This window comes from Peromyscus maniculatus, chromosome 2 (assembly GCF_049852395.1).
Source record: "Peromyscus maniculatus bairdii isolate BWxNUB_F1_BW_parent chromosome 2, HU_Pman_BW_mat_3.1, whole genome shotgun sequence".
Lineage (NCBI taxonomy): Eukaryota > Metazoa > Chordata > Mammalia > Rodentia > Cricetidae > Peromyscus > Peromyscus maniculatus.
Genome location: NC_134853.1, coordinates 167,116,876 through 167,258,573, shown reverse-complemented (window position 1 = coordinate 167,258,573; position 141,698 = coordinate 167,116,876). Strand labels below are relative to the sequence as shown.

The window sequence follows — 141,698 nt, the reverse complement described above, 5'->3', positions numbered from 1 at the left end:
TTTTCTTTTTTTGAGGCATAAATGTCTTTATTGGGCTCACGCAGGAGTCCCTTGGTCTTGAGGACCTCTGTGGACTTGCTGATTTTCTTCTCCACTTTTTTTTCTGCTTGTTTCCGTAGCCTCAGGAGCTGTTTTCCTTCTGATAAAGGATTTTGGTCTTTTCCTTCCATTTCTCCTCTAGAGCAGCTGCTACTGCTTGGTTCTCCCACCTGACTTCATGAGCTAGACGCCCCGTAAGCAAACTTTCTGGTAGGTTTCAGCCGCACAACCTTGAGGGCGGCAGGGACCACCATCCGTTTTTTCTTGTCATAGGGTGGAGGGATCCCATCCAACACCTTGAGGTGTTCCAGGGCAGCCTGGCCTCACCTGGTCTTATGGGGCAGCATGCCTCACACAGTCTGTCAAAAAATGAGGCTCGGGGCTCCGAAGTGGAGGGGCCTCGAGAGGCGTTGTGTTCATCCGCTGTGGGAGAAAGGCCAGCACTTTAACTTGCTTCTGTAGAAATTTCCAGAAATGTTGATGCCCTCACAGCACACAGCCACCATGTCCTTGCCCAGCACTGCTGGGCCACAGTGGCCACCAGGTGGCCCAGAAGATGGCCTCGGCCATCCAGCACTAGAACCTGGCCCTCTGCCCAAGTCTTTGGCCGACTCACGATCCTTTCTTAACTGACCATATCAACTAACCATACAGGAGGAACCAAGGAGTACAGAGGACTTGGGATGTGACTTAGCGCTAGTGCATGCCCGAGGCTCTGGCTTTGCTTCCCCAGCAACACACACACACACACACACACACACACACACACACACACACACACACACACACGGGGAAGACTATGACCAGCCACTCTGCATTCTGTTTCCATGAGATCCTTTTAAGTTTGATCGTTTAAATCTAATTTAAAAAAAAAATGTGTGTGTGTGGTGTATGTACACATATGAGTATGTGTGTATGAGTGTGGGTGAGGGTGATGTATACACATGTGAGTGTGAGTGTGTGTATGTGGTGTATACACGTGTGTGTGTGAGTGTGTGGGTGAGAGTAGTATATACACATGTGAGTTTGTATGTGTGAGTGTGGTGTATACACATGTGACTGTGTGTGTGAGGGTGGTGTATACATGAGTGTGTGTGTATGTGTGTATGAGGGTGTGTGAGGGTGCTATATACACATGGTGAGTATGTGTGTGTGTGGTATATACACATGTGAGTGTGAGTGTGTGTAAATGTGAGGGTGTGGGTGGTATAAACACATGTCAATGTTAGTGTGTGCTGTATATACATGTGTGTGTGGATGGTATATACAAATGTGAGTGTGAGAGAGTGTGTGTGAGGTATACACATGTGTGTGTGGTGTATACACATGTGAGTGAGTGTGGAAGCCTGAGGTCAACTCTGAATGTCTTCTTCAGTTACTCTTCATCTTATATTTATTTATTTTTCAGATAGGCTTTCACTATGTAGCTCTGTCTGGACTGGAATTTGCTATGCACACCAGGCTGGCCTCAAACTCTGAGACTCACCAGCCTCTGTCTCCTGAGGGTTGGGATTAAAGGCATGGGCCACTATGCCTGGCTTAATTCTTCTTTTTATTGAATGTGTTCTAGTGGGTCCGTCCTATTTGTACCTAAAAAAGATCGACCAGAAGCTTGATAACTTGCTACACTATGCCGGACCAAAGAAAATTAAGAAGAGAAAGCACAGTTAATGAACCGGAATTGGCACACTGGCCCTGTGGGCTCGCCCTGTCCTGTCTCTGGAATCCTTGCTGCCTCCAGTGAATCTCTGATTAACTCAGGGGGATTATCATCCATGAAAGGAAGTGAGCCACATCAGATGGAAGAGAAAGGGTGTGGGTGAGACATCACCAATGGGAACAGATCTGGATGGACATGCAAAGGATCAAACCTTCCACAACCTCCTGTCAATCATTCATTCAAATTTTGGATTTGGGGATGCAGTTCAGTGATAGAGTGCTTGCCATAACCCTGGTTTTGATTCCCCAGTACAGAAAATCATTTATTTTGATCTAAGTTAAATCAGCCAACCTTCCCTTTAGAATTTAGATGTAATAAAGTGATTTTGGAAATTTTCATCTTTAAATTCTGTGTTTCTATTCATTTGTACCACTTTATTTTTTAAAAACTAAGGTGCTTCAATCTGCAATAATATGAAGTAGGATTTTGTGAAGGCAATACAAACTCCATCTTAGGGTAGGGCCACCATCTTAGACCACCTGCTGTACTCAGTTCCAGGAATGTTGGAGCCCACCAGGTTTCCTAGTGGCTGTACCCAGGAGGACTGCATAAGAGGTTGATTGGACCTGGGCCTGAGTACCAGGTGTTTGGAAGGGTCTACATTTGGCTGTAACTAGCAAGGGGGAGGTCCTTTGCCCCGCCCCTTGGCATTGTTATAAATAGTCCTTTGGAATAAAGCTCTGGGCTGGTGGATAAGGATCCAGGCCCGCCCAAGGCTGTCCTGTGTTTCTCTCCCCTCTTTATTTCTATCTAAGCCTCTTATGCCTCATTCCTCAAGAGTCCCTGGGGTAAATAAATGTGAGAGTTGGTCTCCCACATAGGAAGGACCTCAGGAATGTGCCATGACAACTCGAATAGATACAGAGCAGTATGCTCCTGCAGACAGAATGTCTGCAGTTTATGGCCCTTGAAGATATCTAGATAATCCTGCTGAGCATCCCAGATATTCCTGCCCAACAAGTTGTGGTTCTCTGACAAAAGTCCAACCCAATAGTTTCAAATGTGGTTTCACGCCGAAAGTCTAGACTAATAGTTTCAAAAAGTCACCTTGCCCCATATCTCTTCTACCCAATCCCAAGTTGCCAAAGCATATAATTCCCAGCTTGTGGTTTTTCCCTATAAAAGCTGTTTACCCATGAGCCTGCAGCTGCTACCACATTTCCCTCCACCTGCCCGACAGTGACCCAGGTTCAAACCTGACAATAAAAGGACCCTTATATACTTGCATTGGAAACTGGCTCCTTGGCGGTCTCTGGAGGTTTCTCGAAACAGATACAACAATTTCAGCTGATGATAACAAGCTATACCTTGAAGAAGTCAAGGGCCTTCCAGAGGTCAAGCTGAGGCTCAAGGAGCCTTGGTGATATTTGGCTTTTGATTATCAGCTGTTTCCTGCTATGAATTTCTCAGGTGCTATTGTAGCTTTTCCATCATTCATTGGGCACCATTTCCCCTCTACTAATGGAATATTTAGATAACCTGTGCAGTAACATAGCCAGGATCCCTTAATTTCAGGCCTTTCTGTAATTATCATCATTAGCAGCATCCAGCTAGGACCAGCCAGGACCAGCCAGGACCAGCCCCGATGGACAAAAGTATCTTATCAGAGATACGTCTGTACTCGCTAAGAACAGACTTAAGCATCCAGACTATCTGTTTGAGAAGGCCTGGTGGATGTGCTAATTAAGCTTAACTTTCTCTTTCCAAAGTCTTATCTCTAGTTTTAGATCCACCCTTAACAATGAACTCAGAACTAAATGGTTCTAATCGTGACAGAAGTTGCTTAGCCAAGTTACCTAGCACCAAGCACACTTCCCCTGCCCTGCCAGAAATGGTGGGAGCAGAGATAGCTTGGAGAGATAAGGGCCAAAGAGATAAAAAGCAGTTCTATTTTCAGAGCAAGGACAGAGAAGAAAAAAGAGAATGGAAGAACTAGATGGTAAGAACTGGAGAGGAACGAACTGAGGTGGGGGAAAACTAGATTGAAGGATCAGAAGGACAAGATGGAAGATGTATTCTAAAGCTAGAATCATATGGCCAAAGATGCCAAGTTCTGCTGCTTGCAATAAATTATAGTATATAACATACCATATATCTTATGTCACAGTATATGGGATAGTTCAGGGTGACAACTTTTAGAAATACAGTACTGTTCGCATCATTCAACATGAGACAAACTCACATGATTTCAGGAAATGCAGGTCTTGAAAGAATTTGTAATTTGCCACAAAGAAGGAAGCTCCACAGGACCAGGTGTAGTGCATACCTGCCATCCCAGCACTCAGGAGTAAGAGAACAGCCTGGGCTCACAAGACAAAACACCAAGGGTTTGAGCATAGCTCCATAGTAGAACACTTACCATGCTCAGGGACCTGGGATCAATCCCCAGAACTGAAAAAAATAATTTTAATTAAAAAAAAATTAAGAAAAAAGTCTAGGCAATGCAGTACCTGGCTGTGATCCCAGTACTTACAAGGTAGAGGCAAGAGAATCAGCAGAAGTTCAAGGTCATCCTTGGCTGTGTACCAAGTTTCAAGCTAGTTTAGGCCGATGAAACCCTTTTCTGCTGGCTAGTGTTAAGTCAACTTGACACAGGCTGGAGTTACTGGAGAAGAGGGAGCCTCAGTTGAGAAAATGCCTCCTTAAGACAGGGCCGCAGGCAAGCTGGTAAGGCATTTTCTTAACTAGTAATTGATGGGGGAGGGTCCAGCCCATGGTGGGTGATGCCATCCTTGGGCTAGTGGTCCTGGGTTCTGTAAGAAAGCAGACTGAGCAAGCCATGAGAAGCAAGCCACTAAGTAGCACCCCTCCATGGCTTTTTCTTCTTCTTCTTCTTTTTTTTTTTTTTGAGACAGGGTTTCTCTGTGTAGCTTTGCGCCTTTCCTGGAACTCACTCGGTATCCCAGGCTGGCCTCGAACTCACAGAGATCCGCCTGGCTCTGCCTCCCGAGTGCTGGGATTAAAGGCGTGCGTCACCACCGCCCGGCTTTTTTTGTTTTTTTGAGACAGAATTTCTCTGTGTAGTTTTGGAGCCTGTCCTGGAACTCACTCTGTAGCCCAGGCTGGCCTCGAACTCACAGAGATCTGTAGATGTAACCAACCGTCTTATTAAATAAGAAACACAGAGTCAATGCAAAGACGAAAGCCAAGAGATCAGAGCTAAGAGCCTTACCCGCCTGCTGCAGCTAACCTCTTAAGCCAAGAGACCTCTCTGAAAGAGAGCTACTTCCTGTCTGTCTTTATATAGACTTTCTGTTCTGCCTTCTCATTGGTTGTAAAACCAACCACATGACTGCCTCGTCACTGTCTATTATACAGCCCTCCACGTCTTCTATGGTATTGAGACCTGTTTCCAATGCTGGCTGTATCCTTGAACACACAGAGATCTACCTAGCTCTGCCTACCAAGTGCTAGGATTAAAGGCGTGTACAACCAATGCCCAGCTTTTGCTATGGCTCTAATAACTGACCCCCGGGCAACTTTATTTATTAACATACAATTAAAATCACATTTCAAATAAATACCACCATAGAGATCTGCTTGGCTCTGCCTCCCGAGTGCTAGGATTAAAGGTGTGCACCACCACCGCCCGGCTCCTCCATGGCTTTTACATTAACTCTTTTCTCTGCTTGAGTTCTTGTTTTCATTGTTTCTGTGTATGTGTGTGCATGTTTCTGTGCTCTCTCTTTTGAAGAACAGAGGTTGATATTTGTACCTTCATCAATCACTCTGTGTTGTTGGTCGATCTTTGATTTTTTGGGGGGCCTGCCCCCCAGTTCCCAAATAAATCACACATGGAGGCTATTTATATGTGCTGTGCACATATAAATGCTTAATATATAAATGCCTGACCTTGTCTTGGCTTGTTTCTTGCCAGCTTTGCTTAACTTTAAATATTATCCCAACTACCTTTTGCCTCTGGGCTTTTTCCGTTCTCTTACTCCTGTAAATCTTACTCTGTGACTTGCTGTGTAACTGGGTGGCTGGCCCCTGGTGTCCCCCTTCTCTGGCTCCTTCTGCCTTCCCAGATTTCTCCTTCTATATATTCTCTCTGCTTGCCAGCCTCACCTGTGCTTTCTCCTGCCTTGCTATTGACTGTTCAGTTCTTTATTAGACAGGCAAAGTAACACAGCTTCCTCCGAGTTAAACAAATGCAACATAAACAAAAGTAACAAAAATAAAATACTATTCTACAACAACTCTCTACCTTATTTTTTGAGACAGTGTTTCCTCATTGAACCTGGAGTTCTCATGGAGCCAGTTGGCTGGACTGACTGGCCAATGAGCTCTTAGGATTTACCTGTCTCCTTGGCTTCCCTCCAGCGCTGGGATCCCAGATGTGCAGAGCCTTTACACCCAGCCTTTACATGGGTGCTGGAGACCCAAATTTAGGTCCTCATTGCTGTGTATCAACCACTTGACCAAGCTCCCCAGTGTGTGTGTGTGTGTGTGTGTGTGTGTGTGTGTGTGTGTGTGTCCAGGTACATGTATGTGCACATGCATGTGGATGGAGGGCAGGAGTCAACCTAGGTCTTAGGGTGTCCTTCCTCAGAACTGTCCATCTTGTATTTTATTATTTTATTTTATCTTATGTGTGTGTGCCTGAGTGTGCACCCCACATAGAAGCCCTTGGAAGTCAGAAGAGGGTGTTAGATCTCCTGCAACTGGAGTTACAGGTGTTTGTGATCTTCCATGTGGGAGCTGGAAACCTCGAACCCAGGAAACCTCTGCAAGAGATCTTTACCACTGAGCCATCTCTCCAGCCTCTTACCTTGGTTTTTGAGACAAAATTTCTCCCTGATCTGAGACTTGATGATTAGTCTATGCTGGTCAGTCAGGGGGTCCCAGGGACCCACCTGTCTCTGCCTTTTTAGTGCTGGGGTTGCAAGTGTGCCACCGCACTTGGTTTTTTATGTGGGTGCTGGGGCTAGAAGTTAGGTCTTCAAGCTTCAGCAAACGCTTTACCATCTGAGCCAACTCTCCAAACCTCGCAGCATGATTTCTTATAGTTGAATATTAATGGGGAAAATCTGATTGTCAAGAGGCCAATATAAAATAATGATGCTTTATAGATCATAGCAGCAAGTAATGAAGGAATGAATTAGACAAGCAACAGAGTAAAAAACTCACAAACACAGACAGCAAGAAAAACAGATAATATTATTTATAAAAAGTTCAACAATACAACATGATCTACACAGAATTTTAAGGTGGCAAAATACATGGCAAGGTAATAAAAAAAATGCCTGAGGCAGAACAGTGGTTACAGCCATTAAAAGGAAGGGTGGTTGGAGAGAACACAGGACTTTTGTGCTTGTAATGAGCTGTTGCTGAGAATGGGTAGTGGATTGGTGGGTATTCATTATTCTTCATTGCTATTTATTCCCTTGAAATACAAACCTAATCATGCAATTTTCCTACTGAAAACCCTCCAGTGGGTTTCCATGATAAGGAATTAATTCCAAAGCCTTAATTGTGGGTTATGTCATTTGGCCCCTGGTTGTATTCTAGACTGTTATCTTTTACTGAGTTCCTTTTGCTCACTGAACTCTGGGCCATGGTGATCCAGTCTCAGGCGCTTGGAACGTGTGTGTGTGTGTGTGTGTGTGTGTGTGTGTGTGTGTGTGTGTGTAGGGGCCTGCCACAGCAGGTGTCAGAGGACAGAGGGCAGAGGACACCTGGAGGGCAGAGGACAATCTCAGGTGTCGGTCCTTGCTTTCCACCTTGTTTGAGACAGGGTCTCTTTGCTGTTTGTCATTGTTAGCTGGCTGTGAGCTTCTGGGAATTCTCCTGCCTCCCATCTCCCTGTCAGAGAGAGCATGGGTCTTGGGATTTGAACTCAGGTCCTCATTCTTGTATGGTTGTTGTGGAATAATCTTTTTGTACACTGTGAAGATTTGTCACTTGGATTGGTTGAATGAAAAGCTGAATGGCCAGCAGCTAGACAGGATTTTCAGGGCAGAGAGGATGCTGGGAAGAAGAAGGGAGGAGACTCAGAGCCAGCCAGAGGCAGAGGAAACAGGAAGGCAGCATGGGAAGTCAGAGTAAAGGTAATAGCCGTGAGGCAGAAAGTAGATTAATAGAAATGGTTAATTTAAGTTATAAGAGCGAGTTAGAAACAAGCCTAAGCTATCAGCTGAGCGTTTGTAATTAATCATAAGTTTTCAAGTCGTGGTTTGGGAGCTGGCAGGAGGGACAGAAAAATCCACCTCCATACGGTAAGCAGTTTACCCCTGAGCCACGGCCCAGCCCTGAAGGATATTCTTTCCTGTAATGCCTCTCCAGCCACACCAGCATAAAGACTATTATAACATATAAGAGAAAAAAAAAGGGGGGGGGGAATACATGGGTGTGGGCTCCCCAAGAGGCGATCTCCAGCTGTCTGTGGTGTACATGGTCATGTGTAGGATTTGGTGCAGTGTGAGGAACACTGTGAGGCTAAGAAGCCTGAGGTCACCGTGTGGGACTTGAGGGGCACAGCAAGAGTTTAAATAACAGTCTTCCTTATGGTTGGATCAGATTATGTCTCCCACAAATAGCACCAATTCTTTAACATTAAGAAGCAAGTAATAAGCTCAAATAAAATCACCTAAAAGTTTTCAATATTTGAAATCTCTGGGCTGGTGAGGTGGCTCAGTGGGTAGGGCACTTTTCCTGACCACCTGGATTCAGTCCCAGAACCCACAAGGTGGAAGGAGAGAGCCTGACTCCACAGAAGTTGTCCTCTGACTTCCACACATGTGGCATGACACCCACACCTACCCGGCACCCCTCCCCACCCCCACTAAATACATGTTAGAAATTTTTTTAAAGGGGCTGGCGAGATGGCTCAGCATCATCATCAATAATATTTTTGTGACTTCTAGGCAAACTGACTGTGGACATAATGGTGTTATAACTGTTAATTTACGATTCCCGCTTTTCCTGCTACAAACATCGTAATAGAAATTGTTTCAAAACAACCCAAACACCAGCCAGGGTGGGGGTGGGGACTTCTGGTGATAATTTGAGGGCAACACTTTTTAAACCGAATTTCTGAGGTCAGCTTTGTTTTCTGAAAAATGTTCTCGCAGGGGTGCCTGGGAGTCATGTTTTTTAATGTCAGGAAACCAGTTTCAGTCAGAGGAAACTAAGTCACCAGGTAGACTTCCTCCTCCAGGAGGGGACAGCCTCGGGGATAGGAGCCAGGAGGCCCCAAGGCAGGCCCTGAGGTGTCAGTGTTCAGAGCTGGCTGCAGGAAGCTCAAAAGGCATTAGAGAAATAGCAGGGGATCTTCCAGGGCACACCCAGTGCGTGTTCCGCTCACCAGTGCCAGAACCAGTGCCAGACTCTCTGAAAGGCCGTCAGTGTAGCTGCCGTTTGTAAAATACGAGAGGGTCCTGCCTAGGGCTGGAGGGAGGGCCAGCCGGCCCAGCCGCCTTTGCGGAGAAGGTGCTGCCCTCCAGTGGCCACGGTGGGGAGGGCCCGGTCTGCGCACACAGGACTTGTCAGGCCTAGGTAGCCCCACCCACAGTGCAAGCATGCACATCCTTGAGTGTGGAGGACATGCTGCACCGATTTCCTAGAGTGCGATCCACATTCGTGATGGGTCACACCGGGTAACTCAGTTTAGAAATTCTCCCAGCAATGTGTCTACTGGGTGACTGTCATTCCTGTCAAGTTATCGATTAATATTAACTGCGGTGGAGTAGACGGGAACTGTGGGTCCACGGGAAGGAAAAGCCCTCACCGGAGTCTGGTTGAAGCCTCTTGCAAACGGAGACGCTGGAATTCCAGCACAGTCAACGACATCCGGGCCCGCAAGATGGCTCAGCATATAAGGAAGGGCATTACCAGCAAGCCTGAGGACCGGAGTTGGATCCTGTACGTGGGGGAAGGAGAGACTGGCTTCTGTAAATCTCCTCTGACCTCCACACTTGAACTGTGATACACTCACGCACAGAGAGGAAACAAATAAAATTTAAAACAACCCAGCATTTGCTACAAACACAGACAATATTCTCATCTATAGATAAGTCATGTTAAAGTAACAATGACTGTGTTGAAGGCCCAGATGTTTGGGGCCTTGGGCCTTGTTGACTTCCCCAGGTGTGGCCTCAGAATCCCAGGCAAAACTTTTAATAAAAAGATCCTACCTTCTAATACCCCATGGCTGGACTCTTACCCATCAACTGTAGTCCTGCCAGGGGCCCCTCAAGTCCCACACGGTGACCTCAGGCTTCTTAGCCGCACAATGTCCTCATACTGCACCAAATCCTACACATGACCATGTACACCACAGACAGCTGGAGATCGCCTCTTGGGGAGCCCACACTCATGTTTCCCTTTCTTTCTCTTAACCTGCACACCTAAGCTTATATTCAAGTATCAGAATTAGGGCCCGACTCTGCTTCATAAAGTGGCTAGACCTAACCTTCTTTTCTGTACTGAAACCATGAATACTAGTTCGGCCTGAGCTGAGGTCCCTGAAAGTCCGGGGGAATTTCTCAGGGTGCTGCACCGAGGGTGGGAAGCTGTGCTTCCGGCCTCCATCTCTCCAGACGCTCGCTCCCTGTCTGCTTAGCTTTCTGTTGCTGGGTTAAACATTAGTGTGGTGTTAATCTAATTGTACTGAAATATTATTTTGATTGTATGTTAATAAATAAAGTTGTCCGGGGGTCAGAGCTATTAGAGCCATAGCAAGAGCCGGGCGGTGGTGGCACACGCCTTTAATCCCATAGATATCTGTGTGTTCAGGGTCAGAGCTATTAGAGCCATAGCAAGAGTGTGGCGGTGGTGGCACACGCCTTTAATCCCATAAGATCTCTGTGTGTTCAGGGATACAGCCAGCATTGGAGACATATGCCTTTAAGACCTAGGGGGCTGTACATTCAGACAGTGACGAGGCAGTCATGTGTTTGGGTTTACAACCAATGAGAAGGCAGAACAACATACTTTAAAAAAACGAACCGACAGGAGGTAGGTCTCTTTTCGCGAAGCTGGGACAGCAGGAGGAAGGGTGAGATTTTAGCTCTGAGCTCTGACTTCTCGGCTTTCTCTTTTACATTGTTTCTGTGTTTCTTATTTAATAAGACGGTTGGTTACATCTACATCTGGCGCCCAACGTGACAAGAATCCATTAAAAACTGCTTGGCTTGGCGGCAGGTCCGCTTTCCCGCAAGGGCGGCAGGTGGCCCACGGCGGTGGCGGCAGCGGCGGCAGCGGCGGCACACGGCGGCCGGCCGCGATCGGCTTCTTAGTCCGAGCTGCCGGCGTCCTAGTCCGGGTAGCAACTTCTAGCCCGGGCCTAGGTCTGTGAGCAGCTTGGCTAAAGCTGGTGCTACAAACAACTCAGACCTGCCCTGCCGAACAGGGCCCTGCCTGTAAAGCCAACGCACGTGGTCGGAGCTTAAGGAAGCCAGACCCAAGCCTTGACTCGGCACAAGAGGGAACACGTGGCTGCATTTAAGCTTTAGCCGGCTACGCTTTCTTGTGCGTTCTCTCTTTCCTCTCTCTCTCTCTCTCTCTCTCTCTCTCTCTCTCTCTCTCTCTCTCTGGATTTACACCTGGGACACTAGGTGGCTGCTTTGAAAATCCCCTCGGATTTCTACTGTTCTACGCAGATTTGGTAAGTCATAATATATCAGATATTTTAAAGGAAACTATCTAAAAGAGAATTTTTTTCCACATTAAAAAACAAATGGGTTTTATGTGTACATTGGAAGAAAATTGGTTTTTGTTCGAAATTTTAGGCAGTCTGGCAATGGAACAACTATATAATATTAGTATTGGTGGAATTATGCACCTTATCACTATAATAATCCACATTTTAATATTTAAAAAGATAGTCAATTTAAGTGCCAGGATAACAGCTTTAGAAGAACTTGTTAAACCTGTAAAAATTCAGACAGAAGAAATTAACAGTGAAGTTGTTTCAAGTCGGGATCATAAGGTTGCAGAAAGAAAGCCTGTTTTCACACAGTCACCCTTAATTTATCCTGTAACCGTACAGCAGATGCCTGATCAAATGGCTACACAAAATACTTGGGCTCCAATTGAAATGTTGGATTTAAAAAGGTTTAAGGAGGCAATAGTATCTTATGGCATGCATTCCCCATATGTAAAGCAAATGTTAAACACTTGGTCAACATATAATAGGATAGTACCACAGGACTGGCGGGACCTCGCACAAGGTGTTCTGGAACCCAGCCAGAGACTTCAATTTCTGACTTGGTTTAAGGAGGAGGCTAAAAACATAGAAAAACAATGGAGGGATAAAGGAGTACAAGTTTGCCAGGATCAGCTTATGGGCGAAGGCCAATATGCTTCAGCACAAGCACAATGTTTATATGATGTCCAAACCCTAATTTTATGTTGAACGGCAGCCTTGAATGCATGGGACAAAGTTGAGGAACCAGGAAAAAAATCTGAGTCATTTACAAAGGTGAAGCAAGGCCCAAAAGAGTCTTTTACAGATTTTTTACAAAGACTGGCTTCAGCAGTAAAGAGAATGGTCTCGGATTCAGAAGCTGGTAAGGCAATAATTGAATCTTTGGCCTTTGAGAATGCGAATGCAGCATGCAAAAGAATAATCAGGCCATTAAGGGCAAGATCTGCACCTATGGAAGATTGGATTAGAGAAACAATTAATGTTGAAGCTGATGAGCATGATGATACATGGGTAGGAGAAGTAATTTCAAAAGGTTTGAGGAGTGTTAGATGTTTTGGATGTGGAAAGCAAGGACATTTGAAAAGGGACTGTAGACAGGTCATTTCCAGAAACAATGTTTCTTCAAGGAACAATGGCAACAGAATGCCCCTTCCTTCTGGAGTATGCAGAAGGTGTGGTAAGGGAAAACACTGGACCAACGAATGTAGATCAACAAAGGACAGACAGGGTAATCCTTTGCCTCAGTCTTCGGGAAACTCCCAGAGGGGCCTCAGGCAGGCCCCCAGTGCAAATCCAGTTCAAACCTTTCCGGCAGCCATAGAGGAAATGCCTGCTCTGGAGAGCGATTAAATAACCAAACGCCTATTGGAATAAATCATGCTGGTCAGAATGATGAAACAGAGAGAATAGAAAATTCAGGAGAAAACATAAAGAAAATTTTTTGGCAAACTTCTATTAATGAACAAAGACCAAAATTAACGATAAAAATAAATGGTGTTTTGTTGTCTGGTCTGGTAGACACAGGTGCGGACGTTACCATAATTGCACCAGAATTTTGGCATCCAACTTGGCCTCTTCAGGAGGTAAACGTTCAACTGTTAGGAATTGGGACATTATCTCAGGTGAAACAGAGTGCAAGATGGCTCGAATGTATAGGTCCAGAAGGACAGAGAGGAAAATTAAAACCATATGTGGCTAACATAACTATGAACCTGTGGGGTCGAGACTTGTTGCAACAATGGAATACTCAGATTAACATCCCTCCAATCTCAGAAACAAATCATAAACTAGCACATGTTACTGAGAGAAATATTAGAAGATATTGTTCTAATGAGTGGTCACCAGCCATCCATATTATACAAGAACAGGGCACAATAACTGATGATCTTCCAAAGACACCAACAGCTCTACCTTTAAAATGGTTAACAGACAAGCCTGTATGGGTCCAGCAATGGCCTTTAACAACAGAGAAACTCCAGGCTTTAGAAGAGCTGGTAGAAGAACAGTTAAATGCTCAGCATATTGAAGAATCAACCAGCCCTTGGAATTCTCCTGTATTTGTTATTAAAAAGAAATCTGGTAAATGGAGAATGGTAACAGACCTTAGAGCAATTAACAAAGTAATTCAGCCAATGGGCTCTCTACAATCTGGGATGCCTTTGCCTACTCTGTTACCAAAAGGATGGCCTCTCATAGTTATTGATTTAAAAGACTGTTTCTTTTCAATACCCTTACAAGAAAAAGACAAAGAAAGATTTGCTTTTACAGTGCCTACTTATAATAATTCTCAACCGGTTAAAAGATTTCAATGGAGGGTCCTCCCACAGGGAATGTTGAATAGCCCAACTCTGTGCCAATATTTTGTACAACAGCCATTGGAAGTGATACGTAAAAAATTTCCTAAATCTATAATTTATCATTATATGGACGATATTTTACTAGCTGACTCAAATGCAGATACTTTAGAAATAATGTTTGAAGAAGTAAAGAAAATTTTGCCTCGCTGGGGATTACAAATTGCTCCTGAAAAGATACAAAGAGGAGATTCTATTAATTATTTAGGATATAAAATAGAGCTACAAAAAATTAGACCCCAAAATGTGCAAATTCGGAGAGATAGACTACAGACTCTTAATGACTTTCAAAGATTATTTGGAGATATTTCTCATCTACGAACTATTGTTGGGGTAAAAAATGATGAACTGACTAATTTGTTCAAAACCTTAGAAGGTGACAAGGACTTAAATAGTCCAAGAGAATTATCACCTGAAGCTGAGAAAGAATTAGCCTTGGTAGAAAAGAAAGTGCATGAAGGACACGTGAATCGTATTGATCCAAAGCTGGATTGCATTTTGGTTATCTTACCTTCTAGGAGTTCTCCTACTGGAATATTAATGCAGAGGGAAGATATTATATTGGAATGGATATTTTTACCAAATAAACCAAATAAAAAATTAAAAACTTATGTGGAAAAAATCTCTGACTTGATTTATAAAGGAAAAATGAGACTTCGTCAATTAGCAGGCATAGACCCAGCAGAAATTGTCGTACCATTAACTAAGGAGGACATTGAAAAATTATGGACAGAAAGTGAACCTTGGCAAAGAGCTTGCAGTAATTTTTTGGGAGAAATTAACAGCAAATATCCCAAAAGCAATAGAATTGATCTTATAAAGAGAGCTGATTGGATCTTGCCTCGAATTGTACGGCAAAAACCCATATCTGGAGTTCGTACATTTTATACAGATGCCAACAAAGAAGGAAAGGCAGGTTACAAATCAGAAAATTTAAGTAAAGTGGTTCAAAGTCCGTATAATTCAGTTCAAAAATCAGAATTGTATGCTATTCTGTTGGTATTAATGGATTTTTCAGAACCTCTCAACATAGTAACTGACTCTCAGTATGCTGAAAGAGTGGTGTTACATATTGAGACTGCAGAATTTATCCCTGATGCTTCAGAATTAACTTCACTATTTATTCAATTACAAGATACAATCAGGAAAAGGAATCATCCTTTATATATAACTCACATTCGATCCCATACTGGTCTGCCCGGCCCTCTAGCACAAGGCAATGATGAAATTGATAAATTATTGATAGGAAATGTGCTGGAGGCCTCAGAATTTCATAAAAAACATCACGTTAATAGTAAAGGTTTAAAAAAGGATTTTTCCATAACCTGGCAACAAGCCAAAGAAATAGTAAAGAAATGTCCTACTTGTTCCTTCTACAATCAGACGCCATTACCAGCAGGATGTAACCCAAAGGGTACTCAGAGAAATGAAATCTGGCAGATGGACTGCAGAATTTGGAAAATTGAAATATGTACACCACACTATCGATACTTATTCAGGATTTCAATGGGCAACTGCTTTGAGTTCTGAAAAAGCTGATTCTGTAATCACTCATTTGCTAGAAGTTATGGCCATCATGGGTATACCTGCACAAATCAAAACTGACAATGCTCCATCATATGTCTCTGTTAAAATGAAACAGTTTTTTGCTTATTACAATATAAAGCATATTACAGGCATACCACATAATCCTACAGGTCAAGCAGTTATAGAAAGATCAAACAGAACTCTAAAGGATATGCTAAATAAACAGAAATGGGTAACAAAAACCCCCAGAAATAGACTGCATAATGCTCTTCTAACTTTGAATTTTCTGAATGCCAATGAGAAAGGAACAACAGCTGCAGAGAGACATTGGATAATAGAAAAAACTACAGAATTAAATCAGCCTATATACTTTAAGGATGTGCTGACCTCAGAATGGAAATCAGGGTATGTATTACATTGGGGACGAGGTTTTGCTTTTGTTTCTACAGGAGAAGATAAGCTGTGGGTACCATCAAAATTGATAAAGGTTCGATTTGAACAAGAGAGACCTCTTAATTGAGGAGGTGACAGTTCATCAACCAGCATGAACATCCAATTTAAACTAACTTGTATCAATAACACATGCCTTTTCATTTAATCAGATAATAACTTGTCAAAAGGAAACATCCCCAAAATTAGTCTTGGGGAAAGGTTTTTGTTTTTGTCTTTTAGGAGAATGAAGGTTAAGGAATCTGAAGAACACTGGACAAATGAGACAACTGAAGAAAAGGGACAAATCATCTATCCCAAGAAACAGAGTGAAACGGTGTATGGGTATATATTATCTAAAAAAAAATTTTATGTCTTCCTAAATGTTTGTTTCTGCTTTTCTCTAAAGATTTAACACTCTTGGTTTTCTAATAGTCCCAGTTCAATTAAAATTTAAAGCTGACTTTGGAGTTGGAGAATGGCTCTCTCCTTCTTTAAAATCAAGCATGTTGTTAAAAGGAAAATGCAAACTCCCTGTATCATGCCAGAATAAGAGCCATCTTCTGCTATGGTACAGGACAAAAGCAAAATTAATTAAGGGACTATTCTATTACTAATCTCAACTCTTTGATTCTATTCTGATTCTTTAAACTTTTCTCAAAGTATAAATTTTATATCAAAATTTACAAGATTAATATATATATATACATTTTAAACTTTGTTAAGACATGAATGGTCACATAGAGTACTAACTAATTCTAGAAAAAAGGCTAGCTGCATATATATGTTTTTGTGTTCGAGTCTCTTATCAGTTTTCTGCAGGAAATCATGGCCAGGCCTAACATCAACTGAAGTCTCCAGAAAGAAGATGGGGCCCCACAACAACAACAATTCCACGTGGACAATAATAATATCATTAAGCTGACAAACATCATCCATAGATCTTTGAACTATAAGATGCTCAGAGCAATTTTGAGATGACTAGCTGAGATGATCCAGTCTCAAAGACTACTTGAATAAGGACTTGAGATAAACCCTGAACTTTGGCATTATACACAGACTGGATAATGAAGGATATAGTTACCTCTCCTAGAATTTGACAATTAACCTAAAATTTTTCTTTCAGGATAAAGAAAACTTCGCCCATACCCAGCAGGAAGCAATTTTAAGAATACGACGCCCACATTCCCAAAGAGGTGGTGTGGGGCGGGTGGTTTTTTGGTCTTTTTAATGGGTTTTGGGTCTGGGATAATTTTCAGTATTTAGGGGGGTTGGTTACAAGTTATTGTCAAGGGCTAAGAAAAAGGCTAAGCAAAGGAGATTAGATTTAAGGTTCTTGTTTTTTTTTTTTTTTTTTTTTGGTTTTTCGAGACAGGGTTTCTCTGTGTAGCTTTGAGCCTTTCCTGGAGCTCACTTGGTAGCCCAGGCTGGCCTCGAACTCACAGAGATCCGCCTGCCTCTGCCTCCCGAGTGCTGGGATTAAAGGCGTGCGCCACCAACGCCCGGCCAAGGTTCTTGTTTAAAAAAAAAAAAGAGAAAGAAAGAAAAGAAAAAGACAATTACTAGTTTTAAATACTTTACATTGGATTGAATTGTTTTATATTGTACACAAATTTGAAACTGATATTGTTAGAAAATGCTATATGTATATTTCTAATTGTATTTATTCCATCCATTTAACAATGTAATGCAAATTTCTGATCCTTGAATGTTATTATTATCAACTATTAGGATATAAAGAAATGAAAGCTAGTAGTTAGACATTATCATAGAACTTGTAGTCATATTAGATATGTTTTAAAAATTGAGCAGAGATGTTTTAGACAGGTCATCTTCAAACCCTTCAGAGATCTACAGAATATGGCATTTAAAATGTTTTAATAACTTAGAAAATTTTTCTTTTTTGAGACATGTCGGCTCCTGGCAGTACCAATCTACTTTAGAGAAAATATGGGCATTGAAGAAACTGCATATGGAGTCAACTTTCATTCTGGCAAAAGTTAGCCACTGGACAACAAAGTATCCTCGAATCAACAGGACAAAATGGACAGACAGATCACGAAACAAGGGACTACTGATTCTTGCCAAAACAAGTGTGGTTATGGCTTTATCAAAAGGCATCTTCTGAGGCCAGGACAATATGGCCCCATCCCTGAAGTGGCCTTCGCATCCGGAAAAGGTACGGTGCCCTTTTCTTCGAAGGCAGCTTAACAGGCAGAGGGCCGATGGATTCTGTTGTACAATGGAACAGCAGCTGAAAGCTCATGCCTCTCAAAAGTAGACTGGCATTTAATAGAGGGATGTGGAGAAGAAGGGGATGCTGAGATGAAGCCATATATACACAGCCAAGAAGAATGGACAGCTGAATTCAAAAACTGTCAACAATTTCCAGAATTTAAAATCCTGAATCATGACAGGACACTAGTGGAATTCAGGTGTTTCTGGTACGTGGACTGCTCTCACCCAATGTGAGGTTGAACTGTTGACCTTGTGTACATCCTACTTCACAAATGAGTCTGTCAGATACACTAAGCCTATAGGCTGAAGATGATGCCCCAACACCGTGGAGAAACCTCAGGTGACTGCCCAGGCAGCTGGCTGTTTCTGTCAACTCACAAAATTTTTTGGAAGTTGCTTGCATGCACTTCCTGTTTTTATTTTTGTTAGCTACTATTATTCCCTTCTTGGGTCTCTGAGGGAGTTGAAGATTAGTTAGTTATGGTTGAAGATTAGTTAGTTATAGTTGAAAATTAATTAGGATAGAAAGTGCATTAGATACATCTTGGATTTACCAAAATAGGATAGATAATGGAATTATTTTCTCTGATTTGTCAAATACCTGTTTAGGTATTTATTACTTGTATATATTGTATATAGTTATTGTACTTTTGTATATAGTTTTTCTTTTGTTAGTTATAACCTTTTTCTTTTTTTTCTTTTTATTAAAATAGAAAAGGGGAAATGTGGTGTTAATCTAATTGTACTGAAATATTATTTTGATTGTATGTTAATAAATAAAGTTGTCCGGGGGTCAGAGCTATTAGAGCCATAGCAAGAGCCGGGCGGTGGTGGCACACGCCTTTAATCCCATAGATATCTGTGTGTTCAGGGTCAGAGCTATTAGAGCCATAGCAAGAGTGTGGCGGTGGTGGCACACGCCTTTAATCCCATAAGATCTCTGTGTGTTCAGGGATACAGCCAGCATTGGAGACATATGCCTTTAAGACCTAGGGGGCTGTACATTCAGACAGTGACGAGGCAGTCATGTGTTTGGGTTTACAACCAATGAGAAGGCAGAACAACATACTTTAAAAAAACGAACCGACAGGAGGTAGGTCTCTTTTCGCGAAGCTGGGACAGCAGGAGGAAGGGTGAGATTTTAGCTCTGAGCTCTGACTTCTCGGCTTTCTCTTTTACATTGTTTCTGTGTTTCTTATTTAATAAGACGGTTGGTTACATCTACACATTAGGACCAAAACCAGCGGTGGGAGGAAAGGGTTTATTTACAGTTCATCGAGAGAAATCAAGGCAGGAGCTCGAAGCAGAAAGCACAGAGGAACACGCTTAAGGCTTAACTTCCTGCTGCTGCTCACTTAGATTCTTTATACAACCCAGGGCCACCTGCCACAGTGGGCTAGGCCCTTCCCATCAATTCAAGAACATGCCCCACAGACGCGCCCACAGGCCAAGGGAGAGAGGCAGTCTTTAAACGAGGCTCCCTCTTTGCAGGTGTGTGGAGTTGACCACCAAGACTGTGTGATTAACAATCACACTGATATTAACCGTCACCCCCAGGCAAACAAACCAACAAATGTTGATGCTTTGGTGCAGGGGACAGAACCCAGGACCTTATGCTCATCACATGCTCCACCACTGACTACACCTTGGCCTTCATCAGGGTTTTATGTTTCTAGAAACAGACATTAAATATACATATATACACACATATATGTACATATGTATATGTATTTTGAGATTTATTTTTATTTCGTGTGTGTAGTGCTTTGGTCTATGTACCTCATGTGTGCAGTGCCTGCTAAGGCCAGAAGAGGGTATCAGATCCCCTGGAACTGGAGTCACAGACAAGTTGTGAGCTGTGGGTGCTGGGACTCAAACCTAGGTCCTCTGGAAGAACAGCAGTGCTCTTAATTGCTAAGGTCTGTCTCCAGCACCAGCCTTTTCTTGTTTTATTTTTTTTTTTCAAGACAGGGTTCCTCTGTATAACCCTAGCTGTCCCAGAACTCACTCTGTAGATCATGCTGGCCTTGAACTCACAGACATCTGCCTGCCTCTGTCCCCTGAGTGCTGGGATTAAAGGCAGGGCCCCCCGCCCCAGTTCAGATGAAATCTTACTTGATCTCAAGTGAACCTCCTGCTTTAGCCTCCCGAGAGCTGGGATTAGGGGTGCAAAAGGTTCAGATAAAATATTGCCTTAAAGAACACAGCAAGTCAAAACTACGCTGTGCTGCTGAGAGATGGAGACCCACAACTCATGAGTCTCTAGTAAACTAAAATATGCTGCCCCCAGGTGCAGCATCAGCATGCTGGAGAGCCACATTAGGAATATACCTCACCCTCATCAAGCCAAATCAACCCAAACAAATTGCTGCAGGCCACAGGAATCTATCATAAGAACTCAGCTGGTTATGGCAAAGTCACTACCTGGAGGGATCAGGGAATTCCTCCAGAGGAAGCCAAATTCCAAGGAGCCTTTGGTGTTACTTGGCTTGTTATATATCAGCTGTCTTCTGTTATGAAAATCATGTGTGCCTTCATAGTTTTCCCAATTGACTTTTCCTTAAGAAGGGCTAACAGTGTGGACTGATCACTCTCTGGACATACACATTCCAGGTATTTGGAGAACAGCCTCAGGAAAGGCTTTCTCTGGAATCAGATATCTCCCTTGGCCACTTTCAAGGACTAGCAGTAATAACAGTCCACATGCAAGTCTCCTGATTTAAGATAAATTCCACAAGGAGACACCGCCTAGGCCAGGTAGACGTTAAGTAATAGCTTTGCACAATTTAGCTCGGACCCTCCTTTCTTACAGCCTTACTAACTTTATAGACCTTTAACTCCTTACCTAACCACTTCTAGGAATATTTAGATAACTTTCTGTGCTGACAGCTATGCTCAGCCAGAACCCCAGTTCAAGCCTCCCAGTAATTATCACCATTGGCAGCATCCAGTCAGGTCCATCCCCAGCTGGAGGAAAGTACTTTATCAGATATACCTCTGTACTCTCTAAGAACAGACTTAAGCATCCGGGCTATCTGTTTGAGAAGGCCTGGCGGATGTGCCAGATAAGCTTTACTTCCTCCTTTCCCAAATCTTACCTCCAGTTCCAGATCTCCCTTTAAGTATCACCAGAGGCATCTAGCTGTACACAGGTTGCTTAGCAACTGAGCACACTTTCCCCCACCCTGTAGAAAAATGGCAGATAGCTTGGACAGATAGGAGGGAGCCACAGGAAAAAAGTAGACAGTTTTATTTTCTTCCATCAACCTAGCAACTTAGAGATTCTTAACATTTTCTACTAATCACATTTAAGACTATAGTTGAGCACTTAAGATCCCTCTTCTTAGATATTACCTGAATTTAGCCTTTAGTTAATTCATTTCCCCATTGGTCACTTCCCTTTGGGGTTGCAAATGATAATTAACGGTTATTGCCTCTCAATGTGATTCTTATCACCCTCCTTTTGACTCTGGAAGCTTGACTTCCAGGGCATGAAGGATGGAAACGAGAAAAGAGAATGGAAGAACTAGATGGGTAAGAACTTGAGAGGAACAAACTGAGATGGGGAAGAACTAGATTGAAGGGCTAAAAGAGAGTTCTAGAGGAATGAGATGGAAGATGAGGAAGAGCCAGATGGGGAAGTCCTAGCTGGGCAAGAACAAGGTGAAAAGGACCTAGATGAGGCAGAGTTAAGATGAGAGAATTAAGACAGAACTTAGAGGGATCAATAGATAAGTATAGAGAGAAATCAGGCAAGAAAGGAGCTAGGCACGAGAACAGAACTGAAGCTGTGTATAAAGGATGTTATACCAGAGGAATTAAAGCAAGTGGACTATAGAGCTTGGTGTGCTGAGATTCTCTTTCCTGAAAACAGTCCTCGCCGTTAGTAGTTCTCTCTCCTGAGCCCCTGGGATGTGTAATATTAAGGCTGGTTCTCCTAATATTATACAAGAACAAACCTCCCATATGTGACATGGTGTATAACATAGAGAACCCACTGATGGTCATAGCTGAAAACTCCATGAGGTCTGGCCTCAGCACAGCTGATCTCTGTCATCAGAGCCGAGGTCACCTTCCTCCAATGTCCCCTTCTCTCTGCTGGAGGGCTCAGCTCAGAATGGAAGAAAAGATTGGCATAGAAACTTCTGCCTGCTGGGGAACCCTGAAGCGGGGGCTCATGGAATAAGACAGCCTGGCCCCACAGTGGAGGCCCTGCCTTGCTAAAAGCTGTTTTATATGGGTGCTGCTTTTTGATATTTTGACTTGGTTTGATTTTTTTTTTTTATTATGTGTGCTAGGAATGGGATCAAGAACATCACACATGCTAAGCACAGATTCTATTGCGCTTCATATACCCTCAGCCTCCATCAGGACTATCCATCTTTATGGTAGACTGAGTCAGGATTCAGACACCAGAGGAGGGACAAGGTGGACATTCATAAGAAACAACTGGCCCTCCTCTGGCTTCTGGATTCAAACTCATATAATTACATAACTCTCTCTGTCTCTCTGTCTCTCTGTCTCTCCTCCCCCCCCCCCCAGGAAAGGAAAAACTCAGCTCAATGGCCCCTCCAGGTGTCCGACAGGAGCAATCACAACACTCCTTGGGGAGCCACGTGGATCTCTGAATAAATAGATAAGGCAGATGATATTAGAAATAACCAAAAATTTTTGAGATGTTTAATACAGGCACTATTAATATATAAAACATTATTATTTTAAAATACCCATCATAAGAAACTTAATCATGAAAAATCATGTCTGTTGCTTAAACTATCCAGCAAATCCTGAGGATGGTGAGTCATCCTGTAATCCCAGCACTTGGGAGACAGGCGCTTCGAGGATCAGAGCCCGAGGTCATCCGTGGCTGCATAGTGAGTTCTAGGCTAGTCTGGACTGCGTGAGACCCTGTCTCTCTGTCTCACATACACACAAATCACCTAAGAAAATGGAGGAGGAGGAAAAGAAATCGAATAAACATATAAACGTTCCCCTAAAGACTTGTCACTGAAAGCAGCATGTGCTCCCCCTATGTGTGTGTTTGCACACGTGAATGTGGGGGCCTAGGTTCCCCCTGTGTGTGTTTGCACACGTGCATGTGGGGGCCTAGGTTCCCCCTGTGTGTGTTTGCACACGTGCATGTGGGGCCTTAGGTCCCCCCCGTGTGTGTTTGCACACGTGCATGTGGGGCCTTAGGTCCCCCTGTGTGTGTTTGCACACATGAATGTGGGGGCCTAGGTTCCCCCTGTGTGTGTTTACACATGTGCATGTGGGGGCCTTAGGTCCCCCCCGTGTGTGTGTGTGTTTGCACACGTGCATGTGGGGGCCTTAGGTCCCCCCCCGTGTGTGTTTGCACACGTGCATGTGGGGGCCTTAGGCCCCCCCCGTGTGTGTGTGTGTGTTTGCACACGTGCATGTGGGGCCTTAGGTCCCCCTGTGTGTGTTTGCACATGTGCATGTGGGGCCTTAGGTCCCCCGTGTGTGTGTGTTTGCACACGTGCATGTGGGGCCTTAGGTCCCCCATGTGTGTGTGTGTTTGCACACGTGCATGTGGGGCCTTAGGTTCCCCGTGTGTGTGTGTTTGCACACGTGCATGTGGGGCCTTAGGTCCCCCCACTGTGTGTGTTTTCATACGTGCATGTGGGGCCTTAGGTCCCCCTTGTGTGTGTTTGCACACGTGGATGTGGGGCCTTAGGTCCCCCTGTGTGTGTTTGCACACATGGATGTGGGGCCTTAGGTCACACTGGGTCCCTTCCTCAGTCACTCCCGCCCTGAGTTGCTCTCTCACTGGACCTGCGCTCACTGACTAGGCTAAGCTTCCCTCCATCGACTCCCAGCAACTCTTGTGTCTGCCTCCTCAGCAGAGTGCAGATGCTGTAGTCCCTGGCTTTTAGTTTTTATCTTTTATTTATAATTACTTTATTACATTTTGGTGTGTGCGTGTTCGTGCATGTCTGAGGGTGTGCTGTGGTGTGAGTGTGGAGGTCAGAGGACGAATTTTGGGAGCCAGTTCTTCCCATTTACCATGTGGATACGGGGGGGGGGGGGGGACGGGGGGGTAGGTGGGGGTAGCTGGTGGTTTTACCCACTGAGCCGCACCCCCAGCCCATGCCTGGCTGTTTATATAGGAACTGGGGACAGAACTTGGGTTCTCATGGCAAGCGCTTTGTTGACTGAGTCTGGTCCCCAGTCCCCGGGAAGGAGACTGGCGCTTTTTGGTTTGAGGATGGAAACAAGTGAGGAAAGGGGTGAGAAACGGGGTCCAGGGCCCCCACCTTCTGCTGTTCCCACTATGGCCGACGGTGTGGGACATGTCCCTCCGAGACAGAAGGGCCGAGGCCTCTTTTATGCAGAGTCACAAGTCAGTCCGCTCACCAGTGCACAGGTGTAAATGGTCACAGTGCCAGTGAGAAGAATCCCAGTCTGAAGACGCCATTGACCAGCAGGTCCCAGGGCGCAGCTGAGGACGGGACCCCAGGCACTGGTGATGACAGAGGTGGTGGAATCTCTCTGGATGTCAAACACAAACTGAACGACAATGAGGAACATGTGTTTTGAGACACTCTTGCTAAGCTGCTCAGGCCAGCCTTGAACTCCTGATCCTGCTGCCTCTGCCTCCTGAGTGCTGGGATAATGGGTGTGCATCACTGGGTCTGTCTGTCTCAGAGGCACAGTGAGATTTCGGGAAGGGAAGGGTGCAAAAATGACAAGGCAAGACAGTGCCAAGGTTCCTCCATCTTGTGTTCCTGCTGAGGTCAATTCGGGTTTAACTAGAGCAGTGGTTCTCAACCTTCCTAAGGCTGCCACCCTTTCACACAGTTCCTCATGCTGTGGCGACCCCCAACCATAAAATTATTTTCATTGCTACTTCATAATGTTGCTACTGTTATGAATCAGATGTAAATATCTGGATATCTGATATTCGACCCCTGTGAAAGGGTCATTTGACCCCTGGAGGGGTCGAGACCCACAGGTTGAGAACTGCTGAACTAGACTCTGCTCTCCTTGATGGAGAATCCCGTAGAGACTACCAACTCTATCATAGGAACCAAAGGTCAGGCTGTCCTAGCTAACCTGTCTTGGCCTTTGTTAAACTGGTTGTGTAGCCCATCCTGCAGCTAACTGTTTCTCTTAGCTGCCTGTTGGGGCAGGACTCCCTCCAGCTGGATATCCCCACCCCCCACCCCAAGCGGGACACCTGGACAAGGTCTCCTCTGTCCCTAAGAAGGGAGTTGGGGTGACTAATACTGTCAGCTAGGATCTGGTTGGATCCAGAATCTCCTAGGAGACACACTCTGAGCACATCTGTGAGAGATGTCTAGATTAGGTTAGCTGAGGTGGGAAGACCCTACCCTAACTGCCAGACTAATGAGGCACCAGCAGCGGACTGTGCTTCCTGACTGTGGATGCTCCATACCAGCCGCCTCCTGCTCCTGCTGCTGGGACTTCACCAGTAGCATAAACTACGTGCTCACACTGTGAGCCAAAGCAAAACCCTCCCTTTAACTTGCTTTTGTTAGGGTATTTTATCATAGCACCAGGAAAGGACACTAATAAGGGAGTTTGGGGCCTCACCCAGAGAGCATTTTACCAAATGGAACTGCCCTGCAATGATCCTATTGTGGAACACACTGAACACCCACTGCGCAACACACTGTCATGCAGACTGGCATTGGGAGCAGCCCATCACCAACTCTGCAGTGAGAGCCTTTCTGGAGGACCCAGGGCCTCACACAGACCCACGGTTATCATGCATCCTCAGCAGTCGGCTACCAGACCCAGACCTTGCTGACACTGCAGCCAGCCAGCCCCGACTCCCAGCCCCTCACCCTTCTTGACCCCCAGGAGATCTGCAGGCCTCAGGGAGGCCCAGGCTGTGGGTCCCCTGACCTGTGGAAGCTCTGTACCCACAGTCACATCTCTGGTAGACCCTGGGCTTGGGCACAAGGACAGAGAGTCGGAGTTCCAGAGCAAAGTGCAAAGACCTGGGCTTCACCTCCAAAGGAGATGTGGGTGGTGACCTAGCTTAGTACCCAACCTCAGGACAGCACGCTGTTGCGCCGACGTGAGGAAAGGTTGCAGCTATTAGAACATGGAGCCAGCGGACCCCAGAATGAACACCCCCCCCCCCGCCGAGTGACACTTAGGGACACCTGCTAGAAGTGCTTACGAGGCACCAAGCTAAGTACCATTAGAACCTTGACCTCAGAGGGTGCTTACAAGGCACTGAGCTAAGTACCATCGGAACCTTGACCTCAGAGTGGGCAGCACCTCTGGGGCAGGTGGTGGGAGGGTCAACTTTGTGAGTAGCTTATCTCCTCCCACCTTAATGTGACTTCGGGGACCAAGCTCAGGTTGTCAGGCTTGCATGGCAAGTGCTGTTACCTTAATGGCCTGGATAATGAACGTTTCTGTCACCCCAAAAGGTCCCCTGGGAACTACACACCTGTTTTCTGTCAGCACAGATTATCTTACATGTTTGGGAACTTTATATAATTGAAATAATAGAGTATGTATAATTAGTTTATTTCAATTTTTGTTTTGAGTGGCCCTGAGCTTAGAGATCCACCTGCCTCTGCCTCCACAGTGCTGGGATGAAAGGCGTGTGACACCCTTCCTGACTGTTTTCTTTGAGACAGGGTTTCTCTGTGTAACTGTCTTGGCTGATCTCCTGCCTCTGCCTGGGTGCTGGGATTGAAGGTGCGTGCCACCACCACCCAGCATTTTTTTCTTTTTTAACAGCTTCTTTCTGTGCAGCCCTGGCTGGCCTGGAATTCACTCTGCAGCCCAGTCTGGACCATCTCAAAAAAGCAATAGGAAAGTTTTAATCTATGTATGTGATCCAGCTTGAGCTGATGTGAACATGTGATATGGGGATAGTTAAAATTTTTCATCTTCTGCTGGACACTGTGGTGCATGTCTTTAATCCCAGCACTTGAGAGGCAGAGGCAGGTGAATCTCTATGACTTTGAGTCCAGCCTGGTCTACAGAGTGAATTCCAGGCCAGCCAGAGCTACACAGTGAGACCCTGAAAAAAAAAAAGTTCATCTTCTGGGCCATTGAGATGGCTCAGCAGATAGATGGGCTTGCTGTGAAGGACTGGGAAATTGAGTTCAATTCTCAAAACCCACCTTAAGGTGGAAGGAGAGAACTGACCCACAAAGTGTTCTTTGACCTCCACACACACTCCCACCCCACTCATAATAAATCAACAGAATTTAAAAATTTTTAAAAGTTCTTAATTTTTTTGCAACTTGATATAATTGTCCCAGGACATTGTTGGGGAGTCTAGTCTTCTGTCATTCATGGCTCTCAAAATTTAGTTGTTTACATGTGTTTGGGCTCACCTTGTTCTTAAGGAGGACATCAGCTGGTCTACTATGGGGAGATCATCTCCTTGGACTGATGGTTTTCTAAAATTGGCTGTGTGTGTCTCTCTGTGCATGATTGTGTCTGTGCAGTGTGTGTGTGTGTGTGGTGTCTTGGGGGAGGGATGCTGGAGAGATGGCTATCAGTGAGGAACAGAAATTGCTATTTGTTCCCAGCACCCATATTGGGCAGTCTACCACCACCTTTAGCTCCAGCTCCAGGGGGATCTGATGCCCTCTTCCGGCTTCTACAGACTTGTGTGTGTGTGTGTGTGTGTGTGTGTGTGCGCGCGCACGCGCGCACGCACACACACACACACAGAGAATAAACATTGGCTGTAGGTGTTGCTCCGTTGCCCAGCTGCCACTAACACTGACTAGAATAGTTATGTGATCTCTGGTCACAGATGGGACAGGGAGCCACCTCATGGGAAGGTGGTGACATCTATAATCTTGACTTTTAGTTCCTTTCATTTGCTAACCAAACACTGGAATTCAGAGCTCTACATCAATCATTGGGTTTTTAAATGTGTGTGTGTGGTTCATGTGGGGGCAAGTGGACCTGCATTTGTGTGTGCATACATGTGGAAGACACAGGATGACCTGCATTTGTGTGTGCACACATGTGGAAGCCAGAGGATGACCTGCATTTGTGTGTGCACACATGTGGAGGCAGAGGATGACCTCAGATGTCATTTTTCCTCAGACACGGTCCACCTTGTTTCTGGAGACAGGGTCTACCACTGGGACCCCGGGTTCCCTGATTAGGCTAGGCTGGCTGACCAGCGAGCTTCCAGAGCTGTCTCTGCTTCCCCAGTGCTGAGGTTACAAGCACATACCACACAGGACCGTTTATGTAAGCGTAGCATGCCCAGGCTTGTATGGCATGCACTTAGCTGATTGGGCCATCTCCCACCCCTCCATAGCACATTATGGTTTGGACGAGTGTCCCCAAAGGTTTATGTGTTGAAAGCTGGGTCTTCAGCCCATCGCACTGGCTGCTGGGAGGGGGCAGAACTCTTGAGAGGTGGATCCAGTAGGGGGTCTCTAGATTATTGTGGAGTGTTCTGGAGGGGACTTTGCGTCTCTCCACTTCCTGGATCATGATGTAAGCAGTCTGCTCTACCACTCCCTTTCACCATGGTGGGTCATATTTGCCAGAGACCTAAAGACGTGGGTCTACCCAGTCTTGGACTGGAACCTGAGGAACAAGAGCCCAAATCATCTTTTTTTTCTCTTTTTATCGGCTAGTTGCCTCAGTTATTTTGTTATAGTAACATGAAGCTAAGACTCTCCTGAACTTGTAAAACTTTATCTTAAAAAAATGCATGCATACCTCATGCAAGTTTTGGAATTAATATAGAATCAGAGAATCAGGTCCTATCCATCTACACCGTCCCTCTCATGGTTAGCAAGCTAACCACTTGTCAAGAAAATCAGTGCTGTGTTTTCCAAAGTCTTCCAGTTGCTATGGGGACACCAAAGTCTCAGAGCTGTTACCCTCTCTGAAGGCTTGGTCCCCAAGTGTCCTTCTCAGCGAAGGAAGCCTGAGTACACGTGGGTCCACAGAGCCATCAAAAGGATGTTTGCTTGCTAGGCAGAGAGGGAGTGTGAGGCTCGGCCATCGTCACGTCTTTCTCTTCTGGAAACTCCACTCCATTTCTCTTGGCAAAAGCGCAGTTTATCTCCACAAATGTCTTGCCCTTGGTTTCAGGAATTACCACGTAGATGTAAGCAGCCGTGAGGATGCAGAGAACAGTGAAGATGAGAAAACTGTAAGCCCCGATGGCCACCTAGAGCAGAGGGGACAAGGGGCAGAGACCCTTCAGACAACATACTTGGTGCCTCTGTGAGTCACAGGGATTTTCTTCGTGGCCAATTTTATTCCACTCCCAGAGGAAAAAGACAGCAGGAAAACTGGGCCCATCCCTAGCCTCCAAAAGGCAGCTTTAGTGTTTGGCTCTCAGGGCCATCATAGGCTCTGGGTCCTTCCCACACTGGAAGTCTGGGGTCTGGCTGACTCAGAGGAGGGAGGTGACAGGGGTGTGCTCTTCTTTGGACACTATCATTTTTGATCTTTAACAAAGAGCCAATTCCAACAACTCAGAGGTGCAACCCCCTCTATAAGCGGGGCATGGCATACTAAAGAATTTCAAATTGGGTGCCGTGGCATGTGCTTTCATCCCAGCACTATGGATGCTGAGGCAGGAGGATTAAGAGTTCCAGGTTGGAGATACCGTGCAGTGCGAGGGCATTGCCTATCGTACATGTTAGGTTCTGGGTGGGATGGCCAGCACCGGAAATAAGTAAATAAAAAGAACTGGACCGAAGCAAGCCTCACATGGAGCACCTAAGAGCTACTTTGGTAGCTTTGAGTTGGTAGATGCTGGGGACATTATTGCTGTGTTTTGAGACAAGAGTTCATGTATCCCAGGTTGGCCTCAAACTCTATGTAGTTAAGGATGGTCCTGAACGTCTGATCCTCCTGTCTCCACCTTCCAAGTGCTGGTTTTACAGGCCTGTACCACCATACACAGTTTATGCTGTGCTGGGGATCAAACCCAAGCCTTTGTGCATGCTAGGCAGAAACTGAACTACATCCCTAGCCTCGGGAGGTGTTCTTCCTAAAAGAGGAACTTACCTTGAGGTGAGGCGGGGTGGCCAAGGATGGCACAAAGGGTCACTCACCTGGATGGATGGGAATGCCAAGCCTACGATGAAGTTGGTGAGCCAGTGCACAGCTCCATCTACCGTGAGTGCAGCTGTCCGAGAGGACTGTAGGACAATCTCTGTCCTCACCACGGAGGGGACAGGACCTGGGAGGACAGGAGGTTCAGAGGGTCCTGAAGGCGCTAGGACCTCACTTCAAACTTCAGACCTTTAGAGCATTGCTGGGGGATGGTCTGTATGTCAAATTACTCTGATTGGTCGATAAATAAAACACTGATTGGCCAGTGGCTAGGCAGGAAGTATAGGCGGGACTAACAGAGAGGAGAAAAGAAAGAACAGGAAAGCAGGAGACACTGCCAGCCACCGCCAGGACAAGAAGCATGTGAAGATGCCGGTAAGCCAGTAAGCCATAAGCCACATGGCAAGGTATAGATTTGTAGAAATGGGTTAATTTAAGATATAAGAACAGTTAGCAAGAATCCTGCCACAGCCATACAGTTTGTAAGCAATGTAAGTCTCTGTGTTTACTTGGTTGGGTCTGAGCAGCTGTGGAACTGGCAGGTGACAAAGATTTGTCCTGACTGTGGGCAAGGCAGGAAAACTCTAGCTACAGAGCATCTTATGTCCCTTGTGTGGACCACCCCTGCCAGGACTGGGGGCTGAAAAGAAACTCCATCTTTCCCCCTAGACTAGAGCAGAGGCCGAGAGCCAGGAGTGGTAGCTGGCACTGTTTCTTCAACTGGATGCCAGCGAAGGTTTGTAGCAGTCCACCGGGTGGAAAGCTTCTCAGGGTCCTCACAGTGCAAATCCTCTCCAGCCCTGCTCTATATCGGCCCAGTTTTGCAGTTCTTGCTTGTCAGGGGCTTGCTGTGCCCTGGGAACTTCTGGCTTGCACATTGCTGTCCCCTGTAATGGGCATGGCGATGGCAATGCCTTCTCGCCACCCCTTTCTTGAGTCCAGCGCTCTCCTCAGCTGCCTCATTATTTCCCCCAGAAGGAGTCTCGTCTAAATTGTCTATAGCTATGTTTTCCCCTAGTTGCTACCTCCATGGGGGGGAAATATCTTTTAGGGGCCAGCAAGATGGTTCAGTGTGTAAAGGTGTTAGCTGCCAAGCCTGAGGACCTGAGTTGACCCTGAGGCTCACAGAGTGAAGACGAGAACCAGCTCCACAAGCTGTCCTGTGACCCCTACATACGCACTGCAGTGTATGCAAGCACAGAGACACACAAATATTAAATAAAACGTAAAAAAAAAAAAGACAAATTGGGCAGTGTTGGTGCCCACCTTTAATCCCAGAAATTGGGAGGTAGAGGCAGGTAGAGGTCTCTCTGTGAGTTTGAGTCTAGCCTGGTCTACAAAGCAAGTCCCAGGAGAGCCAGGGCTACACAGAGAAATCCTGTTTTGAAAAACAACAACAACAACAACAACAACAACAACAAAAGACAAAACAAAACAAAACAAAAAACAAAAAAAACATGAAAGAAAAAGAAAAGAAAGAAAGAAATTAAATAAATTTATGTTTTAGACAGGAGCTTGTTTTCAGGCTGGTTTTCAATTCACCTTGTAGATGAGGACTGTGTAGTCCTGGCTGGTCTGGAACTCATTATGTATGCATGATGCATACATCAATGAAATAGGTAATACATTTTAAAAAATTGAGTGGGTCTGGAGCTGGGCAGAGTAACACACAATTGTAATCCTAGCACTTGGAGGCCAAGGCAGGAGGGCCGTGAGTTCAAAGCCAGCTTAGGATACACAGTACAAATCTGACTCAAAAAACCAAAACAGGCTGGGTGGCGGCGGCGCACGCCTTTAATCCCAGCACTTGTGAGGCAGAGCCAGGGAGATCTCTGTGAGTTTGAGTTCAGCCTGGTCTACAGAGCGAATTCTAGGCCAACCAAGACTACACAGAGAAACCTCATCTCAAAAAACCAAAACAAACAAACAAACAAAAACCCAAACAAATAAAAAACAAAACAAAACAGAAAAAAAGGACATTGGAGCTGTGCAGGTGAGAGGATGAGCAGTTTGAAGGGTGGTGGTGGGAGAGAGGTGGATGGACAGACAGCCACCCATCCCCCAGGCACCAGATGTGAGTCAGGCTCTAGAGACTGGGTAGGTAAAGCAGGTGTGAAGAGCTCACTGGGCCCGATGGAATGTCCCACGATGTAGGCGAAGACGCAGATGATGCCGAGGTAAGACAGCTCAGGGACTGTGCTCTGTGGGAGAAGCAGCACCGTGGGGCCCAAGCCAAGAGCCTCACAGGAAGCTGAGTCCACCCGTGGGTTCCACCCTCCCACTGCAGGAATTCTGAGCCCCACAGAGGCCACAAGGATCGGGACGGAGACAGAACATTCCCGTTCCTCAAGGCTTCCACAACCTTACCTATAACGGTGGTGGGGCTGGACAGAGCTGCTTTTCCCTCATGTTGGAGTCAGACTGCTTCGCATTCACAAATTGACTGCCTTTTATCCTCATGTGACCCTCTCTGAGTGTGGATACTATTATTTCTATGCCACAAATGTGGACTCAGAGCCCACTGATGCCTGAACACAGACCAGGAAGACCTCAGCCCCTCAGGAACAGAGCAATGGAGGGGCACAATCTTGAGGTCGCTGGGTGGGAATTTCAACTCATTTGACCATTATCTAGAGAAAAATCCTTCTGGGACCTTCTAGGGCAAGGGAGCCGCAGACCACTCCCTGCTCTCAGTGGCTGATTCAAAACCAGGTTAACAGGCATAAACCGAACGGAATGGCAGGCTCCCAGCTAAGTGGCCAGCTAGCCAATGAGAATCAAGATGGATTCTGCAAGGGAGCCGTTGATGGCATGGTAGGATGCCATGAAGGGTCAGAGGATGGACAGCCACCAGGGCTTCTGACAGAGGGACATGATCTCTTCCCTTCTATTACTTCCTCCTGGTTTATATATCGAGTCCTGGCCAGCCAGGCCAACATAAGTCCCCAAGTATATATGTATGTGTGTATGTATATTTTCTTTTCTTTTTTGGGGGGGGGGTTGGATTTAGATATTGATCTATTTTATTTCTTTATATATATATATATAAATATAATTTTACAATACCATTCAGTTCTACATATCAGCCATGGGTTCCCCTATTCTTCCCCCTCCCACCCCCTCCCCTTACTCCCAGCCTACCCCCCATTCCCACCTCCTCCAGGACAAGTCCTCCCCCGAGGACTGCGATCAACCTGGTAGATTCAGTCCAGGCAGGTCCAGTCCCTTCCTCCCAGACTGAGCCAAGTGTCCCTGCATAAGCTCCAGGTTTCAAACAGCCAACTCATGCAATTGTATATTTTCTTAATGGTTTTTCAAGACAGAGTTTCTCTGTGTAGCTCCGGCTGTCCTGGAACTCACTTTGTAGACCAGGCTGGCCTTGAACTCACAGAAATCTGCTTGTCTCTGCCTCGTGAGTGCTGGGAGACTGCCACCACTGCCCAGCGTCCCCAAGTATTTTGTAGGACCTATTGTAACTGCTTCCTTTCCAGGGTCATCCAGATCTAGTCTTCAAGATATTTTGAACACTGAGGCTTAGCGCTCTTGACATCTGGCAGGATTTCAAGAGGGATCTGGGCCCAGCTGTCTCCATTGCGGGGGAGTGTCTCAAGACTACATCTACAAATCAGGGTCCAGGGGCTGGAGAGATGGCTCCATGGTTGAGAGCATTTGTTGCTCTTCTAGAGGACTCAAGTTCAGTTCCCAGCATCTACATCGAGTGGTTCACAACTGTCTGTCATTGCAGCACCAATCTGGGTTACAGCTGGATTTGTGGGCCCAGTGGAGCAAAATCACTCACAAACAAACACTGGGAATGCAGTTGGCCATGGAAGGAGGCAGCTGGAAAGGACCGAGATCCAGCCATGCAGTTGGGACCTCGAGCTCCCCATGGCAACCCCCCACCCACAGGGCAGGAGTGAAAACAGACCTGAAGGAGGAGGGCCACAGTCAGGACCAGGCAGGCAGAGCCACAGATGCCGTAGCCAGACAGCAGGAGAATCCGCCGCCCCAGACGCTCCACGAGGACTGCCTGCAGGGGAGAGGAGGAGGAGGAGGAGGCTCTCAGTACTGAGGGCTGACCCTGAACCTCCACCCTCTCCTGCTTGGCTCTCCCTGTTCACCCCTACTACACCAGGTGACCTATTTGGTTTAAGTTACATGTTGGGATTCCACACTACTGTCGTTGTCTTTACAGACCCCTGGATTATCTACTCCCTATAATAACCACATTAAATTTTTTATGTGGATCTGTGTGCCTCCTTGACTTGTAATGTACTCTGTGTGCATGCAGTACCTTCGGAGGACAGAAGAGGGCGTTGGATTTACCGTGGGTTGTGAGCTATGTGTGTAAGAACAGTGAGTGCTCCTGACTGCTGCGCTGTCTCTCCAGCCCAGTAACTATGTTTCCCAGTCTCCGCATGCGATGCGCTGACACAAGCTAGAGTCACGGGGAGGAAGGAGCCTCAGCTGAGAAAACGCTTTCATAAGACAGAGCTGTAGGCAAGCCTGTAGGGCATTTTCTTAACTAGTGACTGGTGTCCAGTCCATTGTGGGTGGGGCCATCCCGGGGCTGATGGCCCTAGTGTTACAAGAAAGTGAGCAGAGCGAGCCATGATGAGCAAGCCAGGATGCAGCCCCCTCTGTGGCCTCTGCATCAGCTCCTGCCTCCAGGTTCCTGCCCTGCTTGAGTTCCTGCCCTGAGTACTTTTGATGATGAACAGTGATGTGGAACTGTGAGGGAGATAAACCCTTTCCTCCCCAGGTTGCTTTTGGTCATGGTTTTCATCACCGCAATAGTAACCTAACTAAGACACCAACACATTGTTTTTGTGATACCATTATGCATTCCTAGAAACATTTTGGTTTCTCTCTATCCTCCTCAGCCAGCCAGCTCAGCCAGGACTTTGCAGTTACACCAGTTGATTCCAGTTCCCCCAGTGGGCCTGCAGACAAGTGTTCTAGTTAACGTTGTCCTAGCTAAGCCTGCTCTACAGGCTTGCCTACAGCCCAGTCCCATTTTCTCAACTGAGGCTCCCTCCTCTCTGATGACTCTAGTCTGTGTCAAGTTGACATAAAACTCGCCAGCACAACTGACTCCTTGTCATCTTGACACACAAACACATCACTGTTAAGCTCTTGTGGGCTGCAAGAATGTATAATAGAGATTCAGCTGTGTATTAAAGCTATACTTTGACCTACCAAGGGTCCATTAAATGGGAAGCCATTTATCACGGACTGTTTGGTGTTATACAGCCTTAACATTCAGCTGCGCCTTGCTATGAATTTCTTGTGGACTCATATATCACTAGACCATTTGGCGAACAGTTCAGCTTCTCAGACCTGCTGAACCTCCAGGTAACTAACTCCCTCGCGGAGCCTAGGAAACAAGCAGGCTGTAGATGCATCGCTTCGCTTCTTGTGCAAATGAAGCTCAGACCATCCCCTTCCCTCAGGCTGGGGGCACGGCAGAGAGATTGAGGACAACAGGGCCTTTTACATAACCAGGTGCAGTAAGGACTGGGGTGGAATCCCAGAGGCGACACAGAACCCAGTGTCCAGAGAGAGAGAGAAAGACAGAGATTCTACAGAAGGTAAAGCAGATCTGTAGTAGAGATTATCAGGGCCAGGGGTAAGGAGCCAGGAAGGACAGATGGAAGATGAAGGGACAGAGGACATAGAATTTTGGCACAGAGGAATACTGTAAACAGACAAAGAGCATGGTGTATGTAGATTCCTTTCCCTCAGATACCCCACCAGACGTAGCATCTTCCCCAGGACTCTGGGAGGAATCTTCTCAGGGCCAGGCCTTGGGAAAATTCCGTTATCTTTATTAAAGCCACAGCTCTTCCTTTCTCACTCATCCCCAAGATGGCACAGTGAAAAGACATCTCATTATAAAGCATTTCACAGCCTGAAAAGTCCCCCTCCCCCCGTCCCATCTTATAAACTCAAACACTTTAACAGTCCCCTTAAAAATATCCAGTCTCAGCTGGACATGCACACCTTTAATCCCAGCACTTGGGAGGCAGAGGCAGGTGGATCTCTGTGAGTTCGAGGCCAGCCTGGTCTACAGAGCGAGTTCCAGGACAGCCTGGATGACACAGAGGAACCCTGTCTCAAAAAACAAAACACAAACAAATATCCATTCTCTTTTAAAACACAAAGTCTCTGTAAAACTCCAAAATGTCTTTTTTAGAGGTTTAAAGTCTCTCAACTGTTGGATATGGTAAAATTTTTTAAAAAATTAAATATTTTCTTACTTCAAAAAGGAAGAACTGGGTCACAGTCACAATCTGCACAAAGAACACCCGAACTCCAGCACTGTAAATAACTAGATGTCTAATATCTGAGATTCACTCATGACCTTCTGGCCCCTCCAAAGGGCTTGGGTCACTTCTCTGTCTCAGTCCTCTTCAGCAAGCACACACAGCTGTCTTCTCAGCGTGGGCAGGCCTCACTCCACAGCCGCACTGTCCTTGGTGGTCACCCCACCGTACTGGCATCTCCAAAACGCTGGGGTCCCCTGCTGTAGCTGGGCTGTGCCTTCACCACCAGCCTCTCCTGGGCTCTCCTCATGGTGCCAGGCCTCAGCTTCTCCCCTGCCTCCAACTGCTACCCAGGCTGCTCCTTCACCACTGGCCTCTCCTGACCTCTCACAGTGCCAAGCCTCAGCTGCTCTCCACGACCCCTTCATACCTCCAAAACCAGTACCACCGGGTGAGTCTAACCGTACCAACTTCAGCTGCCAGCAGAGGGTACAACCTCGGCCACCTCTGGAACACAACTGTGTGCTGACCCTGAGGAGACACTTCCTGAAAGATTTTCACCTCACTGATGCTGGTCTCTTCTTAATCACCGCTGATTCTTCAGCCCCAGCTAACCAGAACCACAGATGACCAACTCAAAGTAGCAAAGAGCCCTTCAAGTGAATCTCAAGCTTCCCTCTGGAAATTCACAAGCCAGGCCTCCATCATCTGCACTGCTCTAACATTTTTGTCTTCCAAGTTCCCACACAGCTTTGAACATCAATGGCCTTTCTAGCCCAAAGTCCTTCCACAGTCCTCCCCGAAACAATGTGGTCAGGTCTGTCACAGCAATACCTCATGATCCTGGTACCAAAGTCTGTGTTAGTCAGGGTTCTCTAGAGGAACTGAGCTTACAGAATGACTATATATGTATATATGTATGGGGATTTGTTAAAATGGCTCACAGGCTGTGGTCCAGCTAGTCCAACAGTGGCTGTCTACCAATAGAAGGGCCAAGAATCCAGTAGCTGCTCAGTCCACAAGGCTGAATGTCTCAACTGGTCTTTAGTATATGCTGGAATCCGAAGAAGTAGGCTCTAATGCCAGTGAAGGAATGAATTTGCCAGCCAGAGTGAGAGCAAGCAGGCGGAGCAAAAGTGTCCTTCTTCCAGGTCCTTTACATAGGCTGCCAGCAGAGGTGTGGCCCAGATTAGAGGCAGATCTTCCCAATTCAAAAGATCTGGATTAAAAGTGGGTTTTCCTACTTCAAATGATTTATCTAAGAAAAAAAAAATCCCTTACACGTGTGTCTAGCTGCTTGGGTTTTAGTTAATTCCAGAGGTAGTCAAGTTGACAACAAGAATTGCCATCATAGCTGGTTTGGGAGCATTTGTTTGTGTTTGAGTCTCATGTTGCCCAGACTGGTATTGAACTCACTATATCATCAAGGATGACTTTGAACTTCTGATCCTCCAGCCTTCACTTCCCAAGTGTTGAGATTATAAAAGTGAGCCATTATGTGTAGTTTGACCCCAGTGTTGGGGATTGAACCAAGGAACTTGTGCATGCTAGGCAACACTCTACCAACTGAGCTACACCCCAGCCCTTGACCAAGGTTACTCAAATAGTGGCCAAGGACTAGGGTCACCTGCACTCTGGCCTGAGGGGCTTCTGTATTCCAGTCAGGGGGTTGTTTGGGGACCCTGCAGTGAGAGAGAGGCTGCTCCCCAATAACTCACCGAGACGACAGTCATCACCAAGTTGATCACACCAGAGCCCACTATCACGTACTGGGACTGGGTGGGGTCCACACCAGCCGAGGTGTAGATGATATCCGCATAGTAGTTGACCTAGAGCACAGATAGAGCTGTGAGCAGAGGCCTGAGACCTGTCACAGGATCCCTGCTCTCACTTTGAACAACACGCAGTTTGGGGAGCCTGGACGGGGAGCCTGGGTCAGGATGGAGGCAGAAGGTGGTGGTGAAGCTAGGCACCTGCTGGATCTGACTCTGCGCTGAATTCTAGGCTCTGCTGACTCTGAGTCTTGGCTTCTGGGCCTGTAAAACGGGAGCATCTCACCTATGTGCATTTACACCCTGCAAACTCAGTCTCCCCCTTGTTTGGGGCCAGCCCTGGCCCGTCCCAGGACAGTCCCCACTAGGTGGCTCCCAAGATCACTTGCTAAACAATTCATCACTGGAAGAGCAGGTGTCGCCTCTTCCTGTTACTTCTCTTAGCCACCAACAGGGTCACCTTTCCTTTCTTCAGGGGCTCCAGACGTTCGGGATTCTCTAGCTATTTGCCCATCTGCAGACAGAGCGGAAACAGCCGCCACAGAACATGACATCATATTTCCACAGCAAATGAACCTACCAGGGCCTCCTGACCCAGCGTGGACCAATCGATGGCCCTTCCCCGGAGCCTGCACCTGGGACCAGAGGTCAGACTCTTCTCCGCAGGTCTCTCTCTCTCTCTCTCTCTCTCTCTCTCTCTCTCTCTCTCTCTCTCTCTCAGACAGGGTTTCTCTGCGTAGCTTTGCGCCTTTCCTGTAACTCACTTGGTAGCCCAGGCTGGCCTCGAACTCACAGAGATCCGCCTGGCTCTGCCTCCCGAGTGCTGGGATTAAAGGCGTGTGCCACCACCGCCCAGCTTCCGCAGGTCTCCTAAGGAGAGTAAATAACTACAGGCAGCGGATTTTCTTTTGGGGATTAAGAAGCAAAGGAAAAAGGTATAGAGTAAGAAAAGTGCAAAGGGTGGGGAGAGGCAGAGAGCCTCTGAGCTGCTTCTTTGCCCTAGACATCCTGTCCCAGCTCCCCAGGACCTAGACATCCTGTCCCAGCTCCCCAGGACCTAGACATCCTGTCCCAGCTCCCCAGGACCACAAATGTGGCCGACCTTCCTTAGTCAGGCACCAGTTTCTGTAAATAAGGCCTGGTTTTGCTTTTTCTCTTTCCAGCGGGTTCTCTCTCTCTCCTCCCTTTCTCTCTTTTTAAAGATGTACTTATTTTATCTTATGTTCATGGGTGTTTAGCCTGCATGTATATGTCTGCACACTATGTGCATGTGGTGCCCACAGCTTCCAGAAGAGGGTGTTGTGTCCCCTGGAACTAGAGTTACAGATGGTTGTGAGTAACCATGTGGGTGCTGGGAATGGAACCCAGATCCTGGGCAGGAGCAACCAGTGGTCTTAACTGATGAGCTATCTACATCTATGTATCTGTCTGTCTGTCTGTCTGTCTTCATTCCTTCCTTTCACTGATGAACTGTCTACATCTTCTGCTTATCCATCTTTCTTTTGTTTTTGTTTATGAAATTTAATCTTGACTGTACAAAAGGAATCAATACAAACAAAATAATGAAGATAAGGCAAATGATGCTCCAAACCATCAGAAAAGCAGACTGGCGTCAGGAAGCAGGGGAGGTCTTCCTCTGCCATTTTCTGCCACAGACAGAAGATTCAGGTTTCAGTCTCTCTAGAGAGGTGGAGGAATGCTTTCTGTGGAGATGGAGGCTTCGAAAGAAGCTGTTGTTCACGTGGGGATAGTGATGTGTGTGTGACCGGATAGACCTGTCCTGTTGTTCCTGTGCTCTCAACCTGAACTAGAACTCCTCAAACAGCACACACACACACAACAACAACAACAACAACAACAACAACAACAACAACCATGGAATCAACAGTTGTCTAACAAAAAAAAAAAAACAAAACAAAACCCTGGAATCAACAGTTGTCTGTCAAAAATATTGTTGAAAAAGTTGATTGGAGACTCAGACGGTATAGGGACAGAGTCGTCACAGATTCCGCAGGACACAGTGTAATTAGGGGTTAGGAGTCATTCTGTCAGCAGGAGTCCAAGGCAGAGTCCCTGAGGTCACGTGGGGTCAACAACAAACGTTAAATGTCTAGTAAGAAGACATGAGCACACTCACTGAGTCTATGCTGCCAGGCAGTGAGTGGGCTGGGAGATGTGACGGACATGGATCCTCATCCTGCTGCAGGAGTATCACGCCTGTCTAGTGTGTTTGTGGTGACCTCATCACAGACCACAGAGCAGTGGGTTTGCAGGAAGTTGAACAGGGGTAGCCTGGAGAGGTCTCCAGATGTAGGTAGGGCATTCCAAATGGTTCACAGGAAGCTGAGCAGGGTAGTCTGGAAAGGTCCTTCAGATGTAGGTAGGGCATTCCAAATGGTTCACAGGAAGCTGAGCAGGGGTAGCCTGGAGAGGTCCTCCAGATGTAGAGCATTCCAAATGGCTCCCTGATACCCAACTCAGCCATATGTGGATGTCCTCTGATTAAGGAGACAGGGCCAGGCAGTGGTAATGCACACCTTTAATCGCAGCATTTGGGAGGCAGAGGTAGGCACATCTCTGTGAGTTCGAGGACAGCCTGCTCTATAGAGCGAGTTCCAGGACAGGCAGAGAAACCCTGTCTCAAAAACAAAACAAAACAAAAAGATAAAAAGAGATGTGCTCTTGATAACCTCGCTCTGCCTTGGCCTGCTGTACCCTCTTATTTCTGCTCCACCTTGATGTTCTTAAGCTCCTGTATTACCTCATCCATGAAGTCCTGGGAACTTTCCTTGTAAGCCACAGCTAATCAAACTGCAGCATTGAAGAGCTTCACAACATTAGTACCATCGGCCACTGAAGCAGAGTACAGGGGCAAGGAGAACTTCTGGGCAAAACTGAAGTTCTTTCGAACAATCTATATGTCTGCATCGATTTTTATTGGCCACCAGGATGCTGGGGCTCTCCGTCCTGAGCTCCTGAAGTTGTGCATACCAGGTACTCAGGTTCTCAGAGGTGATTTTCCTCTAGACATCAAATACCACGATGCAGGCTTGAGCCTGTGGTAGGAGGAGGCAGGCATGCTCTGGAATTGCTCCTGGTCTGCTGTATCCCAGAAGTCCGCAAGGATTGCCTTGCATCCCTGTGGCCATGTGCTTATCCAGAGTCAAAGCATATGTGGACAGTTGCTGTGGCTGAAATCCATCCATGAGAAACATCTGCATGAGTTTGAGGGTGTCCATGGCACTGTCCCCAGCAGATGATTGTCACATTATCGTGAGCATCATATTTCTCTTGGTCCAGCTCATGATGCTTCAGTTCTGTCCCCTGCCATTGGCTGTAGACAAGAGCTGGCCTTGGGGTCTTTTTGCTGTCTACTTACAGGCAGGCCACTGTGCTCTGGTTGCAGCTTGGCCGTGTCTCTCCATCTTTATTGCATATATTTATTCTCTCCCCATTCTCTTGTGTGTGTGTGTGTGTGTGTGTGTGTGTGTGTGTGTGTGTGTGTGCGCGCGCGCGCGCGCCTCATTCCACGCTGTGGGTCCCAGGGATCAAACTCAGGTTGCCAGGTTTGGGGGCACGCACCATAATACTGAACCACCTTGCAGGCCTGGGTCCTGTTTCTTGCAAAGGAAACACCCAGAGCAATAACATGCTCTGTGCTACCTGAACCCCTCCACCCAGCAGCAGCTTTGCAGCTCATCCCTCCTGGAGGCCAGGCTGAGCTTCACAGGAGTCAAAATGCAAAATGCTACTCCTGAGCCTTCTTTCTGTGCATTCATGAAAAAAGACCCACGGGGACGGAAAATCTGGGGCGAGGTGGCACCACGCACCGCGTTGATCCCAGACAGCTGCTGACCGGCCATGAGCACGATGATAGAGATCAGCTGCCAGCGCAAGGGCCGAAAGGTGAAGAGGTTGAGCACCGACAGGCGACCCTCCTCTCGCTCCTTGCGCTCCTCCTCGCGCATCTCTTCCATCTCGGCCTCCACGTCATAGTTGCAACCTCGCAGCCTCCTTAGAGCTGCAGAGCAGAGAGGTGGCATGCCACACTCACCCTCTGCTTCTGCTGCATCTCAGCCAGGCCCTTCTCCAGAACCCAGGCCTCACCCCGATCACACTGTCCACCCAGCGCAAGCTCTCTGCTCTCAACCCCTGTGACCCTGACCCCGATCGCGATCTCACCAGATGGCACCTGCCCGATCCATGCCGTTTTGTACTTTGGGGGCTGTGGGTGAGCAGCCTGTGTCCCAGTACCTTGTCTTGCCGTTTCCTCATCCCCTTTCTCAATCAGAGTGTAACGGGGGCTCTCGGGGAAGAAGGGCAGCGAGAGAAGCTGAATCAGCGCAGGGACCCCCGTGAGAGCCAAGAGGATCGGCCAGCCTGGACAGGACAAACGTGACAGCTGGAGACTTGAATCTCCCCTCCTTCTTCGCCCCCCACCTTGCCCAACCAGGTACTAAGCAAGGGTGATGGGCACCTAGTCCTTGCCAAGCTGTGGCTGCCCACAAAGGGCATCCATGTTAAAAGAGAGGAGAGGGTTTGGTGGGTAAGAACACTACTCCCCAGCACCTACCTAAAAAGCTGTGTTTGTCTGTGTGCCCGTGACCCCAGCGTTCCGGCGGGCGGTTAGGGGTAGGGTGCGAGAGCAGTGGAGGCAGATCCAGGGAGCTCATTGGCTGGCCAGCCTAGCCTCACTTATATCTGAGTTTTCTTCCATCTCTAGGACTCAGCAACCCCACCCTAGGCAAAGTCTTATACCCACAAGCTGACCTAAAGTCACCCAAACACCTTCCTGTTTGGACCACTGGTAAGTTTGGGCTCAGCTGAACCTCAGCGGCACCATGCATGCTGAGAGTTTGCCGATCCCACCCCATCCACACATGTGGTTACCTGTGGCATTGCCCAGGATGGACTGCAGACTGAATATCTGTGCCAGGAGGACTCCAATGATGACAAATACCTCCGTCATTGTCCCTAACGTACCCCTCAGGTTCTTGGGAGCCAGTTCTCCCAGGTACATGGGGAGAACACTGTAGGAGATGCCTGATTCAGACAAAATGGCAATCAAAGTCAAGAGCAGTCCCCAGGCTCTCAGAACCCAGTGCCTAAGGTTGACTCAACCCATCTCTTAATCCTTGAGTCTCACCGGGACAGGGAGAGGATGATGTTGATTGTTTAGTTTGAACCTGCAACCACAGCTCTCCCAAACCTCCCCTTTCAGCCCTGCTAGAGTGTGAAAATTGTCTGCCAAGAAATTCCTTTTCTGCAAAGTCTGGCATTTAGACAAAAGCCAGCAACCCCTCAGGAGCTTGAGAAGATAGTCTGGCTCTTCCATTAACTGTGCCCTGGTGCCTATTAGCATACCAAGGTCTATGCTAACCTCTAGGTTCCATCAATCCTCACTCACAAGTCCCTGTTACAGACTTCAAAGCCCTCCACCCCAGCTCACAGTCTCGTCTCCCCTCAAGTCAGGTACCTGTTCCCTTAAAACCCTAGAAAAGTCTCACCCCCAGACCCACTACCACTACTGCACACCACCACCTGGAAAATGGAAGAAACCAGAGAGGAAAAAGGCAGACAGCTAGACCCTTGTGTCTAGCCTTGGTCCTGGTGCTGGGCACCCCTGTCTCAGAGCTGCCCCTCGCCAGTGCACACCAGACCGACCTGGGTCTTCAGTGGCCACTCTGGGTACCTGCACAGATCCCCACCAGCACTCGAGACAAGATGATCAGCTCAAAAGCCCGGGCCACTTTGCTGACTCCCATCAGGATGGCAGGGATGATCGCGAAGATATTGTTGATCAGCAATGTTCCTTTTCTGCAAGACAGCAGGGCCCAGAGGACAGGGTGCCCAGCACAGGCTTTTTCACACCAAACCTAATGTTCCAGACTGTTCCCTGCAAAAGAGCTACATTATGCCTGAGAAGGGCTGGTGGGTGGGGCTATGTCCTGGAGTGTCCCCCAGGGTCATGCATGTGCAGCAATCCTCGCTCCTCAGGGGATTCAGATATTCTCCTGATGGGACTAGAGTTCTTTTTTTTTTTTTTTTTTTTGGTTTTTTCGAGACAGGGTTTCTCTGTGCAGCTTTGCGCCTTTCCTGGAACTCGCTTTGGAGACCAGGCTGGCCTCAAACTCACAGAGATCCGCCTGCCTCTGCCTCCTGAGTGCTGGGATTAAAGGCGTGCGCCACTACCGCCCGGCGGGACTAGAGTTCTTGTAACACATAACGCCCAATACAAATACAACAGAAAGCCCAAGGTGACCAAGAATGGGAAAGCTGTAAGGAAACTGTCTGTCAAAGTTCCAGGAAGGGGAGGGCTTGCTAGCGGGAGTGGTAGAGGGGGCGGTGCATTCCAAACACTGTAGCTTTCAGTGGCTGGGGGTAGTTAAGCCCCACTGGTGATGTCTAGACCAGACTTGATGCCGGTCAGGGATGTTGACCAGATAGATTCCCATAACAGATGTGGTGCAGAATGGGACTGGATGACCTCTACAATGAAACCCAATGGTCTGTGAAGGGGGGGAGGGGAGGTCTGTAAAGCAGCACTGATCTGGTTGCCCTCCAGGCCCCGGAAGCCACCTTTGGTTGTTTGCTTGATTTAGTTCATTGAAATAGGGCCTCAAGTATCCCGGGCTGGCCTTAGGTTTGCTTTGTGGCTGGTGCTCCTGCCTCCACCTCCAGAGGGCTAGGTTACAGCTGTGTTTTCCCACACCCACTCCAGGGGCTAGATCACAGCTGTGTTCTCCCACACCCACTCCAGGGGCTAGACTACAGATGTGTTCTCCCACACCCACTCCAGAGGACTAGATCACAGCTGTGTTCTCCCACACCCACTCCAGAGGACTAGATTACAGCTGTGTTCTCCCACACCCACTCCAGAGGACTAGATTACAGCTGTGTTCTCCCACACCCACTCCAGGGACTAGACTACAGATGTGTTCTCCCACACCCACTCCAGAGGACTAGATCACAGCTGTGTTCTCCCACACCCACTCCAGAGGACTAGATCACAGCTGTGTTCTCCCACACCCACTCCAGAGGACTAGATTACAGCTGTGTTCTCCCACACCCACTCCAGAGGACTAGATCACAGCTGTGTTCACCCACACCCACTCCAGAGGTTAGATCACAGCTGTGTTCTCCCACACCCCAGCTCCCGACTGCTGCAGGTGAAGGAAATGGCCTCTGCTAGGCACCACCCAGATGTGCCACTTTTCCCTGGAGCCCCTGAAGACCCAGGAGGATAAACAGCGCATACAGTCCCATCTATAGTCCTGATACCCTCTTACCCTCCCTGATCCCCAAGAAGTCTACTGGCCTCAGGGGGGCTCAGGCTGGTGGGACCCAACTAGGCAGCTGACACCACTTCCTCTCCCGGCTCCTCATTTGCAATGAGTCTAGGGAAGACAGTCTTTAAGAGGCTGGGTGTGGCAGCGTTCACCTTTAATCCTAGCACCTGGAAGGCAGAGGCAGGTGGATCTCTGTGAGTGACAAGCCAGCCCAGTCTACAGAGTGAGACACTATCTCAAAAAAAAAAAAAAAAAAGTTCTTTAAGCTTCCCCTACAACCAAAGTTTCATAACCGAGGAGGAGGAGGAAGGAATGCCTGGGTTTCTAGAACAGTCTAATCGGTGTTTCCAATGTGATAAGTGTACATAGCCTGACCTGCAGCATAATTAGAATCTATTGAGTTCTTTCTTCACTCAACTGCACAAGCAAGGGCAAGTTCACTGTCCACCGAGTATTACAAGGAGAAGCCTCTGGGTCCAGTTTTCATAAGTACACCATTTCCAACTGATAATATTTTCTTTAACGCATGGAAAGGAAACTGCCGTATTCTTAGAGCTATTTTTCATTATGGGTTCTCCACTCCCCACCCTCACACAGCCGACCTTGGTGTGGCAAGTTCAAGTGAGCACGGGGACCTTGACCTGACGGCCCTCCTTATCTTCAGCACATGCCTCTGCAGCACGGGCCTGTGAGCAGTCAAGCCAAGTGCACAGACCTGGGCTTCACCTCCCGCAGAGATAGGAGACCACGGCACGGGTGGTGTCTCTCTCAGCCCAGTTCCCAGCTTCAGGACAGCTGCTGAGCCCACGTGAGGAGTGCTGTGGGGACCTGAAGCCATCTGACCCCAGAAGGAACCTCCTTGAGTAGCATTTCTGGACATCTGCCACAAGTGCTTACGAGGCACCAAGCTAAGTACCACTAGAACCTTTTGACCTCAAAGGGTGCTTACAAGGCATTAAGTTAAGTACCATCGGAACCTTGACCTCAGAGGGGGCAGCACCTCTGGGGTAGATGGTGAAAGGATGCTTCTCCTGTGTGCAGCTGCCCAGGAAAGATCCCAAAGAGTCTGGCTAGCTTGAGCCCTGATGTCTGTGGCAATGTGGAAGCTTGCTTTCAGATCTGATTTCAGGGTGGTCTCAGCTTCCCACCAGGAGCTCAATCCCGGGAGAGCCTGTGGCTTGCTGCGATGCATTTCAAGTTTGGGAATGACGTCTACTATTTACCTGCCCCACTTGTTGACCATGAAGCCGACAATCAAGGACCCGAACACGCCTCCCAGCGGGAACATGGAGACTGTGCAAGACCACAGGAGCAGGAGAGAATTCTCGTCCATGAATCTTCCATGCCGTTCAAAGTACGTGTCATTGTAGAACGATTTGAAGACCTGGAAGACAGGGCCCCACATTGCTCAAGATACTCCGCAGCTCACAGAAATGGTGACGTAAGTGTTCTTAGCTGCCACCGTCGTCTCCCAGAGGGCTCTTCCTGCCAGTTCCCGCAGGACACGGTTGACCCTAGTGGTGCTCTGTTGGTATCTGAGAGAAAAGTGACACTCTGTGTGAAGGGGAAGAGACAGGAAGCCAGACTGAACACAAACGGTTACAAATTCACTTTCATAGCCTCATTCTGCCAGAGGCAATGTAGGAAAGACTCACACTAACTGGGTGACTTTGGGCAGCAAGTCCATCATAGCCTTAATCTCCTCACCAGTTACACAAAGCATCTTCTGTCTGAGAGAGACAGGGGACAGAAGGTTTATTTCATCTTCCAGCTCTCAGGTCATACCCCATCACTATGGGAAATCAGGGCAGGAACCTGGAGGCAGGAGCTGATGCAGAGAGGCCATGGAGGAACACTGCTCACTGGCTTCCTTCCCCACAGCCTTCTCAGCCCTGGACCACCTGCCCAGGGATGACACCATCCACAGTGAGCCGCGATGTCTCACATCACTCATCAATCAAGAAAATGCTTGGCCGATCTAGAGGGAGTATTTTCTCATTAGATTCCCTCTTCCAAAATGACTCTAGCTTGTGTCAAGTTGACATAAAACTAGCTGGCACATTAATTATAACAGCGATGGCACTTTGCCTGTGTCATCCTTAGAAGAGATGGTCCAGGGCTGGGCATGCAGTTCAGATGGTAGAGCACTTGCCCAGTGTACATGAAGCCCTGGGTTCCATCTCCAACCCTGAATAAGATCAGCTATGGTGGTGCACACCTGTAATCTCAGCATTCGGGGGAGGTAGAGGCAGGAGGATCAGAACTTCAAGGTCAGCTTCAGCTACATGTAGAGTTTGAGGTCAGTCTCAACTACCAAAATTCTGCCTTAAAAAGTGGAGTAGAGGCCGGGCAGTTGTGCCCACGCCTTTAATCCCAGTACTTGGAAGGCAGAGGCAGGTGGATCTCTGTGAGTTCAAGGCCAGCCTGGTCTACAGAGTGAGTTCCAGGACAGTTAGGACTGTTACACAAAGAAACCTTGTCTCAAAAAACAAAAACAAAACAAACAAACAAAAAACAAAACAAAACAAAAAAAGTGGGGTGGAGAGGGAAGGCTGGAGAGACGGCAGCAGTTAAGAAGAACACTGCTGCTCTTGCAGAGGACTGGGGTTTGCTTCCCAGCACCCATGTCAGGTGGCACCCATGTCAGGTGGCTCACAACCACCCGCCTCAGAGGCACGTGTAGCCACTATTGGGGTGCACACACAGAGATAAAAAAGGATCCCACACTGGGGATGTAGCTCAGTGGTAGAGCCCTTGTCTGTCCTTCCAGGCCCTGGGTTTAATTCTGGACACCACAGAAACAAACAAACCAATAAACCACAGCGCTGGGCAGAGTGCTTTTTGCTGCCTGGGGGCTATCTTGCTGCCTGGGGGCTAGCCTGCTGCCTGGGGGCTATCTTGCTGCCTGGGGGCTAGCCTCCAGCGGTGCAGGGCTGGAGAGGAACCCAGGGAGTCAGAAGTACGACTTTTTTATCTGAAGGGTTAAGGCAAAGACACTCATCCACTCTCTTGATGGTTCTTTTTTCTGTAATCTTTTTTCTGTATTCTCCATTCTCCATTCTTACCGCTCTCCAGAAACATCCCTTCTGTCTCTCTTGATGTTTTCCTTCTCTCTATTTTCCCTTACAGCTTATATACCCCCGCAAAATATTTCAAGCAACATAAAAAATTACAATGTGGTTACATTCATTTTTCAAGTGAATGATTACAATGAATACAAGTAAAAAAACAGCATGTTTTCCATATCCCTTATATGATTAAACATTCTATGTACTACAGATAAAAAACTAGTTGTCTGAAGAAACCATGTGCATTCATACCCAAGCAACTTCTAATAGATTAACAGGGTGTGAGCAAGCAAGGTATTATTCTCAGCCAGTTCTTTTCTAGCAGGCTGCCTATTGCGACTACAAAGAAAGAATTAATCACTTTATTGCTTATCTTGAAAGATAATCTTATAAAGAATCTTAAAGGAATCACAAACCTTTTATACATGAAAAACAGTCAGCTCTATTTTAAATCTTTAGGGTGCATACCCACTCATCAATAGTCTTTTATATCAGGAGACTGAGGGCAGAAATGGATACAAGGAATTAATCATCTTTGATCACTAACCAATACTAGCAAGGAAAGTACATCAGCTAGTAATATTTGGGCTGCTTTGTTCTTTGATCCTAACCTAATGAAATTATAAGTCAGCTATGTGGGGACGTGGACGGAGCCCTGATTTGTTGAGGGCCTCCGCTGAGGTGGTTTGGAGAGGCAGAACTGTATCTTCTCCTTAATTATCATGTGAAGGACTAAGAATTTAATGGGGGGAAGAGTGTGGAAGAGGACCAGGATCCAAGCTGGCGGATTTCCCGACCTTCGCTGCTCTCTCGGCTCTCCCACCAGCCGCGCTACCAGGGTGTACCTCCCTTATTTCAGCCCAGAAACAGCCTCTTGAAACGGTTTAAATGAGAATGTCCTTGGCTCAGAGAGTACTCCTCACCTGGCTTCTCACATTATTCTTCCTGATCATGTTGGTGTTGAAACTGGATGAGAAGGCACCTTGGAACTGGTTCCTCATATTTATTCCAGTCTGGATATTTGACACTATCCTTCTCGTCATGTTGATTGTGAAGATGGCTGGACAGTGTAAGTCTGGCTGTGACCCCCGACATGGATCACACAACATTAAAAAGAAAGCCTGGTACCTCATTGCAATGTTACTTAAGTCAACCTTTTGTCTTGCACTGTGTGCTAAACTGGAACAGTTTACTACCATGAACCTGTCCTATGTCTTCATTCCCATATGGACCTTACTGACTGGCGCTTTAACAGAACTGGGATATAATGTCTTTTTTGTGAGAGACTGACTACCGAGTACATCGTCTCTTCTGTTGCTGTTCAACAAGTTACAGACAGTGTACTGAGTCTTTGCAAGTTTCAAGACTACCACAGATCTGGTGGAAAGCACCAACTGTAGTCTTGAACTGCCATGAAACAGGATTGGTGAGGCATGAACTTGAAGCCAACCCAAAGCAGAATTATTGAATATTTGAGTTATTGATATCTTTGTTATCCCTGTGTAAATAAAGTTTGTTTTTGACCTGAAAAAAAAGAAGAAAAAAAAAGATAAGTCAGCTATGTGTCCTTGTAAACTTTAGATTGTTTTCTGGGATTTTTCATCTCAAAGCTACTATCAAAACATCGCAATCTAACCTGATGTTATTTTAAGGCTTTGATTCAGCTCTGATGCATACTGAAACCTGTGACTGCATCTTTCAACATCAAGATTTAAAGAATTAAGCCAGCCTGGCTCCTAGGACTCAATTGTTTCCTTAGTCATTTCTTTTGTTCTCTTTTCTTTTTGTTTGTTTTGTTTTGTTTTCCTTAATCACTAACCTGAACTGTGATCTCTGCAGCTCCTTAAGTGAAACTCCTAGGCCCTGGCTGTGTGACACTTCCTTGTATTTATTTTCAATCATCAAAACTCTATTTAAACTAACATTAGTATTATCAATTAGACAGTACAGGAAGAAATCGTCTTCATAATAGTCCACAAGTAAAAATGCTCAGTAGAACAGGATATTTCCATGAGATAAACACACTGCATTACAGGCAGTGGGGATCTCCCCACACTCATTCACACCATGCCAGATACCGGAGAAAGGATGGCAGCAGCAAACATGTAAAGGCACAGAGAAGCCAAAGACATTCTGGAGTGTGTGGTCTTGGGCCTTGCCTATCTGAGATTCACCCATCATGGATTTACCTCCTGGTGGGCTGACTCCCTGAAGTCAACTGCCACCTGCCGCTCCTCTGACATGGCCATGGCTGGAGAGGCTGAGGCAGGAGGATAGTTCAGGGCCAGCTTGATGCATATAATGTCTCAATAGACCTAGGACTGGGACCAGTGAGGTGGCTCAGTGGTCACTGCCAAAGCTGATGACCTGAGTCAGACTCTCAAGGTAGAAGCAGAGAGAGGATTCCTATAAGTTGTCCTCTGACCTCACACACTCATTGTGGCAAGTACATGCTCCACACATACTCAGACACACTCAAGACAGAGTGAGTAAATATAAATAAATAAATGCAATTATACATGTATATTTTTTCTTTTTCTTTTCTCTTTTTCCTTTTCTTTTTCTTTTTCTTTTTTTTTTTTTAGACAGGGTCTCTCCATGTAGTCCTGGCTGAACTGCAGCTTTTTGTGTAGACCAGACTGGCCTTGAACTCACAAGACATCCTCTTCCCTATATCTCCCCAGTGCTACCATTAAAGATGTTCACCATTATGCCTGGTGAAATAAAATATATATATAAAAAAAAAAATCACCTGGCTGGGGATGTTGCTCTGTGGTAGAACACTTTTCTGATATGCATGAGGCCCTGGATTTGATTCTCAGTATTGCAAAATGTAATACCACCAAAACCTTCGTAAGACCAAAGATGCTCCATCAATGATAATAAGTCACTAATATATGCAGATATAAAATATATATAAATACAATTCATATACATACATATTCACATATGTATCTCTATCTATCTATCTATCTATCTATCTATCTATCTATCTATCTATCTATCTATTTGCTTTTCCTCCTACAAACAATAGCTGTAAGTTAATGACATTTATTTTTTTTTTTTTATCTATCTTTGATACAGGGTCTCACTGACCCAGGCTAGCCTCGAACTCTCAATCCTCTTCTTCACTTCCATAGCATCTGGGATGACAGATGAGCATCACTGTGCCTGTCTCCTAGTGACAGCGATTTTTAAAATAGTGCTGAATTTACATACATAACACCCAAGGTGTTTGTCCCTTTGCTCCTCAGGGACATCCTTTCTGCATCTGTCCTTGCCAGCCCTGCTTCACTGGTCTTCCTCTGTACCTCAAATCTCTTCTCAGTATGCACATGGCTCCCACTATGCGAAAACCAAACTGGACCCCTCATCATCCCCTACTAAACTTCCTTCTCAGACTCCCCCAATAGCAAAGTTACTTCACAAATATGTCCTGCCTGTGTTTCCTCCTGAACTCATCATCTGTCTCCTCCTGAACTCACTCCAGCCAGCCTTTATCTCTGTTGCTTCTCCTTGACCCAACCATAGTCACTCGGTGCTAACAGACTCTGTCACCTACACATGGCCCCCCTAGCTGAGCAAAGTGGGGCCAAGCTCAAGGTGCTGAGGCACAGAATCCAGGTCTCCTAGTACTGATGTGCCTAGAAAAGATGACATTGCTGGGGAAGTGCCTCTAGCCGCCCCTGGTCCCCAGAGGTGGGCATCTAGGGGAGGCCTAGGAGAAGATGGAGGCGTTCAGAAGCAAAACAGCCGCTGACTTCTACCCACAGGACCTGCCCTGTACCCACCTTGTGAGGTGTGTTGATCACAGCGATGTTGTAGCCGTACTGGAAGACTGAGCCAAAGGATGCACTTAGGGTAGTCAGGACCAGCGTGGACTGCAGGTGCTGTGTGAGAGAGTTCCGAGGTCAGAGACTCTTCTAGGGTTGGTTCCTGGAGCTTCTAGGATTGGGGGTGGGGTGAGGGAGGCTAGGCCCCCACTTCCTCCTGAGATGGAAAGGAAGGTCTGGCTGGGAGCAGGGTGAAGACAGGGTTGTGAAGAAGAAGAAGAAGAAGAAGAAGAAGAAGAAGAAGAAGAAGAAGAAGAAGAAGAAGAAGAAGAAGAAGAAGAAGCAGAAGCAGCAGCAGCTGGCTTCCCCAGGCTTCGCTGGAGCGTGCTTGTTCTGAACCCCGGGGAGTGGCAGATCTCAGCAAGCACTCCCCCCAAGCCCTCCTTGATAGGTGGATTCCAGGGCACTCATCTGCAGACAGCAGTCTCCAGCTTGGTGGGAGAGAGGCAGTTTCCAAAGTTGACACTTACCCCTTTCTTGTGTGGTGTGGGCAGAGGCGTCCCTGTCCCCTTGTTCTCCATCCTCATTCAGGTAGGCAAACAGGTACACTCTACCTCTCAGATGCCACCGGGCCCTGCTCTGTACTGGCTGCCAGCTGGATCTGCTGAGTTTCCTCGAGGCTGGCTTAGTTAGTACACGATCCTCTTGCCCTCTGGACCTTAAGGACTTTCTGCAGGAGCCCATCCTCCTTGACAGGTTGATAAGATATGTGTTGATGCTTTGCCAGTGGCATCCATGTGCAGAAGCGGTTATGTCTTTGCATCTTACAACTGCCAACCAGCAGCCCCCCAGTTCCCACAAGGAGGGAAAAGGTCCTGGTTACTCCCCCGAAATGAGTTTGGAAATCAAAGCAAGCTGCAGCTTTGACCCCAGTGGCTTCTGTGAGGCTGGATCATCTCAGCCAGCAGCCTTGAAGCTCTTCTGGATGCAGAATTTTGGGGAGACTGTAATAGAGGCATTTTGAAATGCTAGATCACCTGGGCCACCTATTTTCACTAGTCTCTTTGCTCAGAAAATAAACTTTTAAAGGTAACATACATATTTGCATTAATTCAAGTATAGACTGTGTATTGTGCATAAGTCAGCCAAAGATGATCTTTTGTTTTATATCTGAGCAGGTAAAATATACATCACGTGTCTTGTAGTTACTTTAAGTTTATTTTCTTATGTCTGTAGTCAGGATTTCAGGGGGTCTTCCTCGATCAAATCTGGTTTTCCTTAACCCAGAAGGAATTCATAGCTTCTCATTTTCTATGGAAATAAAAGTGTAACCTCTCCCCCAATGTAACACATCTTTTGACTTTAATTTTGAAATCAAGATATTTTCGAAATATATAGGTTGGTTTAATCCAGCAGCATTAATAATCCAGTGTCTTAGCAGCCATTGCTCCTTCCTTAGCAGTCAAAAAATTCAAAGACATTACAATAACATACAGTATTCAGACTCTCTGTATATTTTCCATTTTTACATGGCTTATTACATTTTTTTATTATTTTATTCCTTTTTATGGACTTTATTTTATTTTAAAACTCTCTCTCTCTCTCTCTCTCTCTATATATATATATATATATATATATATATATATGGTTTTTGGAGACAGGGTTTCTCTGGGTAGTTTTGGTGCTTTTCCTGGATCTTGCTCTGAATACCAGGCTGGCCTCGAACTCACAGAGATCCACCTGGCTCTGCCTCCCAAGTGCTGGGATTAAAGGCATGCACCACCGCTGCCCAGCTTAAAACTATATTTTTTTTAAATCTAAGACTGTATATATTTTTCCTCTTCTGTCTCTCAAGCCTACACATATTTTTAAATACACTGTGACACATTTAGAGGCTCTTTTTATCTGAATCTGTCTTTACTGTGCATCTGTAACCTTTTATGTCTGCATGAGCAAAAACTGCTGTGTGGCATGCTGGTGGCTGGCTTGTCCCCCTTGGTTCTCTGAGAGCCTAGTCTTATGGTGGAGGCACAGTTACCACCAGCTCTGGGAGCCATGTTTACCACCCCAATTCTGGGATGTTTCTGTGTCCATGAGTAGTGTGCCCCCTGCTGGTCATAAATGCCATGTAAGGTAGTAGGGCCTCTTAAAACCCAGTTCCAGCCGCTAGCACTGAGCCAGGAAGCTAGCTCTTAAAGGAGCCATGCCTCTGCTCACCACCAGCAAACAGAGCCCCCTGGAGAAAATTCGGCTACCAAGAAGCCATGTTTGACTCCATTCTTGTGTGTCTAGAATCCTTTCTTAAGCTTTGTCAGGTTTTACATGGACATTCTGATCAAACATTTGGGTGCCGTATGTTGGCTGAGTTTTCTTGTCCTGACCACTTGTTCCTAAATAACCACCAGCTACTTCCCAAATAACTGACTTGAAGACTTAATATAAGTTATAAGTGCTTGGCCAATAGCTTAGGCTTGTTACTAATTAACTCTTACAACTTAACCCATTTCTATTAATCTATGTGTTGCTCTGAGGCTTGTTCTATCCCATTTTGTAGGTCTGACTCATTCTCCATCTGGCTGGTGACCCCTCTGACTCCGCCCTTCCTCATCCCATCATTCTCAGTTTGGCTTTCCTGCCTAACTTTATCCTGTTCAACTATTGGCCAGTTACCTTGTTTATTAAACCAATCATAGCGACATATAGTCACACAGTGTACAGAAGGATTCTTCCACAGCAATAAAAAAACGATGAACAGAGGCAACAAAAAGAAGAGAGAGTTTATTTTGGCTCTGGTTCAAGAGGGGTCAGAGTCCATCAGTGCAGGGAGGCCTAGCAGCAAGGGTAGGCAGCGGGCAGGAAGCCTAGAGCTCACATCTTTAAGCAAGCACAAATCAGAGAGAGCAAATTAGAAGCAGGGTGAGGATATATACTCTCACAGCTCACTGCCAGTGATGTCTAGACCTCCCCAAACTACACAACCAACTGGAAACCAAGTGTTCAAATACCAGAGCCATGGGGGACAGTTCTCATTCAAACCACTATGGGGTGTGTGTGTGTTTGTGTGCGTGTGTGCGTGTATGTGTGCGTGCGTGCGTGCGTGTGTGTGTGTGTGTGTGTGTGTGTGTATGTGTGTGTGTGTGTGATATGTGAGTGTGTGACTTTGAACATACACATGGAGGTCTTGGGACAACTTCAGGTATCTGCTATCAGCTTCTACCTTGTTTGAGACAGGGACTCTTACTGTTTGGTGCTTCATTCGCTAGGTTAGGGGCTGTCAGCTTCTGAGGATTTTCCTGTCTCTGCCTCCCACCTTGACCTAGGAGCACTGGGATTCAGATCCATGCTACCATGTCCAGCTGTTACATGGTTTCTAAGAACCCAGTATGGCGAGCAATTTACCGACTGGGCCATCTCCCTAGCCTGCAGCCTTGTTATTTCTAATTACACTGAGAAATTAAAGTGTTAGAAAAAATGACTAGAAGTAATTAGTAAATAATGGTAATTGATGTGGTTTAGATCTCTGATACCCCAAAACCCGTGTGTTAAAGGCTTGGGCCCAGCTTGTTGTGGTGGAAGGTGGTGGTGAGAAATGTGCTCTTGGAGAGGATCGTGGGATGTCTGTCTCTTCCATGCCCTTCACTTCTTAGCTGTGAGGTGAACAACCTTCACCCACTGTGTATTCTCATCATGACATGCTGACTCAAGACACAAAAGCACAAGGACAAACTGACCATACAGTGATGGTCCCCAGGCAGAAAGGAGTACATTCCTAGTTTAAAGTCGGTTATGGAACTGGCAAATGACTCAGAGGGTAGAGTTGTGATCTGCTGTGTCTGAGGACTTAAGTTCAATCCCAGGAACCCACATGATAAAGGGAGGGAAATGATCTGATCCCTTTATCTGGATGATGAAAGCTGATTAACACAAGTGTTTAATAAGTCAATAAAACATTGAATAACAGGAGGATATTCATGTCAGAATTGTCTCTGTTAGGAAAGGAAGGAAGAGAGGGAGGAAAGATGGAAGGAAAGAAGGAAGGAGAAGCGGGATTGTTACCTTTTGTTTGAAGTCAGGGATGTTGTCTGAGTTGCTCTTTTGAAGGAATCACAGAGCCTTTGCATAACTTAGTCTTGGAGGACCTGGCAAACCGGGAGGTCTCATGGCTGAGAACTGCTTAGGCAAATGGTTCCTCCAAACAACTCTAGAGAAGAGGTTTTGGTGTGAAGAAATGGACTGCTCCACTTGAGGTGCAATTTGTGTAACAATAAAGAGGTTTTTGCAAAGCCTGAGCAGAGAGTTTGTCAGAAACTGCTTCCTCTGCTGCTGCTGCTGCTGCTGCTGCTAAGCCTGAATTACATTTTGGAATGACTCTCTTTCTTCTAACAACCCAGGCAATACAAACACTGACAACTGGTGGGCTCCGGGGAAGAAGGTATCCAGATACTCCGGGACTGGAGTAAAAACGTGCACTCACGAGTAAGTGAGGACTCCAGGATTTGGCAGGAACATGGGGAATTTAAATCCCCCATCTCAGGAGCAACAAAATGTGCAGTGCAGGGAGCTTTGCTCTAAATGGGTCCCACGCCCTGGGACAGGTGTGTGAAGTTGGCACAACGAAGAAACTATGACCACCTGTTTCATATGCCCCCCCATACCCTGAGCCGTTTTTATTTATACAGTTTTAGTGATTTGCACGAACAGTTTTACAATAAATTTGCTTCCTTATGTTTCAAATAATGGTTACAATAGTTGCCAGTTTGTTCCTTCACCTCATTCCCTATCCATCCCCCACTTTCCCACCTTAACCGTTACCTACTTGATCTACAGCTCTAATGTTAGAAGCATCAGCAGTGTTGCGGAGACAAAGGAAGTCTTCCAACCAGGCACACCTCCAGGTAGAACAGTGTGCCCAGTTGGCAGTGTGTGCGGTGACAGCATCATGCAAAGTGAAAGAGAGTTTTGCCTCTCGTGGTTTAATATTTATTTAGCTCTGGTAAAAATCTAAGTTCTCACAATCAACTCACCAGCCAAGGTGGAATCAATTTATTCTTTGTTCTATCCTAGTCTATCTCTTTCAGGTTTTTCCATTCATCCTATAGACAACATAACTTGGAAACTTACTTTTAATAGTTGGTATTGCTTATCCCTTGTTCTCAGGTCTCCTGCCTCTCAACTTCCTACAGTATTGGCACATCTATTAGAAATGATGGCATTGTGGGTTTCTGTGATTCTGCTTAATTCCCTGTTCCCAGACTGTTTCCATTAATGCCTTACATCATCTATTTGTTAGCATTTCTCCTAGACTCTCAAAATCATTCTCTCCAGAAGTTATGCAAATTTGTAATATTATCATGAACTGCTGTGACTCTTTCAGGCTAGTCACAAGGTGTGTTGGAAAGTCAACATGCTGTTCTTAAAAAGCCTGAATTCATGGTCACACTCAAACATCAAAGGCTTTAGGAGCTGAATCAGGTCCACTGTGTATTTTATCAGGGGGAGGTTTTCCTTTGGTAATAGCTATTTTATCTGTAGTCTGAGAAAGTGAAACTAGAGGCAGCCAGCAATATGGTTTGTATACAGAAGGCAAGGAGAGAAGGTGGTACATATGCTCCTGGGGTCGTGCCCAGAATTATGCAGTGAACTATCCATCAGCCTTGCCAAAATGGGTCAGATTCTCCAGGTCTTGCCACAAGGAGAATTTGTTTGTGCTATTCTCAGACCTTGTCTCCTGAAGAAGTCACATGGCTCCTGGTAGTGCAGCTGTTAAAATGCTTGTTAAAAAGAAAAACATTAACTGCACAATTATTGCAAATATTAAAGATACAAGTAAAATAACCTCTGAGAAAAAGAATAAATAAAGGAAAAAAGGCCCTTCTCAGTAGAAAAAAGGGATGTGTTTAATCAAGTAAAAAAGATTTTCCTGGTGTAAGAAGGGGCAGGAAAAAAGCCTTTCCTGATAGTTACTGTTTAGGTGGGAAGCCCTATCAGCATCAATATATACCCAAAAAAATTGGAATGTTGGGGATCTCCAGCATGGGGCCCCATTCCATGATCAGGTCTTACTCCTCTCATTCCAGATCCCACCCCCTCAAAAAACCCACCAAGCAGCAACCCCTCCCTTCAGAAAGCCCACCAAGGGTCAGCTCCTCCCCCAGGGACTGCTCAAGACCACACCTACAGGCTACTTAAGACCTTGTAGTCATATTTGCCACATGATTCCTCTCCTGCCTTCCTGAGAGTCACTAAGGAGTTGCTTTGCTCTGTTCACTAAACCTGGATTTATTAATTTAGCCTGATCTGATATATTACATCAGTGGTGGAAGATATCTAATAACTGGGGATCCAAAACTTATCAGTTACTAGTTGGGAACCTACATAAATGACAGATCTAAATTGATTTAAAGAAGCTGTGGTGGCATATGGGATGCACTTGCCCTATGTAAGATGAATTTTAAATAGCTGGGCTACTCAGATTTATTCCAAAAGATTGGAAGAGATTAATGACGGCTGGAATTCAGAGTTCTCTGGTGCTGCCTGTCAGATCTTTCAGCTAAAGGCCCATCAGTGGCAACACCTGAATTCCACAGCTGCAGAACTCCACAGCTGTAGCATGGGATAGCACAGCCAACCCAGAACTTATAATGTTCTTATTTGTTAGTTTTCTTGATTTTGGTTTAAATGTTTTTCCTTCCTCAGAACAGGAATAATGTACTACCAATGATCCCTTCATAGGAGAAATAAAATTTTTTTAAAAAGCCTAACTTATGGCTGGGCGGTGGTGGCACACACCTTTAATCCCAGCACTTGGGAGGCAGAGCCAGGTGGATCTCTGTGAGTTCGAGGCCAGCCTGGGCTACAAAGTGAGTCCCAGGAAAGGCACAAAGCTACACAGAGAAACCCTGTCTCGAAAAACAAAAACAAAAAACAAAACAAACAAACAAACAAAAAAAGCCTAACTTATAATACAAAACAATCACGACCAGGGCATAAAGTACTGAGTTGATGCTATTTAAATTTCCAGAGGTATTAGTCATTCTTATATGGAAGATGTTATTTTCTCTTGATTGTGTGATAAATGCTTCAATAAATGTTTAATTTTCATAGTAAATAAACAAAAAAGACCAAAATTCATAGTTTTTAATTATATGATTAGGTATGCTCTTATCTGTTTATCACTACTAAGGATTTGGCACTGCTCTTTGGGTATCCTTAAGGAAAACTCAGGCTCAGTATTGGAGATTTAATACTGCTTTCAGTTTAGGAATGGGCAAACATCTTACATTATCTCCACAGATTCTTTGTTATAAAATAGCTACTGGGGTGTATGGTCCTCTTTCCCCAGGTACAGTAGGGATAATTGTGGGAAGAAGTAGTTTAGTATCTGAAGGTTTTTTTGTACATCCAGGAATTACAGATGAAGACTACAAAGGAGAAATTAAAATTATGGCTTACATAAAAAGGACTATGCAAATAGAAGCTAGGGATAGATATGCTCAATTGTTATTATTCCCATATTGTAAAGGTAAATCAGCTTCAATATACAGGACAGGAGGGTTTGGAAGCCTGGGAAGAAAGTATTTTGGCGAACTGTTATTAATGATGAGAGGCCAAAGTTGAGATTGAAGGGTTAGTGGACACTGGAACTGATGTGCCTATAATGTCTTGAGAATCTTGGAATCCCAACTGGCCTTTACAAGAAGTCACCACTTAGTTTTTAGGCATTGGAACATTAGATGAAATACGTGTAAAGTGGATTAAATGTATAGGACCTGAAGGACAAATAGGGATTTTAAAGCCTTATGTGTTGTTGTTGTTGTTGTTGTTGTTGTTGTTGTTTTTACGCTTTACTCTTTTGGCTCTTTACTCTTTGGTCTTTTGGAGGCCCACCACCCAGCTCCCAAAAAAATACAGAGTCTTATTCTTACTTACAAATGCCTGGCCTTAACTTGGTTGATTTCTAGCCAGCTTTTCTTTTCTTTTCTTTTTTTTCCAGGTGTGGTAAAACATGCCTTTAATTAGAGAAATCTGGACGAAGGAATAAAATGGGGAGGATTCTTTTTTTTTTTTTTTTTTTTGAGACAGGGTTTCTCTGTGTAGCTTTGAGCCTTTCCCGGAACTCACTTGGTAGCCCAGGCTGGCCTCGAACTCACAGAGATCTGTCTGGCTCTGCCTCCTGAGTGCTGGGAGAGAGGATTCTTAATAATGTCTGCAGCCACAAACAATTATTTCTCCCAGAGGACACAGCCCACTGTTGGGAAATGGGCAACTTGGCCCCTGGGCCTGGTTCCCATCTTCCCCAGATAACCAGACAATGTCTGAGTCCTGTCATTTGTGCTAACAAGAGTGTGCTGCAAAAAAGGGAAACCACAGAAGGGGCTGGAACACCATAAACACTTCTTTTAACAATGGAAGACACTTTATTTAGTTAGTTTTTTAAAATTTTCTCTGAACATTTCAACTCTGTAGAAATCAAATGCAAATATGTGCATTTTTAAATTAGCATATACTCAACTGTCCGGATCACAGCAATCTCCTACAGTGAGACACACCTGGGGGGGGTGTGTGTGGCGTGCCAATCTGTACACACAATATTTCCTGGTGGAAAGCACTCGGGACTAACTCCAGTAACCTGACCTCCATCTAAGAGTCCTTGCAATGCTGGAGCAAACTGGAATGAAAAACTAGAGCTCTCAGGAGTGGGCCAGGCAGTGCCAGTTCGGGAGTGTGGAAGGAACATCAAGGACCATGGCCCAGGGAGGCTAGTCTCAGTAATAAGATTGCTCAAATTTAGCTGTATATACACCTATCTTCGTGTGATCTATGGCTAGAGATAAAAAAGAGCCGTATAAGATTGGAAAACCTTAAAAATCACTCCAGTAAATCGGAAGAACACCAGTAAATTCACAGTGGCTCAGGGTGTGGCCAGAGTCAGCCTGCTCCAGAGCTGAATGCCTTTGGGAAAACCCAACTAGCACGTAGATCCCACACAGCAGACATCACAGCTGTCTATGGCTAAAGTGTGTTACCAGTTCACAAGAAAGTGAGTTTCAAATTCTGCCCTTCTCCTGGCTCTCCTCCCCAAAAAGGAAAATCCAGAGGTGGATTATTTATACAAGGAATCACAGACACTCAACTGAGTACTTAGCCAGCTTTACTTAACTCAAATTATCTCATCTACCTTTTGCTTTTGGACTTTTACCTTTCTCTATTTCTGTATACCTTTCCTTTCCTTCTTATTCTGTGCCTGGCTATGTGGCTGTGTGGCTGACCCCTTCTTTTCTTGTTCCTCAATCTAGATTTTCTCCTCCCGGATTTCTCCTTCTATTTATTCTCTCTGCCTGCCAGCCATGCCTATCCTTTCTTCTGACTTGCTATTGGCTGTTTATTCAGCTCTTATTCAGCTGTTTATTCAGCTGTTTATTCAGCTCTTTATTAGACCAATCAGGTGTTTTAGACAGGCACAGTATCACAGCTTCATAGAGTTAAACAAATGCAACATAAAAGAATACATTACATTTTTGCATCATTAAACAAATGTTCCACAGCATAAACAAGTGTAACACATCTTAAAATAATATTCTATGATATATGTGGCTGATACAGCCATGAATTTATGGAATATAGATTTGTTACAACAATGGGGAGCTCAAATTAATATTCTTGCAATTTCAGAAACAGCTCACAGAATGATGTTCAAAATGGGTATTGAAAAGAATTGTCAAGGAAAATCACAGGCTAAATGTCTAGCAGCAGGACAGGATAGAAACTGGCTACCCTAATTTGGAGTAGGGGCCATTGGCAGAAGCCCAATTGCTCAGCCTTTAAAATGGTTAACTAACAAGCCTGCATGTGGGAGCAGTGGCCCTTACTAACTAACTAACTAACTAACTAACTAACTAACTAACTATCTATATTTACTTGAACAACTAATAAAAGAACATTTAGATGCTAAACATATTGAGGAAACTACTAGTCCTTGAAATTCTCCTGTACTTGTAATAAAAAAGAAATCTGGACAATGGAGCCTGTTAACTGATCTGAGAGCTGTAAATAAAATAATTCAACCTATGGGTCCTTTATAGCCTGGAATTCCTTTACCTTCTTTATTACCTAAAGATTGGCCTATTATAGTTATTGATTTACTAGATTGTTTCTCTACTACCCTTTACAAGAACAAGATAGAGAGAATTTGCTTTCACAGTGCATACTTATAATAATACCTAGCCTATAAAATGATGTCAGTGGAAAAGTCTTTTCACAGGAAATGTTGAATAGTCCAATTTTGTATCAGTATTTTATAAATCAACCATTAGATAGTTAATAAACAATTTTCTCAATCCATTATTTACTATCATATGGACGATATTTTCTTGGCTTCTTCTGATACAGATACTTTAGAAAGAATGTTTAATGAAATATGAAGGATTTTACCTTGTTGGGGATTATGGATTGTTCCTGAGTAAATAAAAAGAGGAGATTCTCTTAATTATTTATGATTTAAATTAAGTAAGCAGAGAAGCAAGCCACAAAAGGTACAGATTAGAAGAGATCAATTGTACACTCTTAATGATTTTCAAAAATTATTGTGTGATATTAACTAGTTGCAGCCTATCATTGGACAGACTACTCAAGAATTATGTAATTTGTTTAAAATTTTGCAAGGTAACCTAGACTTAAACAGTTCAACACAATTAGCAGCTGAAGCAGAAAAGGAATTGGCCCAAGTAGAACAGAAATTGTGAAATGACTGTATAGATTGATTAGATCTCACAATTGAGTGTATTTTAGTGATTTTACCTTCTACTTACCCCCTTTCTAGACTCATTATGCAAAGGGAGGATGGTATTTTAGAATGGATTTACTTTAGCTCACAAACAGAATAAAAGTTAAAAAACTATAAAGAAAAGTTTTTTTGTTTTGTTTTGTATCAAGACGGTTTCTCAGTTTTGGTGCCTGTCCTGGATCTCGCTCTGTAGACCAGGCCAGCCTTGAATTCACAGAGATCTGCCTGGCTTTGCCTCCTGAGTGCTGGGATTAAGGGCATGTGCCACCACCACCTGACCTAGAAAAGGTTTCTAAATTAATTATAATGGAAAAACAAGACTTGATCAATTATCAGCAATGGATCCAGCTGAGACTGTAGTACCCTATACCAATGTTGAAATTATGCAATTGGAGGTGATTAATGATGACTGACAAACAGCTTGTGGTAATTTCTTAGGAGAAATTAACAACAAATATCCAAAAAGTAATCAGCTTCAGTTTATAAAAAGAACTAAATGAATTCTTCTCTGCTTAGTAAAAAAAAAAAAAGAAGAAGTACCTATTTCTGGGGCTCTTACACTTTATACTGATGCAAATAAATTAAGAATGGCTGGTTATAAAGCAGAAAACATCAGTAAAGTAATTCAAAGTCCATAATGTTTCAGTCCAAAAATCAGAGTTATATGCCATTCTAATGGATTTATTAGACTTTATGAATCTCTTAATATAATTACTAATTCTCAATATGCAGAAGGGATTGTATTACATATAGAAACTGCTGAACTTATTCCTGATAATTCAGAATTAATTTTTTGATTCTTTCAACTGCAACAAGCAATCCAAGACAGAAATCCACTATATATCACTCATATTCAGTCTCTTACTGGATTGCCTGGGCCATTAGCATAAGGAAATGAAGAAACTGATCAATTACTGGTAGGAAATGTGCTGGAAGCTTCAGAATTTCATTTAGAAAACATCATGTTAATAGTAAAGGCTTAAAGAAAAAGTTTTTCATTACCAGGCAACAAGCTAAAGAAATTATAAAAATTTGTCTTTCTTGTTCTTTGTATAATCAAGTCCCTTTACCTGCAGGAAATAATCCTAAAGGTACACAATTTGACAAATGGATGTATTTCACTCAACAAAAATTTAAAAATTAAAATATATTCATCATACCATTGATATGTACTCTGGATTTCAATGGGCATCTACTTTGAGTTCTAAAAAGGCTGATTCTGTAATTACACACTTATTAGAGGCAATGGCTATAATGGTCATACCAATACAGATCAAAACTGCATATGTTTCCAATAAAATAAAACAATTTTTATGTGTGTTATAACAGGAAACTCATTACAGGATACTTTATAATCCTACAGGACAAACAATTGTTAAAGGATCTAATCACATTCTGAAAGAGATGCTTTTTAAACAGAAGAGGGATATGAAGGCTCCCAGGGGTAGATCCCATAATGCTTTACTAACTTTAAATTTTTTAAATGCTAATGAAGCAGGGACAATAGCTCTTGAAAGGCATTGGACCATAGGGAAAAAGTGCTGAACTGAGTCAAACTGTGTGCCGCAGGGATCTTTTAACATCAGAATGGAAACCTGGGAAGAGTTATATTGGGGCTGAGGGTATGCTTATGTTTCTGCAGGAGACAGAAAGTTGTGGAAGAAAGAGCCTTCAAAATGGACGGCTGATTCGCCTACCAGGGACATTGTCTGATGAAGGGGAAAGAATAGTTAGACCGGCTGGGGAACCTTCAAATGCTGCAACAACTTTGTTCCTTGCTTTGCTATCTGTGGTAACTGTACGGGCCAATGAGGACCAACGATACATATTATGTTCCTAATCCTCCAATTAATGCAGGAGTGAGTTGGGAGACATGAATATCCCTGTGGTGGTTAATGAATTGTCTTGGCTTCTAAGCCTATGGAGGAGGGCATGGAAATCATGAGTTATACTGTGGGAGTGTAAGGAATTCATATTTGTATGGGAAATGGAATTCAATGTCTAAATGTAATGTTTCAAGTGTGGCTATGTATAGTTAATACTGTTGTTGGCTGTTTTTACTCTTCGCTCTTTGGGGGGCCTGTCACCCATCTCCCAAATAAATCACACAGTCTTATTCTTTATTATAAATGCCCAGCCTTAGCTTGGCTTGATTCTTGCTAGCTTTTCTTAACTTAAATTATCCCATTTATCTTTTGCCTCTGGGCTTTTACCTTTCTCTGTTTCTTTATACTTTTCTTTACTTCTTACTCTGTGGCTTGCTGTGTTCCTTCTATTTTTGCTTCTTCATCCCTCTTTTTCTTCTATTTATTCTCTCTGTCTGCCAGCCCCGCCTGTCCTTTCTCCTGACTCACTATTGGCTGTTCAGCTCTTTATTAGACCATCAAGTATTTTAGACAGGCAAATTATCACAGCTTTACAGAGTTAAACAAATGCAACATAAAAGGATGCAACATATCTTTGCATCATTAAACAAATGTTCCACAGCATAAAAATGTGGCACATCTTAAAATAATATTCTACAACATAATGCTGACCAGGATTTTCATAAATTTCATATGCTTCATGCGTCTGGTTTTGGAGGACAGGAGATTAATGCTACTAGCTCCATCTGTTTTGTGAGACGGGCTTCTTTTTGCGCTCTCAGGAAGCCTTTTCTCCACCATTCACACTCAAATCCCACGTTCCTTCCTGGCTTTCCTTTCTCCACTTCAAGGGGAGATGCTTTTAGTGTGCACAGGATTCTGGGTCCCACGCCCAGCCCGGGCAAAAAGAGCAGCACACAGGATGACAAAAGCAACAGCAAACAACAGAGCAAGGAGGAACTGGGAGTGTTCAGGGGTCAAAAAACCAAACCTTGTAACCCCAGCACTTCGGCGGCAGAGGACCAGGATCCCAGCTAGCCTGGGCTACATAGTGAGATTGTTTTCCCCCTCAACTACTTAGTATTTAGTGTGTGTGCATGTAAGCACTGGTTCTCTGTAGCAGGAATCTTAAAGTTCTTATCAATAAAAACAAACATGGAGCCAGGTATTGGGGTGAATGCTGAAAGATCAGAGAAGCAGAACAAACCACAGCTTCCTCATCTCGCAATTCCTCAGCTGATCCTGTTTCCTCAGACTGGATGCCTCTCAGCTGAACTGTGCTCAAAAGCCTAAAAGCTTAACCAACCTACTTCCTGGTTTTCACACCTTATATACCTTTCTGCTTTCTGCCCTCACTTCCTAGGATTAAAGGCAAGAGTCACCATGCCTGGCTGTTTCCAGTGTGGCTTTAAACTCACAGAGATCCGGATGGATCTCTGCTTCCCAAGTGATAGGATTAAAGGCGTGTGTGCCACCATTTTCTGGCCTCTATATCTAGTGGCTGTTCTGGTCTTTGACCCCAGATAAGTTTATTAGGGTCACACACTATTTTGGGGAACACAATACCACCACAGTTTTCTTCTTTTATCATGTGGGTCCCAAGAACAGAACTCAGGTTTTCAGGCTTGGTGGCTGGTGACACAGGATAAGGGCAGCTGCAGGCTACCTCACTGGCTCCTATATAGTGATTTTGAGGCCATCTGAGGCTGCGGGAGACATTGTCTCATAAGCAAACAAAACAGAGAACCAAATCTCACAGCCTGAACAAACAAGGGGCAGCCAGCTCCTTTTCCCACGTCTTTCTCCAGGGCCAGGAACAGCCTTGGAGAGCAGCTCGGAAACAGCACAGCTTTACCCCACCAACGTTCAGATTTCAGCCTCGGACGGACTTCATCTCAAAGCTCTTCCAGGTGTGCCCTTAACTCCTGCCTTTCCTGATGTCTTCCTCCCGTAGATTCAGGATGAGGTGGGGAGGTGTCCATGGAGGTGCAAACATACACCTTCATGGATGTGTACTTCCTGCTCTTTTTCTAAAGTGCCTTTTCCTCATTAAAAAAAATCATGATTATATTTTATATGTATGGGTGTTTTGCCTGCATGTATGTCTATGCAACACAGAGGTCAAAAGAGGTATCAGATATCCTGGAGTTATAAATGTTTGCATGTGGGTGCTGGGAATTGAACCCAGGTCCTCTGGAAGAGCAGCCAGTGCTCTTACCCACTGAGCCATCTCTCCAGCCATCTGTTTTGTTTTGATTGTGCATAAGAGTCCAATGTTTTCTTCATGTTTTCATTTCCACAATAAAAAGCAGGTGACCAAGGTTAGTCCACATTTTGGTCCATGGAACAGTGTGGAAATTTCTGTCCAGAGGAGATTCTGGGCCTGACTTGGGCTCTGAATGTGTCTGACTTTTGGGATAGAAACCCTTTCCCAGTCCTGTTTTTCTACCGCTGCTGTTACCACTCAAAACCCTCCCTGTCACGACCCACTTTCCCGACACATTTCCATTCGGAGGCACCCAAAGTGTCATTTCTAGGGGAGGGGATTGGTTTTGGATTTTGGGGATAGAGTCTCATGTATTCCAGGCTAGCTTGGAAGTTACTATGTAGCCAAGGATGACCTTGAACTCCTAATCCTTCTTCCTTCACCTTGCAAGTACTAGCATTACAGAGATTTCCACCACACCTGGCTGCGCCTTCGGAACGTCTTGACCTCAGACCTCTAGAATCTGGATAGTTATTTGCCATAAGCTCTAACCACACAAGTGTGATACCTGTGAGAAAGCACTGAAGCCAGAGGATCGGGAGACAGAGGACGAGGAGACGGGACAGGGAGACAGGGGATGGGGGACAGGGAGAGGTAACTATTCTGATCTTTGGAGTGGTCCTTAGGTAAGGACCTACCCTCTGTGAGGACCCCCACAAAACTGTGCCCTTTGGGGCCACTGGCCACCAAATCCAACGAGCCTCCTCCTTTGGCCCCAGCAGATGGCAGACCGGTCACTGGGTCTTCCTTGTGGATTCCATGCAACCCCTAACTTCTGAGCTTCTGTAAATATCCAAGACGCTCACACAAATGAAGTCCGAACTCAGTCAGAACAGCTCTGGGGGCCTAGCTTCCTCCAGGGCTCCCCAGCTCTCCTGTGGGGCAGCGCCTGTGTGACTAGGCCTGGGGCTGTGGTCTGCCCAGCCCAAGCTCATCACACTCACATCCTTCCTGCCGCCTAAGTGTTTAACAGCCTCTCTTCCCTCTTGCATCTCCCTTTCTGTCTTGTTTCACTGACCTTCTCTCTCTCTCCCTTCTCCTGCCCCACCTGGAACTGCTGGAAACTGTGTTCTTCTAACACCAGGATTATCTTGATTGTTTTTCAAGGCTGGGGATGGAACCCAGGGCCTTGTGTACGCTAGGCTCTACCACTGAGGCACATACTCAGCCTCCAGGACTATCATAATAACCAAGTTCAGACTCAGTGGCTTTCAAGACTTAAAGTGTCACTGAGTGTGTTAGAGCACCCATTTAATCTGACTACTCAGGAGGCAGAGGCAGGCAGACCTCTGAGTTCAACATCAGCCTGGTCTACAAAGCAAGTTCCTGGCCAGCCAGGGATACACAGTGAGACCCTGTCCCACACCAAAGACTTACAGGCTCTTTTATAGGACCTAACTTCCTTGGTTTCTTTCTATACCAAAATATTGAGGGCTCCTTTGAGCAGAATGTCCTACTTCTATTGAATCCTCACTAGCTGGAGAACTCCTAATATTTTCTAAGTCTTTATCACTCTACTCCCATGCCTCATACCTCTTGCCATAACCCACTCACACAAGCAGAATTCTAGACATTTCTATGTAGAACTGTGTGAGTCTTAAACTGTATGTGAGTTCATGCCAAGATCTCCAACTTTAATCTCTCTCCACATGGAGTATCCCAGGATCCCATACCATCTGTACTCTCTCACTGCCGTGATGGCTCCCTCCATCTGCCCTCCACTCAGGAAGTTGCTCTCTCCCAGTGTGCTTCACTTGTGAGTTTATGCAGTCTCAAGATGAAGGCTCATTTCCAAGCACGTCAACACAGCAGAGAGTACCCAACAAGTACCACTGAGCTAGATGCTACAGACATGAAGTCATTTAATTCCTGCGGCAGCCACATGGGACGTGTCCTGTTTGTTCCACTTTGATGTGAAGTACAGAGAAGCTAACTAATTTAGCATTCTTCATGGTTAATAAATGGCAGAAGCAAGGTTTGGACTGGAGAGTAGATTCAGGAATCCCTACTAACTGTTCCTGTGAGCAGAATCCACAGCGGTACCACAGTCCTCACCTCCCAGTTCTGACATCACCCGTCCCGGGCATTCGAGGAGTCCATCTTTCAATGGTTCTATGTTGCTCACATGTTGTAGTACGTCAAGGATGGCTCGATCACAGCATGCACCTCCTGCGCGTCAGACTACTCTTGCTGGTTGCATGACTCGATGCCAGAAGAGTCTCTATTCTGTGTCTGTAACAACTGCCCCTGACTCCCACATCACCCTGTCTGCTGTCCACATCACCCTGACTGCTGCCCTGCTTAGGAGAGGACAGCATATCCCATAGCCTGCCGTTTAGCACTTCCTTCCTCACACCTCTAGGCTTTCTCTACACTTCTGTAGTCACGCCCAATCCTGCCCTCGGGGGACCAGCCATCCTCAGCAGTGGGGTCACCCTGACAGCCATCTTCTGCTCACAGAGAACTGGGTTGTCCAGGTGATGTGGTGATATTTTATTTGTATTGAAATGTGATTTTATTTGTATGTTAATAAATAAAGTTGCCTGGGGGTCAGAGCTAATAGCAAGCCATAGCAGAAAGCCAGGCAGTGGTGGCACACACCTCTAATTCTGATCACATGACAGGCAGATCTCTGTGTGTTCAAGGATACAGCCAGCATGGAGACACATGCCTTTAATCTCAATACCAACCATAGAAGACCTGGAGGTCTGAATAGACAGGCAGTGATGAGGAAGTCATGTAGTTGGATTTACAACCAATGAGAAGGCAGAACAGAAAGTCAATAAAAAGACTACACAGGAAGTAGGTCTCTTTATGAGGGGAAGAATGGCAGCGAAGGGTAAGAAAGGGTTTTAGTCTCAGCTCTTAGCTACTGCTCTGACCTCTTGGGCTTTTAACTCTGCATTTGGCTCTGTGTTTCTTATTTAATAAGACTGTTGCATCTACAAGGTGAAAAGTGTCAGATCTCTTTTATTGGTTATACAGAGGTGTTCCACTAATATTATCATTTACAGTAAATATTATCATTTACAGTTAATAGTTCATGCTCAGTTAATATCTCCCCATGGTCTGTTCCCCAGCTTCATGACACTGCTGGGTCAGGATAAGGATGACTTCAATCCCGAGCAAACACCAGCGACCTCCTTGGGTCACTGTGGTTCACTGACTCCCTAGGCACATGGGAGCCACCGAAGGGTCAGCTTGGCTGGTGTAATGTGGTCCTCCCGTCTGGTCCTGCAGGAACTGTTTTTGTTAGAAGAGCTGTGTTACTGTACCCACACCACAGTCACCTTAGCAAAGGTGAGGGACAGTGTCGCAGGTGGCTGAGAGCCTGTGACTGGCCTCTGTGCTTAGAGACAGCAGAAAAGCATGAAAGGAGGTCAGATGTCCTCACTGGATGGGGGCCGGTGATGGGGCTGGCATTCTCTGCCAGGCTCGTCTCATTTCCAGTGTCACAGACAATAAGAAGACAGAACCAAAGTCCAGAGAAAAGGTCCATGCAGACCAGCTACACTGGCTCGTGCCTTGGCTTTGGCACTATGGAGAGACAGGGGGTGGAAGGTCTTTGAGTTCCTCCTTCTCTGGGTACACATCCGACACCTTGTTCTTCTTGGCAAAGATCTGGTTGATCTCAATGAATGACCTGCCCTTGGTCTCTGGGATGACCAGGAAGATGTAGATGGTGGTGAGGAGACATATGACTGCGAAGATGATGAAGCTGTAGGCGCCGAGGCCCACCTGTGGGAAGAGGAACCAGTGAGGGAGGATGTGCTAGAAGGTTCTGGCTTGGTGGGCTGGGGATTTGGGTCCCACTCACTTGAATGAATGGGAAGATGAGCCCCACAGTGAAGTTGGAGAGCCAGTGGACACTACCCCCGATCATGAAGGCGGCTGGTCTGGAGGACTGCAGGAAGATCTCAGTGATGAGCAGGGCAGGGATGGGACCTGAAGAGGGAGCAGAGAGGGATGATGGACCGATGTGCGAGGGAAGGGTGAGGAGAGGAAGCAGGGATGATAGATTAGGGGGAGACACCTTCCTGAAGGCAGAGTGACTCACAAAGGGTCCTTGAGCCCGTGGGTGTTTTGGCACCCTGGTCACCGCGGGGGGGGGGGGGCAGTGAGTATCTCTAAGACACAGGACTTTGGGGAGTGGCTGAGTGAGGAAGCAAATGCAGGCATAAGGATGTTGGGTGTGACGCATGGCAGAGGCTGCCTGTGGAGCTCATTCTGCTGATCTGACATGGCAGCGCTTACAACCCAGAGACCCCAGCATCACCCAAATCCCCAAGCGAGCAAGCCGGCCCCTTCTATCCTGTGCTAAAAGGAGCAAGGCAGAGGTCACTTGGGATGCATCCACCCTCCTTGGTGGATTCTCAGAGAAGCTCCTAGAGGACCAGGATGTGGGGCATTGAACCTACGAAACCAGCCTAGAGATACATACTGGGTCCCAGGGCGTGTCCTATGACATAGACGATGACGCAGACGATGCTGACGTAAGGCATCCAGGAGATGGTATCCTGTGGGTGGGAAAACCGGTAGTCAGCACCTGGCAAAGCGAGACCTGCTGGGTCTGGAAGGAGCCAGCAGTGACTCGGCTAGACCACGTGGTGAGATCTTAGACGTCAGCTGAGAGGGGGCTGGATTTGCTGAGGGAGGGGCACATGGTCCCTAGACACCTGACAAAGACTGTACTTTGCTAAAACACACGAATTTTGGTGCCTAGTCCCTTTACTGTGGTAAAAACATAGGTTGGGAGCAATATGGTGTTGTTCCTGAGCAGGGCCACCAACCAGCACAGCTGGTACCTGCTGTGACAGGCTTTTTCTGAAAATGCCTCTAGCCTTCCCAGGGGCTGAACTTTTGCTGGACCCTGCAGCTAAGTTACTGACAGGCCTTGAGATCACTGACGACTGTGTACTTAACCTGCTCTCCTGCTCTGTGTTCCAGCCGTGTACGTTTATTCTCCCATCAATACAACAATATAACCAACCTGACAGTATCTTGATTTCCTATGCAATTAACTCTTACAACCTAAGCTAAATGCATAGCTTGAATCTTTAGTTATGTACTCTTCTCTGCCCTGTCTTTCCATGCTTCTGTGTGCATGCGTGCGTGCGTGCGTGCGTGCGTGCGTGTGTGTGTGTGTGTGTGTGTGTGTGTGTGTGTGTTGTGGTAATCATTAGCTGAAAGCAGCCAACAGGTTAAAAGCAAACTTCAACAACAAATATCTCACATGTGTTGGAAGTAAATGTGGATATAGGTTGATAATATCTGTGTGTGACTTTGAATGCTATTCTGGGCCAGTTGGGGGTCAGTAAATAATGTCTTCCCTTATAAAACTCTGTTATAAAATTCTGTAAAATAGCCAAGTGGTGGTGGTGTATACTTTTAATCCCAGTACTTGGGAGTTCAGGGCCAGCCTGGTCTACATAGTGAGTTCTAGGACAGCCAGGACTATGTAGAGACCCTGTTTGAAAAAAAAAAAAGAAAGGAAGGAAGGAAGGGAATAGAAAGGAGGAAAAGTATCCCTCATTCCTTTCCAATCTCACAGTGTTTACTGTGCTGTTCAATAAATATAGATCAAAGCCCTCTGTTATGGACACAGATATTAGACACACACAGGCCACAGGTCACAAACTGCAGACCAGTGGAAGAAAGAGGGAGAGAAGTGGAGAATTCAAATTTGGGTTCACACATGGTTTAAAGTACCCCAAGAGGAAGTCTCCTCCCCCATGTGACACCAGTGCATTTTGGTGCCTTCTCTGAGCCTTCTTTAAATGGGTAATTGTCACAGCATCCTTTACCTGCAGCGCCAGAGCGACCGTCAGCACGATACAGGCAGTGAGGCAGGTGGCGAAGCCAAGGAGGAGTAGAAGCCGCCGTCCCCAAAGCTCTACCACAAATACCTGGTGTGAGAGGGAGGAGGTGAGGTTCTAGAGCCAGTGCCCCATGTTTCTGTGGGACAGAGCACCCTGCCTGGGGCTGCCATCATGGGAACACCCTCGCTATCCCTCAACCAACTTTTGAGGTGTCAGGAGGAGTGTGTGCCCAGCCACCAGTGTGTACATAATTGCACATGCATGCACAGAACATGTGTCCTTGGGTGGCCAGTGGAGAGGTCCAGCTGAATCACTAGGGCCCCAGATCTTCACTCTTAAATGAGAGCCCAAATTAAGGGCCTGAGTCCTGTGACTGTAAGCTTCGGGCCCACATGGAGGCCTGGCTGGCTCCTCTGAACAGGGGGACAAGTCTCACTCAGGGACTACCTAAGCAATGAGTCATGAGCTCCTTGTAGGGCCACTGAGCTACCCTGTGCAGAGATTCCCTCCATTTCTGCCACGCTCAGCAGCCCCAGATAGAAGAGGTCAGAGCAGAGTCACTGCACACAGTGGGAACATCTGGAGCAAGGTCTGGGCCTCTGCTTTTAGGGGTCCATGGCTGCTCCCCACTGGATTCAGGTATGTCCTCACAGCAGAGCTTTGAGGCTGGGGGATCAGGGCCCAAGGGGCCCATTGCACACTTCAGGCCCCAGATCCCTCCAAGGTTAGGGCCTTCTTCACTCCACCCCTGGTGGCTGACAGGACCACAGCCTCATAGACACTCACGGTGACAATGGTCATGAACACATTGACTGCCCCTGTCCCAGCAGTCACATACTGGACGTCATTGCTCTTCACCCCTGCGCTGAGGTAGATCTTGTCAGCGTAGTAGTAGATCTGGAAGGCAACCATGGGTTTGGTAGAGGGCCTCAAAGGTAGGGTGGCCAGTGACCCACTGCACCCTAACTCCTCAGAGCTATACGCAAGAATTGTTGTTAGCACCTGGTCACACACTGCCTGCTGCCCCTGAGCCCACGGGCTGCCCATACCGCGTTCACTCCTGACAGCTGCTGGCCAGCCATGAGGACGATGATGGAGATGAGTTGCCAGCGCAGGGACTGCATCTTGAACAACTTCCACACAGAGATAATGCCGGCGGCCTTCTCAGCCTCATCCTCCCTCCGGATCTCCTCTATTTCTAGGGTCACATCCTTCCAACCTCGAAGCCTCTGCAGGGCTGAGGGAGAGACGAGCAGAGGGCATGAACTCAGAGCTGAAGAGCCTGGGGATCCAGGGTGAGGAGGAGACCACATAAAGCTCACCTTTCTCGGTGGCTGACACGTCTTTCTTCTGAATCAGCAGGTAGCGGGGGCTCTCAGGGAAGAAGGGCAGGGAGAGGACCTGTAAGGCTGCAGGGACCCCAGTCAGCCCCAGGAGGATGGGCCAGCCTGTAAGCAAGGGTCGACTGTCACGGAAGCCTAGGGACCTGGGCCCCTTTCCTCTACCCCCTGCATGTGCCGGGCACGCAGCACCGTTCCCCTGCGGCAGGACGCGGCTCTGTGAGGACAACGCTCCACTTTTTCAGTGGTTGTGTGATGGCTCTTTACACAGTGGTTAAGGCATGACCACTCCACACCATGAGGTGGGCAAACAAGAGCACCTGATGATTCCAGGGCACAAACGTGATGCCAGTGGGAAGCCTCCGTGTGTTATTATACAGACCTGCATTGGCCTCCAGGAACCTGGTGGCTGGAGCGGACTGAGACCAACACTGTGATCCCACCCCAGGTACATGGCCAGAGAGGCTTGTGTCGGGACACAAGGACAGCTAAACTGGAGAGGTCAGGGCAGCGCTGGGAAACTGGGAAACAAAACCAGCCGCAGTGTGGATGCCCGTTAAATCCTCACGGGATGGACAGACAGAATGTTCTCTCCTTGGAGAGGACTGTCCCTGCCCTCCTGCTCAGTGCAGTGCAGTGCAGAGCTTGGCTCCTGGCTTTGAGTCCTGCCGGCTGTGGTGCCCTGAGACTCAACCCTAGTCCATTCATTTTGGGTCTCAGCTCCTAGGGAGAATTCGGCACCTTGATAGAGGTGCCCTGGACACATACATGCAGGACTGATGGAAAGATAGGAGGGTGTGGCAGTGCAACACAGAGTCAGGCCCAGGCTGCAGGGTCCGAATCTTAACAGGACCTTGGATAAATTTCCAATTTGCTGAGTCTCAGTTATGGGCTTATCTGTAAAATGGGTGTAAAGTACATGATCTCCTGGGGCTGCTGGGGGAAGAAATGAACTACTGCAGAAGACATGGGAAGACATGGCATCTGGGGCCATTGCAAGTTAGTGCTACGTCCCAACTGGTGTGATCATTGAGACTGGTCTCCTTCACAGAAGCTCAAGAATCAGAAAGAAAGACAAGAAGGAAGGGAAAGACGAGACGAGACCAGACGAGTGGGGGTAGGGCTGGGCTCCATTGGTAGAGTATTTGCCTAGCATGTGCAGAAGTGTTAGGGAATATTATTTTAAGGTGTGTTACTTTTGTTTATGTTGCATTTGTTTAGCTCTGTGAAGCTGTGTTACTATGTCTGTCTATAACACCTGATGATCTAATAAAGAGCTGAACGGCCAAGAGCAAAGCAGGAGAAAGGATAGGCGGGGTTGGCAGGCAGAGAGAATAAATAGAAGGAGAAATCTGGGAGGAAAAGGAAAAGGAGAAGTAACCAGAGAAGGAGGAGGACTCCAGGGGCCAGCCACCCAGCTACACAGCAAACCACGGAGTAAGAAACCAAGAAAAGCGTACAGGAATAGGAAAAGAAAGTCCAGAGGCAAAAAGTAGACTGGATACTTTAAAGTTAAGAAAAGCTGGCTAGAAACTAAGCCGAGCTAAGGCTTGGACATTCATAATTAAGAATAAGCCTCCGTGTATGATTTATTTGGGAGCTGGGTGGCAGGCCCCTCAAAAGAGCAAAAACAACCAACAACACAGAGGGCTCTGGATTTAGTCTTCAGCACTGCATGAAACAGTTGTGGTTTTACACACCTGTAATCAGTACTTGTTGGGTAGAGACAGGAGATCAGGAGTTCAAGGTCATCTTTGACTACAAGGTGAGTTCGAGACTAGCCTGGGTTACATGACACCGTGTCTCAAAAACGAAAAAAGTAGCTCAAGACTCAAGACAAAAAGGAGGTAATGATGCCATTTATAAGTTATTGTGTGCTTCCAAGTGTGTGGACAGTCACTTAGTAGTCAAGGGACATAGGCCCTTCCTGTTCAGTTGAGACACCTTGCCATCTCCTAAGAGGAATGTGTCACCACGTGCTTGTTCAGGGCCCACAGTGTGCATGGTGGGCTAGGGACAGATCGTGGTAGCAAGGAGAGTCTTCACTGGACAGAACAGGGAGGTCAGCAGGCTGTAGTCCCCAGTATTGGCAGTAGGGGCTTCGGGGGACAGAGGGCAGGGGCAGGGCTCTGTTCTCACCTTCCTCATTTGCCAAGACATTCCGAAAGCCAAACAGCTGCGCCACAAGGATGCCGATGGTGATGAAGAGCTGGGGTACCACCCCAAGAGCCCCTCGCAGGTTTTTAGGGGCCAGTTCCCCTAAGTACATAGGGACCACATTGGAAGATAGACCTGAAGGAGAATTGAAATAAGAATACAACCAGGAAAGAGTCTTGGAGAGTCAGACTATTGTGGTGGTATTGTGTTTCCCAAAATATTGTGCACGCTAATAAACTTATCTGGGGTCAGAGACAGAACAGCCACATTAAACATGAGGATAGGCAGTGGTAGCACACACCTTTCATCCTAGCATTCCAGAGGCAGAAATCCATGTGTTCAAGGATACAGCCAAGCATGGTGACTGATACCTTTAATCCTAGAAAGCAAGCCTTTAATCCCAGGGAGTGATGGTAGAAAGCAGAAAGGTATATAAGGCACGAGGACCAGAAACTAGAAGCATTTGGCTGGTTAAGCATTTGGCTGGTTAAGCCTTTAGGTTTTGAGCAGCACAGTTCAGCTGGAGACCCATTCTGGATGAGGACTCAGGGGCCTCCAGTCTGAGGAAACAAGACCAGCTGAGGATCCAGCGAGGTGAGATAGCTGTGGCTTGTTCTGGTTCTCTGACCTTCCAGCATGGACCCCAATAACTGGCTCGGGTTTGATTTTATTAATAAGAACTTCTAAGATTCCTGCTACAGACTGTGTCTTCAAGGACCCACCTTACTTTACCAAGCACACTCTCTAGCCCAGCCCTCCCTTCAAATGGGAATAACTCAGTTGGTAATGAACTTGCTGTACAGCCATGAGGACCTGAGTTCAAGTCCCACATAAAGCTGGGTATGGGGGTGGGTATATACTGGTAATCCCAGTGTAGGGACTTGGGGAGGCAGGCAGATCTCTGGAGCTTGCAGACCAGCCAGCCTGGTCTAGTCAATGAGCTCCAGGTTCATTGAAAGACCCTGTCTCAGAAAACAATGTGTAGAGCTCCCGAAGAATAACATCTGGCGTGGACCTGTAGCCTCTATACACATGTGCGCCCCACCTCACACACAGCTTCCCATAACACAGTGAATGAATGACCTCACACACAGCCTCCCATAACACAGTGAATGAATGACCTCACATATAGCCTCCCATAACACAGTGAATGAATGAATGGCCCTTGCAAACACCTCTTCTAATTTTCAGCTCCTTAAACTTCAATAAAGAAATCGCACCAGAGATGTTCCTAATAGAAGTATTTGCTTCTTGACTGGTGTCACCCAGGTGCGCAGCCTGGCCGGGCCCTTGCTTCTGACTGGCCTGGGTCTCAGGGAGAGGATTAGACATGCTCCTCTCCTTTGCCTCAGGGAGAAAAAAGAACACCCCTGTCCACCAGATTACTTTCTGGGGACAGCACATCACACAGTGAACCCCTGCACAGAGACCTTTCCACACACATAGCACAAGTTCCATTTGTTAGTTCACATGACACAGTGGCTCACACCTTAATCCCAGCACCCGGGAGGCTGAGGCAGGAAGGTTAATGTGAGATCCAGGCCAACCTGGGTACAAAAGGACACCATGACTTAGAAAAGCTTCAAATGGCCGGCAAGTTGACTGAGTGGTTAAGAGCACTTGTTGTTGCAAAGGATCTGGGTTCAATTCCCAGCACCTACATGGAAGCTCACCACCTTCTCAGGAACAGATGTAGTGCACAGACATACATGCAGTACACTTATATACACATATAGTAAAGATAAATCTAAAAGAAGCATGTCTTTAATTCCAGCACTCAGGAGGCAGAGGCAGGTGGGTCTCTGTGAGTTCAAGGCCAGCCTGGTCTACAGAGAGAGTTCCAGGACAGCCAGAGCTATTACACAAAGAAGACTTGTCTTGAAAACAAGCCAAAATAAAACCAAGAAAAGCTTAAAAATGTAAAAACAAAACACATTTCAGTATATATCATTGAAAATCTACATTGCTGGGATTTATGTAATGCTGGGGCTACTCTGAACCTCACTATTTAATCTTTAAAAAATATTGTTTTTAGTAATGTGGTTTTGTGTGTGTGTGTGTGTGTGTGTGTGTGTGTGTGTGTGTGTGTATGTGTATGTGTGTGTCTTCATGGGCATGTTTACATGAACACAGATGTTCTCAAAGGTCAAATGTGTCAGATCGCCCAGGAACCGGAGTTATAGGTGGTTGTGAGCCTCCCAACATGGGTACTAGGGACTGACCTCAGTCATCTCTCCAGCTCCTCACTATTTAATCTTGTAAAATTTCCCATCATATCAAAATAAGACTCTTTTAGGAATAGATGAAGATGGGGGCTGGTGAGATGGCTCAGTGGAAGAGGAAGACCCTGGAGCTGGATCTGGGGGTCTGTAATGTCTGCATTCCTGCTGGCCAGGGAACGCCTTCAGCCTTCCCCCCAAGGAGTCAATCAATAACAAACCCATGACCCGTGAGCCCCAGAAGGCAAGGCTCAGCCACCCTTGCTCCTCCCTCACAGCAGGGCTGATTACTTATTCTCAGGGTGAGCTATGGTGCTGGGGTCAGTGGTCCAAGGGCAGGAAGCCTGACCACACCGTGCCTGACTGTCCGGGTGTGAGTGAGAAGCTGAGTTCAAACGGATGGTGCCACACCGCTGGGTCCAGTGTGAGCTGAGGACCCTCCCAGGGCATCTCCGAGGTTGAGACTATTTTCCTTACTGTCTCAGGTGTTCTTGACCCTTTTCCTTCTTGACCTCGCTGGAGCACAGTGGGGAGTTTTCCAGAAGCCACTTGCCGTCTATTGTTAGAACTAACTGGACCCGGGCAGATTTGAAAATCCAACCCGGCCTGTGAGCATGCAGCGGATTACAAGAGGCTTTCGGGCCGAGGCCCCGCCCCACAGCCTCTGGGCTCCTCCCTCCCACTGGCCATCCAGGACCCGTCCCTGTCACCTGCTGTGCTGGTCATGAGGCCACCGGCCACGTGTACTGCATCTGCTACCCATTCCCTTCCTGAACACCCCCCGCCCCCTGCCCAGGAGTTCACCCAGGTGTTTCTCAGTCCCAGGGATGGTGGTCGGTTTGTACTTCTGTAGACTGTACTTACTGCATAAATATAGTTTATCATTTGTTTCATGAAGACAAAGAGAAAATCCAACTGTCTGCTGTTAAGACAGACATTAAAGTGATTTGCAAGGATGTGAAATAAGTCACTCTTCTTACAAAATTTATCTTAAAACATAAACATACAATTTTTTTTTTTTTTTTTTTTTGAGGCAGAGTCTTGGGTAGACCAGCCTGGTCTTGAGTCTTGAGCTCAACACACCTGGCAGTCATTTTGTTTTGTTTTCTGGCTGATTATTTTTCATAAAAAAAACTGTATGTGTGTGTGTGTGTGTGTGTGTGTGTGTGTGTGTGTGTGTGTGTCCATACCACTTGCATGCTGTGCCCAGGGAGGCCAGAAGAGGACCTTGGGTCCCCTTGGTCCCAGCTGTGAGCTGTGTGATGTGAGTGCTGAGGAACTGAACCCAGGTCCTCTGCAAGAGCAGCAAGTGCTTTTAACCTCTGACCTATCTTTCGAGCCCATGGAACACTCAATTATGTTAAGAATGAAAAGAAGTCCCAAGACCAAAAATCTGAGAGCGGGGCCAGTGAGATGGCTCAGTGAGAAAAGGTGATCACTGCCAAGACTGAAACACCAAGTTTGCAAGAAAAACTGATTTTGACCACAAACAATGGAAGAAGAAATGGACTCCTATAAATTGTTCTCTGATCTCCACATATAGGCCATGGCACATGAGTGCCACGCCCCTAAGTAAATTTGCAAATCAAAAAAATGAGACAAATTGTTGACTAAAAGTATGCTTTTGAAGCATAAAAGTTGGGGTCCTATCCCCCCAAAGATCTTAGCCAGATGTGCTGGTGCATGCCTAATAATGCTAGCACTTTGGAGCCTGAGGCAGGAGGATTGTTAAAAGTTTGAGGTCAGTGTGAGCTACAGAGGAGACCTTGTCTCAAAAGCAAATACAAACAAATGAAAACCAAACAATCAAGGTCTTGCTATACATACACAGTCCAGGCTAGCCTCAAACTGGTAATCCTCCTGCCTCAGCGTGGCAAGTGTTAGAGTGTGGTTAGGAGCTCTCATCTCCATAGGTTAGAATTTATTTGTGTGTGTGCTGTGAACAAACCCAGGGCTTTGATCTTGTCAGGCAAGTGTTCTACCACTGAGCTACATTCCCAGCCCCCCTTTTCCTCTTTTTGTTTTTGAGATGTGGTATGTCCAAGCTAATTGAGAACTCATTCTGCAGTCTAAGCAGAACTTGAACCTGAAATTCTCTTACCTTTGCCCATTAAGTAGCTGATATCATAGGTGTGTGCCACCAGGCCCAGCTTAGGTTAAGATTTTAAAATTACATTTACGTGTTTATGTGTTTACGTGTGTGTGCTGGATTTTTAGCTGTGATTTATTTATTAGAGTTTATCACTTTATTATTATTGGAAACCCATCCTGGATGCTCATGATCAATGGGAAAGAGACTGTACTAGCTGACAACTTCTGGAGCTTTCTATTTCTTGAAAAGCTTCTGCATGGAAAACCAAAGGCAGAGCCAAGCCAGGTGAGGCCATGATGGCAGGGGTGAGGGTGAGGATGGGGGTGGGGGTGAGGGTGGGGGTGGGGGTGGGGGTGAGGGTGGGGGTGAAGGTGAGAGTGGGGGTGAGGGTGGGGGTGAGGATGGGGGTAGGGGTGAGGATGGGGGTGGGGGTGGGGGTGAGGATGGGGGTGGGGGTGAGGGTGGGGGTGGGGGTGGGGGTGAGGGTGGGGGTGAAGGTGAGAGTGGGGGTGAGGATGGGGGTAGGGGTGAGGATGGGGGTGGAGGTGAGGGTGGGGGTGAGGGTGAGGTGAGGGTGGGGGTGAGGGTGGGGGTGGGGGTGGGGGTGAGGGTGGGGGTGAAGGTGAGAGTGGGGGTGGGGGTGAGGGTGGGGGTGAGGGTGGGGGTGGGGGTGAGGGTGAGGATGGGGGTGAGGGTGGGGGTGAGGGTGAGGATGGGGGTGAGGGTGGGGGTGGGGGTGAGGGTGAGGTGAGGGTGGGGGTGAGGGTGGGGGTGGGGGTGGGGGTGGGGGTGGGGGTGAGGGTGAGGGTGGGGGTGAGGGTGGGGGTGGGGGTGAGGGTGGGGGTGAGGATGGGGGTGGGGGTGGGGGTGGGGGTGAGGGTGGGGGTGAGGATGGGGGTGAGGGTGGGGGTGGGGGTGAGGGTGAGGGTGAGGATGGGGGTGAGGGTGGGGGTGGGGGTGGGGGTGGGGGTGAGGGTGAGGGTGGGGGTGGGGGTGAGGGTGAGGATGGGGGTGAGGGTGGGGGTGGGGGTGAGGGTGAGGTGAGGGTGGGGGTGAGGGTGGGGGTGGGGGTGGGGGTGGGGGTGAGGGTGAGGGTGGGGGTGGGGGTGAGGGTGAGGGTGGGGGTGGGGGTGAGGGTGAGGGTGGGGGTGAGGGTGAGGGTGGGGGTGAGGGTGAGGGTGGGGGTGGGGGTGGGGGTGGGGGTGAGGGTGAGGGTGGGGGTGAGGGTGGGGGTGGGGGTGAGGGTGGGGGTGAGGATGGGGGTGAGGATGGGGGTGAGGGTGGGGGTGGGGGTGAGGGTGGGGGTGAGGATGGGGGTGGGGGTGGGGGTGAGGGTGGGGGTGAGGGTGAGGGTGGGGGTGAGGGTGGGGGTGGGGGTGAGGGTGGGGGTGAGGATGGGGGTGAGGATGGGGGTGAGGGTGGGGGTGGGGGTGAGGGTGGGGGTGGGGGTGGGGGTGGGGGTGGGGGTGAGGATGGGGGTGAGGATGGGGGTGAGGGTGGGGGTGGGGGTGAGGGTGGGGGTGGGGGTGGGGGTGGGGGTGAGGGTGGGGGTGGGGTGAGGGTGAGGATGGGGGTGGGGGTGAGGGTGGGGGTGGGGGTGAGGATGGGGGTGAGGATGGGGGTGAGGGTGGGGGTGGGGGTGAGGGTGGGGGTGAGGGTGGGGGTGGGGGTGGGGGTGGGGGTGAGGGTGGGGGTGGGGGTGAGGGTGAGGATGGGGGTGGGGGTGAGGGTGGGGGTGGGGTGGGAGTGGGGGTGAGGGTGGGGGTGAGGATGGGGGTGGGGGTGGGGGTGAGGGTGAGGATGGGGGTGAGGGTGGGGGTGGGGGTGAGGGTGGGGGTGAGGGTGGGGGTGGGGGTGAGGGTGGGGGTGAGGGTGGGGTTGGGGGTGAGGGTGAGGATGGGGGTGGGGGTGAGGGTGGGGGTGGGGTGGGAGTGGGGGTGAGGGTGGGGGTGAGGGTGGGGGTGAGGGTGGGGGTGGGGGTGAGGGTGAGGGTGAGGATGGGGGTGGGGTGGGAGTGGGGGTGAGGGTGGGGGTGAGGATGGGGGTGGGGGTGGGGGTGAGGGTGGGGGTGGGGGTGGGGGTGAGGGTGGGGGCCAGGGGCTGGGGGTGGGACTGGGAGCAAGAACTCAGTGATGAGTGAAGTTTGCCTCGTGGCTAGTTTTCTCCTGATGTGACTATTTCTCCCTGACCACCCTGTCCGGCAGTTCTTCACTTTAGCTGAGCTAACTATTGTAGACCAGGCTGGCCTCAAACTCAGAGATCCGTCTCCACCTCCTGAGTGCTGGATTCAAAGGTGTGAGTCACCTCTGGCTCACCAGCTTGCAAACTTCTCTGCCTATTAATGAGCTCTAAGGATTTGCTTACAGCCAGCCAGATCATCCCTCCGTCCCTACCCCCCATTAGGAAGGAGAGGTCACTCTGAGACCATCCAGAAGGAGATATGTGAGGGCAGAGGGCAGGAGGTGCCCACCTTGCTTCTGAAGGACCCTGAGAATTGGCAAAGCCACTCCTGGCTGGGCACTGGGAAAGGCTGACTGTTGGGGAAGCCACAACTGTGGCTTTAAAAGTGTCTCCATTTCTAAGCAATTAGGGGAGACCTTTCTAAAACTACGGCAGCAAATCCCAGACAGCCTGGGTTGAGAAGTGGGCGGGGCTTACAAGCCAGTTTTACACACTGCCCTCCCTACAACAGGGTTTCTCTGTGTAGCCCTGGCTGTCCCATCGCTCTGTAGACCAGGCTGGCCTTGAACTCACAGAGATCCTCCTGCCTCTGTTTCCCTAGTGCTGGGATTAAAGGTGTTCGCCACCCTTTAAAAAAGTTGTGGCCCAAGTTCCACAACTTTTTTAAGACCACAAACCGGGCTGGAGAGATGGCTTAGAGGTTAAGAGCACTGACTGCTCTTCCAGAGGTCCTGGGTTCAATTCCCAGCACCCACATGGTGGCTCACAACCATCTGTAGTGAGATCTGGCACCTTCTTCTGTGTACATAATAAATAAATAAGTCTTTAAAGAAAAAAAAAAGACCACAAACCACAGTTTAAAAAGTACAGAAATTGGCCGGGCGTGGTGGCGCACGCCTTTAATCCCAGCACTCGGGAGGCAGAGGCAGGCGGATCTCTGTGAGTTCGAGGCCAGCCTGGGCTACCAAGTGAGCTCCAGGAAAGGCGCAAAGCTACACAGAGAAACCCTGTCTCGGAAAAACCAAAAAAAAAAAAAAAAAAAAAAAAAAAAAAGTACAGAAATTGATTTTTCAACTTGGTTCTCCCACACATGCACAGATGAACAATGGCCGAAACAAAATTTCATGCAATCTTTTTGTTCCCGTGACATAAGACATACTGTCACACAAAGCTGCTGCTCACTAAGTTGACAGACACCTCTACCCTCCCACTGACCGTTATCCTAGCCAATGCTGACATACTGGAAAAAAAAAAAAAAGGATCAGACTGGAAGGACCCTTCTAAACTCAGGGTGTGAGGTTTATTCTTACAACTTTCTTGGGCTAGGAATTGTGGGTCAGTGATAGAGTGCTTATCTAGCTTTCACAAGGTCCTGGGCTCAATCCCAGCCTTGGAAAAACAAAGCCAAAGACAGCTTTCTCTACAGGAAGCATTGCTGTGAAGTTCTGCCCACTGCTCACCCAGAAGAACCAGGCAAAACTCAGGTGCCTGTGGAGGGTCAGCTTCAAGCTCTGGGCTCCCAAAGGCCCCAGACGACACCAGATCCCTGAGTCAGTTCTGCTTCCCCTGTGCTGAACGGCACTGCAGACAGGGTTCCTTACCTGCACATATTCCAACCATGAGTCTGGAAGCAATGATCAGCTCATAGGATCTGGCAGTTTTGCTGCACCCCATTAGGATGGCTGGCACGATAGAGAAGATGTTGTTGAATAGCAAGGCCCCTTTTCTGTAGAGGGGGTGGGAAAGTCAGGTTAGTGTAAGGATTCATTCATTCACTTCATCATTCACTCATCACTAATTCATGCAGTCAACAAACACCCTCAATGTCTGCTCAGAGCACTGTCTGCTAGTTACAGCAGTGAATGTCACTGGGACCTGAAGCTAACAGAGTGCATATCCTGCGGTGGAGCAAAGGACAGAGGGAAATGGACTCATCCGAAGACACAGGAAAGTCAATCTGCTGTGGTGTCAGTGGGCTGTGGTTGTACACTCCGAAGACTGGGGTGTGTGGAACCCTGGAGCCCCGCGATTCAGGCCAGACCTGGTGGCACAGTGTGGAGACTTTGTCTCAAAAACAAACAAGTCTTGGGGATGTGGCTTGGGTGGGAGAGTAGCTGCCTAGCCTGTGCTGAGGCCCTGATTTAGTTCCAGCATGACAATAAAAAAAAACAAAAACAAAACATGTGGACTGGAGAGATGGCTCCACAGTTAAGACCACTCTGCTCTTGCAGAGGACCTGGGTTCGATTCCCAGTACCCACATGGCAGCTGACAACCATCTGAAACTCCAGTTCAGAGGAACTGACACCCTCTTCTGGTCTCCTTGGGCATCAGACACACATGTAGACAAAACACCCAAACATATAAAATAAAGTGAAGAATAAAAATTAAAAAACAAACAAACAAATAAAAATGAACCAAGAGGGGCTGGAGAGATGGCTCAGAGGTTAAGAGCACTGGCTGCTCTACCAGAGGTCCTGAGTTCAATTCCCAGCACCCACGTGGTGGCTCACAACCATCTATAATTAGATCTGATGCCCTCTTCTGTGTGCATAATAAATAAATCTTAAAAAAAAAAAAAATGAACCAAGACACGTATTTTGTACCCTTTACGATAGATAAAGGGTACAATATGATAATGACAAAAATGTAAAACTAGAACATTCTAGAAGTATATAATCTAGGTGGCTTCACAATGCATTTTTAGATACAATACCAAAGTATAATGCATGAAAGAAAAAAACTGGTGCCTAAAATGAAGAAAAAAGAGTTAGAAAACATAAGAATTAAAACAACAAAAAGCCAGTGTAAACAAAAAGAGAGGTTGAAAACAGCCTTAAGAAATGCCAAAATATAAACTGATGCAAAAACACAAGAAACACAAGGTTGCTAGAAAGAGGTAAACAGAGCCAGCTCATGTCTTAAACTCTGAGGCCCACATCGTAGGAGGCTGAGGCAGGAGGATTGCCATCTAAAACCCTGCCTCCAAAAAGCAAAGCAAAAGGGGGCTGGAGAGAGATTTCAGTGGCTAAGAGCACTAGCTGCTCTTTTGTGAGACCCAGGTTCAGTTCCTGAAACCTGCATGGTGGCTCACAGCTGTCCATAACTCCAGTTCCATGGGACCTAACGCCCTCTTCTGATCTCTGCAGGTGACAGGCTCACACGCGGTACACATCCATACATGCAGACAAAACACCTATATACATAAAAATAAATTTGAAAAAAATACTATTTGGGGGAAAAAAAGGTAAAACATAGGAAAAACAAAACAAAACCCCAAACTAAAACCAAACAAAGGAGGACAGGACCACCTGTCCAGAGAGGTTTCAACATAGCTTCAAGAAAAATGGACACATCAGCTGTGTGCTGAAGACGATAGACTGCTTTTTTAGCATGCAGGAGGCCTTGGCTTTGACCTCAGAACCAAATAAAATAAGCAAACAAACAAAAGCCAACTAAAACTCATGTGTCTGTGTGTGCACATGTGTGTATGTGCATACATATTTAAGAAAATTTGTTTGTTTGTTTTTTAGATAGGGTTTCTCTGTGTAACAGCTCTGGCTGTCCTAGAATTCGCTTTGTAGACCAGGATGGCCTCGAACTCACAGAGATCTGCTTGCCTCTGCCTCCTGAGTGCTGGGATTAAAGGTGTTTAAAAACAATCTCACTATGCCATGTAGGCTGGCCTAAAACTCTAGACTCTGCTGCCTCTGAAGTGCTTGGATCACGGGAGTGAGCCACCCTGCCCAGCTATGAACGCTCTAGAGGTGCTTTGGATAGTGTTTGGAACATAGACAACACCCTAAGTTAAGCCACTCTTGCTGTTTTCACTAGAACCTGCAAATATTGTAAACAAAGAAGTGCATGCTGTTTACGTTCCAAGTGGACTGCTTGGTGAGCAAGGCTGGGCCCCACCTGGCCAAGTGCTCACTGGCGTTGACCTGGGTCTGGCAGATCTGACTCCTCCTGGGGCTCCCGGAGAAAGCTATGGGTTTAACACTAACCTCACAGCGTGATCTTAGGGTCTCAGATCCTCAATCAGAGGTTGTATACTTAAGGAAAAAAATTTTTTTTATATATATTTAATTTTATTTGTATAAATATTTTGTCCGAATGGATGTCTGTGCACTGCGTGCATGCCTACCTAGTGCCTGTGGAAGTCTGAAGAGGATATCAGATCCCCTACAACTGCAGTTGCGGATGTTGGGAGCTGCCATGTAGGTGCTGGGAACAAAACCTGGGTCCTGTGCAAGAGCAACAAGTGCCCTTAACCACAGAGCCATCTCTCCAGCCCCAAGACTTTCCAAAAGTATGAAGAGGAAGGTTCCAGATTCTGGTCTCGATTCAAGATCCTGACTGGGTCTTACTTTGTAGACCAGGCTGGCACTGAATTCCAGATCCTTTTGCCTTCACCTACAGAGTCCCGAGATTGTAGGATGCATGACTACATACGGACAGGTAACTCTGTCAGTGTCAAAAACACTGACGAGGAAGGAGCCTTTCGTTTGATTGAGGCAAAGGACATGGAGCCCCATGTCTTCCCTGGCACACAATGCTCATTCCTGGGGACGTCCCCAGCCGTCCATGGGACCTAGGTCCCTTATCTAGCTTCCCAAACATTAGTCATTTGAATGGCCCCAATAGAAAGTAAAATTTGCCATCCTGGTTATTACCCTCATCTCATGATAAGAACTTCTGTTTCAGGCCCATGTTTAAAAGCTGATGATGCATATCTGTAAGTTTGGGGTAATAAAAATTTACCCACCCTCATGGGGCCTGCTGGCACATGATTGCAATCCCATCAATTGGGAGGTAGAAGCAGGAAAATCAGGTGTTCAAGATCACCTTTGACTTCATAGTGAGTGTGAGGCCAACCTGGGCTACAGGAGCCCCTGCTTCAAAAACAGAGGCTGGGGAAATGGTCCAGGGGAGATGGTCTAGGGAGATGGTCCAGGGGAGATGGTCTAGGGAGATGGTCCAGGGGAGATGGTCCAGGGAGATGGTCCAGGGGAGATGGTCCAGGGGAGATGGTCCAGGGGAGATGGTCTAGGGAGATGGTCCAGGGGAGATGGTCCAGGGGAGATGGTCTAGGGAGATGGTCCAGGGGAGATGGTCCAGGGGAGATGGTCCAGGGGAGATGGTCTAGGGAGATGGTCCAGCCAGTCAAGTGCCTGCTGTGCAAGCCTGGGGCCTGCATTCTGATCTCCAGAACACATTTATAAAGCTAGGCATAGCGGTCTGTGACTGTAGCCACAGTAACAGAGTAGAAGGGGTGGGGGGCGGGGCAGCGGGGAAGGCGGACATGAAGACTGGCAGAATTCTGAAGTACACTGAGCAGCTCAGGGTTTGGTGAGGTGCTGTCTTAAAGAAAGGTGAGGCCAGCTGTGGGAGCGTGCCTTTCACCCCAGCACTCAGGAAGTAGAAGTAGGTGAATGTCTGTGAGTTTGAGGCCAACCAGGCCTACATAGAGAGACCCTATCTTAAAAAAAAAAAAAGATGAAAGGATGGCCTAGTGGTTAAGAAGCCTTGCTGTTCTTGCAGAGGACCTGGGTTCCGTTCCCAGCACTCCCATGTCGGCTCACGGCAGTCCTTAACGCCAGTTCCAGGGGATCCAGTGCCCCTTCTTGGCCTCCTCAGGCACCAGGCACACAGGCAGCGCACACACATACATGCAGACAGAACACTCACACACCTAAAATACAAATAATAAATCAATTTAAAAAGGTGAAAAGGGATGGAGGAAAGACACTCATTGTTTACTGCTAGCTTCCACAAGCACACATACATGTTTGCACTTGCACTAGCATGCTTACATGCACATACTAACAACAGTAAGTACATACACCACACACACACACACACACACACACACACACCCCAACTTACCTGCCCAACTTATTCACCAAGGGTCCAACCATGAGAGAACCTATAAAGCCTCCAAAGGGGAACATGGACACCGTCACGGACCACAGCAGTGTCAAGGAGAAGGAATCGAGGGACTCCTGGTTTCTTTCCTGGTAGGTGTCATTGTAAAACTGCTGCATTAACTGGGGACAGAAGGGACAGACTGTCAGAGCAGCTGAGCTCATTTTGCACAAAGGATTAATAGAGGTGTTTAGCTATGGAATGGGGACAGCCATATTGAGACAGGGACAGAGCTGCCTGGGTAGTGTGTGGATTGGGACACCCATGGGAAGAACTCTGGCAGGCCAACACTTAGGGTGTTCCTCACATCCTGGGATGGCTGTAGCCTTCCATGTGGTGTGGCCGCTCTCCTCTGGGTGACTCCACACACTGCCAGGCCACAGAAGGTAAGTTCATGAGAACCTGAGGTCTGGGGTTCTGAAGGGACTTTCCTCTCCTTTCCCTTCAGGGGTCGGCTGTGTTTGCTCTCTGGGGACCACGTGCACCCCTAAGCCCCTCCCTGTGCCAGCAGCTCTGGCTCACTTACCACAGTGACCTACTTACCTCTGACGGTGAGTTGACGGCAGCCACGTTGTACCCATATTGGAAGGATGAACCAAAGGCAGCTATCAGTGTTGCCAGGGCAAGCACCAGGGTCAGCTTCTGTGAGAGGTAGGGTGGATGTCAGGGAGGGGCCAAGAGCGCCCCCCTGCTCTACGTCCAGTGTGCACATGGCCACTCTAACATCACCTTGGTCTTCCAGCTACTCTCTATCCAAAGACTGACCCACTGAGGCTAGAACAGGCTCTCATCCAGGCGCTCCTCCAACCCCTGTGTTACCCAGACTATTCTCCAACTCCTCAGCTCAAACAATCCTCCTGCCTCAACCTCCTGAGTAGCCGGAACTTCCAGCAAGAACCTCTGCAGCCGGCTCACTACAACTGGCTCCATACAGCTGCAGCTGGCCCGCTGTACCTCACATACCAGAAGTACCTGTGTGTGAGTCTGTATGTGTGTGCGCATGCGTGTGTGCATGCACCAGGGCACCCATGTGTGGGTCTCTGTGTGTGTGTGCACCAGGAGCACCTGTGTGTTGGTCTACGTGTGTGTGTGCACTAGGGTACCTGTGTGTGGATCTGTATGTATGTGTGTGTGTGTGTGTGTGTGTGTGTGTGTGTATGTGCACACCAGGAACACCTGTGTGGGGGTCTTTGTGTGTTTGTGTGTGTGTGCACCAGGAACACTTGTGTGTGGGTCTGTGCTTGTGTGTGCACCAGGAGCACCTGTGTATGTGCACCAGGAGCACCTGTGTGTGTACACCAGGAGCACCTATGTGTGGGTCTGTGTGTGTGCACCAGGGACACCTGTGTATGTGTACCAGGAGCACCTGTGTGTGGGTCTCTGTGTGTGTACCAGGAGCACCTGTGTGTGGGTCTGTGTGTGTGTGCCTGGTTTAATCGGCTGCTGGCTGGCTGGCTGGCTGTGTGGATTGGACATTGACTGGGTCTTGTACATGCTCATAAAGCTTTTCACCACCACTTAGGGGCTTGTGTTGTGTTGTTTTGAGACAGGTCTTGTTAAGTTTCCCAGGCTGGCCTTGAATTGTTTGATCCTCTTGTCTCAACCTCCCTGAGTTCCAGCCTTATTGTAGGTGTGAACTACATGCCTCTCTCTCTCTCTCTCTCTCTCTCTCTCTCTCTCTCTCTCTCTCTCATTCTTTCTCTCTCTCTTTGAGACAGATCTCTCTACACAGTCTTGGAACTCACCATGTGGACCATGCCAGGTGGCCTTGAACTCACAGAGATCTGCCTGCCTCTGCCTCTGCCTCTGGAGTGCTGGGATTAAAGGTGTGTGCCACCACACCTAGCCCATGAACTTTCAAGAACAGGTCTTGATGATGGAAAAGTTCTTAGAAGAGCTCTAGGCTTTCCTATCTCTGCCTCCAGCTCCAGAGATTTCTCTCAATCTCCAAGAAGTGAGCTGTGTGGTCTAGGGGCCCTCACAGCAGAGTTATCTCTCTCTTCCTCAGAAGTAGGTCCCCAACAATCCCTGCCTTTTTAGATAAGGACCTAACAATGGATGCCACAATCCAAAAAAAAAAGTCATTGAGTCAACCCCATAAGCATTCCTTCACTGCTGACCTGCTGCTTTTTTTTTTTTTTAAGGTTTATTTATTTATTATGTATATAGTGCTCTGTCTGCATGTATGCCTGCGGGCCAGGAGAGGGCGCCAGGTCTCATCACAGATGGTTGTGAGCTATCATGTGGTTGTTTGGAATTGAACTCAAGACCTCTGGAAGAACAGCCAATGCTCTTCACCTCTGAGTCATCTCTCCAGCCCCGACCTGTTGCTTTTAAAAACTAAATTTATAGCTGGGTGATGGTAGTGCACACACCTTTAGTACCAGCACTCAGGAGGCATGGGCAGGTGGATCTCTGCAAGTTCAAGGCCAACTTGGTCTACAGAGTGAGTTCCAGGACAGCCAAAGCTATGCAGAGAAACGCTGTCTTGGGAAAAAATAAAAAGATTTATTTTAATCATGTGTATGGGTTTGTATGTGGGCATGTGCACATGAATATAGGTGCTCAAAGAGACCAGAAGTGCCAGATCCACTGGACCTGGACTTACAGCTGTGAGCTGTCCAATGTGGGTGCTGGGGATTGAACTTGTGTCCTTTGGAAGAGCAGGAGTCATTCTTAATGCTGAGCCATCTCTTCAGCCTCTTGGCTGATGTTTAATTCTCTGAGGAGGAGTGTAGCTCGTGAAACCACATCCTACCTATGATACCAAAACTGACCAGTTTTTGCCCCCAAGCTGGGTCCTTCCTACTTTTCCCTCCTGGAACTAGAGGGCCAATGAGACTGAGGGCCAAAGGACTTTTAGTCTTGGTCGAAGTGGGGGAAAGATTTACAAATTAATCTCCCCTTTACCTATTATTTTGAGATGGGTAGAGGGTTTCGTCAAGTTGACGAGGTTGACCTTGCACTCTCTCTGTAGCCCAGGCTTCCACTGAATCTGTGTTCCTTGTGCCCCAGTCTTCCAAAGAGCAGGCGGGTCTGGCTTGTCTTTATGGTGTGCAGCAGGGTGTTTACAAACACTTTGTAAAATGTAGCACAATCATCTCATCGCTACATTGGCCACACACAGTTACCTGGTGTTTGAATCTTAGATGGTCTTTTAATAAAATAACCCAGAGCCAGATACCAGGGTGAAAACTGAAAGATCAGAGAAGCAGAGCAGCAGCCACTAGTTCTTACCGCTTCAAAATCCTCAGTCTAAAGAGAGTGAGTTCCTGTTTCCTCACCCTTATCTACCTTTCTCTGCCCTGCCATATCACTTACTGGGATTAAAATCGTGTGTGCTTCCCCAGCAAAGGCAAGAGATCTCAAGTGCTGGGATTAAGGGTGTGTGCCACCACTACCTGGCTCTGTTTCTCTCCTATACTGGATCAATCTCATGGAGCCCAGTGTGGCCTTGAACTCATAGAGATCCAGATGGATCTCTGTGTCCCAGTGATAGGATTAAAGGTGTGTGCCACCACTGCCTGACCTCTATGTCTAATCTAGTGGCTGGCTCTGTCTTCTGATCCTCAGGCAAGTTTATTAGGGTACACAATACATCACCACAGTTACCTTTGCCTATGTGTGTAGTGAAGACGTATAAAATGCACTCAGTGACTCTCATGAACCCAAGGAGGACTAGCTGCAATCAGTACGGCCAGCATGCTGCACACCACTGCATCACTAACTGCAATCACAGGCCCTGACATGCAGCTCCAGGTCTCGCTCATCCCCCCAACAGAAACTTTGAACTCTTGAGCAGATTGCCCATTACCTCTTCCCCAGGCCCCTGGCAACCACTCTTGGGTCTGCACCCGCGTCTGCTAATGCAGCTTGTGTCCTTCTGTGCCTGACTGCCACTCTGCCTGACCATCCAGGCACAAAGCAATAGGACTCTCCTTATTTTTTGAGAGCAATGAACTACATCTTTACATGGTTGAACGCTGCTCTGTCACCTGAGTTACAGTCTCAGCTCAGCTTGATTTTTCCTTTTTCCTCCTTTCAAGGAGAAGGAGGAAAAGATTTTGGGGCTAGGACATAGCTCAGTGACAGGGCAATTGCTGAGCATGGACGAGACCCTAGATTCCCTCCTCAGCACCCCACTCTCCCCAGATTACTGGGGAGACATCTTGAGGCCTAAGTAAAGTACCCACCATTGGGACTGGCCCTGTTGGGTTGATTCAAGAACACAGGGAAGGAGGCTCCCCCAGCCCCAGCTGATCTATAGTAAGTATCACACATGGGTGGGCTCAGTAGTCAGTTAATACGGAACAATGAGGAGCTAGGGAGGTCAGAGGACAAGGGATACCATCCAGGACACTAAAGTAGCTGTGGCAGAGACACAAAACATGTCCTCATTGTCAAAAGCACTAGCCTGTAGGAAAAAGAAGAGATCTATTCAACAGTTCTTAAGTAATTTTGAGGCCTGAGCTGCACAGCTACTGATGGACAGCTGGGACCTGCTGATGTCTGGCATCTTCCCAGAAGACCATTCGGTCTCTGCCTCCCTGGTTTCTCCTAATGCCCCGGGCTTCATGCCTGGCTTCACACCCGGACAGTGAGGGGCAGACAGTTGAAGTCACCCCGTGCCCCATGCTAGTGGCTGCCTGAGTTGTTTCCCTCCACCAAGAGTCATCTGCAGAGCGCACCACGTGGGGACACCCCCATTCTTCCCTGTTCCCCTTTAGCAGCAGGCACAGCATCTCTTGTGACCCCAGACTTCACATTCTTAGCTTCAGGTGCCTTCCTATCAAATACAGGCGATGGCACTTGACCTGTCAAACACTTTCTCAGCTGTGACAATCCCAGACAGGTTGCGCAGCATCACAGGCCTGTAATCTCAGCCATCTGGGAGGCTGAGGGAGGAGGATCACAAGTTCAAGGCCAGTTTAGACCATTTAGAGAGCCCCTATTTTAAATTGAAAGGGAGAAAGTGGCTGGGGGTGTAGCTCAGTGGTAGAGCACTTGCCTAGCATGCATGAGGCTCTGGGTTAAGTTCCCAGCACTGGAAAATCAACAAACAAAACAAAACAAGATAATCCAAGAGAAGCCCCTGGGTAAATGCTGAACTGGTGATTCTGGTTTGCAGGGAGGGGTTGATTTTGCCCTCTAGAGGACATTTGTTTATCACACCAGGGATAAAGTGGGGCGAGGCTGGGATGTTCCTCATCACACTAGACAGCCCCAGAGATATCCCGCGCCCAGTTTCAATAGTGAGGTCACCTGCTCCACAGGATAAACCAAGCAGAAATATGGACAGGAGCATTCCCTCCTGGCCAGACATTTCATGTGCATTGTGTTCTAGCACCAGGAGAGGGAGGGGCTATCAGTCCATCTTATAAGTGAGGAGACACTAAAAGAGTTAATAAGGTGAGACGGCACACACCTACAACCTAGCACTTGGGACGTAGAGGCAGGAGGATCAGGAGCTTGAGGCCAGCCTCAGCGGTACAAACTGTCTCAATAACTACATTGCTGCAATTAAATACCTGGCCAAAGTCTTAGCTACAGCTCAGATGGGACAGAGCTGGACCCAAGGACAGGCGCCCCTCCCTCCCAAACCCACGCCCGCTCTATACGCTGCAGACCTTGCTTCCAGACCGTATGCTTTACGGACCTCAATAAATAATATTTTACACAAATGCATACTTCTCCCCACCCACTTATGAACAAATGCTACTGGGAAATGCATTACTGAAATTAAATTAAAATTTTAATTATTTAAAAATTTTAAAATGCAAATTCCTTGAAAGTGAATGTTGATTGATTCATGTTACCTTCTTGGCACTGCAAATTTTCCTCAGTCAAAGAAAGCTACACCTAGCCCACAGCTACACTGTGTGTTTGGAACAGAAGAAAAAAATTTTTTTTTAATTTTTTGAGACAGGGTCTCTATCCCAGGCTGACTTTGAATTCCCTTTGTAGCCAAGGTTAACCTCAAACTCCTTATCCTCCGACCTCTACTTCCCACGTGCTAAGACACAGATGTGTGCAGGCACACCTGGTTGGAAATCCGGACTTCACGCATCCTAGGTGAGCACTCTGTGAGTTGAACCACACCCCCAGACCAGTTATTCCTCAACAGCTATCCCAGGGCCATGATTCCTAGTGGGCATCTGTCTATAAACATCAAGCTACTACTCTAAAGGCCAGCTGTTGGTGGGCTTCTGAGCAGGGGCCCTTTCCAGACAGTGCATCCAGCTGAGGGCAGGCTCCATCCAGCTGAGGGCAGGCTCCATCCAGCTGAGGGCAGGCTCCGCAACACCAGAGCCCCGGGGATTTCCAAGGAAAGCTGAGCAGGTCCACAGCCCTGGCTGCTACCAGCCGCACACTCACCCCTTCCTTCTCCCGATCGTCTTTCTCCATCGTTGCTCTGCAAGGGCAGCCGGCAGCTCAAATCCTCAAAGTGCCAGCTGTGCCGTGTGGAGAGAGAAGACATTCAGATTGCACTTTGGTCATGCCAACTCCCAGCCAATTGCATTTTTATTGCCAGTCTAAATCAGAATAACCCTTTCGGGCACCGAGAGACTGCCCCCTCCTTTCACTTCTGCTTTTTAAGTTAGGCGTCTAGAGTTCGGCTAAACCAATGCGTCCCCTGAAATGGCGGGCTCAGCGTGGCACCCAGGAGAAGCAGCCCTCGGTGTTCCCCACTGCTCAAGTTTCCCGCGGTCATGTTCGTGAAGAGTGGCTAGTGGTTATTTCTATCTGGAACACATGGACACAAGCAGCTGTCACTTGCCTAACACCGCACTAGACAGTGGAGCAACAGATGGGGCTGTGGAGACTCAGCAGGGCGGTCCCCACCCCGCGCTCTACAGCCAAGCAGCCCTCACAGAGTCAGTGTTTGCCCAAGCAACCATGCCCAAACTATTACTAATATTACCTTTACTATTACTATTATCATTGGTGCTGGAGACCGAGTTCAGTGCGTGAGCTCTAGTGCTGAGCTGTGCCCTGGCCCCAAGGAACACTTTCTAAGGAGGAATTTATATTTCGTCTTTTTAAGGAACTCTGAGTGGCCCGGAGAGATACACTTCTCACTATTGGGAAAGCAGTCAATACCTGTACTCTTCCTTAGCAGGGCAGGATAAGTCACCAGAGGCTGGTCTGGGTCCAGCAGTCTGCCCACAGCCTGGCCACTGCCGCTCCTGCACTCAGCACGTGTTCAGCCACGGGGCTGGCCCGGCCAAGTGTCCAGAATCCAGAGCAAAGTCCCCCCAGGCCCGCAGATTTTCATCCTAGGCATGCTCTTTGACTTATTTGCGTGGCTCAAGTCCAATCAACGGACATCTTTCTCCCTCTCCTTCACCCTTCAGCAGTTTATTCGGAGCCCACTACGAATCCAGGAATGTAGGTCCACTCAAGTGGAAACGGACAGTGGAGACGGCTCCCTTCAGCAAAACTTCCTTTTTCTTCCTACACAACTCCAACACGAGGGTCTCCAACTAAGGCGTGGCAGGACCAGAGCTTTCCATATATTTTAAAGAGTTTGAAAAAGACCCTCCAAAAAAATGCATGTAAATTGAGGATGGTTGGTGGTGTCTCTTACTTGGGGGTGAGAAGTGAGATATAGAAAGGAAAAAAAAGTAAGTTTGCAGTTTGGGGCGTGTAGAGACCAAAACCAGCTTCTTAGCCGCCAGCTTTTTCTCTTCTCTCTGCCTGTTTTGCGGTAAGAAGGGATCTGAAAGCGGGGGGTTCAATCCCTGCCTCGACTTCCCCAACAGGGCAGGCGCAGGTCTGTGTTCAGACCCTCGGAGAATATCCAGCCGGTATCTGGTTCCCGCGCAGTCGCAGCTCTGCGTGACCGACCAACGTTCATCCTCACTCAGTCTCAAGGGCACGCGGCTGAGCTGAGCCGGGGCAGAGTGGGTACGCAGGATGGGGCCGCGCTTCTGTCTGGTCCTCCTCATCCTGGATGGTCCTTCGTGCCCCAACCGCAGCCTGCCCACAGGAATCAGGGCCATTGCCCCAAGGGCACTTTCGGGGTACTCCTGGAGGCTGTTCTCTAGACACGTCTTTTTTGTTCCCTGAAAACCTGTCCTGAGTCTCGACGCAGCCATGGCACAGCTAACAGGCTCTGGAGCTGGAAGGAGGGCAGTGGGCACTCTTGGGGACACAGAACCCTGGGTGCTTCTGGCCTGGGAGCACGTGGATCTTCTTGGTTTTCAAACTGCCCCCTCTGGTTACCTCCCCTGCTCCCCAGTCAGTGGCAGAGGGATTCGGCCTGCTGAGCTTTCCCTGGCCATCCTGCCCTTGCTTCTGTGGCTTCTGGATAAGGAAGGAAATCTGCCACTGTATTTTAGCTTTGGGATTTATTTTTATGCTCTTATTTATTCATTTTTGTTTTAAGACAAGGTCTCGTTCTGTAGTCCAGGCTGTTCTGGAATCCACTATATAGCTCAGGCTGGCCTTGAACCTGAGAGGATCCTGCCTCAGCTTCCCAAATGTTGGGGTCACCCACGAGTCTGAACCAGCAGCTCAACTGTCAGAGTTTTTAAAGGCCTTAACAAACACCACCGATGAACTCAGGTGTGGGAGGCCAACTGCCCCACATTTTATCCCAGGGTACTTTTTTTTGTTTGTTTTGTTTTGTTTTGTTTTTCGAGGCAGGGTTTCTCTGTGTAGTTTTGGCACCTTTCCTGGAATTCACTCTGTAGACCAGGCACCTCGAACTCACAGAGATCTGCCTAGCTCTGCCTCCCGAATGCTGGGATTAAAGGCACCCCAGGGTACTCTTGAGGAGAAAGGGATAAAAGATTTAGACAGAAGGATGGGGAAGAGAAACAGATAGAAACACAGGGTAGCCTCAGGAGGGCCTGAATCCTTATCCACTGGCCCCCTTTATCGCTTCTAAAGGGCTATTTATAGGAATGCCAAGGGTGGAGCAAAAGCCTCCCCTAGCACAGCCAAGTGCAGACCCTTCCAATCACCTGGTAACCACAAGCGTGGTCAAGCCATCCTCTAATGCAGCCCTGCTGGGTGAAGCAAGCTCGGATCTCACTAGGAAACCTTTGTGACCTCCACACTCATGGACATTTGGGTGAGTTACAGATCACAGAAGGAGGCATGTGGAGGGAACACATATGACTAATATTTCCAGTAACTTGCCCTGTGTTTCGGAGCCATCTCTGATAAGAGCCAGAGGGTTAAAGGGAAAAAGTTGTGTGACTCAGGTGCAGTACCTGGGTGACTCCCTCCTCTCCAGGAGGCAGTTTTGATCCACTGTGGGGGACAATAGGGGACACCAAAGCCACCAAACGTCCTCTCAGACCTTTCACATTGTTTCCAAAATGTTTTAAAAGATTCATTTACTTCATTTTATGCGTGTGAGTGTTCTCATGAGTTTGCCTGTGTGTGTGTGTGTGTGTGTGTGTGTGTGTGTGTGTGTGTGTGTACCACGTGCGTGCCTGGTGCCTGCCAAGGTCAGAAGAGGGCAACAGATCCCCCAGAACTAGAGTTACCTGATAGTTAAGAGCTACCATGTGGGCGCCGGAAACCAGACCTGGCCCCCCGACAAGAGCACGTGCTCTTAACTGCTGAGCCATCTCTCCAGCCTCTCACATTGCTTCTAAATGGTGAAGGAACTTTGCCAAGAATTCTGGGATGAAGATTTAGGTCTCAGATCTCAACTCCAAAATCATGATTAGTACCACAGCACAGAAACTGTCCGCACACAGTTCTAGAATAAGTCTCGCCTGGTGTGGTCACCGCTCTTAATGCCAGCACTTGGGAGGTGGAGGCAGGTGGATCAAGGTCATACTTGGATAGACAGCCTGGGCTGTGTGAGACCATATCTAAAACAAAAAACAAGTAAGAAAGGAAAGGATGTCAGGGAAAGACGGAAATCTTAGCGTCTGAGAGCTGCTTTTTCTGGGCTGTGAGTTTATGTAGGATTTTCCTTTTTTTTTTTTTTTTTTTCATTTTTCCTTATTTAGAAATTTTCTACTCATTCTACATACCACTCACAGATCCCATGATTTTCCTTTTATTCGGTGTTTTTATTTACTGGGCCTTTTATACCAGAGAGGAGAGGCAATGGGTACAAAAATAGCCGTGGCCTCTTGGGGCTCAGATTCTCATTGGGGAAACAGAATGTTCTAGTTGACTTCCTATGCGGTGATAAAGACTATGACCAAAGGAACTTAGGGAGGAGAGGGTTTAGTTCATCTCCTGGTGACAGCACCCTTGAGGGAAGCCAGGGGAGACTCAAGTGAAACCTAGAATAGGAACTGAGCAGAGACCATGGAGGAACAGTTTACTGTCTGGTCTCCACGGGTCGCCTTTTTAATACATCCCAGGACCACCTGCCCAAAGGTGGCACCACCCATGATCACCTCCCACATCAATTACTATTATTCAAGAAACAATATTCAAGCCCCACAGACTTGCCCACAAGCCAATCAGATGAGGGCGTTCGAGGTCAGTCTTCCCGTCCATTGACAAAAAAAACTAAGCAGCGTACGGAGTTTAGTCACATGAACATATTGGGCAACTCAGGGCTATTAATGGCTCTTGGCAGGGGTGGGGAAGTCGGGGAGGGGTTGGGCATGGAAGTAGGGGGAGATGAAGAGTGCTCTGGCGGTGGTGGGTGCCAGAAGGGGGCAGCATGCACAAATAGCATGCGTGTTGCAATGAAGGAATTGCAACATCAGGTTGTCTGAAGTGCGTGGAGGGAACAGGAGGAGCAGTGAGGGGAGACTGGCAGGATGGCGGGTGTGGGAGACCCACTCCCACTTTTACCCCAGGGCACTCTTGAGGAGGGAGAAGTGAGAAATATTTAGATAGAAGGATAGAGGAGAGAGAGTCAGATAAAAACACAGGATAGCTCGAGAGGTCCTGGATCCTTATCCACCGGCCCCCTCTGTCTCTTCTAAAGGGCTTTTTAAAGGAATGCCAAGGGCAGAGCAAAAGCCCTCCCCTTGCTAGATCAAAGCCTACTGCACATCCAAGTACAGACCCTTCCGGACACCTGGTAACCACGCACGTGGTCAATCCATCCCCTTATGCAGCCCTGCTGGGTAAAGCAAGCTCAGATCTCACTAAACCTCTGTGGACTCCCACAGGCAGGCAGACACCTGTCAGGGCTTGTAGCCTTGCCTTCTTTATATTTTTGTTTTGTTTTTATTTCTAAGACAGAATCTCTCTACACAGCCCTGGCTATCCAGAAACTCACTATGTACATAAGGCTGGCCTCAAACTAACAGAGATCCGACTGCCTCCTCCCGAGTTCAGGAACTTGCTTTTAGGAACGTAGAGAAGAAGGCATTAAGAATCTGGGAGAAGCTGGGTGTCCTGATTTCCTTTCTGTTGCTGTGATAAAACACCCTGACCAAAAGCAACTTAGGGGAGGAGAGGTTTATTTGGCTTATACTTCTGGGTCACAGTCCATCACTGGGGGGAAATCAGGGCAGGAACTCAGTCAGTAATCGGTCACATCACAGTCACAGTCAAAGGCAGAGGATCAAATGCACCCAAGCTGCCTGCTGGTCTCATGTAGCTTTCCCCTCTTCTGTATAGTGCAGGAGTCCTGCCTAGGGAATGGCGTTGCCCACGATGGACAGGGACTTCCCATGTCAATCCACAATCAAGACAGTCCCCTAAAGACATGCCCACAGGCCTGATCTGGGCACTTCTTCAGCTGAGGCTCTTGTCTCAGATGATTCTAGGTTGACACAAATATGGCATTTAAAACTAACCATCACACTGGGCATCATAGTATATATCTATATCTCTACATAGCTCTATATCCCTACACTGGGAATGCTGAGATGGGAAGATTTGAGTAGCATCCAGTCTGGACTATATACTGAGACTTGGTCTCAAAGATGTTTGGGAAGGTAACTGGGAGTGTTGTCCAGATGCCCATCATGAATGAGGCCCTGGGTTCACCTGCACACTGTAAATGTGGAAGAAAAAGTTTAATAAAATGATACAAAGTGTGATTTTTGGTAGAGGTTGTTTTTTTGAAAAAGATTTTAATTTTTTATTTATTTTAATCTTTATATCTATGAGTGTTTGCCTGCATGTATGTATGTGTACCATGTGCATGCCTGGTGCCCAAGGAAGCCAAGTAGAGGATATCAGACCCCTTAAAATAGGAGTTAAAGATGGTTGTGAGCCACCATGTGGGTGCTGGGAACTGAACCCGGGTCCTTTGGAAGAGCAGCCAGTGCTCTTAACTTCTGAATCATGCCTCCAGTCCCTTGATGCTTATCCCATATAACCCAGGTTGACCTAAAACTCCATATGTAGTGAAGATGATCTGAAACTCCTGGTCCCCCTGCCTCCACCTCAGAGTGCTGGGATTACATGTCTCACCTAACTGGTGGAGGTGTGAAGAGAAGAGAGGACACCCCCACATACAGGCTTTGTTCTGATTCTACCTAATTTTCCACGCTGGTGTAGTGCTCACAGCTCTTGCCACTGAGCAACACTGCCACCTCTTCAGATTTTAAAGCCAAGGACATAGTATTCTCCTGGCAGTGAGTGGCCTGAGGACCCTGGTGTGCTGATGGATGCAGATGGAGGTTTTCCAGCTTCTACCTTATCACAACTGCAATCACTTTCTTTTGCATTCAAATTATAGAGTATTCTAGTCAGCAGCAACCAACGCGTCTCTCCTTACGTCTCTCCTTACGTCGTTATCTCTCTGGGCCACGGGGCAGCATGGCAGGCTATGCAGCAGCATGCATGCACAGCATCGTGGACAGCCCTGGATGCCTGGGGGCACAAACTGAGGCGGGCGTGTGCTGGAGGTTGCTGAGGCAGGGACTGGCAGCGGTCCCTCAGCCGGCATGATAAGGAAAGGGTCATAACGAGGTCCAAGCATGCACATCTGTTCTTCAGCTGGGCTGTTGGGTTGCACCTTGTCTAGAGAGGGCTTGACCTGAGAAGTCTGAAGTCCAATGCCCGCCCAAAGTGCCTGCTCTCACCTGTGGCCCGTCTCCAGCTGTGCACTACAAGGGTGTGTGAACCCAAGTCCAAAACGGTGAGTAATGAAGGAGGGGGGCAGGAGTCTGCTCTGTCATCCCTCTAGCAGCTGTCCACGCTTCTGACCCATGTCTCCGAAGCAGGGAGGCTGCCGTCCGCACTCTGACTCGGCACCTGGAGTGGAAGTTCCAGAGGCATGACCAGCTTACTATGTTCTTTCCCTAAGAACAGAATTTGACCTCGTCTATCATAGAGTACAGTACAGCACAGAAGTTCCTCAGAATCGCGGGCCCAGAGCATGAGAGTCAGGTTGTTACCATTCCTCAGTAATAGGCATGGATTCTGTTTATTTGTTTATCTATTTTAAAGATTTATTTATTATGTATAGTGTTCTGCCTGCATGTATGCCTGCATGCCAGAAGAGGGCACCAGATCTCATTCTAGATGGTTGTGAGCCACCTTCTGGGTCCTGGGAATTGAACTCAGGACCTCTGGAAGAGCAGCCAGTGATCTTAACTGCTGAGCCATCTCTAGCCTGGGCATGGCTTCTGATAATTAAGCATGTCCTCTTTGTTTTAAATAACTGTGATGTTATTGTGTTCCCTAAAATATTGTGTACCCTAATAAACTTATCTGGGGTCAGAGACAGAACAGCCACTAGATACAGAGGCTAGAAAATGGTGGCACTCACACCTTTAATCCTAGCATTCCAGAGGTAGAAATCCCTCTGGATCTTTGTGAGTTCAAGGCCACATTGGAAATGGCCAGGCATGGTGACACACACCTTTAATCCCAGAAAGCAAGCCTTTAATCCCAGGGAGTGGTGGTAGAAAGCAGAAAGGTATATAAGGCGTGAGGACCAGAAACTAGAAGCATTTGGCTGGTTAAGCATTTGGCTGGTTAAGCTTTTAGGTTTTGAGCAGCACAGTTCAGCTGAGAGCCATTCGGATATGAGGACACAGAGGCATCCAGTCTGAGGAAACAAGACCAGCTGAGAAGTTGGCCAGGTGAGGTTATCTGTGGCTTATTCTGGTTCTCTGATCTTCCAGTTCACCCCAATACCTGGCCTCAGGTTTGATTTTATTAATAAGACCTGTTAAGCCGGGCGGTGGTGGCGCACGCCTTTAATCCCAGCACTCGGGAGGCAGAGGCAGGCGGATCTCTGTGAGTTCGAGGCCAGCCTGGGCTACCAAGTGAGTCCCAGGAAAGGCGCAAAGCTACACAGAGAAACCCTGTCTCAAAAAACCAAAAAAAAAAAAAAAAAAAAAAAAAAAAAAAAAAAAAAAAAAAAAAAAAGACCTGTTAAGATTACTGCTACAAATAACCACTTGTTTTCTTTAAGATTTATTGTTTTTGGTTTTATTTGTGTGTGCATGCACACATGTCACGGGTGTGCAGGTGCCCTGGGAGGCCAGTGGGGTCCACTTCTCTTGGAGCTGAAGTTACAAGTGGCTGAGAGATGCCTGACATCAGTGTTAGGAACCCAACTCGGGTCCTCAGAAAGGGCAGGAAATACCTTTAACCATGGAGCCGTCTCGCTAGCCACCCCACCCTCCAATGCCAGCACGTTTCAATTGTGGTTAAAAAATACATAAGGGCTATATATCTTAATTTATTTATTGACTTTGTTGACTTTTTTATTTGAATGTGTGTGTGGTGCATGTGCATGTGTGTACATATGCTTGTGGAAGCCAGAAGACAAGCTGGGCATCATTCTCAGAAACACTGCCCACCTCCTCTGAAATGAAGCATCTCATCGGCCTGGAGCTCACAACTTAGGCTAGACTGGCTGGCTAGCCAGCTCCAGGAATCCTCCTGTCTCCACCTCCTCAGTTTTTCACAGGAGTTCTGTGGATTGGACTTGGATACTCATGCTTGCAAGACAAGTACTTAATGACTGAAATACCTCTCTAGCCTTTTAGCCTTCTTATGGTTATGTTGGGGGATAGAACCCAGATCTGCCTTGGACAGGTTAGGCAAGTGTTCTATCTCTAGGATATAGCTGCTGGTTTGGAGTTTTGGGGCCAGGGTCTCAGGATGTACCCTAGCCTGGTGGAAACTCATAACTCTCTAGCCTCAACTTCCTCAATATTGGGATTACAGGTGTGTACCACCTCAGTCATCTTAAAACACTTTATAATTTTTTTTAATGTGTAAGGGTGTTTTGCCTGCATGTGTATCTGTGTACCATATAGGCGATATATTTGAGAAAGCCAGAGGAGGGCCCTGGATCCCCTGGAACTGGAGTTACAGATGGTTGTGAGCTGCCAAGTGCTGGGAGTGGAACCAGGGTCCTGTAGAAGAGCGGCCAATGCTCTCAGCCTGTGATGGGGATGCTGCCTAGAGGCAGAGCGCTTGCCAAGCGTGCATGTCGCCAGGGTTTGATCCCCAGCATCGCAAAGCAAGCAAATCATTGCTATTTGCTGTTGGAGGGAGGACATCTGGGAGGGGCTAGAGGGAGGAAAGAAAGGGGGAAAGTGACATAATTCTATTTCAATAAAAACATATTTTAAGGGCTGGAGGGATGGCTCAGAGGTTAAGAGCACTGGCTGCTCTTCCAGAGGACCTGGGTTCAATTCCCAGCAACCACAGGGTGGCTCACAGCCATCTATAATGAGATCTGATACCCTGTTCTGGCATACAGGCACACATGGAGGCAGAACATTGTATACATAATAAATAAATAAATAAATCTTTAAAAAACATATTGTAAAAAAGCATAATGCTAATTAAAAAAAATCTGCACAGAAGACTGCCACATGATTCCATTTAGACGGGACCTTAGGAGGCAGAGGTAGGCATGGCTTACATCTCTTCAGGGAAGGGCTCCTCATCATGCTATGTGAGAGCTTCAGTTAACTGCTGTGTGGCACTGTGTGCTTCAGGGCCACGGGAGGGCAGGACAGGAAGTGCACACATGTTCCCCTGCAGTAGTGTGAAATCTTCAAATCAGCCCACAGATCAGCAAGCGTTACAACCCTAGGGCCCTGCCACATTGTCCAGCATTCACCAGCACAGGGCAGAGCTAAGTCCAGATAATCTGTCTTCCATTTCCCACCTTCACAGCTGGGGAGGACGTGTTGTGGAAGCTGGCAGCATTGTGGGGGCCACATGGCTCCCCTTTGCATCCAAACTATGAGCAACAGCCCCACACCCTTAGGGCTCCTGGAAGTGGGAGTTCCCCCAGGTGGCTGGGTCTGTAGGCCATACCACCGCAGGGGCTGTTGGAAAGGCACTGGTATTGCCAGGTCTAGCTGAGCGTAGTGAAGAACACCTTTAATCCCTTAGAGGCTGAAGTAGAAGGATCAAGCAAGTTCAGGTCCTGTCTGGGTGGACTACAGAATGAATCCCAGGCTAGCCTGGGTAACTTAGTGAGACCCTGTCTCTAAGAAGGCCAGGCAATGGGGACTGAGAAGGCCCCACAAATATGACAGGTTCCTAATGACTCAGTTAAGAACTAGGCCTCAGTTCCTACCTCTTGAAACTGGACAGGCAGTTTCTGAAGAAGCCAGAAAAGGGCAATTATTCACCAAGGGCCTACACCACCACCACCCTACCCCCCCCCATGCTAACCCCCACCCCCAGCAAGGATGAGGGGAACTGCTTTCACCAGGCAGGAGCCCACCCATAGTTTCTAAGGCAATAACCAAATAAGGACAGAGCCTGAGACTTGTTCAAACCTGCTCAAAAAGAGAAAAACTATATATAACCTTAGCCAACCCCTGCTAGCCCTGACCAATCAGGAATGTACTCATATGATTGCCACTCATGTAAGCCAATCCAAGATCGAAGGGCCTCGCCGCCTTTAGCTTTCCCTCTGTTGTGTATAAAAGGAGCCTGCAAGCATCTCTGGGGGTCACCATTTTGCCTTTGTCACGGATATGCGGCCCCAGCATGCTGGAGAATTAAATGCTCTTGCTGATTGCATACGTGTGTCAGTGTTCCCTCTCGTGGGCCCTAACTGTCTCAAACCGTTAAAAGAATGTCACTCAGCTGCAGGCGCTTGGCTAAGTGGGTGGCTCACTCCTCAGTACTGCAAGTATGCCTGTGATCCCACCTCCAGGGAGAGGCTGGAGATTATACAGAGGCCTAGATTATACAGCAAGTCCGGGAGATAGATAGATAGATAGATAGATAGATAGATAGATAGATAGATAGATAGATAGATAGATAGATAGATAGATAGATAGAGACCAGGTGGGGCTGCAGCTCAGTGGTAGAGCTCTTACCTAGCATCTGTATGAACCTGGCTTTGATCCTCCAATACCGCAAATCTTGGCTGTGAGACACTCAGACCTCCAGTTGGTTAAGACTGACACAAACAAGAGAAGCATTGCCCTCTGCTTTTCCTGAACGTCACCCATCAATAATTCCAAGTTGGGTATGGTGGCACAAGCTGGTCATTCCAGCCCTGGGAAGCCCCAGCAGGAAGGTGACCAGGAGTTCCAGGCCTGCCTGAACTATACAGAATGAGACCCTGACTCAAAACATCCAAAACAAATTCCTCCCAGAGCTATGCCCAGCCTACAGCCGACTCACCCTCAAGGCTCTCTCTCCTCCGTGCTCCTCCAGCAGATCCTGAGAGAAGTCTCGTGCAGGTCTGTGCTTCCTCCTGGGATGGTAGCCAAGGGGGTGACGAAGGGAAGAGGCAGGTTTGTTCCCCTCAGCCCAGTGAGCCGCTCTCTCTGGCATCTTATCTGCATAAAGGCAGACCCGAGCAAGAAAACATGCCTGCCTTGTACCTCCACCCTGCACGCTCAAGGTCTACACAAAGGAAGACTGCCAGAGGCTGGGGTGTGGTGGTAAGTGCATGCCATAATCCCAGCAACGGAGACAGGAGGATGCTTGATTTCGAAGCTTGATTGAAGTCCAGGCAACACAGTGAAAAACAAGCTATCTGGGTATAGTGGTGCACACCTGTAATCTCAGCTCTGGGGAGGTAGAGGCAGAGGGATCATGAGTTCAAGGCCATCCTTAGCTATATAATGAGTTTGAGGCCAGCCTGGGCTATATGAGAGCCTGTCTCAATAACCATGTCTCAGTTTGCTTTCTATTGCTGTGACAAAATGACCAAATGCAACTTGGGGAGGAAAGGGCTATTTTACCTTCCAGCTACAGGCCATCATGGTGGGACATCGGGGCAGAGACGCAAGGCAGGAACCTGGCGGCAGGAGCTAAACCAGAGACCACGGCGCTTACCTGCTCCTTTGGCTTTCTTAAACCCAGGACCACCTGCCCGGTGTGTGTGTGTGTGTGTGTGTGTGTGTGTATGTGTGTGTGTGTGTGTGTGTGTGTGTGTGTGTGTGTTGGCACCATCCACAACTGAGCTAGGCCCTCCCATATCAATCATTAATTAAGAAAATGCTCCACAGACCTGCCTACCAGCCAATCTGATGGAGGCCTTTTCTCAAGTGAGGTTTCCCCTTCTCAAGTGACTCCAGCTTGTGTCAAGTTGAGAAAACAAACAAGTAAAACAAAACAAAATAACAAAAAACAACTAATCAGGACAGTTACCGTGGTGAGGTATCCACCTGAGAAGACGACTTGGCTGCAGTTGTAAGCCAATAAAGTCTTGATTAGCTGGCTGGCAACTGCATTTGGAGTCCCGATAGCAGTGAGCCTTTCTCGGGGTGAGCTTTTAAGCACAAAAACCATGTTCTGGGTTGACATACTTCAGTTAACAAGAGCAGTTAGCCAGAATCGGAACTACAGAAGCTAAAAAGCAATTCAGAGACTTTCCCCAGGACTAGGACTTTGATGGATCAGCTCTTTGTTCTCATTTTGGTAGGGTGCTGTCTGTGTGCTGCGTTTTACAGCTCGAATGGTAGCTCCATCATGGAGTCAGTTGTGCTAAGGTCTCGGGCCATTAAGGTCTGGGGCTTGCTAAATTACCAAAAACCAAACCTCAGCAAAGTAGCCCTGGGTCTGGGGTGTGGTTCAGAGAGCACATGCCCAGCATGTGAGGCCTGGATTCCATCCATAACACCAGACCTGGATGTACCCCAAATATAATGTTTACAAGCTAATTCCTGCCTCTAGGGGTCACTACCTCCCACAACCATTTCACTCCTGAAATCTGTCTACATTTCTCCTCTATGGAAAAAGAAACACACAAGTTATGAATTATGCTGGCCTAATGGGTAATTTCATGGATAATCTTTCTGATATAGCAATTTTGCATATTCTATAACAAATCTGTCTTTGCCAGTTTGTTCTAGAAAACCTTGGAATCGTTTGACTTTGGTGGCACAATGTGCCCAGGCAAGCTAATGCCCTGTGCCCCGGCTGTCTGCCAGGAGGAAAAGTGATAAGAAGGACCAGAGGGTGGGAGGGCCTGCCTCCTTCTCTGGCAGCATGGGTGTAAGAAATTGTCAGGAATTCTTGCATAAATAGAGGCATCAATGGAGTAAGTATTAGGCTGGATAGATTGTTCAGTGGTTAAGAGCACTGGCTGCTCTTCTAGAGGATCCAGGTTCAATTTCCAGCACTCACATGGCAGCTCACAACTGTCTGTGATTCCAGACCCTGGGGACCCCCGATGCCCTTTTCTGGCCTCTCCTTGGAGGAGGTATGCAATGGTGCACAGACATACATGTAGGCAAAACACCCATACACATAAAAATAATTAAAATTTTAAAAGGACGGAGGCTGGGGAGATGGCTCAGAGGTTAGAGCACTGGCTGCTCTTCCAGGGGACCCAGGTTCAGTTCCGAGCACCCACATGGTGGCTCACAACTTCCTGTAACTCCAATTCCAGGGATCTGACCCCTCTTCTGACCTCCAAGAGTTCTGGGCATGCACAAGGACACACAAGCAGGCAAAACACGCATACATAAATAAAACATTTTAAAATTAGCCAGGTGTGGTGGTATCTTTAATTCAGCACTCAGGAGGCAGAGGCAGGCACATCTCTGTGAGCTCAAGGCCAGCTTGGTCTACAGAGTGAGTTCTAGGACACCAGAGCTACATAGTGAGACCTTGTCCCAGAACAAAAAATAGTTCTCTCTTTTGGGGTCATCACTGATGACCATGGCTGTGCCTGGGCTCTCAACTGTGGTGTCTTCTGTGTAGGGCCAGACAGAAACTGGAATCTTCAGGATGGCTTCAAGGCTGACTTGCACTGGAGGTGACATCCTGGGTCACAGGCTTTCTCCAGGTGTCTTTGTGTGACGTGCTGGGGTCATTTTGGTCTCATTGTTACCTAGTTACGACAACTGAACTTGGGAGGCCAGCGTTGACACCCAGTGATATAATTATTAGCAGGAGGGAGGCTGTGCTTGCAATCTAGTCTCTCTCCAGAGCCTGGAGGCTTATGTACCCTCTTTTCTCTTTTCCTTTTTAATGACCTGGGTAAACATGCACTCAAGGAAAATACTCTATGCTGAGACACACCTCCAGCCCTTGCCTGCTTCTCATTTCCATCAGTTTCTTCTTTCTTTGTATGTGTGCATATGTATATATGTGTATGCACAAGCACGCATTTGTGTGCATGTGTGCACATGTGGGTGCTCCTGAGCGAGGGTGAATGTGTGTACGTGTGTGCATGTGTATGATGTGGGGGCCAAGGATAACATCAGGTGTTGTTCCTCCAGTATCATCCACCTTGTTCTTTTGAGAAAGGGTCTCTCCTGGGACCTGGGCCTCGGTGATTAGACTGGCTGTCCAGGAAGACCCGGGGGTCCTCCTCTCTCTGCCTCCCACAACATCACACTTTACTTTTTCAGTGGGTGCCAGGACTTGAACTCTCATAATCACTCAGCAAGCACTTTACCCACTGAGACAGCATGTCTGTGGGGAATTACCTTGCTTGCCTTAAAAGACGTGGGAAGCCCCAGCATGAAAGTGAGCAGTGCCATTCTCTGGTTTGGGCTTAAGATTAGTAAGCTTGCTTGCAGCCATCACTCTGTTCTCTTCTGTGGATGTGATACGAGCAGCTGGTTTGAGTTTCTGCAGCTGTGACTTTCCTGAAACAATGGACTATGTGTGACCTGAATTTATAAGTTAAATAAACCTTTTTTCTATGTTGCTTTTTTTCTGTTTGTTTGTTTTTGTTTTTGAGACACTATGTCGCCATGGCTTGCCTGGAACTCTCTGTGTAGAGTAGGCTGGTCTTGAAGACCCAGACGCTAAGATTAAAGGGGTGTGCCACCAGGCTTGGCTCCTAAGTTGCTTTTGTCACGGTATTTTATTACAGCCACAGAAATGACACCAGGACACAGATGCATGTCAGGCTGGCCCCTGGAACACACAGCCCCAGAAGAAAGTGGAGTATGTAGAGCTCTGCTGGGGAATCCGTGAGAACAAGAGGTCATCCTGTTAGATGTCCATCGGACAAGGGCAGCAAAAGGCCACGAAGCACAGGGACAGTGTAGAGCAGGGAAGAGCAGCAAGCTGCATTTTCTGCAGGGAGAAGGTTGGAGAGAGCTTGGGAGACAGGGAAAAAGCACCAGGTCAGGGGAGCCTGGATGTGTGGACCATACATGGCTGACCTCCCACAGCCAGGGGCTGCATGTGTGGACCATATATGGCTGACTCCCCACAGCCAGGGGGTGCACGTGTGGACCCTTCATGGCTGACACCCCCACAGCCAGGGGGTGCATGTGTGGACCCTTCATGGATGCCCCCCCCCAGCCAGGGCCTGCATGTGTGGACCCTTCATGGATGGCTTCCCTGAAGTCCACCTCTTTATGCTCAAACAAACTCCAGGGAATCAGGACACAGGTGTGCAAGACCTGTGATTCCAGCAATGAGAAGCTGAGGTTCGAACTCATGGTCTAGATGGAGTTGGGTGCTGCAGAAGACCTCCTGAGCAGGAAAAGAAGACAGGAGGTGGCATTCAGAAGGAGGCTGGCAGTCAGGTCAGGAGGGAGGGATGGACGGAAAGGGAGAGAGGCATGGCGGTCAGTGAAGAGCGGAGGGTCATTGAGGGTCAGGGAGGGCTGTGGGGGGTCATGGAGAGCCAGAGAGAGTGAGAGAGGGTGAGAAACACAGTGTGTACGAGAACCAACTACCCAAGGTGGAAGGTTCTGATGGATGGAAGAGGGCGGTGGGTGAGTCCAGGATTACAGAGTACAACTTGCCCAGGACTTAAGGACAGAAGCTGGACAAGAGGGCGGGCCTGCAGCCGATCAACACGTGTACCTGCACCTTTTCAAGTGTCTATGAAGCCCAAGCGTGGCCAGTGATGACATACATTGAAAGAAAGGATTCTCCAGGCCTCAGCCACCACCCCTCAGGCCACCCACCCCTCCCCACATCAGTGGGAATCAGTTTAGCAAACACACAGGAAAAAAATAATCAATTCATTTAATTTAAAACAGCAAGAGTTTGGACTTTCACCCAGCCAGGGTTAACATCATGCTTCCAAACAATCTCATGCTAGACTTAATTGCGCCACAACTGTGAGTTTATAAAAACATACGAAGAAGGGCCTGAGAGACGGCTCAGCAGTTAGGAGCATTTGCTGTGCTTGCAGAGAACCCTGTTTTAGTTCCCTCTACCCTCTGCTCACAACTACCCATAGCCCCAGTTTCTGGGGGTCAGCCTCCCTCTGGCCTCCAAGGGCACTGCACACATATGTGCACTTACATACACGAAAGCATTCACACACACACACAAAAAAAAACAAAGTAAAGACAAACGAACGACTTCATTTGCACTCTAAGCTTTGGACACATGTAATCTTTATTATTCTTTTAAGAGAGAGAGAGAGAGAGAGAGAGAGAGAGAGAGAGAGAAAGAATGAACTAGAAGGCTTCAGAAAGTTGGCTGGGTTTGGTGGCATAGGCCTGCAATTCCAGAAACAGTGAAACTGAGACAGGAGGATCTCAAGTTCAAGGCCTGCCTGGACAACTAGTGAGAACCCCTTGCTTCAAAACTCAAAAAAGGACTGGGAAACAGCTAAGTACTAGAGCACTTGTCTAGGACGCACAAAGGCCTAGGCTTAATCCCCTGGCCAAATTTTATCTCCAAAAATTATATAGACATATATACATAAACATATTTTGTGATATAGACATACATCACAAAAATATATATGTATATACATTGTATATATTGTGGTATATATACATATGCATATATATGGCAAATATATGCATATATACACATATAAACATTTTTGCAATAGGCATACATACATATCGCAAAATATATGTATATATTTGTGTATATATAGTATGCATATATATTGAGATATATACATATATACTGCAAAATATATATGTATACACACACATATATATATATATACAAACATATTTGGTGATATGTATACATATCGCCAAAAAAAAAAAAAAAAGCCTCAGATGGACAGAGGCAGGAAGCAGCTGGCAACTGACCAGGAGAACGAGAGTCACAAAGTGCTGACAAAGGGTGATGGGGACATGGCAAGGGCTGTAGCACCCGTTAAGGCTGAGGTCACATTTGGGTGACTGAGGGGCAGATGCAGATAAATGTGAATAACATTAATATTAATATTAATAGAGATAGAAAGCCTCCAGACTGAGCAAGGCAACATGGGAGCTGGCAGCCTCTAGTGCCTCCCCCTGGCACTGGGGACCCACTCACCTTCCTTTTGTCTTCGGTTCTGAACTCTGAGCACCCTCCACACCCACTAAGGTTGATGTCTGTGAGCTCACAGGGCTAGAGGCACCAAGCCTGGGGTCACCACCATTCACCTGCAGTGACAGGGCAGTGTGGGAGAGGATGGAGGGAGCCAAAGTGTCGACTTGGTGGAGGGTTTTACAGACAGCTATCCTGTCATCAGTCATCAAAGAGAGAGCTTGAGTGAGCCCCGGGCTCCAGCTAGGGCATGCTTTCTAAGGCCCCGGATTCCAGCTAGGGCATTCTAAGACCCCCGATTCCAGCTAGGGCATTCTAAGACCCCCGATTCCAGCTAGGGCATCCTAAGGCCCCCGATTCCAGCTAGGGCATGCTTTCTAAGGCCCCCGATTCCAACTAGGGCATGCTTTCTAAGGCCCCCGATTCCAGCTAGGGCATCCTAAGGCCCCCGATTCCAGCTAGGGCATTCTTTCTAAGGCCCCCGATTCCAGCTAGGGCATTCTTTCTAAGGCCCCCGACTCCAGCTAGGGCATGCTTTCTAAGGCCCCCGACTCCCTCTGCAGGCTTTTTCTGAACAAGGCCTCAGACAGCCAGGGCTCCACAATGCCCTGCCCAGCTGGGTTTATTCCAATATCATTTCCTCTGTGGTGTTTGTAGATCATTTTCTCCTCTGCAGGAAACAAATTCCTCAAATTTCGGTTCCATTTTAGAAGCCAGGGGACCATGCTTGGCAGTGCACAAATTGGCTGTTATATCCTCACAGGACCTCAGCATGCCCTACGCCCGACTGTTGGCTGTTTCTGTAAACAGACAGCCCCCTGCCCAGGAGCTGTCTTTGACTCCCAAGAGGGAGCCCACCTCTTGCAGATTTTCCTAAAGAAATGCTTTCTAGGGAAATCAGAAAAGGAGCGTATGGACACAGTCCTCTGAGTGACTATTCCTTTCCTGAGAGAGATGTCGTTTTGAGAGCAAAATGGGAATCGATAGCCCAGTGTGGCTTTGCTCTCACCCTGAACCACTTGACTATGCTCTGTGACCCTCTCAGCTTTGCGGGGTACCGACAGAATCCAAGGGCACAGGTATAGCAGAACGTTTCCTCGACCCGCCGCAAGGTGGCGGTCACACTTCCCGTTCTGAGTGCTCTCTGAATCGAGGAAGTGCAGCTGGAAGAGCCACTGAGTAGAAACGGACACACAGCTCACTTATGCTCTTCTCTGGTGGGGCATGGTAGTCCAAGGCTGTATCCTAGCTTCCTGGGAGGTTGAGGTAGGAAAATCGCAAGTTCAAGACCAGCCTGGCTGACAGGGGTTCAAGGCCAGTCTAGGCAACTCTGTCTCAAAACAAAAACTAAAAGGAAGGCTTGGGTAGAACCCAGAGGCTGAGCACTTGCCTAACGGACACAAGGCCCTAGTACAGAGAGCACAAAACAAAACAAACAAAACATTTTTTAAAGATGTAATTATTGGGAGGCAGAGGCAGGTAGATCTCTGTGAGTTAGAGGTCAGCCTGGTCTGCATAGCAAGTTCCAGGCCAGCCAGAGCTACGTAATGAGATCCTGTCTCAAACAATAAAATTAATGTAATCATCTCAGAATCCTCTTTCCATATGCCACAAATAACTACAAAAAAAAAAAAAAAAAAGGCTTTTAAAATATTTTTGGTGCAGGGACCAACCTGGCAACTACCACTGAGCTACATCCCAGCTCAAGGCTGAATCTCAAAACACTTCCCTTCGGGAGGAATCAGTATTTGGACCATTCGCCAGCTCTCCGATCACCTTTCCTACAAAAAAAAAAACAAAACAAACAAACAAAATACAACTAAACAAAGTCAGACGCCCTCCCAACTCACCCCTACGTGAATCACTGAGAACAGGGGTGAGTGAAATAGTGTCGTCCTTAGGGACTAGAGCTGAGCTGCCGTCTGTCCTGGTACTGGAAGGGACCTGGATGTTATGTGATTGACTAACGGGACAAGACTCTGGACTCTGGCCTGTGCTGAAATTCAATGCAATAAATATTGAGGGCCTATGACCCTAGCAGAGAACCCGGGAGATGCCCATGAGTGTGTGCCTGGGTGCCATGAAGGAGTCTCCTGTGACCTCCGTGGACTGGGGACTGTTCACCTCTAACTACTCCAGGCTCTCCAGGGGATCTCAGTTCCCTGGCAAACCTGGACCCCATTCTGTGATGTCTGGGTAGACGCATCTCTGTAATCCATAACACATTATCAGTCACCTATGGGAGAGGTCCATGGATCTGAGTCCCTCAGACAGTAAACCGTGCTGGTGGCCGCAGGACACTGAGAACCAGTGCCCTGACAGAATCCTGCATTGCTGGCGTCCCGAATCCCACATCTTTGGGCTTCCACAAATAAACCCCACTGAACCGGGACACGGAACCAGGACGCGGGTGTCCACGGCCTGCCTGAGAAGAGGAGGTAGAAGAGGCTGCACTGATGGCCGTTCCTTCACGGGGGTGGGTCCGAGCTTCACCAGTTGAGGCTTCCAGTGCGCATGACCCTGTCTCCGCAGCATGAACCAGGAAGGCGGCGCCGGTGTGGTGCGAGCAATGAGGAAAGTCAACCCCTCAAGTGCTGGGAACTTCTGGGATCAGTCCGGATTCCTGAGATTCTCTCATCCTGGGGGGAGCAGGAGCTCCAGAGGGGTTCTGGGTCGAGGGCTGAGGATAGCAGCGGCAGCAGAAAAGGGAGAAGAGCCTCGTGCGGACTGCGCGGGTGCAGAGGACGAACATGATGCAGTTGGCCCCTCCCTGGAAGGTGTTCCCGATGCCCTGGGGAGGGGGAGAGGCATAAGCACAGGGTTGGGGGTATCTTAGAAACACAATCAAGGGGAGTCAGTGGACTGCTATGAATCCTATGACCTTTCCTGTGCCTGCCCCTAAGCTGTCATGGGATGAGCGTAGACAAGTGGCCTTAAAGCAGATTCTGGACAGGCCTGAACTGGCCACCTAGCCAGACCTGCATTTAGGCCTTCCGCAATGAGAAGGATCCAGGATCAGTCAACTCTACCAGGACTTCTCTGGGTTGTTGAGAACAGCCACACAAGATTTCTCCCCATCCCTCCCTGCAAAGCTACACTTGCTTGGGGACAGGGAAAGGACACTGAGCTATCCTGTTTCCCATAGGCCCATCCTGGCCAACACCTGGGACCTGAGATCATCAGTGTGTAGGGAAGGGATCTGGCCCTGCCACTGCGGGGCAGCAGGGCCCACGGACAGACATACATGCAGAACAACCAGCACCGGAGACTGCACAGCTGGGGAGCCACAGAGGGTCAGGGCGAAGCGCACGGTGCTCCAGACCCGGAGGCAGATGAATATGAGGGGAATCAGGATCAGTTTCTTATCAGCCATGGCGGAGGAGCCCCGCTGCAGCTGGCGCCCCTCCCAGATGGGCCGGTACTCGGAGAGCGCCTGGTGCTGTGTCAAAGACAGAGAGCAAAGACCTGAGCCAGGGGTGCCTCTTACCACAACCACCCATGCACGTCCACACGCTCACAGGCCCACATGCCCACACATCCACACGCCCACACACTCACAAGTCCGCACACCCACATGCCCACACCAGCCCGGAAGAGCAAGAGGGGGTACTGTTGCCTTTTCCACTTGGACACTGAGGCCTGGAGTCTATCAGACCAGGAGCCATCCCCCAGCCTCAACTCCCAGATGGGATCCCCTGCCCACTTCCTTCACATGGCCACAGGAGTGTCTCAGAGATGTCAGAAGCCCTGCCCGGGATGAGTAAGTCATCTCAGCCCTTAGGTCTAGTGCACACTCGTTTCAGCTCAGAGACACTTCATCCTTCCTGTCACCATGTGGCGTCATCTTTTCTTCCCCAGTCACACCTGACCTACAGGCAAGTCCTAAAGGCCCCCACCTGCAGAACAGACCCGGAAACTGGATCCTTGGACCCACCGCCACAGAATGATCATCTTGTCTGTTTGGTCTCCCCTGCCCCTCCCCCAGGCCATCCCCAGCGCAGGAGGGGAGTTCTCAGAGGGTCTGAGCAGGTTTGGCAAGTCCTCTACTCAGAGCTCTTGGTGGTTCTGTTTCAACTCTTCCTTACCCTGTCCCCTCAGGTGAGCTCCGGCTCAGTTCTGACCTCAGTCCCATTCTCTCCCTTCCCTCTCTTCCAGCCACATTGCTCTCCTCCAACCCCAGGTCTTAGCTGGTCCTCGTATCTGGAGAAGCACGCCCAGTTACTCACAGCTCCCTCACCTTCCGGTCCTTACTCAGGGTCACGTCCTGGATGAAGCTCACAAGCAGCCATTTTGCAAATAGCCCTGAGCCCATTCCAGTCATGGACTGCTGTCTGTTTTCCGTGGTTCTTCCCGACCTCCACCCCCTGACATCACTCACCCTTGTTGCTCAGCTTACTGGTGCCATCCCCCTCCCCCTCCTCCCTGCCCAAAGCAAGATTGCCCACAGAAGGGGTGGAGGAAAGGAAGGAGCCAGCCTTGGCTCGTGCATTCCTGAGGACCGTTTCTCATAGCAGGGAAGGATGCTCAGTTTCAAATCACAATCAAATCTGTAAGGCCGACTGAACTGGCCAGTGAGAGGTGTCGGTCTGAGCCTGGTCATGTGTTTAGGACACTGAAGCTGGTGAGGGAATAACCATAGGCCTGGCATCTGAGTGTCAAGCTTGGACAGCTCACCTAATTAAAGGGCCCACCTCCTCCTCCCCTGAGGGTCTGTGACAGTAGCCCGGGGAGCTGAATGTCCACCTCACAAGATGGGGAGGGGCAGGGCAGAGAGTTCAAAGGAGGTGGTGCAGCTTGGGGAAGCTGGACCAGCTGGGCGGCTCCTCAGAACCAAGCGCGCCTCCCCATTTATCTTCGGCTCTCCCCCATCTCCAGGCAGGAATGACTATGTTCTCACCTCCTTGCCCACTTCATTCCTTTTCTTTTCTGAAAACCCTTGCCAAATTGCAAGAGTTGACTGTCGCACGCAGGAGCCACTCTGGCAAGCAGGGGCCTCCTGCCCTGCTCTAGAAAGGACAAAAGGTACACCCAACAGGATGGGGCCTGGTGGGATTGGAGGGGGCCGGCTTCATTCTCCAGAAGCGCCTCCATCTTCCCAGGTTGGTGGGAAGTGAGAAGAGCATTCAAAGAGGTTGGCCATTTGATAGAGCTCTCATTCAGCACATATGAAGCCCTGGGTTCGATCCCCAGCACTGCAGAAACTGGCGTGGTGCAGACCTTTAATCCTAGTACTTGAGAGATGGAGGCAGGAAGGTCAGAAGTTTACCATTATCCTGAACTCTGTAGTGAGTTCCAGGCCAGCCTGAACTACATGTGACCTGCATCTCAACAACAACAACAAAACAAAGCAAGACTCTGTCTCAAAAAAAAAAAAAAAAAGACATAAACAAACGAAAGGAAATGAGATTCTCACCGACTGGAGTCTGAATTCAGGGAAAAGCTGTGACTGCTTCGGCCACTGATTGGTTTATCTTTGACCGTAATTGCTTAGGCTTCACCTCTCTGAGAGCCAGCCTCTCTTTCTGGATAGCCCTAATGACTTATGATCTCCTGAAAAGCCTGACACTTGGGACACAATTTTGACCACCAAGGGGAGGTGAGTTATCTGTGGCCATCATCCTTGACTTTGAAATTCTTTAGTGTAATATTGGAGCTGGCCACACGGGGGCAGTGCAGGACCGCAGTGGAGAGCGTAGCTCTGTGGTCCAGCTACTCGACCACTGAGTCCCCTCACCTAGACCAGGACTACTTAGACAACAAGTCTATTCATGATCCCATATTCAGTCCAAGCACACATGCCCTGTGGCCTGGCACTAGTGTGGTCCTTCAGAGAACCAGCCTGTCCCTGAAGGGCCAGCACATCAGACACCTACCGCTCTGTTGATGTGTTTCCTGACCAGAAGGTAAAGCAGAGGCAGTAAGACATACGCCAGCATCTCCCACAGCTTCCCAGTCAGCAGCATCCACAGGACACGGTCCTCAGCCTCCAGGTTGATCCAGCACCAGCCCACGGACACATCTGAAGCATCGTAGCCTATCTTCTTTAGAGAGACAGCGGCCACTGTGATGGCCAGTGGGACACCCCAGCTGAAGAATAACATGAAAAGAGAGGTGCCGAGGTTAGCCCATAACACCCTGCAGTGTTGTCATGGGCAAAAATGACTGACTGGGGTCCTCTCTGCAGAGGGCAATGCTCCCCAAACCAGCATCAGATAGTGTGTTCCTGTAATCAAGGGAGGGCAGGAAGGGCAGGGGGGAGCCCGCTCTAACTTAGCGTTTCAGGACTTTGTGGCCTGGTCAGGAGAGTGATTGCATGAATGAAGCCCTCGGCTCAAACTCTAGTGCCACAGAAACTGGGCATGATAGTATATGCCTGTAACCTCAGGGCTTGGGAGGTGGAGGCAGACAGATCACTGTGAGTTCTAGGCCACCCTGGACTACACAGTGAGATGCTAGCCTGGGCTACAGAATGAGACTCCCTCAAAACAATCTCCCAAATGATACAACTCAGAGATCAAGATCCCTGGCTGTGGGCTGGAGAGATGGCTTAGAGGTTAAGGGCACTGGCTGTCTCCTGCTCTTCCAGAGGTCCTGAGTTCAATTCCCAGCAACCCACACAGTGGTTCACAACCACCAGTAATGAGATCTGATGCCCTCTTCTGGTGAGTAGGCATACATGCAGACAGAACACTGTATACATAATCAATCAATCAATCAATCAATCAATCAATCACTGGCTGCTCTTCCAGAAGACCCAGGTTTGATTCTAAGCACCCACATGGTAACTCACAACCATTTGGGGCCCAGGGGATTTGCCTATCCATAGCCTATAATTTCCCATCCAGACCCAGAGAATCCACTCCCAACTCCTGTACCCCAAGAGCCCCCCAGGTTGCCAGGGGACTGGCTGAGGTTGTGAGTACTTAGGCCAAAACACAAATGCTGGTGTTTGCAGATTGCTAACCCCAGTTTCAGGGGATCCAATGCCCTCTTCCGGCATACACGTGGTAAGCAGACATACATGCAAAACACTCATATTGAAAAATAAAATAATTAAAAAAGAAAGGTTCAGTGCTCCTCAGAGAGGGGTGTGGCCAGACAGATCCAGCTCTTAGAAGCCTGGCTTCTCTCCCTACACCCAAAGGGGTGTGGACACCAGTATGCAAACATCAGCGTGCATGTCTGGGCTTCAACACTCACTCACACCCTCAGTCAGTGCCCAGGCAACCTGGGAGAACTTGGGGTTGTAGGATTTGGGAGAATCCAGAGCTAGATCACAGGCTATGTGTAGGCAAATCCCCTTGGCCCTAAGGCTTTCTTTCTTTCTTTCTTTCTTTCTTTCTTTCTTTCTTTCTTTCTTTCTTTCTTTCTTTCTTTCTTTCTTTCTTTCTTTCTCTCTCTCTCTCTCTCTCTCTCTCTCTCTCTCTCTTTCTTCCTTCCTTCCTTTTTTCTTTCTTTCTTTCTCTCTCTCTCTCTCTCTCTCTCTCTCTCTCTCTCTCTCTCTTTCTTTCTTTCTTTCTCCGAGACAGGGTTTCTCTGTGTAGCTTTGGAACCTGTCCTGGATCTCGCTCTGTAGACCAGCCTGGCCTTGAACTCACAGAGATCCTCCTGCCTCTGCCTCCTGAGTGCTGGGATTAAAGGCGTGTGCCACTGCCGCCACCACTGCCACCCAGCAAGGCCCCCTTTCTTATGTGGAGGGAGTGCAGGCTGACAAGAGTCAAAGTGACTGTCTAGAACATCTCGTCGGCAGCCCACCGCTGGGGACACTGTTCTGCTCCCCCATTTGGAGAATGCACCCATTGCAACACAACTGGAATTAGGCCCAAGTCCCAAGTCCCCTTTCCAAGAATCCCTGCCCAGTCTCCTTCCAAAACAACTTATCAGAGGGGCACCTCTTATGGAGGTGACACAGGATTGGGAGCTCTGACTTTGATGCAATGGGTTGGGTCCCAATTATCGCTCTGTCACCACTTGGGCAGGTCGCTTAGCTTCGGCATGCGTTCTCACAGGGTGGGGGTGATGATGGCAGCATCTGAGGAAAACCAGATGAGCATTCATGCAGCTCACACAAGCCCAGGCAGCCACACATGTGCCAGCAGCCGTGAAGACTGTGATTAGAGGCAGGCAGGGCAGCGCATGCCTGTAATCCCAGCACATGGAAGGCAGACACTCCGGAGGCCAACCTGGCGCCGAGGCGGGACCTTATCCTGCTGGAATGTTTTAATGTCCATCAGAAGAGTGCAGGTGGATGTGTATAGTGTGTGCACATGTATGCACACACATGCATACATTCATCATACATACCACTGATAGAAGGGAGTGAAGCATTCAGCTCTAGCTGAAATCCCTTGGGGCGGGGGTTGGGGGGGGGTCCCAAACTGAGAAATGATTCTGCCAAAGTTCCCTCTGGAGAGCCGAATGAATTTTCAGGGCTTCCTTACAGGTCATAGGTGAGGGGTTACTTAGAGGGGTGTGGGTGCTCCTTACAAAAAGGCCGCATCATAAAGCCTTTCCTTTAGCCAGTAGGGATGAGGACTTCCCCAGGGCCATCTAGACAGAAAGCCCCCGACCCTTGAGTCTTCCTTTATACTCTGGGCCAAATGTCCTAGCCCCTGCCCCTTAGTCTTCCTCTATCCTCTGAGCCTACATATTCTAGGCCCTCCCCAAGGACATGTGTAAGTCAGTCAGAGGTGCGTACAACAGGTGGCAGGAAGCGGCTGGACACTCAGGTGAGCGTCTTGTGACCTCTCTACCTCCTCACGAGGGAACAGCCATCAGGGCCGGCTGGGATAAGTGGGCTCAGAGGACAGCCACAACAACAGCCTGTAAGTGAGACTGAAGTATACAGTACCTGGGGCTGCTGGGACAGCTTAGTGGATAAAGGCACTTGCCACTCAGCCTGGTGACCTGAGTTCCACCCCTGGGACCCACGTGGTGGAAGGACAGACTGACTCCCACAAGTTGTCCTCTGACCTCCACATGTGTGCCAGGGTGCATTCGTGCCCGCCCCTCAAAAATAAATAAGTGTAATTTTAAAAGACACACAAGCACAAACATGTATTTACATTTCTATACCGCGTATAGATCAAGGCCATACAGCCAATGGACTCCCCAGGGTTGCTTTCGGGGAGCCCCGCTATGCCAGAGCAGCTACGCTCAGGAGTTAAGAAGATACCATCCCGCAAGGCAGCCTCATAACCTTCATTTTCTGTAACATCTAAGAGGAAAGTGAAAGCTAGGCCTGTGATGCCAGTACTAGACAGGCTGAAGCAGGGGGATTGCCAGGAGTCTGAAGCCAGCCTGGGCTACATAGTGAGACCCTATCTGAAGAAACAGACTGTAACTTCACCAGGCCATGACTAAGGGACTTCTTTGCTCCACGAAGCACTGGTGTTGCCATGATGCTTGGATATTCACCATTCTTTCTGATCCATTCTCCTGGTCAACCTCTCGGCTGAACACACAGCTTCCCATCTACCCCGACAAAGCACCATCTCTGCTTCAATTCTGGCCTAATAATGCTTTTAAGCTTTATGTTTTACAGATTTATTTATTTCATGGATACGAGTGTGTTGCCTGCAGATATGCATGTATATCACATGGAGGCCAGAAGAGGGTGTCATATCCTTCAGAATTGGAGTTCCAGGCAGCTATGGTCTGCCAGGTGGGTGCTAGGAACCAAACCCGGGTCCTCTGCAAGAGCAGCAAGCGCTCTTAACCACTGAGCCACCTCTCCAGCCTGCCTCTGCTCCACAGTTCTCTGTATTATTAAAGTTGTCTCTATCACTTACATTTTTTTGAAACTGGGTCTGGTGTAGACCAGGCTGGATAAGGCCTCGCCTCTTGAAACCTCTGATTCTGAAGCAGGAGACCTCACGGATTAGTGTCCAGAAGAAGGCTAGCACACCACACCCTGGCAGATCTCTCACTTGTCCCCTCAGTGCCAGGGCCCCTGGTTTGTGCTGGTCTAGAACCCAAGGTCTGGCTCTGTTGGAGCCCACTAGGTTTCCTCGTGGCTGGACCCAGCAGGACTGCACGGGAGGCTGATTGGACCCTGGGCCTGGGTACCAGGTGACTGTAACTAGCAAGGGGGCGGTCTTTTGCTCCACCCCTTGGCATTGTTATAAACAGACCTTTGGAATAAAGTTCTGGGCCGGTGGATAAGGATCCAGGCCCACCCGCGTCTATCCTGTGTTTTCTCTGTTTCTCTCCTCACCATTTCTAACTAAGTCTCTTATCCCTCATTCCTCAAGCGTCCCTGGGGTAAATAAGTGTGGGGGCTGGTCCCCCACAGCTCTGCACCAGCTTCCTCCCTCCTCAGGCAGTTACAGACTGAACCAGGCTCCATCCCAGATCTGTCTCCTGAAGCCCTAACTCTCAGAGCCTGAGACTATGACTGTTTGGAGACAAGGTCCTTCAAGAGTTACCTAAATACACATGAGGAGGCGGCCAGAGTGGCCCACATCCAACAGCACCGGATCTCAAAATCTAGGAACATATTTTGACACTGACAAGCACAAAGGGCGTCCTTGTGAGGATCCAGGGAGACAACACAGTCTATGAGCCAGGGAGAAATCTCCTGGCCCACACCTTGAACTTCCAGCTCCAGAGCCCTGAGGGAAGAAGTTCAAGCTGCCCAGGCTGCCGTTGTTGTTGGTACACATGCAGAACATAGGCACACGTGCTGGGAAGGGCCACTACCCCAGCCCCTGGGGAGCCAGGCTCCAGCATCAAAGGAATGAACCAGAAGGGCTTAAGGAAGAGAAAACTGAAACAATGCCACTTGACTTTCTCCAGTCAAGGCCCTCTGGGGACTCTATCATTCTAGTTTTAAATCCCCAGGGAAGTGAAACTGGAAACAGTTGCACAGGGAAGAGGCAAGCCGCCCTCATACTAGGAACCCCCTGGCATTTATATGACAGCCACAGGCAGGTGGCTGTCCTCAGAATAGCAATGTGCAGGATGCCCGCTGGAACCAGGCCCCTTGGGGATCCCAGCTCTGCCCATCTGTTATAGAGTGGGGCATTTTTCTGTAAGGACATCCCTCCTCCTCCTTCTCAGAGTCCAATGGAAAAGCTGCCCACTGCTTTCCAAAGAGCATCTGAACCGCCAGCCCAGGCCCCAGCCCATCCCACTAAGGGCCCAGGTTGCAAGTGGGCTCCAGCATCATTTATGCCGTCAGCTACTCCCACAACCAGGTTCCTGTGTTTCCCAGTTCCTCCTGATCTGCGGAGGCTGGCAACTGCTGGGTAGGAAACAAAGTGGGGGGGGGGGTCTTCCTTCACTCCCTCTGTGTGCCAAATGGCAATTCCTGGTTTAAGGACCTGGTGGTTATGGAAAACTTTAAAATGTTAACAGAACTGGGGGAAAAAATAGAGGAACCTGACAGGCAACAATGTTTCAGTTTAAAAAAGCTCTGGGGAGGAGCCAGAGGGGAGCCCAGGCGAACAGAGGAGGCTGCAGAGGCAGCTTCCCCAGGACAATGGCTTACTTATTGTTCCTCTCAGGGGGCAGAGCTAGGACGTGGGAGAGGTTCAGGGGGTCAGTCTCTAGGAAGGCCACCATGAGGTCATTCTGTGGCTTCAGCTGGGGGAGGGGGAGGGGTGTCCTGTGCAATGCACAAGCCACCTGATGACATTGTAGCCCTCAGCAGACGCCCCTGGCCACCTGGGTCCTGGGGAAGGATAAACAATTTGACTCTTCTCTTGGAAGGATCAAGGGTACCCACCTCTGGTGCTGTCCCTGGGGCTCTTGCCCTGGGTTTCGACTGCTAAGATTTTACCATATAATCTTGGAAAAAACATTCAGTAGAACAAACACAAACCAGCTCCGATTTGGGGGGCATTGATGCCCTGGCGTGCTGTTCAAGAGGCCGCCCGCCCAGAGTCAGATGAGCGGTCGCCCCGCAGACTGTAGAGGGAATCAGAGGCCTCACTTCCTTCCTATCAAGTATCTTCCCTAAGCAGCTCAAGTCCTAGCATGCAGCAGCCCCAAGACAGGGTGGGGCAATAGGATCAGCTTCCTGAGCTAGTCTTGCTGGTGCTTTCACATAATGCGCACTCTATAAAGTCCATGAAGGAATTCCTTTGTCCTGTGGATTGCTGGTGGACCCCTATGCCAGTCTCTGCCTCCCGCCTCCGTCTGCCACCACCCCCCCCCCCCCCCCTATGGTACTAAAGGATGTCTCACCTGCAATCTGCCTCCTTCAACATCTCTCTACCAAGCCTGGAAAGAATCTTGGTTGTTTAAATACTTAAGGATGAGCAGGGCATGGTGGCACATGACTTAATCCCAGCACTTCGTATACAAAGGCAAGAGGCAGGCAGGTCTCTATGAGTTCCAGGCCAGCCAGAACTACAGAGTGAGATCTGTCTCTCAAAAAACATACAAACAAACAAAAAACAAAAAACTAACCAACCAACCAAACAAACCCACAGAAAACAACAAGCCACAAGAACGAGAACACGAAGATCCAACACCCTCCGGCAGAGCCCACCCCTCCCCCCTCAGCACGCACCCCTGCAAGAGCCCTCAGTCTGCACCCCTGCACCAGCAACTGACCGAGGGGGGCATGGCGCCTGGGAGGCAGAGAAGAGAAGCCTGACCTTAACTCAAAGCCAGTCTACTGGGCCACAGAGTGAGTTCTAGGCCAGCCTGGGCTACAGTGTGAGACCTTGTCTAGAACAAATGCCAAGGTGGGCATGGGGGTTCGAGCCTGTAATCCTTGCACTTGGGAAGTGGAGGCAGGAAGGTCAAGAGTTTGAGAGAATTCTGGGCTCCGTAGCAAGTCTGAGGCCAGGCTGAGCTGAGACTCGGCCTCAAAAAAACACAAGCAAATTCATTCTTCTCCCCTGACCTCCCTCTCCAGCATGAGTCTTGGAGAGGACACTGGGACATGGCAGGAAGAACCCCAAAATCCAGCTCTGCCCTTGAATTCATAGCAAGCCCCCTGCTTCAGCCTCCAAGTGCTGGGATCTCAGTCACACACTACTATGCATGGCTAGACCCTCCCTTGTTCCCCCTTTCACTATGGTGGGACTTCCCACTCCCCACAGCAGACTCTATGGTCAGCTGGGATGTCAGACTTCCTCCACAAACCGGAGGGAGCCTCAGAGGTGGGAGGGGGGGGGGAGAGAGAGAGAGAGAGAGAGAGAGAGAGAGAGAGAGAGAGAGAGAGAGAGAGCACTACAGCTGTTGCATTCACTCTCACTCAGAAATAGAGCCAGAAGTCCAGACTGCTGGAGGCCAGCTCAGTCAGGACCTTGCCTCTGACCCCTAGAGACATCCCACATCCCACCCCTGTTCACAGGGCTCTAGAACTGATCAGGCAGAACAGGGGGTAGAGGTGCTAGTTGGCCCCTGCTGACTCTGGAGCCCTTGCCCAAGGGGAGGGTGGAGACAGGGTTATCTTAGTTGCCATAAAGGAAGGATGGGAAATGACCCATTCAGGCAATTCTAGCCCTGGCGGGCACTGGAAATGAATGACCACAGAGGCACATCCACACAGATGTGCAACAGAAACTACCAAAGCAAAAGCAGGGCTGGAGAGGGGGCCCAGTGGTAAAGAGCACTGGCTGCTCTTCCAGAGGACTCAGGTTCGATTCTCAGCTCCCATACAGTGGCTCCCAGCCATCTGTAACTCTAGTCCCAAGAGAACACCCCCTTCTGGCCTCCCTGGGCACTGCACACATGCGGTACAAACAGGCAAGCAAAACACCCAGAGAGAGACAGAGACAGAGACACAGAGAGACACACACAAACAGAGAGAACTACACCATGTCTGGCAGATGTGACCTTAGCATGTCAATATCAAAGCGCTTCTGAAACCTGCTGGAGCGCAAAACTTGAAGCTCTGTGAAGAAGCACCAGACATACAAAAACTGCGGGACGTCCTACACATTGTCATGCTGTACTCACCAGACATACAAAAACTGTGGGACGTCCTACACATTGTCATGCTGTACTCACCAGACATACAAAAACTGCGGGACGTCCTACACATTGTCATGCTGTACTCACCAGACATACAAAAACTGCGGGACGTCCTACACATTATCACGCTGTACTCTTCCCAATGCCAATGTTAATGAACCAGGGGTAGTGACACAAGTCTATAACCTCAGCACTCAGGAGGCTGAGGCAAAGGTTTTGCCCTGAGTCTGAAGCTAGCTTGGGCTACATGTTGGATTTCAGGCCAGCCTAGCCTACACACTAAATAGGAGCTGAGGTATAGCTCAGTTGGTAGCGCTTGCCTGGGTCTGACCCTGACCCTCAGCACTGCACAGACCGGGTATAGCAGCATACATACTAATAATCACACCATAAGGGAAGTGGAGACAGGAGGATCAGACTCAAAACCAAAACCAAAAACAAATGACTAGGCAATGCTGGCCTAGCAGGATGGCTCAGGGGGAAGGTGCTCCATGTCCAAGCCTGGAGGTTCAAGCCTTTGAGTCCACATAGAGGTGGAAGGAGAGACCTCCACACACAGGCGCCATGGCACACGTACCCTCCAAACACTAGTAATAAGTAAAAATAAGTAAAGGCTGATGGGGAAATGGAAGATTTTCAAGGGATAAAAAGATGTGAAAAAATGGATCAACGCATAATTCAGAATTTCCCCCAGAGACACTGTTAGATCACAGACAAAAGTTCAAGAAAGTCTACCAATAGGTGACAGTGTTGTCCTGAGAGGCATGTGTTGGTTTGTGTACCTGTGCAGGAAAGTCACATATCATAAACATACATGAGGGGGCATCATGTCTATTCAAGAAAAATAATGGGAGAAGATAAAATGCTAACAATTGGGAAATCTGCAAAGTATAAGTAAGTTTTGTTAAAGTTATTGTTATTCCAGCCAGGTAGACTCATCAAGGGCACAGACTCTGGGTCAGAATGAGTGTCTACCCCTGAGCCCCCGACTTGTCTTCTGTGAGTGATGGGTGACTGCCCCATCCATCTGGTTGGACCACTGGTGATCTATGATCTAATAACAGGGCATCACTTTGTAAAACCTTCAGGAGCCAGATGATGGGGTCTCAGCTGCCCTACTTCAGTCAAGGAGAAAGGTCACTGGGAATGGGACCGTGTTCAGTACTAAGAGGAAGGCTCTTGGGTCACATGGTTGCTTTCCCGGGAACTTGTGTGTGCAGAGGAGTCTCCAGAATTCTGTGTTTCATGCCTGTAGTTGGTTTTAGAGATGGGATTTCTCAGGTCTGGGGAGGTAGCACTGGCTTCCATCTCCAGCACTTCCAGAAAACAAGCAAAAAAGATTTCCTTTTCGTCTCACATTCTATTATGCCATTAAAAACATGATTTTGAGCATCAACCACGGACATTTAATAGTTCTGTCGCATTTTGGATAGGAAGGAGAGGAAGTCCCTTAACTTACTGCTTCCTCTCTTGTTGGACATTGAAGTTAGTTCTAATTCTCACTATGGCATCAGCACCTCAGGAAGTCCTGAGTCCACACAGCTTTGTGTGAGCTTTGCATTTTTCTTAGACTAGGCTCCGGTCAACAGGATTACTAGATGGGAAGGTAGGAACCAAGAGCTTCCTCCAAGGATCACTCCAGTTTCCAGAAGCACTGGAGCAGGACAGTTCAGCTTCCCTAACTTTTTCATGTTAGCAGTCTCATGATTTTTCTTCTAATTTAATGAGAAAACGCCACTCCATTGTTTGATCAATTCCCAGTAACTTTTTTGGGGGGTAGGGAGGGAACAGGGTCCCGTGCAGTCCAGGCTGGCAGGCTGACCTGAAGTTTAAATAGAGCTGAAGCAGGTTTTGAACCCCTGATTCTCCTGCCTCCGCCTCCCCTGGGATTACAGGGGTACCATCAACCCCCAACTGTTCTTCAGAATTCTTTACAGGATAGCCACCATTTATGCTGCTAATGTTTTAAAATCCTTTCCAAGGCTGTAAGGGTTGAAGAGAGACTTGATTTTTAATAGTCAGTCGAAAAGTAGATCATTGATGGGTATGATAGCACACACCTTTAATCTCATCACCCACGGGAGGAGGTTACAGCCCGGGCTACATAGGGAGGCCTTGTCTAATAACTAAGTGAGAAAAGACATAGTAGGCAGTAAGTAGTCTGTGTCCAGGGAGGAGATTTCTCACACGAACAGATCCATCGGCAGGAGTAACCTAATACTCCAAGGCTATAGAGTGGAGAGGCCGTAGCAACCAGCGTGGGAGGATCTGGGTCATAAATGGACCAGTTGGGCAGGTTCTCGCAAGTCTCTTGAACACAGCCTTCCCTAGAAGGACTCCCCTGAGCATCACAGAATCTTCTTAGAGGGCCTCTGATGAGAACTGAGCAGAGCACTCCCAACTCAGGTTGGCCAGGAGAATCATCTTCTGTCGGGGCTATACAGAAGGGTCTGTCCCTTTGCTTAAAAATATACTGCATTCTTCCATTTTTTGAAGGAGTACAGCCAAGAGGAGAGGTTCCGGCAAAGCAAGGTCCAGCCTGGGCCTGGTTTTCAATGCCAATGGCCACCTGTGTCCAGACTCCAATTCTGCCATGGAAGACTTCGGTCTCTGACAGTTGGTATCTGGTGCAGGCTGGAGGGGAGAGGAACCAACCGCAGCCTCCTTTTCAGCAGGTCCCTGTGCAGTGAATGACATGCTACGAAGATTTTGTCTGGCCAGCTGAGAAGTGGGACTAGCTGGTCTCCTTCCAAGAGTTACAAGAACAGGAGGTCAAGTGACTCTTCCCAGCTTGTCTCAGCGTGTGACAACCAGGTGACCTGTCTCTACCAAAGTGCTGACTACCCTCTCAGTCCTTGGAAAGCACTCAAGTTTTCAGAAAGGACCTATAATTAGGGCAGACTCTGGGGCCTTGAGCTGAGGCAAGGAGACAGGGAAACAGCCTTAGGATTCCTGCCTTGGGCTCAGCACAGGACACTGAGAATTTTGAACTCCGAAATGACACAGGGGAGGCTGGCCTCTGGGTACAGTTTTCTTGCTGACAAGCAGGGCAGGCCAAGGCCTTGGTTTCCACACTCAGAGGCTCCAGGTGGCTGACAGCTCGGATCCTAACCAGCCCCAAACCTCAGTTTTGAGGATCATGAATGCTAGGCAGTCAAGACCTCCTAGAAGGGGCTGGAGTGGTGGCTTGGTGGATAAAAACACTTGTTGCTCTTATGGAGGACCTGGGTTCAATTCCCAGTACCCACATGATGGTTCACAGCCACCTGTAACTCCAGTTGGGTAGGGGAGGTCTGATGCCCTCTTCTGTCCTTCCAGGGCATCAAGTACACATACATACACGTGATGCACATACATACATGCAGTCAATACTCACACATAAAATAAAATTAATAAATCTTAAAAAAACTTAGAAGAAAAATTCTGGTGACTGGGGCCTGAAGTCTATAAATGGCATGAAAAACTTAAAAGCATACCTTTCTGTATTTTATAGTTGAGACACTGTGGCCTGGGAGTGGCTGGATGCACCACACCCACTGTGGGTACATCCACCCAGAATTGGAAGTTGTGGGCTCTTTGGCCAGGACAGACACCTAACTCACCTCCCAGCCTGCAGACTGGAGCAGAGACTGCCAGGTCACCGTGAAGCAGGAGGCAAAAGGCACAGTGTCGTCATCCCCAGATCCTTTCTAAATGGCAGGACTCACCCCTGTGGGCAAGCTCTGCTCCCACCCTCACCTTGCCTGAAGGTTCCAGCTGGGGCAGACACCAACCACCCTCTTCAGAGATGCTCAGATAGGTTGACTCCAATCTCTTGGGCAAGCCAGGCATCCTTCCATGGTTCCGGGATGCCTGGGGGCATCACTACCAGTAGGACACGCCACCTTGCCATCTAGATGGAGGACGCGCGAGTGCAGCAGGCAAGGCCAGGGACCAGTAAGACTGGGTCTGGAGCCTGGCGGCAAAGTAGCGTCTCCTACTCACCTGACGAGGTGAAAGGCCCAGAGGAGGTGGTCCGTGCTGGGCCCGCGCGCAGCTCGGACGATGCTGAGGTACAGGTAGAGGGCGATGGCCACCGTCCAGAAGAAGGAGCTGGTGTTGGCGAAAGTAGAGAGCGCGCCCTGAAGCACGCAGTCCCACGAAGAGCCCGCAAAGTCCTTCAGCACCCCGTAGAAGTACGAGGCAGCCGAGAGCAGGTCCGTTAGCGACAGGAAGAGTAGCAGGCGCCGCGCCCGGCTACGCAGGTCAGGCCACAGGGCGTGCGTGGCCACCAGGAGGCCCGAGCCCAGCGCTGACAGCACGCACGACAGCAGCACCACGGCGCGCTCCCACGGCAGCAGCTCGGTGGGAGGCGCGGGTGAGGGCATGGCCGGCTGGGGACCAAGGGCAGACGGCCAGGGTGCACAGGTCCAAGGGTGCCGAGAGGTCGAGGCCAAGCCGAGCCCGCGGTCGCCTCTGTTTGGGCATCTAGGCGCCCAGGACTCGCGTCCCCACGGGTCCCGCCTGCGTCCCAACCCCGCCCAGTCTATCGACTAAGCAGCCACCAGTCTCATCCCAACGCCCTCCACGCCCTGCCTAGAGCCCTCTAATCCCCGCCCCTGAGCCCTCTAATCCCCGCCCCTGAGCCCTCTAATCCCCGCCCCTGAGCCCTCTAATCCCCGCCCCTGAGCTCTTCCCGTTTCACCCCTGATCCCCCACACCCCTCGCTGAGCTCTCAAAACCCTGCTCCTGAGCTCTCCACGCCCCGCCCCTGCGCCCTCCAGGCCCCTCCCCTGAGCTCCCTAGTCCCCACCCCTGCGCTCTGCAAGCTCGGTATCCCTGTGTCTGCCTCCCACGCTCTCAGCGCTGTCCACACTCCGCCCCGGTAACCTCAGCACCCAGCCCTGGCGCCCGCCCCTGCGTTCTCCATGCCCCAAATCCGTCCCTATACCTTGCTCCTAAATTCTCCACTTCTCTCATCCCAAGCTCTGGAGCCCAGCTCCTGCCCCTGCCCCGCCTCGCCCCGCCCCCGAGCCCTCCACGCCCCGCCTCTGTAATGCTGAGCCCTCTCCGCGCGCCGCCTCTGAGCTCTCCAAGTCCCGCCCCGTGGCTCCAGGGCACCGCCCAGCTCCTTCCAAGCTCCTCCCGTGACCCCCACTCGAGCACTGCTCCACCCCTGATGCTCATTCAGCACCACGCTCATGAGCTTCCCCACGCCTCTATGCCCCTACACCTCTCTCCTCCCTAGTAGCTCCCGGTCATGGTCCCAGTCATTGCCTTAAGCGTCCCAGAGCTACTCTAGGAGGCTAGCAAATGGCTAGGACATCCCGTCCTGGGAGGGAAGGGAGAACGACATTTTTAGGGCTAATGTTACTTTCCTCCAGGTCAGCCTGTTTACGTGTGTGTTGGGGCAAGGAGGGCGGTTGTTGGAGACATTCTTTCCGATGGTGGCAAAAACAGGTCCAGAGCATGACCCACATTCTTGAAGCCTGGGTACGTCCAATGTTCACAAGGTCTGTGGTGCTGATCTGGGGAAGTGTTTAACTTTTGTTACAATGAATGTACTGTTTTTGCGGAGCTGGGAATGAAACTCAGGGCCTCACACATCCCAATGAAGTGTTCTTCTACTGAGCTATATACTTTTAGTTCATAGTTATTCTATATAGTTTATTAGGTGCGATTTAAAAAATATTTTATTATTTTACGTGCACGGATATTATGTCTGCATGGATGTCTGTGCAACACGTGAGTGAAGTGCCTACAGTGGCCAGAAGAGGGCATCATACCCCCTACATCATGGGGTCCTGGACTTGAACCCAGTCCTCTGTAAAAGCAGCAAGTGACCATCTCTCTCGAGGTGCGAATTTTACGGAATGAAACATTAGTGCCTGTCCCTGGCAAAACGACCACAATCTGAGTTTGATGCTCAGGGCGCACTTGGAAAGAGAGATCGACTCCTGTAAGTTTTCACCGTACCTCCACACTGTGCACAGCACACTTCTCCCCCACCCCACTGAACACATGCAATTAAAAAATGTAATTTTGCCGGGCGGTGGTGGCGCACGCCTTTAATCCCAGCACTCGGGAGGCAGAGGCAGGCGGATCTCTGTGAGTTCGAGGCCAGCCTGGGCTACCAAGTGAGTTCCAGGAAAGGCGCAAAGCTACACAGAGAAACCCTGTCTCGAAAAAAACTAAAAAAAAAAAAAAAAAAAAATGTAATTTTAAAAATGTAAAATAAAAAGAAAAACTGAAGGAAATATTAGTTCCCGGTTTATAGAGTCTTTTTCTTGTTTAATCATTTTGTATTTTTCAGGGATGGAGATACTTTTACAGAAGACCTGGTTTGCATTACCAGCTCTTGTATTAGGTGGCTCACAACCACTTACAATTCCAGTTATAAGTGTATCCCATGCCCCTGGTCTCTGAGGGTACCGTACTCATATGCACATAAGCCGGTATGGACACACACACATAATTAATAGTAATAAAAATAATTTTTAAAAATGTTTGTATTTTTTAATTAACTAATTGGTTGATTGATTGATTGTTAATTGATTAATTATGTATACAGTGTTCTGCCTGCAGGCCAAAAGGGGGTGCCAGATCTCATTACAGATGGTTGTGAGCCACCATGTAGTTGCTGGGAACTGAACTCAGGACCTCTAGGAAGAGCAGCCAGTGCTCCTAACCGCTGAGCCATCTCTCCAGCGTCCAAATGTTTGTATTTTTAATTGTCATAACATTGACCCTCTTAGCCCTATAAGTCACTGGGTTTAGTACATTTGCAAGTTTGTGCTACCATGGTAATTATCTAATTCTACAGCATTTGCTCACCCTCAAGTACTTGGGCTGGAAAGATTGATCATTATTAAGGGCACTTGCTGCTCCTGCAGAGGGCTTGAGTTCAGGATCCAGCACCCACATGGGCTCACGGCAACCTGCAGCTCCAGTTCTGGGGTATTGGAAGCCCTCTTCTGGGAGTCCAGCACTGCTCACACGGGTGCACGTGCAGGCACACTCTCATACACACATAGACCACACATAAACAAACCCTGTTCTTTTCTAAGGAGAGACAGAAATGGAGTGGATCCGGATGGGAGGGGAGGTGGAGAAGAACCAGGAGAAGTAGAGAGAGAGGAAACTGTAATCAGGATATATTGTATGAGGAAATCTATTTTCAATAAAAAGAATTTTATAGTCAATTTTTAAGCCAAGAAATGATCCTCTATCAATATTCAAAAGCACTAAATGGCCAGTTTAAACTTCTTGTGAAATTGCACAACCATTAATTTTTATAATGTGTCTATGTATTTGGCTACTCTAGATATTTCCTATGAATGGGATTACATAGTGCATGTACATAGTACATGGAGCTTGTGCCTGCCTTCCTTCACTTGGCGTTTTCAAGATTCCTTCGCTGGAATGTGTCTGGATTCCTTTCTTTCCTAGGTGTAATCGTATTCTATGGTTGGGTGCACTCATCAGCTGATGGAAACACCTTTCGCTGTGATAAATGATGCTTCTGTGAAAACTCAGGTAGAAATGCTGTGTGGACAGACGTTTCCAGTTCTCTTGGGCATGTGCCTGGGATTGCTGGGTCCTAAGGAAAAGAGCTATGTTTGCCTTCGTGAGGAAAGCGTGGCCTCTGTCCAGAGTGTCTGCATGCTCTTCCTTACTAGCAGGACAGGAAGGACAGTTTTGATTTCTCCCAACATATTTGTTTTGGACAGGATCTTATGTATCTCTGGCTGGCCTTGAAACAATCTGACCTTGAGTTTCTTGTTCTCCAGGGTGCTAAGATTACAGACTTGCATCATAAAGCCCTTTCTTTAAAAAAAAAAATTATTTATTCAGCTAGCGTGCTGGCTGATTTTATGTCAACTTGACACAGGATAGAATCATCTGAGAGAAGGAGGCCCCAATTGAGAAAATGCCTCCATAAGATCCAGCTGTAGGGCATTTTCTTAATCAGTGATTGATGGGGGAGGGCCCAGCCTATGGTGGGTGGTGCCATCCCTGGGCTGTTGGTCCTGGGTTCTATAAGAAAACAGGCTGAGCAAGCCATGGGAGGTAAACCAGTAAGTGGCATCCTCCATGGCCTCTGCACCAGTTCCTGCCTCTAGGTTCCTGCCCTGTGTGACTTCCTGCCCTGACTTTCCTCAGTGATGGAAGTATAAACTGAAATAGACCCTCTCCTCCCCAAGTTGCTTTTTGGTCATGGTGTTTCATCACATTAATAGTAATCCTGACTAGGACAGAAATTGGTGCCAGCCTAGTGGGGTATTTCTGTGACAGACCTGGCCATGTTGTTTGGGGGAGGATCGTGGGGACTTGGGAACTTTGGGCTAGAAGAGCCATTGCGTGTTGAGAGCTCAGTGGGATGTTCTGAGGATCTTGGAAGATAGGAATGTTGAGAACAGGGCAGACGGTGGAGACCTGGCCTGTGAGGTTTTCAGAGGGAAGCAAAGATTCCAACGGGCCTTTTGTGTGAAGAATCTGTGGTTCTGGTCAGCTGGAGCTGGAGAATTAATCAGCCGTGGTTAACAAGAGACCAGAACCACTAAAGTAAAACATTTTCTTATTTATTTATTAAAGGCAAATATAGGGGCCGGGTGATAGTGGCACACACCTTTTATCCCAGCACTCAGGATACAGAGGCAGGCGGATCTCTGTGAGTTCGAGGCCAGCCTGGGCTACAGAGTGAGTTCCAGGAAAGGCACCAAAGTTACACAGAGAAACCCTGTCTCGAAAACAAAACAAAACAACAACAACAACAACAACAAAAAAGCAAATATAGATCTTTACCTTATTTGATTTAATATTTGTGATATTATTTTGCTTTGCCCTAACAATTGATGCTGGTTAGCTGGAACTAAGAAATTAGTGGTGATTAAGAAGAGACCAGGCCGGGCGGTGTTGGCGGCGCACGACTTTAATCCCAGCACTTGGGAAGCAGAGCCAGGTGGATCTCTGTGAGTTCGAGGCCAGCCTGGGCTACAGAGTGAGTTCCAGGAAAGGCACAAAGCTACACAGAGAAACCCTGTCTCGAAAAACCAAAAAAGAAAAAAGAAAAGAAAAGAAGAAGAAGAGACCAGCATCACTGAGGTAAAATCTTCTGGGAGGTGTATCCTCAGGGTCAGCACATAGAAACTGTTTTAGATGTGGCCTAGGTTGTAACTTGAGCTGGCAACCAAGTTTGGTAGTGTCAGAGTCCCCCAGGTGTACTGGTTTTGAAGGCATGAGGGGGTCACTGTGAGAGGTCAGGAGAGGTCAATGGTAGCAGTTGAAGGCCTGGTAAAGGGGTCATGCCGAGAAGCTGGCACCATGAAGAGAGCCCAGGGGAGGCTTGTAGTAGTTTGAATGTAATTGGTCCCCATAATCTCATAAGGAGTGGTACTATTAGGAGGTGTGGCCTTGTTGAAGGAAGTGTGTCACTGTGGGGGCGGGCTCTGAAGTTTCCTATGCTCAGAATAACACTCAGTGTGACAGACGACTTCCTGTTGCCTGAATATTAAGATGTAGCCAGCACCACATCTGCCTGCACACCCCGCGACTCTCACTATGAGGATAATGGACTGAACCTCTGAAACGGTAAGCGAGCCACCCCAATTAAATGTTTTCTTTCTAAGAATTGCCGTGGTCATGGTGTCTCTTCACAGCACTAAAAACCCTAACTAAGACAAATGATATGCTGTTGGTTTGGGACATTTGGGGTTGTTTCCAAAGTTTTGTTACTTATAAGAGAGAATGAGCATATATTTTTTTTTTTGTAATGAAAAAGTTACTAAAAGCAATTTTTAGTAGCATCAGCAAACCTATTTATGGAGCGTGATCGAAGAGAGTCCAAGAACAGCTGCTGTCTTTCCCAGTCACTCTTTATTGTTCAAAAGCCCCCTAACCTCCCCCTGAAGGTCCTTGTCAGAGTGACCCTGGCTAAGAGCTGCCGTTGAAGCCCCTTAGATTTTTTTTTAAGCTGGTGTGAATAGTTTTGCAACAGCGCTGTGCCTTGGCACTAGGGAGGGCAGGCGCCTGGAATGTTCCCTGTGTTCAGATCATGGTCACTTAATCCTTAGGGCATGTTGGAGTGCGGGGGCGGGGTGATATAAGGAGGTAGGAGAGGTCCGAGTGCCTAAGATGTCTGTGGATCAAGCTTGCTTCTGTCTTCCTGTTGTTTGCTTTGCTTGTTTAAGACAGTCTCCTTACATAGCCCAGGCTGGCCGTGAAGTCTCAGCCTTCTGCTCAGCCTCCCCAGGGCTGGGACCACCGGTGTTCTCAACTTGTCAGATCAATGCTGGCTGCACCTTTCCTGTGTTACGGAGGTGCAGGCGTTCAAGCGATGCCTTGAGGAATCAACTGCCTCTTTGGATCAGGAGGTTGCTTGGTTGTCTTGGGAAACAGCAGGCCAACAGCTCTCTTCATAGGGAAATTGTTGAGATGTGCCATGGCATGGCTTTAATCTGCTGAGATTTGAGCTTCAAGCCAAATCTCCTCTTTCAGGCTCACTGATGCTTACGTGAAGTGAAGATCCTGGTTCCCAGCTTGCTGGGTGATGCTAAGCCATGAATGTGGCCTCCACCCAAAGAGTCAGGAACTAACGCCCAGGCTCCGGGCTCCTGAGGCTAAGCTTCTCCTGTGCAGGGGCTATGATTCCAGAATAGCATACTAAGAGAAGCCACAGGCTCATTCCACAGTCCCAATCCTCAGTGATCTGGCTCACTGTCTCTGTGTCGGGGACTCACTTCTGCTCAGTGTGCCAGACCTCACCCTCTTGTTGTCATGGAGGCACTCAGAGGAGTTGACCCTGAGGTTTCTCCAGTGGCTGAGCCAGAGGACAGCTGTCACTTGCTCTACTTCCAGCGTCCTCAGGGGCCATGGCCAATGTCCTACCACATTATCCCCAGCTCCTTGTATCCCAATAGTCTGGCTTGGGAGCTGGAGGCCCAGACCCAGAAAAGCCCCATCACATCAGCTGGAGGAGCTCAGTTTCCCTTTACACTGTCTTACAAATCTCATCCCAAGAAGAGGCTCAATAGTCTCTGCCTCCAAGGCAGCAGGGTGTGTGTGTGTGTGTGTGTGTGTGTGTGTGTGTGTGTGTGTGTATTGTGAGTGTGGCAGTGTGAGAGTGTGGGGGGAGCATGTGAGCGAGAGTGTGTGTGCATGTATATGAGAGTGTGAGTGTGTGTGTGAGATATATCTCAGGACCTCTAAGTTGGACGACTTGAGTGATTTTCTGAGGTCGATTCTGTATAAGAGGCCACATATGTGGTTCTTGAAACTAGAACAGAGAGGGACTTTCCTTGTGCTCCTGGAGAAGCCACCATGGCCACCTGTCCCACTTCCCCATTTGAAGGTGAGCAGGACAAAAGCCCTGCCCTCATCAGGACTCAAAGCAGCTGTTTCTTTCCCTCTACCCATGTGCCTTACCTCAGGAAGAGGAAATGGCCTGCAGGCCCCTCTCCTACCCTCTCCCCTGCCCCCAGCATCCCCAGAGGAGACCGTGAGTCAGCCAAACCTGGCCATTGCATTGCTGGAATTAGGGGCCCTGGTCTTCAAGGAGCAGTGGCTGATGGGAGGTCAGGGCATATAAACTCCACCCCCAGCATCTGGTGCTCTACCTTTAACTTAAGGTGATTGCTCCCACCTTGCTAAGACCAGCCCACTTGCCTGTGCATAGGGCCTGGTCCTCCTGGGCCTGGTAGCTCTGGAGAGTGGCTCCGCTGCCTCGGTGTTCCTCCATGTGTGAGTCAAGGAGAGCTGGCCAAATTAAAAACTAGCCAAGCCACCAAAGGGGAAGGTTACTTCTCTACTCAGGGCTTTGTTTTTCCAGGTAAAACTCCCTTAAGATATAGTTAGTAGCAGAAGAAAGGTTTAAGGGTATGGAGGAAGACCCCAGTTCTAGCTCCGCCCCCTGTCCTGTCCATGTTTGGTGGGCAGGATTTTAGAGATCCACCTTGTTCCAAGCCAAGCCTGCCATCCCCTGATTATTCAGTCAAATATAAATGTGGGAGGCTCTGTTCAGGAGGTAGAGCTGACAAGATTTATAAGGCTCATTTGTGAGTACAAGTAAGGGATACACAAAGGGAGAAGGTTCTAGACTTCTGAGGTTAACAATGCTAGGGTTACAGGGTGTGCCAACATGCCCAGTTCAAGAGAGCATGTTTGACGGGAGGCGGCAGCTTTCTCAGGTCGGGAGCATTAGATTTCGGGTAGACAAGCCAAGGGGTCAGGGTGTGGAGCACTTTGGGGGCGGTGTAGAGCGCTGAAGGGACAGGGGCCCTCCCTTCGCAGCTAGAACTTTGGCAGTGGACAGCCAGCGTCAAGATGGAAAGGAGCCAGAGCTGTATGTGCCTCAGTGTTCAGTTACCAGCACCCACATGGTAATTCACAACCACACCCACTTTGTAATCCAGTTTCAGGGGACCCAATGCCCTCTTCTGACCTCTGTGGGTACCAGGTATACCCATGGTATACATACGTATATGCAAAATACTCATACACATAAAATAAATCTATAAATAGAAATTTAAAAGAATGTGTCAGGTGTGATGGCATACACTTTTAATCCCAGCACTCAGGAGGCAGAGGCAGGCAGATCTCTGGGAATTTGAGGCCAGCCTGGTCTACAGAATGAGTTCCAGGACAGCCAGAGCTGTTGCACAGAGAAATTTTATCCTGAAAAAACAAAAAACAAAAACAAACAAACAATATATATAATCCGCTATTTGACTTATTTATTTATTTATTTAGAAACAGGGTCTCACGTACCTAGGCTAGCCTCAAACTGGCTATTTAGGTGAAGATGACTTTGATCCTCCTCCCTCCACCTCCTGAGCACTGGGATTACATGTGTGCACCATCCTGTCCACCCAATTTTTTAATTTAATGATTCTTTTTTAAAAATAATTTATTTTTAACTTTATTGTATGTGTATTGGTGTGAAGGTGTCAGATCCCAGGGAACTGGAGTCACAGACAGTTATGAGCTGCCATGTGGGTGCTGGGAATTGAACCCGGGTGCTCTGGAAGAGCAGCCAGTGCTCTCAACCATTGAGCCATCCCTCCAGCCCCTAGTTTAACGATTCTTAAGCACATGATGCAGCAGCGTTTCATGCAATGGCGGTCAGTATTGGGCAACGGTCACCACCATCTATTTCCAAAATGCTTTCATCACTCCCAACAGCTTCGTGGGCCTGACACAACAGCTGTCCATCGTCCCTCCTGCTGCTCGACTGTCTGACTTTCGGTGACATTTGCCCCTTGACATCTGACTTTCTTCATCGTGCCGGTCTTCCAGACTCACCCCTGCTTCGGCGTGTGTCAGAATCTTGTGTCTTTTTGTGGCCAAACAATATGATAATGTTTGACCAGATCACGTTTTGTTTGTTTGGTTTTAAGATGAAGTTTTACTGTGTGGCCCAGGCTGGCCCTGAGTCTCAGGGATTAATTCCTGCCTCATCCTCCTGAGTAGCTGGGACTCTGGAGATGTGCCACTGTGCAGGGAGGCCACATTTTCTCCTCCATCCATTTATGCATTGATGGATACTCAGATTGTTTTGCCTCTTGGCATGGAGAGCAATACCTCTGTGAATAGTGACCCTGCCTCTCTGTTTCATGAGACTGGATCTCTTGTAGCCCAGGCTGGTTTCGAACTCCTGATCTTCCTGTCTCCACTTCCCAAATGCTGGGATTACAGGATGCTACACCTAGCCTAGCTCTTTAATATGGGTGGGGAAAAAAAGATTAAAAACTGTTCTGGAGCCCATCAGAATATTCCAGAGAATGTGAGAGGTTTTTGTGGCTGTGTGTGTGTGTGTGTGTGTGTGTGTGTGTGTGTGTGTGTGTGTGGTGTTTTATAAAAAAAAGGACCCCAACATGGGCTAAACTAGGTCCAAATCCCTGGTTTTAAAGCAAACGGTATTGGAAGAAAACCTTCAGTTATAAGAATTATAGTTAATTATGCCCCAAACACTGTTATATAGTACATAATATATCCAGTCAGATCTTTTCCCCTGCATGTTCAGCTTGTGGAACCTGTTCTGTGTGTTTTTGTGTGTCTCCTGTGCTGAGTGATTGGTAGGGCAGGGGCCTCAATGGTCTAGATCAGTTGGCCCTGTACCAGGACCTGTGGGATTAATGGCCAATGTGGGCAGCCAGATGATGTGATGTGCAGTCTACCTGGCTGTCTAAGGGCCTGGCCTACAGTCCAGCAGTATGGAGAATGGCCATGCACTTACTTACCAGGGCTCATAGGCACAGCGTGTTTCCTGTCTTTAGCAACACATTTTTCTTTGTATTTTAGCAATACTTACAGTTGTGTTAGCAACAGACGCCCTAAGCTGGGGGCAATGGTGCGTGCCTGTAGACCCAGCTCCCCCAGGGGCTGAGCAAGCAGGAGAGCTTGGCCTGGGGTGAGAGTTGGGATTAGCCTGGGCAATTCAGGGAGAGATTTCCTTAAAAGTATATATAAAAATTTCTAAAGAGCAATAGACACTATGTAAGTTTTATATTATGTTTCAAATTCTTAAAATGTCACAATGCTCATTACTATTTTTATTTATTTAATTCATTTTTTTGAAACAGTTTCACTGTGTTTCCCTAATTGGCTTTAAACTTACTATGTAGACCAGGCTGGCCTCAAACTCACAGAGATCTGCCTGCCTCTGCATGCTCAGTGTTGGGGCGATGCTGTTTTTGAAATAGGATCTCATGTAGTCCAGGCTGGTCTGGAACTCACTATGTAGCTGAGGACTTCCAGGAACTCCTGATCCTCCTGCTCTCTCTCTCCTACCTGCCGAATGTGGCCATGTCTGACTCATCGCCATCAGACAGGCTGCTTTCTGGTGAGCAGTGTGTCAATAAGATGCACAAATGCTGCTCTACACCAAATTTATTTTCATCACGTGTTTGAATACTCATGACCACTATAATTGCTTGGTTGTGTAACCCCATGTATTTTTCTTTTTGTTCTGGGCATTGAACCCAGAGCCTCACCATTATTAAGCAAGCCCTCTACCACCCAGTTATACCTTTTTACCGCTTATTTTACACTTGATCCTAGCCAAAAGGCCAAGGCATACAATACACTTCTCTTTTTACATCTATCTATTATCTTGAGGTTTTGTTTTTGAGACAGGGTTTCATATGTAGCCTTAGCCAGCCCAGAACTCAGAGGGGCCTGCCTGCCTCAGCCCTTGAGTGCTGGGATTAAAGACATGCACCACTGTGGATTTGTTTATTAATTTGTGTATGTGTGTGTATGCGATTGCGTGTGCACACGGAGGTCGGAGAACGTGTTTTGGGAGTCTGTTCTGTCCCTCCATCACGAGTCCTTACCCACAGAGCCATCTCACAGGTTCTGTGACATAGTTTTAAATTTTGAAATAGGGTCTCACGAAATAGCTTGGGCTGGCCCTAAACTTGCACTCCTGT

The 141,698-nt window shown here is 47.9% G+C and overlaps 5 protein-coding genes and 2 pseudogenes across 10 annotated transcripts in view; 2 read left to right on the top strand and 5 right to left on the bottom strand.

Moving 5' to 3' along the window:
• LOC107401034 (large ribosomal subunit protein uL13-like) overlaps nucleotides 1-1,425 on the bottom strand; it is a 1,453-nt pseudogene extending 28 nt beyond the window's left edge.
• The window catches only part of Ca6 (carbonic anhydrase 6), a 21,550-nt gene extending 19,452 nt beyond the window's left edge, over nucleotides 1-2,098 (top strand). Inside the window, exon 9 of the mRNA XM_015994106.3 lies at nucleotides 1,610-2,098. Within this exon, the coding sequence (XP_015849592.1) occupies nucleotides 1,610-1,710 (101 nt within the window). The 3' untranslated portion in view covers nucleotides 1,711-2,098. The remainder of the gene's footprint in view (nucleotides 1-1,609) is intronic.
• Nucleotides 2,099-27,177: 25,079 nt separating this feature from the next.
• On the bottom strand, nucleotides 27,178-52,762 carry Slc2a7 (solute carrier family 2 member 7). Of its 3 annotated transcripts, none has more exons than XM_076563588.1 (12): nucleotides 52,712-52,762; nucleotides 52,160-52,298; nucleotides 46,564-46,747; nucleotides 43,744-43,868; nucleotides 42,942-43,094; nucleotides 42,306-42,431; nucleotides 41,882-42,072; nucleotides 37,998-38,108; nucleotides 33,942-34,043; nucleotides 32,139-32,214; nucleotides 30,013-30,140; nucleotides 27,178-29,117 (listed from the first exon to the last, which is right to left on the bottom strand). In XM_076563588.1, the coding sequence occupies exons 1-12, from the start codon at nucleotides 52,760-52,762 to the stop codon at nucleotides 28,899-28,901; spliced, it is 1,605 nt and encodes a 534-aa protein (XP_076419703.1). In that variant the 3' UTR covers nucleotides 27,178-28,898. The 3 variants fall into 3 exon arrangements, with proteins under 3 accessions (XP_076419703.1, XP_042128386.1, XP_042128387.2); XM_042272452.2 differs by having other exon boundaries at nucleotides 46,564-46,724; nucleotides 52,200-52,298; XM_042272453.2 differs by lacking the exons at nucleotides 43,744-43,868; nucleotides 46,564-46,747; nucleotides 52,160-52,298; nucleotides 52,712-52,762 and having other exon boundaries at nucleotides 28,428-29,117; nucleotides 33,942-34,039; nucleotides 37,994-38,108; nucleotides 42,942-43,071.
• On the bottom strand, nucleotides 40,771-41,702 carry LOC102910641 (rab-like protein 2A pseudogene; annotated as a pseudogene).
• LOC102925970 (transmembrane protein 60-like) lies at nucleotides 49,114-49,814 on the top strand. The gene has a single exon (XM_042272454.2). The coding sequence runs from the start codon at nucleotides 49,297-49,299 to the stop codon at nucleotides 49,696-49,698; it is 402 nt and encodes a 133-aa protein (XP_042128388.1). The 5' UTR covers nucleotides 49,114-49,296; the 3' UTR covers nucleotides 49,699-49,814.
• Nucleotides 52,763-70,045: 17,283 nt separating the features above from the next.
• Nucleotides 70,046-106,376, bottom strand: LOC102926585 (solute carrier family 2, facilitated glucose transporter member 5). 4 transcript variants are annotated; one of them, XM_076565675.1, is made up of 13 exons: nucleotides 106,336-106,376; nucleotides 95,203-95,279; nucleotides 89,371-89,469; nucleotides 88,789-88,949; nucleotides 84,505-84,629; nucleotides 76,394-76,546; nucleotides 74,237-74,362; nucleotides 73,964-74,151; nucleotides 73,701-73,811; nucleotides 72,900-73,001; nucleotides 71,537-71,612; nucleotides 70,913-71,040; nucleotides 70,046-70,833 (listed from the first exon to the last, which is right to left on the bottom strand). In XM_076565675.1, the coding sequence occupies exons 2-13, from the start codon at nucleotides 95,230-95,232 to the stop codon at nucleotides 70,633-70,635; spliced, it is 1,500 nt and encodes a 499-aa protein (XP_076421790.1). In that variant the 5' UTR covers nucleotides 95,233-95,279; nucleotides 106,336-106,376; the 3' UTR covers nucleotides 70,046-70,632. The 4 variants fall into 4 exon arrangements, with proteins under 4 accessions (XP_076421790.1, XP_076421791.1, XP_015849608.3 ...); XM_076565676.1 differs by lacking the exon at nucleotides 106,336-106,376 and adding an exon at nucleotides 101,799-101,939; XM_015994122.3 differs by lacking the exon at nucleotides 106,336-106,376 and adding an exon at nucleotides 95,929-96,708.
• Nucleotides 106,377-111,084: 4,708 nt separating this feature from the next.
• Nucleotides 111,085-130,836, bottom strand: Gpr157 (G protein-coupled receptor 157). Its single transcript, XM_006975210.4, has 4 exons — nucleotides 130,276-130,836; nucleotides 118,233-118,446; nucleotides 115,604-115,798; nucleotides 111,085-115,150 (listed from the first exon to the last, which is right to left on the bottom strand). The coding sequence occupies exons 1-4, from the start codon at nucleotides 130,656-130,658 to the stop codon at nucleotides 114,947-114,949; spliced, it is 996 nt and encodes a 331-aa protein (XP_006975272.1). The 5' UTR covers nucleotides 130,659-130,836; the 3' UTR covers nucleotides 111,085-114,946.
• Nucleotides 130,837-141,698: the final 10,862 nt, after the last annotated feature.

Excerpts from the sequence above, each read along its gene's own strand:
- LOC102925970 (XM_042272454.2), top strand. The coding sequence starts at position 49,297 with ATGAGAATGTCCTTGGCTCAGAGAGTACTCCTCACCTGGCTTCTCACA.
- Slc2a7 (XM_076563588.1), bottom strand. The coding sequence starts at position 52,762 with ATGGAGAACAAGGGGACAGGGACGCCTCTGCCCACACCACACAAGAAA. Across the intron at positions 42,432-42,941 it reads CATCCTGGGCAATGCCACAG|GCTGGCCGATCCTCTTGGCT; the intron begins GTAACCACATGT and ends TGTCCTGTCCAG. Across the intron at positions 38,109-41,881 it reads AGCTGTCTGGGATCAACGCG|GTCAACTACTATGCGGATAT; the intron begins GTGCGTGGTGCC and ends TCTGTGCTCTAG.
- LOC102926585 (XM_076565675.1), bottom strand. The coding sequence starts at position 95,232 with ATGGAGAAAGACGATCGGGAGAAGGAAGGG. Across the intron at positions 74,363-76,393 it reads TGTCTTGGCAAATGAGGAAG|GCTGGCCCATCCTCCTGGGG; the intron begins GTGAGAACAGAG and ends CCTTGCTTACAG. Across the intron at positions 73,812-73,963 it reads AGCTGTCAGGAGTGAACGCG|ATCTACTACTACGCTGACAA; the intron begins GTATGGGCAGCC and ends GTTGCCTTCCAG.
- Gpr157 (XM_006975210.4), bottom strand. The coding sequence starts at position 130,658 with ATGCCCTCACCCGCGCCTCCCACCGAGCTGCTGCCGTGGGAGCGCGCC. Across the intron at positions 118,447-130,275 it reads TGGGCCTTTCACCTCGTCAG|CTGGGGTGTCCCACTGGCCA; the intron begins GTGAGTAGGAGA and ends GTTATTCTTCAG. Across the intron at positions 115,799-118,232 it reads GGAAACACATCAACAGAGCG|CACCAGGCGCTCTCCGAGTA; the intron begins GTAGGTGTCTGA and ends TCTTTGACACAG.